The 140408-nt window shown below is 52.5% G+C and overlaps 3 protein-coding genes and 3 long non-coding RNA genes across 7 annotated transcripts in view; 3 read left to right on the top strand and 3 right to left on the bottom strand.

The window, feature by feature from the left end:
* LOC138850731 (uncharacterized) overlaps nucleotides 1–3308 on the bottom strand; it is a 5376-nt gene extending 2068 nt beyond the window's left edge. Inside the window, exons 1-2 of the long non-coding RNA XR_011390887.1 lie at nucleotides 1816–3308; nucleotides 1–1578 (exon numbers count right to left, since the gene is read on the bottom strand). The exon at nucleotides 1–1578 is cut by the window's left edge and continues 2068 nt beyond it. This is a non-coding gene — a long non-coding RNA (uncharacterized lncRNA). The remainder of the gene's footprint in view (nucleotides 1579–1815) is intronic.
* Nucleotides 3309–19610: 16302 nt separating this feature from the next.
* On the bottom strand, nucleotides 19611–23063 carry LOC103345406 (uncharacterized). Its single transcript, XR_515322.4, has 2 exons — nucleotides 21503–23063; nucleotides 19611–19830 (listed from the first exon to the last, which is right to left on the bottom strand). It is a non-coding gene; the product is annotated as an uncharacterized lncRNA (long non-coding RNA).
* Nucleotides 23064–23111: 48 nt separating this feature from the next.
* On the bottom strand, nucleotides 23112–62194 carry LOC127488152 (uncharacterized). Its single transcript, XR_011390883.1, has 6 exons — nucleotides 62030–62194; nucleotides 61663–61877; nucleotides 47382–47460; nucleotides 25515–35073; nucleotides 25147–25273; nucleotides 23112–24913 (listed from the first exon to the last, which is right to left on the bottom strand). It is a non-coding gene; the product is annotated as an uncharacterized lncRNA (long non-coding RNA).
* Nucleotides 26690–28659, top strand: LOC103345064 (serine/threonine-protein kinase MARK2). 2 transcript variants are annotated; one of them, XM_008249451.4, is made up of 4 exons: nucleotides 26690–27785; nucleotides 27888–27950; nucleotides 28052–28114; nucleotides 28214–28659. In XM_008249451.4, the coding sequence occupies exons 1-4, from the start codon at nucleotides 26690–26692 to the stop codon at nucleotides 28549–28551; spliced, it is 1560 nt and encodes a 519-aa protein (XP_008247673.2). In that variant the 3' UTR covers nucleotides 28552–28659. The 2 variants fall into 2 exon arrangements, with proteins under 2 accessions (XP_008247673.2, XP_008247674.2); XM_008249452.4 differs by lacking the exon at nucleotides 28052–28114.
* A 10716-nt stretch (nucleotides 62195–72910) lies between the features above and the next one.
* Nucleotides 72911–106102, top strand: LOC100357956 (ATP-binding cassette sub-family C member 4; the record flags this gene model as incomplete). The annotated part of the gene is given in 6 exon segments (XM_051835987.2): nucleotides 72911–73012; nucleotides 73861–73934; nucleotides 73936–74050; nucleotides 81306–81400; nucleotides 81615–81701; nucleotides 88386–106102. Coding segments are annotated over 6 exon segments (621 nt in total), but the record flags the coding sequence as incomplete, so codon positions are not given.
* LOC138846119 (uncharacterized) lies at nucleotides 90369–137403 on the top strand. The gene is made up of 6 exons (XM_070060884.1): nucleotides 90369–90383; nucleotides 90790–90951; nucleotides 91340–91519; nucleotides 91611–91728; nucleotides 109509–110267; nucleotides 135826–137403. Exons 1-6 carry the CDS (start codon nucleotides 90369–90371, stop codon nucleotides 135894–135896), a joined length of 1305 nt encoding a protein of 434 aa, XP_069916985.1. The 3' UTR covers nucleotides 135897–137403.
* The last annotated feature ends 3005 nt before the right edge of the window (nucleotides 137404–140408 follow it).

Genomic DNA, 140408 nt, shown 5'->3' with positions numbered 1-140408 from the left:
GCAGGGGCTCAAGCACTTGGGCCAACTTCCACTGCTGTCCTAGGCCATAACAGAGAGCTGGATCAGAAGAGGAGCAGCCAGTACTCAAACTGGTGCCCATATTGCACAGTGCCGACATTTTTTTCTTTTAAAATTATATTCTTAAACTATCATAATAGATGCATGTGGTTTGGCACTAAAGAACACAGACAAAAAAGTAAATTTTTAATCAGCTCTTATGCACCAGCCATCACTGCAATTGTTAGCAATTGTGTATTTTTCCCAAAATATCCCATGAATACAATAGTAATAGATTTTTTTTTAAAAAATATAATTTATTGTGGAAGTCAGAGTTACAGTGAGAGAGGAGGAGAGATCTTCCATTCATTGGTTCACTCCCCAGGTGGCTGTAACAGCCAGGGCTGGGCCAGGCCAAAGTCAGAGCCAGGAGCTTCATATGGGACCCCAACATGGGCACCAGGGGCCCAAACACTTGGGCCATTTTCTGCTGTTTTTCCTAAGCCATTAGCAGGGAGTTGGATTGGAAGTGGAGCAGCCGGGACTTGAACCAGTGCCCATATGGATACCGGCACTGCAGGCAGTGGTGTTACCTGCTATGCTACAACATTGGCCCCTGTTCTTTCTTTAAAAAAAAAAAACCATTTATTTGAAAGTCAGAGAGAAAGAGATAGAGAGTTGCTATCTGCTGATACAATGACCTGGAATGAGGCTAAAGTTCATTTAAGTTCAATGCAATTCTCTCATGTATGATTACTTGAGCCATCCCTGCTGCCTCCAAGGTTCTGTGTTAGCAGGAAGCTGGAGGCAGGATGAGGAGCCAAAGCTAGGAGCTCTGACATGGGCCAGGGGCATCTTTGCCACGAGGCCAAGTGCCTGCCCCTGGTCCTGTCTCAGACTTGGAGCACACAGGTACAGGCGGCTGTAGTTTTGTTGTGCACCTGATTTCTTCAAGGAACAATAACCTTGTGGGTCACGCTGTAATAGGACAACATAAAGTTGACCTTTTCTTTGATCAGGTGTGTAATATCCCATTTTATAGCTATATTATATTTAACCAGTCCCCTATAAATGCTATTTAGGTAATTTATTAACTATACCATTGCAAACAAAGCTTCCACGAGCAATAGTACAAATGGAATGTTGCATGTGTTTGTTCTATCTGCAGGATCAATTCCTTAGACTTTGAATGACTGTAAATATTATTATTCCATATCTAATTCAAATCAAATCATTAGATGTTTCCATTGCAGAAGGCGAGGAGCAAGTTCATGTCCTTGATTCTGCCCTGGTCAGCTCGTACTTACTGGATTCACATGGGTGTCTCAGATCTAGAATGCCCAGAGTGAGCCCGTGGTCTGTTCTGTCCCATACATGGAGCCGCCATCCCGGCAGCTGCTTAAACCCAACCCTGCCATGGTCTGCGATGTCTTTGTTTCCTGTGCTGCCCGCTCTCCCCAGGCAACTCACCTCCTGCTCACTTCTCTCCAGGCTTTGCTTCTTCAGTAAACCTTTGAACTCCATGGCCCCTCCGTGGGGATGAGCTCACCGCCATCACTCAACACTGCTGCTGTCTGTCACCTGGGCCAACACAGTCACACTATGAGCCAATGGCTGTTACAGCACCTGCTGTGTGCCAGCCGCCAATCGAAGTGTGTAACTGACACTCAGCCCTCTTATTTGTATATATGAGAGAGAGAGAGAGAGAGAGAAAGAAGAGAAGAGATATTCCACCCACTGGTTCCACTCCTGAAATGCCCACCCAGCACCCAGGACTGGGCCAGACCCAGGCAGGAACCCGCATCCTTGAACTACTACCTGCTGCCTTCCAGGTGTGCATTAGCAGGAAGCTGGAGCTGAGAGCCAGCCCCGGGGCTTGAACTCGGGTACCCTAACCTGGGCTGTGAGCGCCAGGACTGCCAGGCCGTATGCCTGGCTGCATATTTGAATCCTCATAACCACCTGCAGGCCAGGGGTGCAGATGAGGGAGCTGAGTCATCGCCTGGCAAGAGGCTGAGCGCGTCACACTGTTCTGTTCCACGAGCCTCCTGGAGGGGCCCCCTGCGTGCCTCTTGCGGGTCCCTCCTGTGAGGAACTTACTGCCCCCTTGAACTTCAGCTCGTACTTACTGGATTCACACGGGTGTCTCAGATCTACAATGCCCAGAGTGAGCCCGCGGTCTGTTCTCCCTGCCCCCTTGAACTTCAGCTGCTCAGCAATTCTTGTTGCCCTTAGACTGAAACTAAAATCTTGCAAAGGGCCGTGGGCACGGGCCCTGCCTTACCCCCCATTCCTCACCAGGGTCGCACTTGCTGGTCTCCCCTGTGGTCCTGGACATGTGGGCCCTTTCCCGCCTCAGGGCCCCGGAACACTGTCTTTGGAACAGTGGTTCTCAAGGCGGGCAGTGGTTTTCCTTCCCCCAGGGCCGTTAGGGCTATGTCTGCAGTCACTTATGGTGATCACAACGGGGCTGGGGGTGGGGTTGCTGTTGGCACTGCGTGGGTGGGGCCTGTGGGCCGGCCCTGTGCCCCCCCCCCCCCCAGCTACCTCTGTCATTTCCCTGATTATGAGGACTTGTGCTTTCTTTCGTCCGTTCCTCAACTACCATGAGTTCAATGCATAGGCCACTGTTTCTGTTTCTTTTTAAAGATTTATTTATTTATTTGAGAGGCAGAGTTACAGAGAGGTCTTCTGTCTGCTGGTTCACTCCCCAGATGGCGATAATGGCTGGAAATGGGCTGATCTAAAGGCAGGAGCCTTGGGCTCCTTCTAGGTCTCCCACTGACGTCAGTGCAGGGGCCCCAGGACTTGAGGCATCCTCCTCTGCTTTTCCAGGCCATCAGCAGGGAGCTGAATTGGAAGTGGAGCAGCCAGGACATGAACCGGCGTCCATTAGGATGCCAGAGCCACAGGCCTGGGCTTAGCCTACTATACCACAGCACCAGCCTCTGTTTCTAATCTGTATTTTAAAAAATTACCTTAGGGAGATGCTTTTGGAACATGTAGGTTATCTTTATGGAAGTCTTTAAAGGTTTAGACTGATACACCCTGTTCTACTGTGACTGAGGTCTGGTTTAGCATTATTGCTTTCTAACCAGTCGGTGTTAGCATGGAAATAGGTACAGTATTTATGAATCAGAAAGACATTGCCAAATAATATGGGTGAATTAAGCATTTGGGAAATGCCATTTAGATCTGGGCTTTTAATACAGTAGCCATTAACCACGTGTAGTTATTTAAATAAATTTAAATTTAAATGAATTGGAATTAAAAGTAGACATCCAGTTCCTTAGTCACAGTGTGAACTTATACATATTTTATTTTTTTTTTATTTTTTTTTTTATTTTTGACAGGCAGAGTGGACAGTGAGAGAGAGAGACAGAGAGAGAAAGGTCTTCCTTTGCCGTTGGTTCACCCTCCAATGGCCGCCGCTGCAGCCGGCGTACCGCGCTGATCCGATGGCAGGAGCCAGGAGCCAGGTGCTTTTCCTGGTCTCCCGTGGGGTGCAGGGCCCAAGCACCTGGGCCATCCTCCACTGCACTCCCTGGCCATAGCAGAGAGCTGGCCTGGAAGAGGGGCAACCGGGACAGAATCCGGCGCCCCAACCGGGACTAGAACCCGGTGTGCCGGCGCCGCAAGGTGGAGGATTAGCCTATTGAGCCACGGCGCCGGCTTGAACTTATACATATTAAGATAGATTATTTTAAAGACTGAATATGGCCCAAATTAAGAAATATAGACTATCTCACTAAGGTTTGTTTGTTTATTTATTTATTTATTTATTTATTTTTTGACAAGCAGAGTGGACAGTGAGAGAGACAGAGAGAAAGGTCTTCCTTTTGCCATTGGTTCACCCTCCAGTGGCCACCACAGCCAGCGCGCTTGGGCCATCCTCCACTGCCTTCCCGGGCCACAGCAGAGAGCTGGCCTGGAAGAGGGGCAACTGGGACAGAATCCGGCGCCCTTACCGGGACTAGAACCCGGTGTGCCGGCGCCGCTAGGTGGAGGATTAGCCTAGTGAGCCGCGGCGCTGGCCAACTAAGGTTTATTTTTTTAATGAAGATTAGAAATGGTGGCCTAAGTACTGAATCCAGGAAACTGGAAAAGAATGAGATAAAGCAGAAGTCCTAATAATTAGGAAAATGAAGTTCTAGAGATACTCTGTGGGACTCGAGGGCAAGGGCCCTTCACATGGGAGTGCTGGGAGGCATTCCTGCGAGGTTGATCTTTCCAGCCAGCATCTGCAGCATGAGAGTGAGCGGGGCGAGATAGTGGCATGGTGGTCAAGGTGCACCTGGGATGCCTGCACCCGTGCTGGAATGCTGGGCTCGAGTCCTGGCTCTGCTCCCATCCAGTTTCCTGCTCACCGGCACCCTGAGAGGTTTCAGCTGATGACTTGAGCAGCTGGGTCCCTGCTTCCTCTGTAGGAGACGCAGATTGAATTCTGGGCTCCTGGCTTTGGCCTGGCCCAGCCCTGGACGTTGTGGATGTTTGGGGAGTGAACCAGCAGATGGGAGAGCTGTATCCATTTGGGTGTTTGTCTTTGCGTCTGTTTCTCTCTTTCCCTGTCTGCCTGCGGGATGAACATATCATGTAGATACAATGGGGTAGTGTCAAGGACCCAGTAGCCAACAGTGGCTAATGGCTGCCATATTGGACAACAAAGACACAAAACACTTCCATCACTGCCGAAATTCCTATTTGGACCATGCTGTTCTAGAATATTTCCGTGGTTACCCCACTTGCTTTCCTTCCTTCACTATGGCCATCTTTTTAATCCATTTTTTGTGAATTACCTGGTAGACTGTCTCTCAGTTTGGAGTGTGGCTCTTCCTTCTGCTTCACGGTGTGTCGCTCCCAGGCCCTCATGTCACAGGCACCTGTGTCATTTTGCCTGGCTCCTGCGGAAGGGGATCTTGATCCTTGGTGGAAGTGGAGTCTACCAGGTTTTTCCATTGCGAAGTTAACAACTGGGAGATTCTTGAAGAGGATGTCTATCTTGCTCCTCACTGAAAGGTTTCTTTTTTCTTTATTTTTAGATTTATTGATTTATTTGAAAGGCAGAGTTACGACAAGGCAGAAGCAGAGAGAGAGAGAAAGAGAGAGAAAGTCTTCCATCCGCTGGTTCACTCCCCAGATGGCTGCAATGGCTGGAGCTGCGCTGATCCAAAGCCAGGAGCCAGGAGCCTCCCCCAGGTCTCCCACGAGGGTGCAAGGACTTGGGCCATCTTCTACTGCTTTCCCAGGCCACAGCAGAGAGCTGGATCGGAAGTGGAGCAGCCAGGATTTGAACCGGTGCCCATATGGGATGCCAGCACTGCAGGCTGAGGTTTTATCCACTACGCCAGGCTGCTGGTCCCACTGAAAGGTTTTAACATCTGTGAGGATTTTGGCCGAATCTTTGGTTACTGTGATGCTGACACACTGATGTGTGTTGATCATACCTGGCTGTCCCTGAGTACCCCGTCCGAGTGGGTGGCCAAGGGAGAGGTGTTCTCACACTGTTCCACCAGGCCTGGGCTTGGGAGCCATCTCCAGAAGGCTTAGCTTGTAGCCCCAGGGGAGAATGAAGACCCAGGGCGAGGCAAGGAGAGATCTGGGGCCCTGGGTGACAATGTCAGACATGTGGAGTTTGCCAGGTGGCCACTGGTGAGGCTGGCCCTTGGAACCTTGTCTCATCTCTTGTCTTACCTTGTCTAATGGCCTCATTGGGTCGTCTTTTTCTCTGGGAGGGAATCCAGTTCTTTAATTTTGAAACCGAATTTGGACTCTTGATCTGGAACCCGATTTCTTGGGCAAATCACCTTCTGGAATTAATCTTGGAGTCAGGGTTGATCTTCAGTGCTTTGACGAGGGTATGTGATCAATCCACAGGCGGTGCAGCTGGCACAGTACCACCTGCTTCTCTACCCAGAATCTTCCGTTCAGGGTGATCCTGTCCTTGGCCTTAGCCTGGGCCCTTTTGGGTTTTAATCTTCTGTGGAGTAGGCCCAGCTCTTCAGTTCTGAAACCGAATTTGGGCTCTAGACACTTTGACGCTGCTCTCTAAAGCAAGTTTTGTTTGGAAGCATAACCTGGGCAAGGTTTTTGGCTGACTGTGCCGAGGAGGACTTTCTGTGGATCCTGTGTGACTTTGGTGAGGCTGTGCCCACCATGCACAGCTGTAATGTTGTTTGGAGAGTTGTCCCAGGGCACGCTGGAAGAGTGTCCTGGCATCGTCTGAGGAAGCAGAGAGCCGGAATGTTCTTTTGATAGCCGTCCAGCTCCTATAGCATCTCTAATCACTTTAGGTCTCCAGCTGCTGGAATCTGCAAATTCATGTGTGCATCAAGCACTCTCATTTTAATCTTTGTTTAGCACCAACAATATGGGCTGTAAATAATTTAGGTAGGGGCCATTGTAGCTACTAACACACACAAAGCAGGGTGGGTTCACTGCACTTTTTGTTGCAATGCATTTAATTCTGTGGATTCTGAAAGCAAGAAGCATGAATATTACTTCGACATTAACAAAGGTTTCCTCTCCAGACAATGGGCTGACACCCGGAGCTAAAGCCATGGGGAAGCATCAGAAGTGTGTTACTCCATGCAAAAAGGCAGACCGAAGAAGCTGCCTATTGTGTGGTTCCAAGTGTGCGACATTCGGGGAAAGGTAAAATTATGGTGACAGGGAAAAGATCAGGGGTAGCCAGGGGTTGAGAGGTGAGGCGCGATGACTGGGTGGGGCACAGAGGGTTTTTAGGGCAGTGAGACTTCTCTGTGCTTGCAATGGAGGGTACCTGCCATTATGCAAAGGCGCTTCAAAAAGTCTGTGGAAAATGGAATGAAAAGGTAAACTTATTTTGGTGCAAAAACTTTAAAATCCAATGCATAGTTTTTTTTTTCCATGATATGCATTTTCCATGACCTTTTGGAAGAGCCCTTGTCATTTGTCCAAAACCATAGACTGCACAACACCAAGACTGAGCCCTAGTGTAAACCATGGACATGCTGAGGTAGCTCACCAGCTCTGGAAGCAGCAGGGAGGCCGTGGTGTGTGCCTGTGGTGCACCTGTGTGTGGAGGGGCAGGGACACATGGGAACTCTGTGCTTGCTGCTCAATTTTGCTGGGAACCTACAGCTGCTCTACAAAACAGAGTCTATCATTTATTTAAATTTATTTTTTAAAGGTTTATTTATTTGAGAAGCAGAGTTACAGAGAGAGAGAGAGGGAGAGACAGAGAGAGGTCTTCCATCCACTGGTTCACTCCCCAAATGGCTGCATTGGCTGGAGCTGGGCTGATCTGAAGCCAGGTGCTAGAAGCCAGGTTGCAGGGGCCCAAGCTCTTGGGCCATCTTCTGCTGCTTTCCCTGGCCATAGCAGAGAGCTGGATTGGAAGGGGAGCAGCTGGGACTTGAATCAGTGCCCATATGGGATGCTGGTGTTGCAGGCAGAGGCTTAGCCCACTTAGCATTGGCCCCAAAGTCAATCATTTATTTAAGAGATTTTTATATTAAGCATGTAGGGAAGCGCCGTGTCTTATGTTAAAGTGCCCCCGGTTCTGTGCACTGGGTCCTCTGTGATTAGCTCAGGGCCTCTTCGGCACCTCCTCTCCCACCCTTGCCTCGCAGGCAGCAGGGCATGCGGGGTACGGGCCTTGCAGTCTGCCTCTGTCACTCTCTTCCCAGCAGGGCTTCTGCCCCACTGCTCCTCCTCCACCAGGAGAAATCCCACAGGTCCCAGGGCTCAGCGCAGACGTCTGGTCCACGGTGAAGGCTTCCTGGGTGCCCCCTGTTCCGGGCAGAGCTCCGCCCCCAAGCCCTTGGCACGGGTGTGATTTGGAGCAGCCTTTGTTAGCTGCGGCTGGGCTCAGGGCCCGCTTCTGTTCATCGTCTATGACTTATGTGTTCTTCTCTCCAGCTAACTTGATGTTTTATTTAAAGGGTGAGGGCCTGTAGGAGCCATGGGCTGTGTGGTGCGAGGGGCAGCAAGGAGAACATTCCAGAAACTACCAGCCGTGGGCTGCTCATGTCTTTCACACATGTGGATTTCAGCCCCCTTTTAGCAGCCCCTCCAGGAGGTGAAATAAACCCTATTTTATAGATGAAAGCATTGAGACACAGAGCGTTCAAAGGGCTTGCCCAAGTCACACAGGGTGAGCCAGGGATTTCAACCTATGTCTTCTAATCTTTCTGACCCCAGGACCAGAGTTCCATGTTGGCTTTGTATAGCAGAAATGGGGCTCAGATGTGCAGAGAGCCTGCTGTTGGGATTGGGGGCATGCACGCAGTGCCCAGCATCCAGGAGAGTTCCAGAACCTCTGGTGGGCGTGGCTCTGCTCCCCTTCCTCTGGGTGATTCTGCTTCCTGCTAGCATGGACCTGGTTTTCCTCGCCCAGCACCTGCTCCCCCTGCAGAAAGAGGTGGGACGCTTTGGCTTGGGTCATTAGAACCCATCACTCGGCCTCGGTCCGGAGGACAAATGCCTGCCTTCTCCCGCGACAGTCCTGTCCCCCATTTGCCCTCCGGCAGCTTGTGGTCAAGGTCCATGGTCTCCTTGGCCTCTGCTGTTCACTGTGAAATGGGCTGCTGTCTGCCCTGCCTGTCTCCCAGGGCTGGGATGTGCACACCGTGTAGCTCAGGGCTGTATCTGGAGGCTGCCTGGGCTCCTCCCCTAAGCTGGGCCCGAGAGAATACACTGCCTGCCGAAGATATTTTCAGGCAGTTGAATAAATCATGCCTGGCGGAGCCGGCACTGTGGCGGCTCTTCTGAAGGGCTGGAGCTGGTCCTGGGAGGGCGGGGGGCGTGGCCTGGCTCTGTGCCTGCCCCTTTCCCCCTTTCCAGCCGGGCTCTGCTGCAGGTTGCTGCTTCCTCCTCTCCTCTCCGCAGGGACGGCCCCTGCTTCTCTCTGGGCGGGGTGTGTGTGTGTGCGGGGGTGGGGGGTGGGGGGTGGGTGGGGGGGACACACTCCGCACCTGCCTCCACCTCTGAGCAGCTCTGTTTCTTCTTGCTTTAGTGTTTTGACCCAGTGCCCCTCCCCTTCAGTTTTAGGAAGCCTCATTCCAGTCCCTGCATGGGATGGAGGTGGGCTGGGGCCAGAGGGCGAAGAAAGCGAAGTTCTTGGCCTGGAGTTGCTCTTGCTGTGTGACACACGTGCAGAGGGAGGGTGTGCATGTGTGTGAAGATGAAGCCCAGGAGGAGCTCAGGAGAGGAAGCTGGGGCTTTCGCTTCTCTCTCTCCTGCAGGCCTTTCTCAAACCTGCTGTTCTCAGAGTCTCTGTGGGGGCTTTGGGGAATAACAGGGCTCTGGGTTGAGTTAATCCAGATAAGCTAGAAATAATGCATTTAATATTTTTCTCTAAGGCAACTTCATTCATAGTAAGATTTATTTATTTTTTAAGATTTATTTTTATTTATTTGAAAGATTTACAGAATGAGGTAGAGCCAGAGAGAGAGGTCTTCGATCTGCTGATTCACTCCACAAATGGCTACATGGCTGGAACTGGGCTGATCTGAAGCCAGGAGCCAAGAGCCAGGAGCCAGGAGCCAGGAGCTTCTTCCGGGTCTCCCAAACGGGTGCAGAGACCCCAGGACTTGGGCCATCTACTGCTTTCCCAGCCCATACAAAGAGCTGGATTGGAAGTGGAGCAGCTGAGACTAGAACCGTGGCCCATATGGGATGCTGGCACTGCAGGCCATGGCTTTAACCCGCTGCACCACATGCCGGCCCCAAGATTTATTTATTTATTTGAAATACAGTGTGACAGAGAGAGACAGAAAGAGGGAAAGGGGGGGGAGAGATCTTGCATCCGCTGGTTCACTCCTCAGATAGTTGCAACGGCTGGGGCTGGGCCAGGCAGAAGCCAGCAGTCAGGAGTTCCATCCAGGTCTCCCACATAGGTGGCGGGGACCCCAGTCCAGGATGTGCATTAACAGGAAGTTGGATCAGAAGCAGAGTCCAGACACTGCTCAACAACACCTGCTCCGGCGTGGCTTACTTTAGGTTCCAGCTGCCCTTCGCTGGGGGTGGTGGTGGTGGTCTATAACCCATATTTGTCCTTGGGAGTCTCCTGGTCCCAGAAGTGCAGAAGGTCCAGTCACACTCGAGCCAGGGCCTGCAGGAGGCCGTGTCCTCTGGCAGCCATCTGTGCTGCCAAGGCTCCCATGGGCCTGCTCTGCAGGGCTCGCCAGGCTCCAGGCACAGGAATCACAGGCGAGGCTGCTAACGCTGCGGCCGTTTCTCCATGACCTGGTCATCTGCTGGGGAGCCACGGGGTGCAGTCTGTTGTCCCCACTGATGATGGTGCCTCTCCAGCTTGGGGCATCTCTCTGAGTCCAGAAGAATCCCTCTTTTCCCAGCTTTCCAAGCAAGCGTCCTCTCCTTCAAGGTTACCCTAGCATATTTGCCGAGGGAAAAGTCTAGAAGAAAATGTGTTAGTGTCATCACCCGGTGGTGCCGCCTCAATCCCCTCGTGCCTACAGATTTGTGTGTTGAAGTCTTAACCTCCAGTATCTCAGACTGTAACTGTGTTTAGAGATTAGAGCTTTAAAGGGCAATTAAGATAGAATGAGGTCTTTAAGATAAGCCCTCCTTCTAGGAGGTGGAGGTGTGAACACTGACAGGTGTGTGCAGAGTGGACCTGGGGAGACTCCAGAAAACAGTGCCGCCTGCCAGCCAAGGAGAGAGGCCTTAGAGGAGACCAACTCTGGGACTGGTGGTGCGGTGCAGCGGGTACATAGCCATCGGTTCCTGTCTGGACTGCGCTACTTCCAATCCAGCTCCCTGCTAATGGCCTGGGAAAGCATTGGAAGATGGCCCAAGTGTTTGAGCCCCTGCCACCTATGTGGGAGACACAGACAAAACTCCTGGCTCTGGCCTGGCCCAGCATTGACCATTGTGGCCAAATGGGGAGTGAGCCAGTGGGTGGAAGATCTCTCTCTGTCTCTCCCACCCCCCCGTAACTCTTTCAAAAATAAATTAGTAAATCTTTTTTTTTTTTTTAAAAAAAGGAGTCGGCGCCGCGGCTCACTAGGCTAATCCTCCGCCTAGCGGCGCCGGCACACCGGGTTCTAGTCCCGGTAAGGGTGCCGGATTCTGTCCCGGTTGCCCCTCTTCCAAGCCAGCTCTCTGCTGTGGCCAGGGAGTGCAGTGGAGGATGGCCCAGGTGCTTGGGCCCTGCACCCCATGGGAGACCAGGAAAAGCACCTGGCTCCTGGCTCCTGCCATCGGATCAGCGCGGTGCACCGGCCGCGGTGCGCCGGCCTCAGCGCGCCGGCCGCGGCGGCCATTGGAGGGTGAACCAACGGCAAAGGAAGACCTTTCTCTCTGTCTCTCTCTCTCACTGTTCACTCTGCCTGTCAAAAAAAAAAAAAAAAAAAAAAAGGAAGAGGAGACCTACTTTGCTGACACCTTGACCTCAGAGTTCCAACCTATAGAACTGTGAGAAAATACATTTGTGTTATTCTAACCACCCGGTCCGTGATGTTTGTTATGGCAGCCTGGCTTAGGTCATCTTCCGTGGCTATAATGGAATACCTGAGATGGGGTGATTTATAAAGGAAAGAGGTTTATCTGGGCTCACAGCCCAAGTGCAGGAGGCCAGCATCTGCTGATTCTGGTGAGGGCCTTGTGCTGCTTGGATGCATGGTGGAAAGTGGAAGGGCAAGCGGGCAGGTGCAGAAGAGAGGGGAAGCCCAACTCACTTTATAACAACCCACTGTCATGGTAATGAATCTTGACCCAAACTCATTCACACGAGCAATGTATTAGCCCATTCCTGAAGGGTCTGCCCAGACCACCCAACAAAGCTGTACTGAGGAATCCACCTTGACACGGGCTTTGGTGGGAACAAACCACATTCACATCCCTGCACAGCTGTAGGCAGTGACTGCTGTTAGGGTTTGTGTATGGCTGCTGAGACAAAGATATGCAAACCACAGTGACTTAAACAAAACCAAAGTTAATCTAGTCTCATGAGTGTGAGCCTTGGGCTGGCGGAGGACCGAGGATTCACATATCTCTGACTTACTGCTTGGCCACTCCCTAGGATGTGATTTCTTTTTTTTTTAAAGAGAGGGAGAGGCCTTCCATCTGCTAGTTTACTCCCCAGATGGCTGCAACAGCCACAGCTGGGCCAGGCCAAAGCCAGGAGTCAGAATCTCCTTCCAGGTCTCCCATGTGGGTGGCAGGAGCCCAAACACTTGGGCTGTCTCCTGCTGCTTTCTCAGGCCATTTGCAGGGAGCTGGATCTGAAGTGGAGCAGGACATCAACTGGCACCCATATGGTATGCCAGCGTACCAGGCGGTGGATTTACCCGCTGTGCCACGACTCTGGCTCTGTGGGATGTGGTTCTCATATCCATAGTCCAGAGATTTCCCCTACCGTGTTTCTGGATTTGCGTTGGGCCAGCAGGAAAGGGAGAAGCTGGAAGGAAGGGACTTCCCTGACTCTTAAGGGCAGGAACAAGGCCGTGCGCACATTGCTCCATTCACCTCGTGAGTGCCCACCCGAATCTGGTGGTGTAGCCCATCCAACAACCAGGAAGGCTGGAAATGTAGTCTCTATCTGGGCGGCTAGATGCCCCGCTAAAATGCGGGGCCTCAAAGTTTGCAAGAACAGGGAGATGATGACTAAGGCGCAACAACCAGCAGTCCCTGTGCTTGAGCCGTCTTCTACAGCTTTCCCAGGCTATAGCAGAGAGCTGGATTGGAAGTGGAAAAGTCGGGACTAAGACCGGCGCCCATATGGGATGCTGGCTGTTCAGGTCAGGGCTTTAACCCGCTGCGCCACAGCGCTGGCCCTGCTCTCATCATTTAACAGGGACCTGGTTTCTCCTTCCCTCAGCTCCATACCCACATAAACAGCTCATTGTGGCCTTGATACAGTGGTCAGCAGTTTCCAGGGAGTGTAGCTCCTGGAGGATAAGCGGCTGCCTTCTCCTGGCTCATCAACTTGAACAAACCAGGTGCCCATCATTGGCCAGAGGGAGGGGACTTCCTGGGGTCTCTCCCCTTGCCCCTGACTGCTGGGAGCCGAGCATGGCCGTCAGCTCTGGGGAAAGCCCATGGACTGAGACTGAGAGAGGAGGAAACAGACAAATTGTTAGCAGAGCAGGGAGCGAGATGCAAGAGGACAGTGCTTATTCTGGGACATGACAACCGATGATAAGAATGTTAAGACACTCTGGCAAAAGATCTCTGTGAGTGAGATCTCAGTGGAAAGAACAGGTCTTCAAAGAGGGAGGTGCCTTTCTCTGAAGGGAGGAGAGAACCTCCACTTTGACTATGACCTTGTCTAAACAAGATAAGAATCGGAGAACTCAGAGGGCTTCCATAGCCTTGGAAACTCATGACTGGAGCATAGGGAGATTACTGATGCCATAGACAGGAGTGTCAATTGGTAAAGTCAACAACAGGAGTCACTGTGCACTTACTCCTCATGTAGGATCTCTGTCCTTAATGTGCTGTGCATTGAGATTTAATGCTATAACGAGTACTCAAACAATATATTTCACTTTGTGTTTCTATGGGGGTGCAAACTGTTGAAATCTTTACTTAATGCATACTAAACTGATCCTCTGTAAAAAAAAAAAAAAAAAAAGAAGAAAAGAAAAGAAACTATCAACTCCCACCTTGACTCTCACTGGGATTAAACATGACAATAGGTCTGATCTGATTTCATCATCATTAAAAAAAAATCATCTATTATTTTTCACTTTATGTTTCTGTGTGGGAGCAAACTGTTGAAATCCTTACTTAATGTATACTAAGCTGATCTTCTGTATATTAAGATAATCGAAAATGAATCTTGATGTGAATGGAAGGGGAGAGGGAGTGGGAAAGGGGAGGGTTGTGGGTGGGAGGGACGGTATGGGGGAGAAGCCATAGTAATCCATTATTCGTACTTTGGAAACTTATATTCATTAAATAAAAGTTAAAAAAAAACTGTAAAAAAAAAAAAAAAGAATGTTATGACGGCAAGGTCGGCTGCCACGTGCCAGCAGGCCCAGGGCACAGGCATTGCTACGGGCGTTCTGGTCCAGGGGAGGCAAGTCTGGAAGTGGGCTCCTGGGATGGGAGCTGTGAGTGTGCAGGGAGGGTGGAGCTGGAATAGCACAGGTGGGCAATGGCGAGGGTAATGGGAAGAAAGTGGACAGTCCGTGAATTCACATACGTGTTCCATAGGTACTGAAAGATTCATCATTTGCCATACACTTTGTCAGTGGGGAATGGATTTGTGGGGAGGAACAAGCAGCCTTAGCACACCTTGGAGAACAGCCCAGCGTTTGCACATCAAAATCCTGCCCATGTCCCCATCAGTTAGGTGGTCCCAGCCTGCCCCCTGGAGACGTCCCAGGAGAACATTGGGGAAGAAAACTTTGGGGGAATTTTTACAAATTTCACACCCAGAAAGCCCTTTGTCTGCAATATCCTAGAAGTGTGTTTGGGGGGGGGGGGACGGGAGAGGTTTATACCCGTGTACATGCCAGTCAGAACGTAGATTCAGACATTTCTGATGAGTTGCCCATTTGCCCTGTTGGATGCATTACCTCCTTAAACCCTGCTAGCTTGTTTACCACTATGCTCTTCTCACATTGGAGACAATGTTGCAATCACATCTAATTTGCTGAGGTTAATAAGCTGGTGGGGGTCGGGGGAGAGCCTTGCCCGGGAAGAAGGGGAGTAAACCACATCCTGGGGTAATGCGACCTCTCAGGCTCACTTCTGCCTTGTTCCCTCTCCCTGACTGCAGAGACATCCATTCACTGATGGCCTTGGCCTCAACTCAGACCCCCGTTCTCCAGGGTTAGCCCATGCCGTGGTTGAGGGGAGGTGCCTGTATGGCCGTGTCTCAGCTGTCACCCAGGACTCTGCTCCCCTTGGCCATCACTAGAGAGCTCTGCGGCCACCCCAGCTGGCTTTAAGAGGATGGCCCAGCCCAGGGCCATTGCTTCAATTGCCCCAAGTGCAACTGTATCCAGACTGGGTGTTAACAGAGTGTCCAGGTGCAGGGAGGACAAAGGGGAAAAAATGCAGAAGGGACAGACTCTGTGCCTGGGCCAGGGCTGGCTTCTGCTCCCTGGGGGTCCCCTCCTGTGGGGAGCAACTGAGACTAGACTAAGTTACTGGAATTAAGACTTATTCTATGCATCTGCTCTCCCACAATATGGCGCTGAGAAGGGAGAAACAGCTTCTACACAGCTGCCTCCAGTTCAACCAATAAACTGTAGGACCTACTCCTGATTGGAGGGGAGCAGCGTACTCGGCGTGTGGGTAGCAGAGTTGGGATTGGTGGAAGAGGACTATAAAGGAGGAGAGAGACAAGATGCACCAGGAACATCTATCTGAAGGAACACCTGAGGAACATCTGAGCAGCCCCCGAGAGAGCCGGCCGGCGGTGTGCCGCTCCCCCGCGGAAGTGGAGAAAGTGGCTAGGGGGAACCGCCCTTCCACGGAGGTGGAAGGGTCGGTAGCCAACCCGGGAAGAACCAGCAGCAAACCCGGGGAGGGCCGAGCAGATAAAAGAACAGCGCAGGGTCCTGTGTCGTTCCTCCACGAAGACGGGGAGCGACACCCTCCTGCCAGGGCTCTGTCCCTCCAGACCGTGACAGAGGTCTCCCTGCCCCAGCCCCTTGTCCTTGGCTCAGCTTTACCTCAGCCCCCCAAAGGGCAGCATCTTTAGACAACATCAAATGAGCCCCTGCAGGGCACACACAGCTGGGGGCACCGTGTGGTTGGGGCCTCCGGCAGCTGTCACCAGTCCCTGTCAGCACAAGTCCTTCTGGTTGCATCTTGGAGGTTTTCTTTTTCTTTTCTTTCATTTAAAAAAGTATTTATGTATTTGAAAGTCAATTTTCTTCCTTTCTTTTTCTTTCTTTCTCTTTCTTTTTCTCTTTCTTTCTCTTTTCTCTCTCTCTCTTTCTTTCTTTCAACTCGACAGGCAGAGTTAGAGAGAGAGAGACACACAGAAAGGTCTTCATTCCGTTGGTTCACCTCCCAAATGACCGCCACGACAGGTGCTGAGCCTATCCAAAGCCAGGAGCCAGGTGCTTCCTCCTGGTCTCCCATGCGGGTGCAGATGCCCAAGCACTTGGGCCAACCTCCACTGCCTTCCCGGGCAACAGCATAGAGCTGGACTGAAAGAGGAGCAACCGGGACTAGTACCCGGTGCCCATATGGATTCTGGCACTGCAGGCGGAGGATTAACCAAGTGAGCCCAGCTCACCTTAGGAAAGTGGGGGCGGGGGGATGGTGGCCAGTGCACTGAGACTCTGGCTGATGCCCCTGTAACCTCTGCCTATGGCCTGGGGCTCAGCTCCTCCAGCAGATGTCCGACGGCCCTGTGAAAGAGGAGGGTCCCCAAAGTGGTGGCCCGTGGCCTCCCTGCACCCACAAGGGTGCCTTCCAAGACCCTCAGTGCACTCGGAAACCACAGATGACACCGAGCCCGACACTGCTTCACCCCACACAGCCCTATCGTAAAGAACAAGCACACTAAGAGATCCTCAGCCATGACTAATGTGTGTATGGACACAACAATTGTAAGGACAAACTGCGTAGGCAGTTGTGTGAATGCCAGCCCTCCTGTCTCTCAGCTGCCCCTGAGTACTTAAAGATTTATTTTTTATTTGTTTGAAAGGCAGAGTTGGAGAGGTAGAGAGGGAGAGAGAGAGGCAGAAAGAGAGATCTTCCATCTGCTGGTTCATTCCCCCAATGGCTGTAATGGCTAGGCTGGGCCAGGCCAAGGCCAGGAGCCAAGAGCTTCATCCAGGTCTCTCACGTGGGTGGTAGAGGCCCAAGGATTTGGTCCATCCTCCGCTGTTCCCCAGGCATATTAACAGGGAGCTGGATCAGAAGTGGAGTTGTCGGGTCTTGAACCGGCGTCTATAGGGGATGCTGGTGTCACAGGCCACAGTGCGGGCCCCGACTTTGGGAACGGGACAGGCATTTGCTCAGTGAAGCCACACTTGGGACATCTGCATGCTGCACTGGCGGGACTGCATCTGAGTCCCACTCTGCTTCTGACTCCAGCTTCCTGCTGGGGATCCCCCTGGGAGGCGGCAGGCAATGACTCAAGTGCCTGAGTCTGACATCCACGTGGGAGACGCAGATTGAATTCCAAGCTCTAGCTTCCACCTGGCTGAGCTGCTGTGGGCTTTTGAGGACTGAATCAGCAGATGGAGGAGCCCTGTCTGCCCCCCCACTGCCTTTCAAATTTAATAAATAATAAAGATGATGACACAGCACAGAGAATAAGTAAAATTAACGTATACATCATCTCTGGAATTTCTCATTAGTATATGTGGGCCATTGTTGCCCACAGGTAACTAAAACATAAAGGAAGGGGATGAAGGGAGATTATTGTATGTTAGTTAGCACCATAAGTAGTTATTGGGAATCCATTTCCATGTGTACTTACGGAGGTATTCAAGTACAGAGGGGCCAAACGTCCGGCTTCTAGTAAAACCCCCGAGTTATCACTCCATCGAGTCAAGAGCATGAACAGTCAAGAGCATGAAGGACGTCCCCTTCTCCTTCTCCTTCTCCCCACTCCCAGCCCGCTCTCAGCCGGCCGGGTCCTCTTCACAGGGGTCCTCTGCCATGTTGGGCTGTGCTGGGCCAGAGCCCTGAGCAAGAATTCAACACGTTTCTTCCGGACTGAGACATCTGGATTTGACACTAGCTGTACAGAGCAGCCTGAGTGTGGCCTCATGCCTCAGTGTCATCAGAGGGTAGTTGCGATGCCCGTGCACAGGAAGCACGCACGGCACTGCCTGGCGCTGGGAAACCTCAGTGTGTGTCATTGTCCCCGGACCAGAAGTTCATCAGTTCTTATTCTAGTGCCTGGCAGATCGTGGATGCACACTGAATGTGTACTGGATGAACACCACTTATCTCATTGATCAGTTTCTTTAAGATTTATTTATTTCACTTGAAATGCAATGTTATTGACAGAGAGCGAGTGACAGAGAGAGCGAGAGCGAGAGAGAGAAGGAGAGAGTGAGAGAGGGAGAGAGAGAGGGAGAGAGATCTTCCATCCACTGGTTCACTCCCCAGATGGCTGCAATGGCTGGAGCTGGATCGGGCAGAAGCCAGGCGCCTCCTCCAGGTCTCCCGTGTGGGTGCAGGGCCCCGGCACTTGGCCATCTTCTGCCACTTTCCCAGGCCATCAGCAGGCAGCAGCTTCATGCATGGCCCCGTAATGCTGGCCCCTATTGGTTCTTATATAGTCAATATTTCCGCAGTTATTTTATTGGAAGTTTTTTTAATTGCAGAGTCTAAATTTTTCATGCGTGACTCACATTTTAGGAACGTATTGGGCTGAGAAGACCAAGTTGTGCATGAACTAACTTAAGGCAGAGGGAAGATCCATTTCATGCGCACCACCGATGCACCTCAGTCCAGCCAGCAGCCCTGAGTTGTTTCAAGAGTGCAGACACGTGTGGCTGGCTTTGCTCAAGACCTAGGAACGTGATTGGGAGAGGGGAGGGGACGACCCGGAGCACGTGCTGGCGCCCTGGGTCCGCAGCACTGGCGGGATGGATGCACACAGAGCACGCGCTGGGTTTTCCTCTGTAGAGCCATGGGTTAGGTCCTGGATAAGCCTCAGTCCTCAGTAAATCTAGGTGAAAAATCATGCAATCACGCACAAGACGGTGAAGAGCAGAATGGATGAACAGAGTTTCCTTGGTGGATTGCTCCGTGTGTGCTGTGTTCTAGAGTTTAAATCGGTGAAAACTAGGAACAAATTCCCAGAGAGGAAGGCTTTAGTGGCAAGAATGACCCAAAGTAAAGGTCTGAAAAATGTGATCCTAAACCTGCTGTGTGGCAGACACTTTGGTGGCCGCACCATCGGGGACTCCATGGTTGGGTGGTCCTTGGGGAGGGGCAGCAATCGGCTGTCACCGGATCCCACAGATGCAGGACACAGGGGCTGTGGAAAAACTGTGTGTGACCTGGGCAGCACTGTGTGTGACCTGCGCAGCACTGTGTGTGACCTGCGCAGCACTGTGTGTGACCTGCGCAGCACTGTGTGACCTTGCAGTGGAGGGAAAACACTGGCTCATGGGAGGCCTCCCACAGGTGTGAGTGCTGGCTGAGTTTTGCAGGCTACCTAGACATGACCCAGAAAAGGAAAGGAAGTGCTGTGTTTAACTTCTGAGAGGTAGAAATGAGCCTTGTGCATTTTGGGAACGGAATAAGCAAAGCACAGAGCTTCCAGTGAGACAGGAGCTCCGAGGAGAGACAGGAAGTCAGTCACGGAGAGCCTGAGTCCCTGGTAATGAAGTCTCTGACCCACACCTTGGTGGAGGCCACGGCCATTGCCTTCCATTCAACCTGATGCTGTTGTGAACACAGCCGTGCGTAAGGGAGCCTAAGGCAGCACACTGCCCTTTCACACCTTTATTAGCTGGACACTGTTGTCTGAGTTGTTTCAAATAATCAAGTCCACGGACACAGTTTGTACACTTGAGTGGTGGGTGTTCCAGTGGTGCGGACTGGCAAACTGGGGCACAGACACAGGGACACGGCTCTCAGCAGAGCTGGCTGTGTCGTTAAGAAAACAGTGTAAAGCCCAACGCCTAGGTACAGAGATGGTAGACGGCCAGGAGAGGAAAGTTCAACACAGCCTGTCAGTCTCTAGTAACTTTTTATTTCCACCCACGACTGTGTCCCACTGGGACTCACTGCCACCCATGTCTGAGGCTGCGCCTGGCTTTCCCCTCAGAGATGGAGGTGGACCACGCTCTGCTTACTTCACCAAAGTCTTCCTCGCTACCTGCCAAGCACCTGTGCCCCTGACTCTTTCAGACCGTGTTGATGCTTCAGGAATGGAAACCGCGATACCTGCGTCTGTAAAACAATGCATGACTTTAGCCTGTAACGGGCGTTAGAGTAGAACATACATTCTCTCCTGCTTCCCCCAATGTTTTTCTTATTACAAGATTTTATAATTTGACTCCCATTCATGTTTGGACAGAAACCTGCACTCTTGCCAAAGTGTCTCTCTCTCCTTTAGAATTTACTTATTTTTAAAATATTTATTTGTTTATTTGAAAGGCAGAGTTGGGAGGGGAGAGACAGAGAGAGAGACAGAGAGACAGAGACAGAGAGAGACAGAGATAGAGAGAGAGACAGAGAGAGACAGATAGATTTTCCGTCTGTGGGTTTACTCCCCAAATGGCTGCAATGGGCAGAGCTGGGCTGTTCTGAAGCCAGGAACCAGGAACTTTTTCTGGGTCTCCCATGAGGGTGCAGAGGCCCAAGGACTTGGTCTGTCTTCAGGCTCATTAGCAGGGCATTGGATTGGAAGTGGAACAGCTGGGAGTTGAACCAGAATCCAGATAGGATGCAGGGCTGCAGACGGCAGCTTCACCTGCTATGCCACAGTGCTGGCCTCTGTGATTGTATTTCCTTTACTGATTAAAAATAACTTGAGGGGTAAGCATCTGGTGTGGTGGTTAAGAAGCCACTTAGGATACTCCCAACCCTCATCTGCGTGTTGGGATTCAAATTTGAGCTCTGCTTCTGATTCCAGCTTCCTGGCATGTGCAGCTTGGAGCTGGTGATGTGGTGCATTTGGTTAATTGTCCGCCTGCGGCGCTGGCATCCCATATGGGTGTCAGGTTCGAGTCCTGGCTGCTCCTCTTCCTGTCCAGCTCTCTGCTGTGGCCCGGGAGGGCAGTGGAGGATGGCTCAGGTCCTTGGGCCCTGCACCCGCATGTGAGACCAGGAGGAAGCACCTGGCTCCTGTCTTCAGATAAGCGCAGCGTGCTGGCCACAACGCACCAGCCGTAGCAGCCACTTGGGGGTTGAACCAATGGAAAAAAGAAGACCTTTCTCTCTGTCTCTTTCTCTCTCACTAACTCTTCCTGTAAAAAAAAAAAAAACCTTTTTAAAAAAGTGTATTACGAAAAAATTATGCATGGATTAAAAAAAATATGGACCAAGCTTAACTCCCCCCATGCACAGGCTTTTGGGGAACCCCCATGTCCCCATGAGCACACAATCCTAGGGGAGAAGCAGGTAAATAGTTCCAGGTGTGCAGACCCGTGCTGCGGGGACACGAGACGGCACATAAGCGTGCGGGGCAGTGTCCCAAGGGCTGGGAACTGGACCCACACAGCCCAAGGTTAGAAGCAGCCGCAGGTGTCTGAGGGGTGGGGCAGCCTGCCCCTGGGCCAGGGAGTCCAGGGAGCAGTCTGCAGAGGCAGCTTCACGTCCGTTCTGGAGGCACAATTGATGTCAGCTCATGAGCTCATGCATTATCCAGAACTCACATTATCCAGACTGCTCTCAAAAAACCAGTGTAAGGGACAGTAAGACAGCAGAGAGAATAAGAACAAAAGAAAGACAACCTACTACTTGTGGGCTGGAAAAGATCCGCAGACACTGAGGGATCTCATGGGATATGAGGGTGCCATGGTAAACCTGCATTAGAACTGGGATCCAGATCTCCAGGACAGGATCAGCCACATTCACTCATTCTCCCTCTCTCTGCCCCAATCCCAGCCCCTTCTCTCACCTCTCTGTCCCTTGGACTCCATCTCAGACACAGGCTGTCTTTCCAGGAGAGAGGGCTCCCACCATCCTGGCATTCACAGCCCCCACTGGAAGCCCTCCAGGAGAGAGAACTCTTCCTGTACCTGCGCCTCCTGCCCGGCAGAGCCCTGGCATGGACGCCACCTGCATTATGAGCTCATCCAGCTCAGGCACTGTGACCAGGGGTGGCCACCCAGGGGCTGTGCCTGTGTCCCCTGCCCTTCCTGGCCATGGGTGAGGGTGGGGTTTCGTGTCTGGCTGCCCAGCTAAAGCGACATTGTGTAGACTCTCTCTGGTGATGAGTAACCTGGCTGTCACTGGTTCTGCATGTCTGCCCCGTTAGTACATGGTCCCCAGCAGACTTTAGCAGGGCACGAGGGCTTCCAATAGTTCATAAAACACGTTCAACACACGAGCAGATTATTTATCACCGCACCCAGTGACACCAAGTGTGACAAAATGTTTGTGACACCTCTCTGAGGACGAACAGAACCCGACACTACATTTGGAGCTGATATGGATACTATATTTGGAGCAGGAAAGAAACCTTGGTTCTTGGGGGCTGGTGTATGGCACAGCAGGCTAAGACACTGCTTATGATGCCAGCATCCCATAATTCAAGTGCCTGTTCAAGCCCTGGCTCCGAGCCAGCTCCCAATGTAAGCACTTCCTGAGAAACCAGCAGAAGATGGCCCCAGAACTGTCCCCTGCCACCCCCGTGAGAGACCTGCATTAGTTCTAGCCTTTATGAAATAATTTACCTTATTGATTTGAAAGGCAGAGTTACAGAGAGGGAGGGAGGAAGAGAGGGACAGAAGCACACACGCACACACACACACACAGAGGTCTTCCATCTTCTGGCTCACTTCCCAAATAGCCACGATGGCCAGGGCTATGCCAGGCTGAAGCCCTGAACCAGGAGTTTCTATCAGGTCTGCTACATGGGAGAAGCAGCCTAAACATTTGGGTCATCTTCGGAAGCTTTCCCAGGCCCATTAGCAGGGAGCTGGATCGGGGGTGAAGCAGCTGAGACTCAAACCAGCACCCATATGGATGCCAGCACTGCACCACTGGCTTAACCCATTATACCACAGTGCCAGCCCCACAGGCTCCTGGCTCAAACCAGCCCACCTGGCCATTGCGGCCAAGGGGGGAGTACGCAGAGAATAGAAGATCACTTGACTTTTTAAATAAATAAATCTTAAAAGAAGCCTGAGCCGGCGCTGTGGCTCAATAGGCTAATCCTCCACCTTGCGGCGCCGGCACACCGGGTTCTAGTCCCGGTCGGGGCGCCGGATTCTGTCCCGGTTGCCCCTCTTCCAGGCCAGCTCTCTGCTATGGCCAGGGAGTGCAGTGGAGGATGGCCCAGGTGCTTGGGCCCTGCACCCCATGGGAGACCAGGAAAAGCACCTGGATCCTGGCTCCTGCCATCGGATCAGCGCGGTGCGCCGGCTGCAGCGGCGGCCATTGGAGGGTGAACCAACGGCAAAGGAAGACCTTTCTCTCTCTGTCTCTCTCTCTCACTGTCCACTCTATCAAAAATAAAAAAAAAAAAAAAAAAAAAAAGGAAAAAAAAAAAAAAAAAAAAAAGAAGCCTGGCCGGCGCCACGGCTCACTAGGCTAATCTTCCGCCTTGCGGTGCCAGCACACCAGGTTCTAGTCCCGGTCAGGGTGCCAGATTCTGTCCTGGTTGCCCCTCTTCCAGGCCAGCTCTCTGCTGTGGCCAGGGAGTGCAGTGGAGGATGGCCCAAGTCCTTGGGCCCTGCACCCCATGGGAGACCAGGAGAAGCACCTGGCTCCTGCCATCAGATCAGCGCGGTGCGCCGGCCGCGGCGGCCATTGGAGGGTGAACCAACGGCAAAGGAAGACCTTTCTCTCTGTCTCTCTCTCTCTCACTGTCCATTCTGCCTGTCAAAAAATTAAAAAAAAAGAAAAAAAAAAGAAAAAAAAAGAAGCCTGGGCTCCAGCGCTGTGGCATAGCAGTAAAGCTGCCGTCTGTGACACTGGCATCCCATATTGGAAAGTGGTTTGGGTCCCTGCTGCTCTGCTTCTGATCCAGCTCCCTCTAACATGCCTGGGAAGGCAGAGGAAGATGGCTAACTACCTGGGGCATTGCCACCTGCTGGGGAGACCTGGCTGGAGTTTGGGTGCCTGCCTTCAGACGGGCCTAGTCCAGCCATGGTAGCCATTTGTGTGGGCTGTGGCAGGTGAAACACGGATGGAAGATTTCTTTGTCTCTTTTGCTTTCTCTCTCTCTCTCTCTCTCTCTCTCTCTCTCTCTCTCTCTGTGTGTGTGTGTGTGTGTGCATTTGTCGCCCTCTTTCTGTTACACTGCCATTCAAATAAATAAAATTTAAAAATGAAATAAAGTCTAAGGAACACATTTTCCTAGGCGCTTCCTTTGGGATTGACACTAAGAGCCCACGGAGATTCCACCCCCTCGTTTTAGTCTAGCGTGGACAAGATAGGACTTTAGCAGCATGTTGAGGCTACTGCTGAGCAGAGCTGGGGGACACAGAGTCTCGGAGCCATCACATACCTCAGGGGAGATGGATTTTCTAGAACCAGGTGGGTGTGCAAGGCTCCCACCAGCACTGGGGAGAAGCAATGAGAATGAGAGCTGGGGGTGTCTCTCGTCCTTACAGCCGCGGCTTTGCAGTCCGGATGGGAACTCAGCATTTCTAGGGCTGTGCTACTTGAAGGGACTTGGAAAACTTCAAGGAAACGGAATTAAAGGATATGACGGTTTGGTGCCAAACTTCATGGTAAAAGTTTGCTAAGTAATAACTATCAAGTTTCAAAACTGGTTTGGACCTAAATAAAAAATGAATTCTATTTTTGTGGTGAAGTTTAGGAAGTACCCTGTGTTTCATCTTTATTTATCTGCCATAGAAAAGTGAAAATTTTGGGGCCAGTGCTGCGGAGTAACAGGTAAAGACACAGCCCAGGGTATAGGCATCACCTATGGGCACTGGTTCGAGCCCTGGCTGCTCCACTTCCTATCTAGCACTCTGCTATGGCCTGGGAAAACAGTACAAGATGGCCCAAGTCCTGGGATCCCTATCTCCATGAGGGAGACCTAGAAGCAGCTCCTGGCTCCTGGATCAGCACAGCACGGCACTTGTGGCCATTTGGGGAGTGGACCAGCAGATGGAGGACCTCTCTCATTCTCTGCACTTCTGATCCTGTGTAACTCTGCCTTTCAAATCAATCAATCAATCAATGAAAGAATAAAGAAAAAAACCATATAAGAAAGACGGGTATTACCTTTACTTAATGGAAAACAGTAACAAGAGTCATCATACTTTAATTTTTTTGGCTTAAGTAATGAAACTGTAGTGAGAATTCCTGGGGTGCTGGTTCTTTCCTCCCAGGCTTGAGGCAGGGACCAGCACTGCAGGAAATCACAGAGTAATCGCACCGTGCAATGTCCCTGGGCAACCGGAGGAGGGGTCATCTCCCCAGGGAGGGTTCCTCTCCCAAGAGAGCTTGGGCAGTTGGTGCAGAGGGACCACCACGTGTTCCTGGGCCCACGGCTGTGCTGGGCCCTGGAGGGCTCCTCAAGAACTGCAGGAGACACCGCTCCACCTGCTGTGTGGGGCGGGGGTTCCCAGGCTCATTTCCTACCTGAGAGGAGGTTGTGGCTTCCTCGGGAGAAACACTGGTCCTGAGGGCTCAGCACGAGGCTGTCCCAAGGAGACAGATCCGAGGCTGTGATGCGGCCAAGTCTCGTCATTTCTGGGCTGTGCAGGTCCTGAGGAGTTGAAGCAGGGAGTCTCATTTCTTTTTTCTAAGTTGTATTCTATTTGTGTGAGCGTGAAGAGGGGAAAAGAGAGTGCTAGTGAGGGAGGGGGGAACTCCTCCATGCTCTGCTACAGCCCACAAATGACCTCCAGGACTAGGCCAGGCTGAAGGTGGGAGCCAGGAGTTTTGGTGGTTGTTGTGACAGGAGCCCAGAACCCCAAGTGCCTGGCAGAGCCTCGAGTCCTCCCTACCAGGCGGAGGACAGTCTCGGAGGATGTAGCTTTCTCGGCTGCCACTGACTGGGCCTTCCCTGTTTGGACTGCACGGACCGCACTGCCTTCTGGGCTTCGGGGTTTCTGCCGAGAAATCTGACCATGACTTAGGGGGAAAGGGTGACAAAGCCACCTTCCTCTCAGCTCTGGAGATGCGGACAGTGTACCTGGCCACGGTGTCTTGGGCAACAGAACACGTGTTGAGTTTACCGAGGCCAGAGAAGTTGTTCCATCACTCAGAGACCCATCACTCAGAGGGTAAAGGCAAAGGAGGGGATATACTAAGTGGAGACACTAGGAGGTCTTCGAAAGACACACATTATTATCACCTTTTACACTAGAAAAGACAAGACCACCGAAGCACCATACTTGTTTGAATTTCTCAAAAATGAAGTATCAATCCCTATCACCCATCAAAGGCAAAATCTTTTAGGGTATCTTTTTAATTTAATTATAAAATTCCTGCGAAACCCCCCGTGAATTATCTGCAGCCGTGATTGGTCAGTTTCTTGCTCTGACTTCATAATGCCTCACTGTTAGGAAAGTCGTATTATTACAGAGCCCCTGGCTGGGCTGGGATTGGTCCGTTTCTCGCTCTGACTTCATAAGGCGCCACTATGTGAGGTGAGCCCCCAAAAGTATATATAGCCGCTGCGGGGCCTGGGTTTTCGTCCGCCTTACCCAGAGAGCACTCTTTTGTGATCTGTGTAACTAGGACCCATCTAACCAGCCGTTGCGCTCGGTGTTGCTTGTGCGTTTTCTTGGTTGTTTGTTTCTGGGTCTGTTTGGTTTTTGCTTTTTCCCGTTTTGTTTAGTTTGTTGTTTTCCTCCTCGTTGTTGTTTTGCCCATTTGGCCTTTTTTTGCAGTTTTCTTTATTTTTGCTTCCCCCACTCTAGTCAGCTAGCACGCTCAGAAGTATCAGCGTTCGAGGCTTTAGTGGCTTTTCCTCTTTGTTGTTTTCTCCTTTATTGAGGTAGTCTTGCGGCTTCGCCTCTAGAGCAGTGAGAGTAGCTGGTGCTGTGTCTTAGTCAGCTGGGCAGTCAGGCCCCCGTGGTCCCTTTGTGTTGTAGGCAGTGCAGTGAGGGTCGGTGATTAGCTAGCGTGTGTCGAGCGGGTTAGGGAGTCGAGAGAGCGTAGTTAGGTGACCGGCGGCATGAAGGGCCGCACCTTGGACGTCCATCCTCCTCTGGACGGGTACCACTTTGTGGATGTGATCGGCCGGGGTGGCTTCAGCCTGGTGAAGCTGGCCCGGCACCTGGCGTCGGGCAAGTACGTGGCAGTGAAGATCCTGCGAGACGCCTCTCCCAGCAGCCCGCTGTCTGCGCATGGGGAAGCGGCCATCCTGAGGAGCCTGCGGCACGACAACATCGTGCGGCTGCTGGAGGAGCGACACACGAGGAAGCACCTGTTCCTGGTCATGGAGCTGGCGACCAGGGGCTCGCTCCAGCACTACGTGCGGCGGCAGGGCGGCCTGGCCGAGGACGAGGCCAGGGCCCTGTTTGGCCAGGCGCTGGCCGCCGTCAGCTACTGCCATGGCCAGCGCGTGGCGCACCGGGACCTCAAGCTGGGCAACCTGCTGCTGGATGAGCACATGACCATCAAGCTGGCGGACTTCGGGCTGAGCCTGCGGCTGGAGCGGGGCACGCTGGTAAGGGGCTTCTGGGGGACCCCCAAGTACTGCGCACCAGAGGTTTTCCTCGGGGAGGACTACGACGCTTTCAAGGCCGACGTGTGGAGTCTGGGGGTGGTGCTGTTTGCCATGCTGGTGGCCACGGTGCCCTTCCATGGCAAGAACATGCACAAGCTGCAGGACCAGGTGCTGTGTGGCGTCTATGTGGTGCCACGTGGCGTCAGCCCGGCCCTGCAGGAGCTGCTGGCGTGGCTGCTCACGGTCGATGCCTCGGGGAGGCCCAGTGCGGAGGACGCCAGGACCCACTGGTGGTTCAGCCCCGGCCGAGAAGCCGCCCAGGGGCACAAGGAGGACGCGGTCACCCTGCTGCAGCCCCTGGGCGTTCCCCGGGACCCAGAGGCCAGGGAGTACCTGGTGGGCCTCGGGCTGCTGCCAGGCACGGGGACCGAGGGGACGCCAGGCCCTCAGCCCCAGGACCCCGCGTCCCTGCCCGAGTCCAAGCAGAGCAGCAAGCGCCCCCCCGTAGAGGACGACGGCTTGGCTCTGGTGTCGGTGTCCCCTGACAGCATGGCTGTTGGCTGCATTTCCTCCGCACAAAGCGACTCCTCCGAGGCCCCCAGTGAGTCTTGCCCTCTCCCTTCCCAGCCCCTCCTGCCTTGGGCCCTCCAGGAGCTGAGTCCAAGGCCCCGAGGTGACCCCACCCTTGACTCTCTCCTACCAGGCCAGCCACAGCAGGAGAGGAGCCCTGCTCCCAGCGCCGCCCCCGACTCCTCCGAGCCCTCCAGTGAGTCTTCCCCTCTCCCTCCCAGCCCCAGCCTTCTCGGGTACTCTTGTGGCTGAGCTCAAGGCCCTGAGGTGACCCCACTCTTGACTCTCTCCTACCAGGCCAGCCACCGCAGGAGAGGAGCCCTGCTCCCAGCGCAGCCCCCGACTCCTCCGAGCCCTCCAGTGAGTCTTCCCCTCTCCCTCCCAGCCCCAGCCTTCTCGGGTACTCTTTGGCTGAGCCCTAGGCCTCCTTCGTGACCCCTTCTTGACTCACCTAACCAGGCCAGCCACAGCAGGAGAGGAGCCCTGCTCCCAGCGCAGCCCCTGAGCCATCCTCCAAGGCGTCGCCCTCCAGCCCCAGTGCCAGGAGCCGCGTGGACCTCGCAGAGCCAGAAGCCGCCGCAGCTGCCCGTGAGCCTGAGGCGGCTGGGACTGCAGCCACCGCTGCCACCGCAGCTGCCGCTGCCACCACAGACTGCACAGCCAGCGCCCAGGGCAAGAGGCAGGGCCGGCGCGGGGTCGGCAGGAGGATCCTCCGGTTCCTGCTGAGGGCGTGCCGCATCCTGCCGTCCAGAGGGAGCGGCCCTGGCCTCCGCTGCTGCAGAGTGGCCCCCAAGTAGCCTCGCTCCGCCCCCGTCACCAGGAGCAATGCGCAGGCTGAGCTGACTGAACGTTTTTCTTGAGCATTTGCAAATGCTTCTCATGAATAAAGTTCACCTTTGTGCGTGGCTTTGGTCCCGTGTGATGTTTGGGTCCCTGTGTGCACCGTGGGGAGGTGATGGAAGTATGGGCGGTACTGTCTTTCTCATGGAAAGACCAACACTGGGCGATCACACCCGTTGTGGGGGTCACAGAAGGGGTGACCTCACAGAAGCAGAGCATAGAGTGATGCCTCCCAGAGGCTGGGCGGGAGACAGGGAGGGAGGGGGAGTCACTCGTCCACATGGCACAGGCACACGAGGGTTGGGGTCTGAGGTCTCTGGCACAGCAGGGAGGTCCCAGTCCACAGAGCTGTGCATTGCAACAGAGCTGTCAGTGTCCTATCCAACACCTCCTGCGTTGTCAAGGGAGAACACGACCCCGTTCCCCTGAGGGCCATGCACCTGACCTCATGGGGTACGGGATCCACCGACTCTGCAGTCCAACAGCTGCAGGTGGAGCCGGGCAGGACGTCCACGCTGTGCTGTGTGCCCGGCCTGCCCACGGTGAGGCCCAAATGCAACAGAGGACGCGGGCAGGACGAGGACCTGGTTTTAGTTCAGGAGGCCCTTGGCAGCACCCAGGCCTTCCAAGTTCCCAGGGAACTGAAAGAAAGGCTTGAGACCTACTGGAGAGGACAGGACCCTCTGCCCCACCTGGGGACACTGGAGGATGGGACCTCCCCCACCCCGGTCTTCCTCACTTCCACATTTCTGGGGCAGGTAAGCTGTGTTTAGTGAAGGAGCTTTCTTCCAGATCTGAGGTTACATGGATGCTCTGTGCACAGAACTGGGCTGTGTGGGCTCCAGCAGGTGCTCGCGTCACACACACAGGGAGGTGGGGATTGTGGAGGGTGGGGCCGGCGTCTCCCACCAGACACTGGGCGTGGCTCCTGTCCTGGCCTCCCTGAGACCCTCAGGGCAGGGCCATGGCCCAGAATCCCAAGCAAGGGGCAGGGGCAACCGAGGGGCCCAGTGTTGGAGGTGGAGAGAACGCTGTGCACGGTGTCCCACAAGGCATTTGGATGTCAGGAGCGGTGCTGGGCTGCCGCTGCTCAGTGGACATGGATGAGGAATGTGGCGTCTCTGGGGTGGTCCAAGCACCATCCTCACAGCCTGTGTGAGTCTCTGCAGGGTGGGGCTCTTGGGGAGCTTGTTTTTCACCTGTGCTGGTCCTGGTCTCCTGTGGGCCACGCCCCAGCCTTCTGCTTTCTCTGCGTCTCCCCTGGAGTCCCATACAAGGGTGCTCACTGGCTGATGCCTACACAGGGGATGATGGCACGCAGCAGGAGGAGTCCAGGAGGCCAGATGTTGGGGTGTGAGCATAGGGGAGGGAGGGCTTGGAGCTGACTTAGGAGTTCGCATTTCCCCTGACAGCCCTGGAAGCCTCTGCTGGGTTCTTAGTTGGGGAGAGGGGAGATCAGAGAAGCACCCGGGAGCAGTCAGGATGGGAGGGGCAGTGGGGGGAGGGAGGCGTGCACCTGCTGCAGGAGCTATGGGGGCAGCTGTCCTGGTGAGGGCTTGGACCAGGTGGGGACAATGGGGGCAGGCGGGCGCTGCCTCTGTTGAGCCCCTGAGGAGGAAGGGAAGACACCTGGGTGCAGGACAGGCAGGAGGTTCTGGGCATTGACACCCGGCAATGGTGCAGAGAGGAAAAGGGGAGAAAGGAAACCAGGGATTTCCTAATGCACTAAATTCTGCCGCTACTACAGAATCCTGGCACTGGCTATTTATTTATTTGTTTATTTTAAAAGACACTTACTTAATAGGCAAGTTCCACAGAGAGGGAGAGGGAGACAGAGAGAAAGAGACATGCTCCGTCCACGGCTTCACTCCCTAGATGGCCACAACAGCCAGGGCCGAGCCTGACACTTAGGTCATCTCCTCTGCTTCCTCAGGTGCATCAGCACCGGGCTGCATTGGAAGTGGAGTAACTGGGACACGAACCGGCGCCCACAAGGGAGTTACCCACTACGCCACCATGCAGGTTCCCGAAGTGGTCTCATTGTACCTTCCCACCTGGAGTCTACCTGGAGCACCTCCTTGCTGGCAGGTCCCCAGGACTTCCCCTAAGGCACATGGAGTGGCATCTCTGTGAGCCCAGCTGATGGGAGCAGCCAGAGGAGGAGAGCAGACCAAGCCTTTGGGCCCGAAGAGATGTGGAGGGACTGCTGGCTCCTGGACGGCTTCAGCCAGGCCGGGCCCAGCCCAAGGCTCCAGGCCTCTGCATCCCTCAGCAGCCTCGCCTCAGTCTTGCAGGTCCCTGGGTCCTGCTGAGCTGCAGATCTCCACCCAGGGTCTCAAGTAGCCCCCTTCCCCACAGCAAAATAATCAGAGTCCAAGCGTTGTCCCCTGTGGACGGCACGTGCACTGACACCCACTTGCACAGATGTCACACACACATATGCAGACACAACTGTATACACACACGTGCTCACACACATGCTGACGCACACACACATGCACTGTGTTCCACCTTGCACTCTTCTGATTTATATGTGAAGAATTTTTATGTACTCTTCTGCCATTCTCTTTCCCATGGACAATTTATTCTTTTTCATAAGCAGTTCCTGGTGGCTGGGAGCCTCCAACACTGGGCCCCTCTGTCATCTCCGCCCCTTGCTTGGGATTCTGGGCCACGGCCCCACCCTGAGGGTCTCAGGGAGGCCAGGACAGGAGCTAATCCTCTGCCTGCGGCACTGGCACCCCAGGTTCTAGTCCGGGTTGGGGCGCCGGATTCTGTCCCGCTTGCTCCACTTCCAGTCCAGCTCTCTGCTGTGGCCCGGGAGTGCAGTGGAGGATGGCCCAAGTGCTTGGGACCTGCACCCACATGGGAGACCAGGAGAAGCACCTGGCTCCTGGATTCGGATCGGCACAGCGTGCTGGCTGCAGCGGCCATTGGGGGGTGAACCAACGGCAAAGGAAGACCTTTCTCTCTGTCTGCTCTGCCTGTCCAAAAAAAAAAAAAAAAAAAAAAAAAATCAACTGGTTCTGGTGTGTTGATGTGACTTTTTGTAACTTTACTGAATTTTTTACTTCTCAGTATTTGGTAGAATTTTTAGGGATAGCTAGGTATTTAATCATGTCATGTCATGTGCAACTGGAGGCAATTTAACTTCCTTTCCAATCTGGGTGCCTATGATTTTTTTCATTCGCTAACTGTTCTACAACTTCCAGTCCTATATTGACTAGAAGTGATCAGAGCAGGTCACCTTTACATCAGTATGATGTTGGCTGTGGGCTTGGCATATACGGCCTTTATTATATTGTTACCATTTCTTCTATGCCCAGTTTTCTGAGTGTGTTTAAAGTGAACATTAAACTTTATCAAATACTTTTGCCCCTACTGAGATGATCATATGACTTTGACCTTTATTCTGTGGATATAGAGTATCACACTAACGGTTTCCATATGTTGTTATTATCCCAGGGACGAATTCTAATTGATCATGGTATACGGTCTTTTAAATGTGCTGTTGAATTAAATTTTTTTCACATTTCATTGAAGATTTTTTTCATCTATGTTCATAAAAGAATACTAGCCTTAATTGTTTTCTTTGTGGTATTCTTGTCTGGCTTTTGTATCATGGTAATGCTAGCTTTGCAAAATTAGTTTGGAAGCGTTCCCTCTCCAATTCTGGGGGACAGGTTGGGAAGAATTGGCATTTCATTCTTGAAAAGCTTGGCAGAACTCACTACGGAAGCCGTCTGGTCCTGGATATTTCTTTGTTGAGTTTCTGATCACTGCTTTAACATCCTTACTCATAACTGCCATGGTAATGTTTTCTATTTATTCACGATTTACCTGGGGTGGTTTGCACGTTTCTAGGAACCTGTCCACTTTTAGCTTATCCAAGTCACTGGCCTGTAATTGCTAATGGCCGTCTATTACGATCTCCTGTGTTTCTATGGTAGCTCTTGTAATGACTTCTCTCTCATCTCCGGTGTTCGCGGATTCAGTGTGAGGCAGGCTGACCAATTACCATTTGCCGGAGTTTGGTACAGGCCACACCCACACCCACACCCACAGGTATATGAAGCACATGTATTACTTACAGGTGGATATCAAGGGACTAAAGCCGTCTAGGCTCCAGGGTGAGATGGTCCTCCAGGCCAAGGCAGGTGAAGCCTCGACTTCCTGTGCACCATGTACACCATATCTAAGGGCCCCTGAAAAGCAGCCTGCTGGAGGTGACGGATCTCAAGTGCCCTGGGCATGCTTTGAAGCACTTCTGCTTCCAGGCAAGAGCAAGAAAAAAAACCTGGATGGTTCTTCCCTAATTCAAGATGTTCTATTCCTTGGCGGGGGGAGGGAGTTATGGCAGAGAACAAGGGCCTGGCTGTCTTGGGCAGCTTCTCCATCAGGATATTGCATTCCCAATACATTCTAGTTATTCTTGAGAAAGGGAGAAGAACTGGATTCCTTCAAGGTCATGCTGAGAACAGTCCGAGAGTCCTCTCGTTCTGAGTCTACCTGAAGCTTTGCCAGTCTCACTTATAAAAAGCACCCCTTAGCACTGCCTGCATAACTGGCATCCTGTATCAGAGTCCCAGCTGCTCTACTTCTGATCCAGCATTTTGCTGATGTGCCTGGAAAAGCAGCAGAGGGTGGCCCAAGTGCTTGGGCTCCTGCCACCCATATGGGAGACCTGGATGGAGTTCATGACTCCTGACTTCTGTTCAGCCCAGTCCTGAATATTGCAGTCATTTGGGAAGTACATTGATAGAGGGAGCTCTCTCTTAGTTGCTCTACCTTTCAAATAAATAAATAAATCTTAAAAAAAAAAAAAGGTGACTCAGGGGTCGGCATTGTGAGTTAAGCTGCCACCTGTAACGCCAGCATCCCATATGAGCACCTGTTGACCTCCTGGCTGCTCCACTTCCCATCCAGCTCCCTGCTACTGCAGCTAGGAAAACAGCAGAAGATGGTCCACTGCTTGCGCCCCTGCCACCCATGTCACAGATCCAAGTGCAGTTCTAGACTCCTGGCTTCAGCCTGGCACCACCCTGGCTGTTGCGACTGTTTGGGGAGTAAACCAGTAGATGGGCAATCTTTCTCTGTCTATCCTTCTCTCTGTAACACTATCTTTCAAATAAAAAAAATTTTTTTTTTTTTAAAAGCAGCCACTCCCGGTGACTGGTGGGAGACGCGGGCCCCACCCTCCTCCATCCCCACCTCCCTCTCACTACTTCCTGCCCTGGGTGGGCCCAGCCCTTGGCACTCTGGCTGAGGGACACAGGGACAGAGGGAGGCAGCCATTGTCCCCTGACATCAGCTCCTCTGGGGTGCAGGGCATGGGGACCCTGGCCCCGCCCATGAGGGCAGCTCCCCCTGCCCTGGGGGCCTTCATCCATTGATGAAATGTCCTGGCAGCTCTGGAGCTCTGGGCGGCAGGCACTGGGGCAGTGCACACTGGACGACCTCTGCGTCTCTCCTGGTCTCTCTGTAGCTCTGTTGTTATTAAGGGGGAAAGGGTGCGGAACTCCTCTTTGTGGGTTTCTGGGTGTTTGTGTGTGCTTGTGAGCTAGGGGGTTCCCGAGGTGAGACATCAGCTCCCTAGCTGTCTGAAAACACGACGCTCCCCCTCCCCCTGCTACTAGAATGGCTCACGGGGCGGGGACTGAGGATTTAGATGTTGGCAAGAGCGTGGAGAGAACCCGATAGTGTGTCCTTCCGGCTGCTGTGTGTGGGCCTTCCTTTCTGGTTTGGGGGTGCTGCCCTGAGCACAGAGAATGGGACAATAATACTCACCTCAGCCAGAGGAACTGTGAAGTTCAGAAATAAGTCCCTTTTAAAATATCAATTAACTAACTAAGGTGTCAGGTATTTTGTAACAGCAACAGATCTGAGTGGCCTAAACAATTTCTTCCCAGCCCAGCCTGGGAAGTTAGCGCTGGAGGAAGGTATCTCTGGCACCACATGCATTGAAGAAGAGATGGTATCCTGTTACAAAACCAGGAGTGTCAGTGACAAGCATGTGTCTGAGGATACAGACAACACAGAAAAATATCCTGGGTATGAAATGGTTCTCGTTCCACATTACAAGGGATGATCTGGAGTCCCAGGGGGGAGGTGCTACAAACAAGGTCTAATACTGAGTCCTCTACTCTCCCTTGTAGTCCCAGGTGGGTCACTGGGCCTCTCTGAACTTCAGTTTCTTCATCCATCAATTTAGTACAATGGTAATACCTTGCCTACTGATTCTGCCATGGTGTTGATAAGATCAAATGAGATGTATATGAAAGTGAATAATAAAACATAATTTGTGTTTAATATTCTCATGCTCTGGTTTCCACCGGCTTCAGACGAGATTCCACTGTTTAGCAGAATGGCTTCACTACAGAAGTTACTCATCAATTATTTGCTGGAGCATTGCTGATTTTGCTATTTATAGAAGAAGTTAAGTCAACTTGAGTACTTTCATCCGGAAGCTATTGGAAAAGCTAGGAAGAGAAGGGAACAGGGAAAGAGATTCAGACCTTGTGTGGATCACACATCCTCCTGGGTGCCTACTTGTAGACAGCCCTGCTCCCCCGCCCTAGGGTGAGCCTGGGTGGGGGGGTCTAAAAGACAGAGAGCAGAACAGGCAGGCAGTCAGGTGAGTGAACCCTGGGAAGGGTTCATGACCCCAGACTCCCTCCCTCACTGTTGTAAACAGATCTGTTATGGCATTTGCTATGCCTATTGTCCCTGTCACAGGGAACCTGCTCTTACAGCCATATTCTGGATCACAGAATGACCACATTAAGTTGACCACAGCTGAGTGAGTAATAGGCATCTGACTCGGGAGTACGCAATCCAGACTGGCCATTGGCCAATGAGTTGGCCTGTCATGGAAATTTCTCTCCAAAGATTAATGGCTTGAGCAACATGAAAAGAACAGAGCAGTTAGCAGTGAGCACAGAGACTTAAGAGTCACAAGGTAAACAGAGACTGGGTAGAGGAGTGCAAGGGGTGGGCCACAGCTCTGAGAACACAGAAGCCATGAGCCAGAGAGAAGCTACATAGAGCAGAGAGTGAGGGAACCAGGTGAGGGAGGCAGAGAAGTGGACAGGCATGGAGAGGGCAACACATGGAGAAGAACAGAGACACGATAGCATGCTTTTCTACCGCTGCTCAGACCCAGAACCCTCACATCTGAAGAGCCGTCTGCCCTCTCCTCCCCAGGCCTGGCTCACCTTGGGGTTGGCTCCCTCCTGAGCCTGCCCCCTCAGCTTCTCCCGAGCACCTTGCAAACCCGGCTCGGTGGCTGGCATTCTCCTTTTCTTACTCCCGTGTACATCCTCGCCACAAACTCTGCAAGATTTGAGGACTCCTGATGGAGTCTGCTTCTTGCAATCCAGACTCTTTGACAACCAGGCTACCTTTGGGGATCTGACAGTTTGAGCTTTGGAGCCCAGGTCTCAGGCATTTGTCTCCCAAAGCTGGGGGAGCTGAGTTCAGCCCTGTGGTCTGGAATCTTGAATCTCTGACATCTTTATTCCTGGAACCCCACATGAAATCCTCACCATTAGGACTGTCAAGGAATCCATGCAGGTTGGCTGGTCTTTGGCCATCTGTTCACCCATACTAGTTCCACTGTCCTTTGAGGACTATCATCAGCCAAATTGCCACTAGAGGTTGGATAGCTAGAGATGGATGCTGAAACCTTAATGCAGGCTCTCTCCTAAAATTGGCAAAGCATGAAGCATAGGTGGAGGTTCCCCACCAACCTGCTCTAGCCCATACCTCCAGGGGCTCGTGTACAGACATGGAGTCCCAGCTTTTAGGTTCAAGCTCCATTTACACCTCCACCACATCTTCAGTAGCCACCCTGTGGCCCACCTTCAGACACAGGGGTTTGCAGGCCAATGGTGAAGTTCCCTGGGAGGCTGGACCCAGGAAAGAAGTCTCTGTAAACCTGGGAGGTAGCTCAGGTCTGTCTGGTCTTGGGTGCCAAATACTTTAAACATGGTCCAGAAGGGTACAGGGTGTTGGGTGCATGCTGTCTCTATTCTATCTACAGCCCCAACAAGAGCAGCAGCATTGCTCTGGTTTCTTCCGAGGCTGTAGACAAGGACTGTCACCTGCACCGTGCTCACTGTGGCCAGGGAACATGTGGAAAGCCTCATTATCATTATTCCTAATTTGCACATGAGGGCACAAGGGCACAGAGAGATGAAGTAACTTATCAAGGAGCATCTAAGTGGCAGCAGTAAGATTCAAACCCTAGCAGTTTGGCCTCACGGTCTGTGCCGTAACCATCTGGCCACACTGCCTCTGCAGCCCAGTGTAACTGAGGTTCCATGCTCACATCACATTCCAGCTGGGAACACCCGTGGGAGCACCGAAACCACTCTCCTTTTGTCCATGGCTGCCTCGCCTCAGCCTTGCCTGTTCAAGAGCCTCTCCAGGAGGAAACGTGGAAGAGAGACAGTCTACTGGGGGAAGACTGATGGGGCCAGAGTGGGGACAAGGTCAAAGCCAATACCTGCCCTTCACTATGCACTTGCTATGGGATGCTCTACCTACAGCATCTCATTCAATCCTCCCCTCACTAACAGCTTGCGAGTAATATCCCCATTTAAAGAAGCCTAAACAGAGATTTAAAAGACTGTATAACTTGGTAATTGGCTTAAGTAGAATCTGAACGCAGGCCCTTCTAGTTCTAAGAGAACAGCATGTGGCAGTCACATTGCAGGGGCCCAGTGCAATCCCCCTCTTCCTCCCTGCCTCCTGCCTGCCCTCTCTTATTCCTCCTCTCTACTCCTCTCCCCTACTTTGCTTCCTCCCTTCTTTCTTTCCCTTTTCCTGCTCTTCAGGGGACAGAGATGGTTGCTGGGTAGGCCCCTCCTCCTCTGACAGTCTCCCTGGTACGACCATTGACATTCCCTGGTCAATGCTTGGTAAGGTGGGGGAATGAGAAGGCAGGGACAGATGGGGAGAGAGCGGGACAGGAAAGGAGGTGAGGGGCAGAGAAGGAGGGAGGAGAGAGAGAGAGAGCGCAGGAAACAGGGTAGGAGAGGGGGAGACAGAACGAAGGGGCCTGGGACCCCCCCTGCTGCAGGGTCTTCAGACTGGGGCGTGGGCTGCTGACCCAGAAACACAGAGCTCACTTGCAGCTCTCCCTAACTACATCTTCAACGGCTGGTGAGGGAGAACATTTACCAATAAATATTTGCACAGCCACGTAGCCATGGCTGCCACGCACTGGCACAGACACAGAGGAGCTGGCCCACTCTCGCGACCTGCACTCCCCTGTACCTTCTCCCTCTGTAGTCCGTGGGGGACTACAGAGTCCCTGCGGCCTGGCCTAGGGCTTGGGGTCCAGGGCTGGAAGCCTGCGGCCCTCTGAGGTCTTCCTGGGCACTGCTGGCACTGCAAGCTCCTAGGGGGCCCTGGGGCAGTCCGTGTCTGAGCTGTGCAGTAGCGAGCAGGGAGCTGCTTGAATGTCTGAGCTGAGACGGGCTTTTAGGACTGACTGCTGTCACTTCCTCGGTCCTTGAAACTTCCAAATGGTCTAAAGCCACAGGCAGGTCCCAAATCACCATAGTGTGGCTGAGTGTTGAAGTCAGGATAGACTAAGTGCTTAGATGCACAACCTGCAGTTCCTAATGCTTGACACAATGCGTTGCCTCCTCTCACTCAGCCAGGGGATCCCTGGAGGTGGTGTGAGGGCTCTGCTCCATGGAGTCACACAGGCAACCAGGCCCTAGCCATCTTTGCCACTGCCGTCTCCACAAGGTCCCCACAAGAGGCAAAGGGAAGGTGGGGTCTCCCCCAAGGGAGGTTTTGAAAGGCCAGCCCAGAGGTGGAGTCCATTACTTCTGCCCCCATTCTGTGGGCCGGAACTCATCACACAGCTGGCTCCACAACAAGGGAATCCCAGGAAAGGAGAGGGAGGAGAAAGTCGATGATGGGCAGGAGCAGCAACGTCTGGAAGGAGGCGGGACTTCCTTTCCTTTCACTCGGAGGGCCCACGATTGGTTTCTCAGCTATTTGTTTCATGCCAGACCCTCTATAGTGATGATTTCATTTTGTCTTCACAACGGTTAGTGCCAAGGACCAGCATTACTCCTGGGTGCAGAGGGTAGAAGGAAGGCAGAGAGAGGCTCAGTGACTGCGCGTGGTCACACAGCTTCGGACTGATGGTTCCACTGGGATGTGAGCCTGGCTCTGTCTGACCCTAGGAAGTGCTCCCGCCTGCCCCAGGAGCTGAGCACGCCGAGGGTAAGGAACTAAGGACAAGACGTGCATGCTGGAATTCAGCCATGGCTGGGTCAAGTCAACCTCTAGCAGTCAACAGAGAAGCGGGGCCTTTGTCCCCCACAGCGGTGTCCTCACCCCGACTCCCAGGCAGGGCCTGTGAGGCACAGAGCCTCTGAATCACCATGCAGCTTGACAGCACATTCCCTACCGAGCAAAATTGCTTTTAAAAAGCACTTACTTTTTATGATCTAATTCAGGATGACACTGAATATTCTCCTGCCGATGCCTCTTCCCCCTTCTCACCAACTCCTCCTTCTTTGCACCCTCCTCCCTTTCGGTGTCCCCTGCCCCCCAAACCCCTGCCTTGCTTGTGGGCACCAAGGCCCACGTCCAGAGCCCAGGCTCTCCCCATCCTTGAGATAAAGCTGACCCCACCAGCAGGAATGCGCCATCCCCAGGCTGTGGCTTGGCAGCCTTCCGCTCCACGTTCCTCTCATTTCAGATCTTGCCTTTGCCACTTGTGTGCTCGTGGAGATCATGAACAAGGGGGTCAGATAGGTGCAGTTCAAGGATGCCTCCACCACTTGTACATTTGTTCCAGGGCCTTGGTCAAAATTAGCCTCCCTTGCTTTCTTCATCTGTTAAATATAATGATAGCAGCCTCACAAGCTGTGGTGAGGTTTAAGTGAAATAATTCAAGTCTCAGCCCAGTGCTTAGCACACAGAAATAGCAGAATTCCTCTTGCTGTTCTCAGCTCTGGTCCAAACATGTGTCCATGAGTAGGTAGTCCTTTGAATGCCTCCCCCATGGCCTGAGTCAGAGGGCGCTGCCTCTGCTCAGCCTCTCACCCCATTCTAGCTCTCCAAGATATCTCTACGCACAAAGCAGTTCCTACACCTGCCATTCTGAGTTGATGGGAGGGAAGCCAAGGAAGCACTTTGTGAGAGGCACTGTGCAATGAATCAAGAAGGGGAGAGGAGGTAAGTCCAAGTCTTCTGAGAAGTTGACACCAAGAAGGGGTTGAACGTGCTCGGATTTTAAGGAAATGTCTACAGGGAAAGAAACAGGAAGATCAGGGGATGCTATGAGACCACAGCACAGGTCTGGCCTGAGTGAAGGAAGGAGAAGGAAGACTGGGTGGATGTGCCCTAGCCTGGCCTGCCATGGAGTCTAAGGAAGGTTTGGCAAAACTACTGAGAGTTCCTGAGGCAAAGTTGTTGACAAAGGGGTCCCTAAGTCATTGGTGGAGAACAGCCCATGAGCTCATGGGCTCCTGCAAAGGCAGCCATGGATTTCAAAGCATGGCAGCCATGGCCTTGTTCAGTTACCAAAGTGCATTTAGTACTAAGGAGTCTGCGAGGTACATTACCATGGCCACCCACAGGAGAGAGCGAGAGTGAGAACGAGAGCAAGAGCGAAAGCGAGAGAGAGAGAGAGAGAGAGAGAGAGAGAAAGTGAGCCCCGTGGGCAGAGGCCCCCTATCAGTCCACTGATGGGGGAGCCATGAGATGGAAGAATGCAAAGCAATAGGTGACAAAAGGACTGGGACTACAGAATTGTTGGAAATTACAAAAGACAATCTCATTCATGTTTCTCGAGAGATACAGAGTGCTAATTCCCTTTTATTACTTTTGGCTACCTGGGCTATGCGCCTTCCCAGGCAACTTTCAGAATCTGAGACAGACTGTATGTAGAATCTGAGGCTGTCTTCAGTGTTCAGCAAATTGCTTGATAAACACAGTGCCTATGATGCAGCACATGTGGTTCCGAGTGCTTTGTAACTATTGACTCATTTCGTCCCTACAACAAGCCAAGATGTGGAAGTGATTGCCGCCATACCCATCTTGTAGAAGAGGAAGTGGCAGCACTGAGACTGAGTCCCCTGCCAGGGGTCACGCCCAGGAAGTGGTGGAGCTGGGATTTGGCCACCAGAGCCTGTGCTCTTGCCTGTTACAGCAGGCTGCCCCCAACCCTGGCTATCACCTTGTCTCCATTCTCTTGCCCCACTCCTCTCCTCTGTGTTACCACCTCAGCTTGGCACACCAGCCCCATGGCGTGCAGCCGTTTTCACCTGTGACCCCAACTCTCCCACACATTCTCTGAGGACAGCGAGGGCCCAGCCTTCCCTGAGCCCTCCAAAGCACGCAACCAAGGTCAGCCTGGTATGGTTGCTATACATACGCTGAATCCAGGTATGAATCATTGGCTAGAGAGGCTGTACCTCATAAACCCCAAACTTTGCTGTTTGCTTAGCTAAAAATCAGCTCTAGAGTAGGACCGAGGTCCAATGGGCATCCTGGGGGAGGCGTAGAGCCATCTCCAAGGCAATGTCACAGCCATCAGTGGATGCTTATACCCTGCAAGCTTCTGAAGGTCTAACTCTCCTGTGTGCTACTGCCCGATCAATCCTTTATCCAGCCTCTTAGTAAAGTCTTCAGCCCTCTGCTTCCATGTAGAACTGGAGGCTTAATTCAGTCCCAGAACGCTGATTGGCTTAGATATAATGCTTGTTCCATAGGTACTTAGAAAGGAAAATATTTATTGGGACAAAGAGACCTGGAGACGTCTATAGGATTGGGAAAGAGTAGGCTCCATTTGTGGTCATTTTCATAGCAATGCTTTGAGCCCTACCCTTTTAAGAACTGAGAAGTCAATCAGATCACTCCAAGAATGGGTCTTTTGGAAATCTGGACCCTCAACACTTCCATGGCTCCAGAAGACCTTGTAATTGGGGCTCCTAGGAAGTAAACAGTGTGGCTAAGGTAGGTTTAGTTTTGGCTGGGAGGCTGGAGAAACCCAGCCTCAGTCCCTCAGTCCTGGTCCAGCTGTACACCTGGAGACGTGCCATGGGGGAAGAGACATCATGGCATGGAGATGTCAGGGAAGGGAAGGGGAGGGTGATGGAGGCACCAACCAGGCTGTGCTTTCCCCAGTGAGGAGGCCTTTTGCAAACTCAGGGGAGTCTGCAGGCAGCAGGCAGGCTGAGCTGTGCTCCCTTAGGGACCAGCGGTGGTAACTGTAGTGGGTTCTGAGGTCAGGCACCAGGCTGGTGCTCCTGTCTGTCTCCCTCTTAGCTCTGCAGCTGGCACCTGGACTCTGCTTGAAAAGAACTGATTTGAGCGCTGTGCGCTGACCGCAGCGTGCCGGCCGCGGAGGCCACTGGAGGGTGAACCAACAGCAAAAGGAACACCTTTCTATCTGTCTCTCTCTCACTGTCCACTCTGCCTGTCAAAAAAAAAAAAAAATAAAAAAAGAGAGAGAGAGAGAGAGAAAAGAACTGATTTGGGGCTGGTGCTGTGGCACAGTGGGTTAAAGCCCTTGATCTGAAGAGCTGGCATCCCATATGGGCGCCAGTTCGAGTCCCGGCTGCTCCATTTCCCATCCAGCTCTCTGCTATGGCCTGGGAAAGCAATAGAAGATGGCCCAAGTCCTTGGGCCCCTGCACTCACATGGGAGACCCAGAAGAAGCTCCTGGCTCCTGGCTATGGATTGGCACAGCTCCAGCCATTGCAGCCAACTGGGGAGTGAATCATTGGATGGTTGATCTCTCTCTCTCTCATGACAAGAGCCTTGGGTGATTACTGACACCATAAACTAGAGTGTCAATTGTTAAATCAACAACAGGAGTCACTGTGTACTTGCTCCCCATGTAGGACCTATGTCCTTAATGTCTTGTACTATGAGAATTAACGGTAGCACCAATTTTCAAACAGTACTTTATACTTTGTGTGTCTGTGTGGGTGCAAACTGTTCTGTATATAAAGCTAATTAAAAATGAATCTTAATGAAAAATGGGGGCCGACTGGTGCTATGGCTCAGTGGGTTAACACCCTGGGCCTGAAGTGCTGGCATCCCATGTGGGTGCCGGTTTTAGACTCGGCTGCTCTACTTCTGATCCAGCTCTCTGCTGTGGCCTGGGAAAGCAGTAGAAGATGGTCCAAGTTCTTGGTCCTCTGCACCCACGTGGGAGTCCCAGAAGAAGCTCATGGCTCCTTGTTTCAGATCGGCGCAGCTCCAGCCATTGCAGCCAAATGGAGAGTGAACCATCAGGTGGAAGACTCACTCTCTCTCTCTCTGCCTCTCCTCTTTCTGTGTAACTCTTTCAAATATATAAATCTTTTTAAAAAATGAAGAATGGGATGGGAGAGGGAGTAGGAGATGGGATGGTGTGTGGGTGGGAGGGTGGTTATACAAGAAAGAACCACTATAATCCAAAAGTTGTACTTTTGGAATTCATATTTATTAAATAAAAGTTTTCTATTAAAAATATTAGATCCAATGAATAAATCAACTTTTCCAAAACAATTCATTCTAAGGATAGTATAACGTTCTATGTTTTGGTGTATCAGAAAAGCTGTAACCAGTGCACAAAATCTATGAAACTACAAATCCTAGTTCTGGCAACAGCATGAAAAAAAGTAAATTTAGACCTTTTTGTTCCTCAGGGCATATAGCCTCAGTGTCTGATAGGGAAATCCTACTCTACTGCAAGTAAGTGCATTTAATTTTGAAATTTATTGCTTAAAATGTATTTGCAGTAAAATTTTCATCCTAAAGCTTTATTCACAATACTATGTCAATATTTGAAAGAAATAAGGTATAAAGTATTTATCTGAAAAAATGATAAGATAAAGTATCCTCAATCTATAGCAAGATAAGGGAATTTTTTATAAATTTATAAAATATATATAAAATATATAAAATTTATAAATTTCATAAAAATAAAAGCCTTGTGAAATAAAGGACTAGGTAGCTCTGCACAAACTGGATGACACACATTGAAAAGTCTCAAGTCTATAAGAGTCAACAGTGTGACAGAAGGAAAAGCTTATTGACTAAAGGGAAATATTGGGCTGGGTCTGAATAAATGGTGTTCCAAGAGTAGAAGTAAAAGACCAGAAAGGACAACATGAGTTTGATTAAATCCAATGACAGGGGAGGAAAAAATCTGTCCATGCAGCATGAATATTCATGATAACATTAAGCAGAAATATCTAAATGTTCATCATACAACAGAACTGTATTCTACTACATTGAACATTGTTTCACAACAAAAAGAAGTATAAATAGATGTTATAACATGGATGGTAGTATACTACTAAAAGTATATACTGAAAGTAGTATACTAAGTGAAAGAAGCCATTCATGAAAGGCTACATACTGTAGGTCTCTATTAAAATGAAATTTCCTGGGTAGGGAAATCTCTGGAGATGAAACAGAGTGGTGGTTGTGTAGGGCTAAGGAAGAAAGAGGGACCGAAGGGGTGATGGATAAGTTATACATGGTTTCTTTTCAGGGTTGATTACAAATATTCCAAAATTGATTGAGGTAATGGTTATCCAACTCTGGGAACATACTTTGGAATACTGAATTTTGTTATATTAATTGGGTCACTCTACATATGCAAAATATGTAAGAGTACTTTGAAAAGTTTGTCAAAATGGGTTAAGAGGTAAGGAAGTTTTTGCAAAAAAAATTTAAATTGATGCACACTTTCTCAGAGTGCGCATTTCCTGTGAACTAAAGAAATTGTATCTCAGTTACTCATTTTTAAAAATCTAGGAGCAGGACCTATTTTGTACGTATAGACTATACATGACCTGAACATTTCCCTACTTCTATGTGTGTACATGTTTGTGTGTGTATATACATACATATATGTGAAGTTCAAAAGAAAGAAATGAGAATCTTCAGTTAGATTATATATTTTATACAACATTAGCATTTTGTGGAACAGTATAATGGAATTTCTGAACAATTTATCCTGGAACACATTAAATTAATATACATAGGTTCTATGTCTTGTCACATAAGTGAAAATAAGAACAAAATTTTAGAGAATTATAGTGAATTTTATCCTTCAATTTAATCTTCCCTGTTTCACCATGGCAGTGCAATACTACTGACTGTATTATATAACAAGAAAAATGTCTCTCAACTTCTGTGAAGAATGATAGTTAACTGTGACCTTTTTAATTATTTTAATAAAGAACAGAAGAAAAATGCCAAGTACAGTGACTGTCCGAGTTTAACAAATAAGTACCTTATAATGATAAAACCATGCTAAGAGTACAATGAAAATTAACAACAAATCTGTGTTTACTGACATTTTGTATCCTAAAAACACTTGTATTATTAAACCAGCCCTAGAATTCCTGTTGACACATTGGATAGGATATGTACTTTTCTGCTGATCTCACCAAATTTGATCTTTAATTCTTTGTCTCATCATCTAACTTAGTGAACTAATGTGTCATAATTTCCAGTGTTACCTGTACTACAGAATGTGCTTACTGGGTGTCAGATACTTGAAGTAGTTTCACATCCACTTAACAAAATATATTTATTACCATTTATTATTTATCACCTTTATAATGAGTGTTCTATTTAATCAATGGTATATGCGAATTGTTCCATATTTGTAAGTCACGGCTTTTCATTTTTATGATGGGGCATAAGTGATACATTCCATAGGACACATATTTTGAATTTTGATCTTTTCCTACTCTAGGATTGTGCTATGTTATCTGTCCTCCCTTAGGATGCTGGGCAGCAGCAGTGACCTGCATCTCCAAGTCAACTACACAATCAAAAGGGGAAATGGCCCACAGTCTTCTGTGTACTATGTTGCTGCGCTAGAATGCTGAGAAGGGGGCATGTATTAAATACGTTCTTCACTTAGGATATTTTTCATTTAATGATGATTTTATCATCATGTAACCCTATCAAAAATCAAGGAGCAACAATACTTTGAATGTCATCACCACACACATCAATCCACATTCTTTCCATCATGCATACACATTACTGACTAAACTGAGATAAAAAAGACGTCACCTTCCTGCATAATCAATGTTATATTATTTAGCCAACAGATTCAGTTCACTATTTCTCCCCTGATAAATCTGTAACACTTAACAAGCTACTGAAGTATCACAGAGCAATCAGTGTGTTGGTACACTAAAACTAGTACAATTCTACAGCGTAGAACTATAGAGTGTAAGCAACTTACTTGTAAAAATGGCTAAAGTGAATAAGAAAAATACCTGTGAGGAACTTAATGTTGCTGAAATTTGCACATTTATAATTTGATAAAAAGGAGGGACCATTAAAAATTGCTGAGAGGTTATAAGAACACATCAGTTGACAGTGAAACGCCTTTGGTTGAAGACAAGTTGGCATGAATAACAAAATTATACCAACTAAAATAGTTAAAAAGTTACAAGGGAAACGTATTATGTGGTGCAGCATCTTTGCTTTAGTTCATCTGGAAATCTGGCATGAACTGTCAAGGTAATCCACATAATTCAAAATCTTTTCAAAAATCTTTCTTTTAGGTCTGAGCATTTCTGTTGAGTTCATCATGGTTTTAAATATGGCAAGATAAAAACATTAAAAGTATTTTAGGAGTATAGAATTTATTATTATTTGTATGTTGAATTTCCTGGCATTCTTATCCACAAAAATCCATCATCAACACCCTGTCATGGACATAGTTTGAACTCATTTACTGCAAGTCTAGAGTAAAAGAATGTTTCAGTGTTTCCTAATTCATGAAAATGACTGGTCAACACAAATGTTCTTGTTCTGTAGATATAAATATCTGCATAATGCAACAGCACTCTATTGACATTTAAAGAAACTATTTGGTAAAATCAACAATCTCAAGTGTTTACATGTAACCTTGTGAGTAATTTTTATGAACAAGGACATGAAAGACAGGGTAATCCTGTTTTACTTGATAAATTTTTATATGGTATTCACTATCCATCAATTGGAATCCTGGATTACACATCTATCTTTTGTGAGACTGAACTAAGTCCTTATAAAGGCTGATGAATGTAGACTAACAGGTGAAAGTTTGTTTCCGAACCTGCAGTGTTCAGAGCATTATGGAACTCTGTAAGACAATGCCAGAGTAGTCATTTCTAGATAATCAATGGCACCTATTTCCTTTTAAGAACCCAAAGATGTAACATTCCTTGTGGTGAAAAAGCATGCATAATGAACCAGTAACATTCTGGATAAGGAGTACAACTTACACTCTCAAATAAATTTACTATTAAATCCCAATGAAGAGTTTAGATTTTAACCAAAGAGATTCAGAATTCCATACCATGTCATCACTTGATTTTATTCACACTTCAAAAGGTACTGTAAATATTACTAGGGACTCCAAGTGACATTTCTACAACCATGACCATCACAACACTACTCACAGTAGACCAAAGGTAGAAATCATGGAAATGTCCATCAACTGATGAAAGGATCTAAAAGATCCACTGTAAACAAAATATTGTTTTCTAATGTAACACAATTAGAATTTTAAAATGTAATCTGACTACTTAAACAATTTTATGAGTTCAGTCCATTCCTTCTATAAAGGTTAGCAGATTTGCTTTGGTAGTAGCAAGTAGTATCTGCATAAATACAGAAAAATATACTTCTCAATGAGACTTTTCTTGTTAGGCAAAATATTTTCCCAATCTCCTAGCAGAGATATAGAAACACCTTCTCAGTGTGACATAGGTTAAGAGACTGACTTACTGAACTTGGTCTTACCAGATTTTTCTGCAGCTCTTCAATACTGCCAGCATGCAGTTTGACGATATCTTTCATTTCCAAAATTTCAGACTGAAGCCTACAATGTACACGGAAAATATTTTCACCCATCAATCTAAGCATATACATAATTTCTGACTAATTCTTAGATGGGACTTGATTCAACATTAGATATGGGATGTATACATCACAAGTGGTGGCTTAGAACACAGTGCAAACAATGCCAGAAACAAGAATTTCGTTTTTATCTTTTATGCTTCACACATAAAAATTCATTTTGTCATAAAACAAAATCTCTCATCTCTTGTTCTCCAGAAATGAAAGTTCAGGTCTATTATTGATATCTAACTTTGATCATAATTGGGTATATAGTAGTCAGTCTAGTACCAGATGATTTAGCTTGTGTTTCAGTCTATGTTTTTTTAAATATTTATTTATTTGAAAGGCAGAGTTACAGGGAGGCAGAGAAAGGGAGGGAGGGAGGGACAGATGGACGAAGGGGGAGAGAGAGAGAGAAAGAGACAGTCTTCCATCCACTGGTTCACTCCCCAAATGGCCACAATGGCCAGAGCTACACTGATCCAAAGCAAGGATTCAGGAGCCAGGAGCTTCTTCTAGTCTCTCACGTGGGTGCAGGGTCCCAAGTACTTGGGCCATCTTCTGCTTTACAAGGCCACAACAGAGAGCTGGATTAGAAGTAGAGCAGCTGGGACATGAACCGGTACCCATATGGGATGCCAGCACAGCAGGCGGCTTTACCTGCTAGAACACAGCACTGGCCCTACAGTCTCTGCTTTTTGATAGATGTGTTCAATTTTCACTTTTTAATTTTTTGTTTCTCATGATCCAGTTTAGAATGTAGCATTCTAATATTAACAGCCAGAATATTAAGCTGTACACTAGACTAGATCATTGTTTTTGTTAATGTTTCCTCACTCATTTACAAATGATTTTAAAGACTGCTGAAGCAATCTTTTAAAATTGTGATATTCTCAAAATATTTTCTTTTTCCATGTTCTGAAATTTATTGTACTATTTCCAGTCTTCATGATGCAATTTTAAAGTAAGTGAATTTTATGTAGCGTGTCATTTTCCTTTTTATGTCCACTGAAAACCTAAGTAAGGGGATGGGCAATTGTCTCAGGAGCTAAATCATTGCTTGGGATACTCAAATCCCACACCCAAGTTCCTCGCTCAAGTCATGGCTCCTCCACTTCTGATGTGTCTTCCTACTAATGCGCATTCTGGGAGGCAAAAGATGACAGAACAAGTCCTTGGGTTCCTGCCACCCATTTGAGAATTCAAATGTTTTGAACTTCTGGCTTCAGCCCAACCAACTGCTGCTGTGGACATGTTGCAAATAAACCAGCATATGGACTATCCCTCATTGTTAGTCTATGCCACTCCACTTTAAATAAAATGAGAATATATATATATATATAAAATTTTAAAAATAAAAAGGAATTTTCACTGATACTCAATGGAATATTAATCTTCCTCTGAAACTAAATAATAATCTGTGCACTTAAACAATGAAAGGCTTGTAATAAATGGTGCCCAACTGGAAAAATGTTGGAACCAAACTTCAAACATTTTAGAAGCAGAAATTCCAAAAGCTCAAAGATTTAATGGAAGATGACAAATCCGTTAAAGTGAAAAAAAACTCACAGGAGAATATTTTAAAATATCAGAATTGGAAATCCTCTCTCTGAACTGCAGCAAATCAAAGAATAAAAGTTGATTATATTAGGCTATATTAAAAAATTAGCTTAACACTCTGATATCTAACCTATGTAGCCACCATACTATAAGAACGTGATATCTGAATAATATTTGAATAGATGAAACTTTCCAAAGTTAAGTTCCCTGGTCCTGAGAATATTATGTAGATGGTCTATTTTTCTAAGATTTTAGAGCCATTTATAGAGAAATATCTTTATTAGGAAAGGATAATTCTAAGAAAGCACTTCCACATACATCAATGAGCTGAGTTACCACAGTCCTGATAGCAGGAGCTAAAAATAAAAGGAAGCTCCACAATTCTTCCTGGGTTATCCGGCTCTATTCCTTAATTGTAAAGATGCTGTGCGGCCAATCAGCTTTGGTGGTAAACGACTTTGGGCACCGCCCACCTTACTTCCTTTGGGCGCCATCTTTGAATTGCCACGTGTGCCTAATTTCCCCACAGATTCCCCCTTTTTTGTTTTATATTAAAGAGAGGAAGAGGAACTGAGCGGAGAGTGTGCCTGTCTTAGGTTGTCCCCTCTGAGTGGGATCAGCCCTTTAGGGAGCATGTCTGTCTTAGGTTGTCCCCCTCTGGGGATCTTACCCGTCCTTGACTACCACTCCAGCTGGTAAGGGCTGTCCCGGGGATCTTACCCGTCACTGGCTACCACCTCAGCAACTCAGGGTATGATGTAGTGTATCTCTACATCTTGGCAGTGGCCGTGGGCGGATGTATGGAGCTCCCAATCTGGCGCTTAAAGAGCGGCATAACCCAGTTCTTAAAGAGTGGCATATTGTTGTCAGACCACCATTAACTGGACCGCAGCAATGCACTTGTAGACAAGGACAATTTATTTGAAAGGACATTTATTTGAAAGTCCAATAACAGAGAGACAGAGAAAGATCCTCTATCCACTGGTTCACTTTCCAGTTGGCCCCATAGCCAACCCCTGGCCAAACCAAAGTCATGAGCCAGGAACTTCATTTGTGTCTCCCTCATGGGTGGCAGGGGCCCAAACACTTAGGTTATCTTCTGCTGCTTTTCCTAGGCACTAGCAGGGAGTGGAGTTGAAGTGGAGCAGCCAGGACACAAACTGGCACAGGTATGGGATGCTTTTGTAACACATGGCAGCTTTACCTGCTATGACACTAAGCCAGATCCATCTGATGCTATTTCTTTTTTTCATTATTTTTTTAACTTTTATTTACTAAATATAAATTTCCAAAGTACAGCTTATGGATTACAATGGCTTTTCCCCCCCATAACTTCCCTCCCACCCGCAACCCTCCCATCTCCCGCTCCCTCTCCCATTCCATTCAAATCAAGCCTTGGCAACTCATGACAAGAGCCTAGGGAGATTACTGACGCCATAAACAAGAGTGTCAATTTGTTAAGTCATCTCACTCAATTTCTAAGGCACTTCTATCAAATTGCTTTTATTTCTGTAATATAAATTCAAGTGAAGAAAGATCTCAAAACACTAATAAGACCGAAATTTTAATATGTATTCATTTTTATGTGAAAGAAAGTGAAATGGATAGAGAGAGGAAAAGAGAGGGGCAGAGAGGGAGAGAGGGAGAGGCATGCAGAGTCACAGAGAAGAGAGGTATCTTCCAATCACTAGTTTACTTAATTTTCCACAACAGCCAGGGCTGAGTCAGGCTGAAGTCAGAAGCCTGGAACTCAATCCACGTTTACCATGCGGGTAACAGGGACCCAACCACATAAGCCATTATCTGCTTTGTCCCATAGTGTGCATTACAGGTAAGACAGGATCAGGAGTGGAGCAGTAACTTGAACCCAGGCTCTCCAATATGATTTGCAGGCATCCCAACCAGCTTATTAACTATTATGCCAAACAGCCACACGAAAGGAAAACTCAGAGAATGCTTCTTAGAAAACCATTTGGAGCTCAATGATTGTTTACAGCCCTTGTCTCTACTATTGAGGAACAGTATTTTGTTCTTTATACTATTTGTTGTGCTCTTCACTTAATGTAGGATTCAGATCCCACATGAGGAGTAAGTACACAGTGACTCCTGTTGTTGACTTAACAATTTGACACTCTTGTTTATGGCGTCAGTAATCTCCCTAGGCTCTAGTCGTGAGTTGCCAAGGCTATGGAAGCCTTTTGGGTTCGCCGACATCGATCTTATTCCGACAGGGTCATAGTCAAAGTGGAAGTTCTCTCCTCCCTTCAGAGAAAGGTACCTCCTTCTTTGATGGCTCCGTTCTTTCCACTGGGATCTCACTCCCAGAGATCTTTCATTTAGGTCCCCCCCCCCCCCCCAGAGTGTCTTGGCTTTCCATGCCTAAAATACTCTCATGGGCTCTTCAGCCATATATGAATGCCTTAAGGCCTGATTAAAAAAAAAACTACACATGATGTCACAAGAAAAAATCTTTGAAACATTGGTTAACATGCCAATTAAAGTCACCTCATTCCACACTACAAGTACTTGGGTTAAGTATCCACATCCAGCTCTAGCTTCCTATTAATGTGGACCTATAAGGCAGTTGTGATAGCCCAAGAAACCGAGTACCTGTTTCTGGCTCCTGACTCTAGCTTCCTGTACTATGGACCTGGAGAGAAATGGTTATGGCTCAAGCATTTGGGCACCCATCACCCGTGTGGGAAACATGGAATGAGTTCCCAGCTCCTCAGCTCAGCCAGTCTCAGGACCAGCAGGTGTGGTAATTAGGAAGTGAACTAACAGATGGGAGTCCTCTTTATATCTGTTTCTTGCAGTGTGTGTGTTTGTGTGTGTGTGTGCTGACATGTATCAGTATGTGCTTCTGAAATACATTTTCAATGTAAAAATCACATTTTTGAAAAAATGTTAACTTCATTGATTTGAAAGGCAAAGAGAGCCCTCCTATCTACTCCCTCACACCTCAAATGCCTGCAAACAGCTAGGACTTGGTCAGGATGAAGCTAGGAGCAAGGAACTCAGTCTCTCATGTAGGTGACAGGGACCCAGATACTTTAGCCATCACCTGATGTCTCCCAGAACACACATTACCAGAAAAGCTGGAATTGGAGATGGATCCAGAATTCAAATCCTGGCACTGTAACACAAGACACAGACATCCCAAGGACTGAGTTAACTCCCACACCAAATGTGTGCCCCCAAGAAAGCTTTTAGCACTGACGAATGGCACCCAAAGGCTGTTAAAAAGCCTAAAGCTAGTACTAGGTGATCTTTCAAAACTAAAGGAAAACTCCCTTGGATGTTTCTGCATATCTTCCTTTCCCTTCATTTAGCATATTATAACAATTATGAAAAGTTTTCCTCTCCAATCTCTTCATTTGTAATGCCTAACTGAAGGCCGGTCCTGATGTCATAATATGAGTACAGGCCAAAAACAATCCTTTCTCACTGGTTAATATTAAAATATGTCTGCTTAGTAACAATTCATGTCAACAGAAATAAATAGGAAATGACAACAGCAATAACCAAGAAAAAAAAAAAACCTTGGTAATCTTAAATTTTCTCTCCACATCAGTCACATAAAAAAAAATTTAAAGAAACTCAAACTCTGTGACAATAGGGAAAATCCTCCACACTGTAAATCATCTAAGACAAAAATATTTCAAATACATCTGCCTGTCCCATCAACTTAAAAATATTCTAGAATGCACGGTAATTATTCCTTTTAATTTAGTAAAACCAAAGAAAGAGTTTTTATTGGAAACAACAAAAAATAAATAATTAAAATACATAAAATATTCCACCATCAACATTTTGTCCCAGCAGGAATACAGGAGTGCCCAGCCACTCTCCCAGGGTGCAGCCCACCGTCTGTGTGCCGGCTGCTGCTTCCCAGACCCTCCACAAATAGTGAGGGCCCTGTCAGACACTGGGCTTGCAACCTGAAGTGGACGTTCACTCCTGCCACAACTTGTAGCCACAGTCTCATCGGCACCCAAATCACAAAGCCAGCTAAATGCTGTGGACGACAACCTCCAGGCGAGAGAGGCTGGTCCTGGCACACCCGCCATCTGGCCCTCCACCTGCACTGCCCACACCTGTTAGCTCTCAACCCAGCACCACCAGGATCACCAACTCTGCGAGCCAAGGGTTCCCAGATGATGCAGGGAACTCCCTGCTAGCAGGCAGCCTGTCCCCAGGGGAAAAGCTGACTGCCAGACAGTGGCTGTGGACAACCAGCACCCAAAGAATATTGACCCCTCACCCTCCCTTTCCTCTTGGACGCCACGATGCAAAGGCAGGGAGAGTGGAGCATCTCTGTGCGCAGGCCATGAAAACCCAAGATTCCCCCCAGCTCCAAGGGGACCTGCACCCCACACTTCCCCGCCCGTGGCCTGAGGCTTCTTCGCCACTGCCTCTCCGCTGCTGCCTGCTTCTCTGCACTAGCCCACACACTGCCACAGTCAACGCCACCTCCCAACTGCACGTCCCTGCCCACGCGCCACCAAGGCAGACTCACCTTTCCCAGCCTGCGATGCCTCACACTTCCAAGGCACCGCTGCTGCTGCCGCCCGTGAGGAACTACCCTTCAGCGCCGCTGCCCCTCGTCTCACCAGCACCCCCGCCACCTGCTGCTCCCTAGCTGCCCCCTGTGTTGCTGCCGCCACCATGGACTTACACCTCCCTGCCTAGGAAGCCCCACGCTCCACCAAGGCAGACTCAGAGCCATGCTTCCCCATTTGTCAGCATTCCCTGAGCCATTACTAGTGCAAATTCCGTGTGAAAATGAGATTAACGATCAATAACACAAAGTAGATTCTGTCTGATGCTGGACAGATCTGAGTGGATCTGGAGGTGTGGTTCAGAGGGTTAAAAGCATTTGGGACACCAGCTTCCCATATTGGACTTATGATGTTGAATCCTGGCTCTTCGGCTCCTGATTCAGCTTCCTGCTAAAGCGCCTAGGAGGGCAGAAGACAACCCCAGTCCTTGGACTCCTGCCACCCATGTGGGAGGTCTGGAATGAGTCCCTGGCTCGTAGCTTTGGCCTGGCCATTGTGGTCATTCAAGGAGTGAATCTGTGGATAAAAAAATCTTTATCTATTATTCTCTCTCTGTCTCTCTCTCTCTCTCTCTCACACACACACACACACACACACACAAATTCAAGAAACCATTCCTGGGGCCCGTGCTGTGGCAAAACTGCTAAAGCCGCCACCTGCAGTGCTGGCATCCCACATGGGTGCTGGTTTGCGTCCCGGCTGCCCCACTTCCTATCCAGCTCTATCTATGACTTGGGAAAGCAGTAGAAGATGGCCAAAATCCTTGGGCCCATGCATCCACGTGGGAGACCAGAAGCAGAATGGATCCTGGCTTTACACCGGCACAGCTCTGGTCATTGCAACCCTTTGGAGAATGAACCAGTGTTCTCACTCTCTCTGCCTCTCTGTAACCCTACCTTGCAAATGAATAAATAGTTAACAACAACAAAGAAGCCATTCTTCAGGCATGTCCCCACATATAGCCTCAGACAAGGAATTACAAAAACAGTTACAAACACTTACGCAAACACGAAAACAGGACACATAAAGCTTTGTAAAGGAGAACTGAATCCTCATACATTAGAAAGTTTATTGCACTTGAAAGAAAAGTGCACATCAAGTAAAAGTCGATATAAAAGCTTCATATTACATATTTGTTATAGAAAGACTTGGACCAATGGGTAGAGATCTCTGTGTCATCCAAAGATGTGCATATTGAAAGGTTTTCACAAGTAGGGTGCTCAGAGATAAAAAGAAAATGATCATTGCAAAAAGCCATAAAATTAGATTTAACAAAAGTAGATCTGGGCTAAATAGGAGACAAATTAAAACCAAAATGACATTTAGGCTTGGATAAAAAAAAATGACAACTCTGCATGAGCATCTAAGCAGTATGAACAAAATATCAAAGCTTAAAAATTTACATGCTGGCATATATAAAACTAGTCCAGGTCAAATTAAATGGGACATTTGGAGGGCTGAAATACTAACTTAATTCACATACATTGTATTTAAAAACCATGCAAAACCTAAGTCATTAATCCTAGAGTTTTTTTTTTTTTTTTTTTTTTTGACAGGCAGAGTGGACAGTGAGAGAGAGAGAGTCAGAGAGAAAGGTCTTCCTTTGCCGTTGGTTCACCCTCCAATGGCCGCCGCGGCCGGCGCGCTGTGGCCGGCGCACCACGCTGATCCGATGGCAGGAGCCAGGAGCCAGGTGCTTTTCCTGGTCTCCCATGGGGTGCAGGGCCCAAGCACCTGGGCCATCCTCCACTGCACTCCCTGGCTACAGCAGAGAGCTGGCCTGGAAGAGGGGCAACCGGGACAGAATCCGGCGCCCCAACCGGGACTAGAACCCGGTGTGCCGGCGCCGCTAGGCGGAGGATTAGCCTAGTGAGCCGCGGCGCCGGCCTAATCCTAGAGTTTTACAAAGGGACATTTCGTGAATGAACGCTTAGTAGCCTTTATCAAGTCAGTGTCTCATGATAACAGATTCAGGTACTTGTGTATTCAGCCTTCAGCACAAATGGTTTTGATTAATTCCAAGGAGCAAGAGACAGCAGGAACAGAAACCAGCATAAAACCTAGAGAGAAGGCAGAAGGTCACAGAGAACCCTACTCCTTTCAACTTATCTCCCTCTACATTCCTACTTCCCTAGCCATTCCAAACCAGAACGCATCTCTCCACAGTCAACAGGCAGATACTTCTGTGAACCTGGAAACTGTCTGCACAACTGCTCCTCACTTGGGCTAGCACTGAGGCACAGCAGAGTAACCACGGCCTGTGACGCCAGCTTCCCAGAAGGGCACTGGTTCGAGTTCCAGCTGCTCCACTGCAGATCCAGCCTCCAGCTAATGCGCCCAGCAAGGCAGCAGGTGTCTCAACAGTCGGGCCCTCCCACCAACACGGAAGACCTCAACGGAGTTCCAGGCTCATAGCTTTTGCTCTGGCGAGCCCTGGTGATGGCAATCATTTAGGGAGTGAACCAGGGGATGGAAGACCCCAGGCCCCCCGTCACTCTGTCACTATCTGTACTGTGCCTTTTTGTCTTTTAAATAAGTAAAAGCAAAAACCAGTTTTCAAAAGTCAACCATTAAGTGCAAAAAATTTTCTTCATCACTTTGCATCCTACCCAAAACACCCCAGAGAAACATAATTTTACTAGTATTAGTCTGCTTTTTGACTATCAGCCACACACACACACACACACACACACGCACACACAGCCTACAGAACAGGCCAGAAGCTTGCAGAAGCTGCCAAGTGTCAGGTTGTTTCTGACATATTGTCGTACAAACTTTGAAGTAAAGACTAAACAGAAAGTCTCGTGCTAACCGTAAGGAAAAGGGGTGTAGAGCAGTGCCTCCTCACACGGGGCACCAAATGTAAGGAAACGGGTGCAGATCAACAGCAGGCAGAATAAAAAGACTCACAGACAGACTGAATTTAGCCAAAGAAAAGAAACTCCCAGAAGTGGACAACCTGCCAGCAAGCACAGACCGAACACGTGGCAGAGGGCCCAGACCCAGGTAGGGAGGAGGGCCTTTTTGTATCTTAGGTGGGCTCAGGGTGGGTGTGGGTGGCAGTGGGTAGAGATGAGTGTGTCTATTCAAGTTCTTCAAGTTTGGCCTCCTGCTTCCAAACCTGGGGAAGAATGCAGGTTGTGGGGGAAAGAACAACAGGATGTGAGATGAAACTGGTCTCTCAAGAAGGCATGAGCAGCCAGAACTTTTTTAAAATGGCTGAGGCATCTGTCCTTCTTCCACCAATCCTGAGTTTGAGTACAGATAAAGAGGCGGGGCGCCGGTTTCCTTCTGGCTACTTCCTGCTGATATGGGCGTAGACGAGGGGCAGGGTATCCATACACTGGATGGGACTGATTGGAGAAGGAGAGAGCAAGCAGCCTTGTGTTGCTCCTGCAGTCAAACCCTCCTGTAAGGGGTTTTGAAACGTGTTACTTGTACATGGTAGGAATGGCAGCAAATGATTACGAGGATAAAAAGACAAATCGGAAACACTGCCCATGGTGGGAAGGATGCCGAAATGAGGACAATGAGGGGTATAGGAAAGCAAGAGTCCTGTCCAGTGCATGGGAAGACAGGTTTATGCCTGACCGCTCCGTTCTATGTAGGGTGTCTAACAAGCAGATTAGATACACAGGGTGTAAACCACAGGACAGTCATTGTTACAGGATCTAAGAAAGGAGGGAGTTTTCCCATTGAGATGCAAGCGGAAACTGACAGAAGGGGTTCAGTAATAATCAGGTGTGTTGTGAGGCATGGCCAAGGAACCTGTGAGGTCCAGACCTGTGTGTCTCTTCACATGCAGCCCTGGATGAGACATAGTAAGGGAGGTGTGAACCTCCTTGGGGAAGACACCCCGTTGACTTCCACCAGCTTGCTGGCCGAGGAGGAGGGCTGGCCTGAATAGGAGGTTACTATTGAATAGGTGGCGTCTGCCTTGATTGGTACTGACCCTAGGCTGTCCTTATGGCGGTGGTTACTTTGGGAGCTGGGCAGAGGGAAAGGCTTTTTAGCCTGGGGCCAACAGGGTCTGCAGTTATGACCCAGGAGTCCTTCAACCCCGAGGGCAGTTCCGCTTCCAGTGGCCTGGCTCTTGTCAGAGCCAACAGGGCTCTTCATGACAGCTACTTGCCCAATGCCCTGACTCCTCATTTCCTAAACACGTGCCATTCAAGGGTGGACTGGCCTTGCTGGGTCTCCTTGAGGGCAGATCACCGTGTAAAGCAGCCATTAATTGGCCTGCCATCTATCTTTACACTGCTCCTGCTGCCTCACTCGCTCCTCTTTCTCCTGGTCTCTGTTGAAGTAGGACATAGAAGCAGCCTTTAGGAATGTCAGCCAAGGGGGTGCTCAACCCCATCCCTAATCTCTGGTGGCCTGAGCTAGAAATCTACGGTCACAGGCATGTTACGGCAATATTCTTCCTGTGAGGTAAGATGATGCCAACGAGGAGAGCTATGTTCTTCTATGTAAGATCAAAACATTAAGACTCCCCTATCCAAACTGTCTAATACAAGGTCTGAAGATCAAACTGTACACCCTGATGGGGAGTTCTGCAGAATACAATCAGTTTCCCATCATTACTCAAAACTGAAACAAGCAGCTACTCACGTTCCCATGTTTCTCACTGATTATAATTTAATAAAAGGAATCGAGCCCACAGGAAATTGAAAACAGGTTTCATTCTCTCTCCTCCACACTCCCACTTAGTTATCTGCCACCCAAGAGAACTTATACAGAGAATCTGTTAATTATTCACAAGACTATACCAAAAACATCCTTATGTGTGATTAACCTCCAAAAATGTGAATTTCTGAAGAGCTACTAGTGGAAGTGGGGTACACAGGCACTCAAAGATTCGCTGAATAAACAACAACAAGCCTGTGAGCTCACACAATGAAAGCAAAGCTTTATCTGATTAAATTAAGTACAGGGCGTGCTGGCGTCCTTCTTTTAAATGAAATAAAAAATATAGTTAGTTTGAAGAACAGCTGATGGTAAATCAGATTTTTTTTTATTTTTCAAATGCTGTTTCTATATCCTCTGTATTTCTCTCCCATTTTACACTGTAAGTCAAATACAGGCATTCATACTAAAAGTACTAAAAGTATACAAATACTCATTCACTTTGAAAAAAAATCATCTCATTTCCAAGAAAATATAGAACAGATCCAACATGGCTGAATATGGTGTAGCAACAATAACACGTTGCGGCCATTTGGGGAGTGAACCAGGGAAAGGGAAGACCTTTCTCTCAGTCTCTCCCTCTCACTATCTGTAACTCTACCTCTCAAATAAATAAAATCCTTAAAGAAAATTCATATGGAATCACAAAAGGCCACAAATAGTTGGAGCGATCTAGAGTAAGAAAGCCCAACCTGGATGAATCATAATACTCGGTTTCAAAGCATTCTACAAAGTTACAGTAATTAAAACAGCTTAGTAATGGAATAAAATCCAACGTGTAGCTCAATGGAACAGAAGAGAGAGCCCAGAATTTAATCCACATACAGATAGCCAGTTGACTTCTGAAAAAAAGTGCTCAGACCACACAGTGGAGTTAAGGATAATATTTTCAAAACAGCGCTGGCAAAACTGGATGCATATACGTAGAAGAACGAAAGTAGATCTGTACCTCTCTTCACATACAAAAATCAACTGAAGATACATCAAAGACCCAATTTAAGACCTGACATTATGGACATTATGAGGTTGCTGGAAGAAAACGTAAGGGAAACACTCAAAGACACTGGTGTAGGAACAACTTCTTGGATGGGAACCCCGAAGCACAGGCAACAAAAGTAAAACTAAGGAAATAGGACTATATCGAACTCGGAAACAAAGGACGTGACAATTCGAGTGGAGAGACATCCAGCAGAATGGGAAAAATAGTTGCAAACCATCTATCTGCCAAGGATTAATATCCCAAATATATATGCAACTTAAAACAGTCAACAACAACAAAATCAATCCAGTTCGGGAATGGAAAAGGACTTCAACAGACAATTCTCAGAAAGAAGAAATACAAATGGCAAATGAACATATGGCAAAATGCTCAACATCTCCAGGCTTCAGGGAAATTCAAATCAAAACCGCAATGGGATATCTCCTCACCCCTATTAGAATGGCTGAAATCCAAACAACAGAGTAACAAATGCTGCAAAGGATGTGGGGGAAAAGGAACACTTAGACACTGCTTGGAGGCTGGGAGGAATCTCAGGGAATCCAACAGAAAGAAATGTTTGTGTGTATCAGTACTGCTGCAAATACAGTTTGTAAAATTTTGTTGTATGCCTTTGTGAAACCGATGGTTAAAAATGTGATCCTACCACAATTTTAATGATCTATAATTACTTAAAGATTTACCACATAGGGATGAAACGATCATTTTTCTATTCAATTACTGTTCACAGTCATTGTCTATAGTCTCACTAAACTGGTATAATTTTGGTTTTTACTCATTAAACTTATCTAGTAAAGTATTAAGCCTTTTTCCTGCAACGTAATTTGAAAATTGGCTCAAAATCTAAACCAAAGACAGAAAGAAAAAGGAGAAGGAAACACAGTGGAAAGGAGAAAGGGGGAGGGAGGAAGGCAATATCATTGTGTTCTTACAGTTGTGTCTACAAAACACACTGAGTCTGCTAAACACTAATTAAAAGAAAAAAAAGAAAAGAAAACCAATGTACATTACTTTGTTCCCCACAACACCGCTTACCCATTTGCCAAACTGCAGAAATTCAATATAGAACTAAGAAAATAAGGTACATTCAATAAATAACAATTATTGAAATGTATTAACTATAAACAGGATACATTAAAAACAAACTACATATACTGTCACAAAACTTCACATAGTACCAAAGCATTTACATAAGATGTGTGTACACATGAAAAAGATGAAGATTATTTGCAGAGAAAGAAATGGATGAAGGAAATGAAATTAAAACACGTTGTAAATTCTTCATTTCCTTTTAGAACTGGTACTAAACTGTAATGATTTTTAGAATTCAGAGGGGCAAGGATTTGAAATCTTGGTTACCAAGCCAATTAAGGTCACCTGCATTCCATGCCCGAAGTACCCAGGTTCAGTATCCACCTCCGGCTCCTGACTCTAGCTTCCTATTAGGGTGGATGGAGAAGGCAGTTGTGATGGCTCAAGAAATCGGGTACCTGCTTCTGGCTCCCGAGTCTAGTTCCTGTAATGTGGACCTGGAGGGCAGTGGATAGGCCCCAGGTATTTGGGTACCCATCACCATTGCTGGAAACACAGAATGAGTTTTCCAATCCTCAACTCAGCCAGGCTCAGGCCCAGTAGTTGTGGGAATTAGGAAGTCAACCAGCAGATGAGAACCCTCTTTATGTCTGTTTCCTGCACTGTGTGTGTGTGCGCGCGCATGTGCCTGCATGGGTGTGACTCTGAAATAAACCTTAAGGATAGATGAAGATCACCCACTTTTGAAGAATTTAACTTTATTTATTTAAGAGGCTAAGACGGAGCACTCCCATTTACTCCCTCACTCCTTAAATGCCTGCAGCAGCTAGGACTGGGTCAGGCTGAAGTTAGGGGCCAGGACCTCAGTCTCCCACGTAGCTGACAAGCACCCAGACACTTTGGCCATCACCTGATACCTCCCCAGGACACACATCAGCAGGAAAGCTGGAATTGGAAATGGATCCAGAATTCAAATCCGGGCACTGGAACACAGGGCACAGACATCCCAAGGAGAAACTTGGCTCCCATATCATATGTGCACCCCCAAGAATCTGACAAACGACACCCAAAGGCTGTTAGCCTAAAGCTAGTGTAAGGGGCACTTTCAAAGCTAGAGAAAACTCCCTTGCAGTGACTGCCTATCTTCCTTCCCCTTCATTTTGTCTAATATGACTGTTATGACCAGTTTTCCTCCCCAACCTGTTCATCTTTAGTGTCTACGTGATGCTGACGCCACTGCCATCTCAAGCCCCTACCGCTGGCCTCTCTCTTCCGCTGCCCAACGCAGAGCCGCCGCCGCCGCCTGCTCCGCTGCTGCCCACCGCGTCAGCACCGCCATTCCTACCTGCTTCCTCGCCGGCCGCCGACGCTCCTGACCGCCGGACTCTGCACCAGAATGGCCCCGCCGCCGTGCCTTTCCTTGCCGCCGCTGCTGCCTGCCCACGGACTGCGCTGTCCAGAGCAGGACGCCCCACGGGACGCCCACGCCGACACCCACCGCTTCCTGGTTCTTCTGGTTCTTGGCTGCTGCTGCCGCCAGCGAACACTGAGGCTTCCCGCCTAGCAAGCCCCAGGCTTCAGTTAGGTCGAGGCAGAGCCGCCCTTCCCCGCGCAGGACGCCCAACACGGAGCCGCCACTGCCGCCTCTATCCGCGCCACCCCTCACCCTCGCTGCCCAGGCCTACACCAACACCAACACCGCCCCCACCTACCTCAGCTTCCTCATTACCGCCGACTTCTCGGCCTGGAAGAAGGGTCGCTACCGCCGCCGCTGCATCCTTCCTAGCCGCCGCCCGCTGATGAACTCAGCCGCCCACCCACGACGTTTACGTGACCCCGACGTTAGGTACGCTGACGCGAAGGCGGCGGGGTCACCGTCAGCGTCCCAGCGCCCTTGCGGCGTCAAATGCTTTCTCAGCGTCTATTGAGATAATCATATGGTTTTTCTTCTGCAGTCTATTAATGTGGTGTATCACATTGATTGTTTTGCGCACATCAAACCATCCCTGCATACCAGGGATAAAGCCCACTTGGTCTGGGTGGATGATCTTTCTGATGTGTTGTTGCATTCTACTGGCGAGAATTTTATTGAGGATTTTTGCGTCTGTGTTCATCAGGGATATTGGTCTGTAATTCTCTTTCAATGCTGCCTCTTTTTCCGCCTTAGAAATTAAGGTGATGCTGGCTTCATAGAAAGAATTTGGGAGGACTCCCTCTTTTTCGATTGTTCTGAATAGTTTGAGAAGAATTGGAGTCAGTTCTTCTTTAAATGTCTGGTAGAATTCAGCAGTGAATCCATCTGGTCCTGGGCTTTTCTTTGTTGGGAGGGGGATTTATTTTCTTTGGATAAGCTTTGTCTGGCTGTGAGTTCGCATTCTGTCTTTCTCTGATCTGCACCCTTTTGCTTACATTTGGTGCCCCGAGTGAGAAGTAGAGGGAGGGGCCGGCGTCTTGCCCCAGTCTGCCACTCTTGTATTCTCTGGTTGAGAGCTGTGACCCCCCACCCTTCATCTGGACAAATTCTTCCCCTTTTTAGTGTCTCCACCCGCCCCTAACCTTCTCTTCCCTATAATCTCCTTTTTCCCTTCTGACCTGGAAGACCCTATTCCAGAACATTTTCTCACTCTCGCTTGCACTTCTCATTTTGAGCGAATTCACAGCCAGAGCCTTTGCCTGACCTCATCATCACAGGCCCACACTGGACCTGGTTCTCAGCCCATCAGATTGGTAAGAGAGGGCGCTCTCACCGCGTGCCTGCTGGGGCGATGCTCGTGACCTGTTCATCCCCCCTCGTGGGGCCTGGGTGTTTAGTTGGTTTCTATCGCTGTCTCCTCTTAGAGGACTCAGGACTTCAGTTCTCGGTTGAGGTGATTCTTTCCCAGGAAAGCCCTGCTGCAAGAACCTCTTCCCTCAGACCATAGTTCGTTTAATCCATGGGCTCCACATTTCAACTCCCTTCTGGCCTGTCCCTGAAAAGATTTGCACAAGCTGGCCTGAAGGGGGAGACAAAGCCAAAGCTGTTATTCCACCTCAGCACGAATTTGGTGGGGGTTGTTGGTTTTTTTTTTTTTGGTCTCAAAATTCTCCAAGATTTTAATAACCTCACACAGAGAAAAGGCAAATGGTCTGAAGCCCCTATTCCAAGCCTTTTTCCTCCATTGGGGTCAACTTTCCTCACTCTGATTTCTCATGGAGGAAGAAGGCCTGGAGCCACCCCTTAGATCGTCAGCCTGCCCACCCCTCCTTTCTCCCGCACCTGATAAGCTGGCCTCTCAGGAACACAGGCCTCTGCTCACTCCATTCCCCCTCTTTCTCTAGCGCCTCCTTTTCCCTCTCCACTGGCAACAAGGAAAGTGACCACCTTCCAGCCTCTTCTCCCCGGAATTCTCTTTCTCCTGCTCTTCCTGAGGGAGCTAAAACTCTCTGTACGCTCTCCTCCCCTCCCTCATATCATCCTCTCTGAGATCCTGGCCCAGGAGTGGGACTCTCCTCCCTGCCCACCCCAGGATCCTCCCAAGCGTCCATCTGGTGATTCCTGTCTGGCCGACCCACCTGATTCCCATTCATTGAGCCTCCTCTGACGTCAGCTTTTCTCATTCCAAGCCAACAAACCAGAGAAACACTTGGAATCTCCCCTGGCACCCTCGACTTCCCCTTCCACTGTTCTCTCAAGGATGCTGCAGCCTCGGGACCACGACCCTCTCCTTACCCTTGTCCCCTGTCTGGCTCTTAACCACTCCTGTCACCGGCAGCCAAAACTGCCTCTTTCCTCTCTTCCTGACCTCTCCTCTCCAGTCTCCTCTGCCAGCCCAGTCCCTCCCCCGGATGTAGAAAGATAGTCTAAAGTCTAGCAGAATGTGTATTGCTCTGGAAAGCTCTGCACCTGAGACATGCCAAGCTCCAAAGACAATGCACTGTCAACTCCAACTAGGAGCCTTTCTCACTTCTGCCCACCGTATCAGGGTCCATGTGGTGCTCAGCACCTCCCCAACAAGAGCTTAAGAAAGGACTCTGCCTGCTGCTCAGGTGCAGTGAAGCCTGACTTCAGCACCACCACCCACACTCCCACACTCCACCCTCTGTCCCACAGGCTCAGCCCCTGCTCTCTTTACAGTCCCCCCCCCTTTCTGTCCTAACTAAAATAGTCTTCTCTACCTGTCTCTTCCTCCTCCTATGAATCCGAAAATCCTAAAACTTAATGTAATGGAGCTGCATCTCACACTGCTCCTCTCACATCTAAGTTCTCTCTTGCACAAAGACAGAACCTCTGCTCCAGCCATCTCTAATAATATATTTGGCAGAACTAAAAAAAAAAAAAAAAAAACAAACCTGAGGAGCAGTAGTAAGTCCTGAGCAACTTTGTTCCAAAGAATGCTCCATGCCTTGTTGTCTTCCATCTTTCCCCCTCCATTGTCTAGTGGCAGACAAAAATCTCTCTGCTACTAACAAACTGTTTTCTCGTTCTCTCCTGTCCTGTGTCATATGTATGCACGTATTGTATGTCTTCATGGGAAAATTTATTAACAGCTCTCTGTTTCAATTGGGTTACACTTGTGATGGATATTTGAGAAGTATTTCCAACTATATGCACTCTTAAAATTGGTTGAAGGCATTGGACCTTTCGGTAAATGTTTTCATAAGTTATTTGACAGCTAAAATTGTTCGCTAAGTTTTCACTGGATTTTAAGTCACTGACAGTAAGCAATCTGGAAAGCCTGACTTGTTCCCTCATTTCTCTAGTCTCTTCAAGATGGGAAACTGATTGTATTCTGCAGAACTCCCCATCAGGGTGTACAGTTTGATCTTCAGACCTTGTATTAGACAGTTTGGATAGGGGAGTCTTAATGTTTTGATATTACATAGAAGAACATAGCTCTCCTCATTGGCATCGTCTTACCTCACAGGAAGAATATTGCCGTAACATGCCTGTGACCGTAGATTTCTAGCTCAGGCCACCAGAGATTAGGGATGGGGTTGAGCACCCCCTTGGCTGACATTCCTAAAGGCTGCTTCTATGTCCTACTTCAACAGAGACCAGGAGAAAGAGGAGCGAGTGAGGCCGTCGGAGCAATGTAAGGATAGTTGGCAGGCCAATTAATGGCCGCTTTACACCATGATATGCCATCAAGGAGACCCAGCAAGGCCAGTCCACCCTTGAATGGCACGTGTTTAGGAAATGAGGAGTCAGGGCATTGGGCAAGTAGCTGTCATGAAGAGCCCTGTCGGCTCTGACAGGCGGAACTGCCCTCGGGGTTGAAGGACTCCTGGGTCATAACTGCAGACCCTGTTGGCCCCAGGCTAAAAAGCCTTTCCCTCTGCCCAGCTCCCAAAGTAACCACCGCCATCAGGAGGACAGCCTAGGGTCAGTACCAATCAAGGCAGACGCCACCTATTCAATAGTAACCTCCTATTCAGGCCAGCCCTCCTCCTCGGCCAGCAAGCTGGTGGAAGTCAACGGGGTGTCTTCCCCAAGGAGGTTCACACCTCCCTTACTATGTCTCATCCAGGGCTGCATGTGAAGAGACACACAGGTCTGGACCTCACAGGTTCCTTGGCCATGCCTCACAACACACCTGATTATTACTGAACCCCTTCTGTCAGTTTCCGCTTGCATCTCAATGGGAAAACTCCCTCCTTTCTTAGATCCTGTAACAATGACTCTGTCCTGTGGTTTACACCCTGTGTATCTAATCTGCTTGTTAGACACCCTACATAGAACGGAGCGGTCAGGCATAAACCTGTCTTCCCATGCACTGGACAGGACTCTTGCTTTCCTAGATCCCCCATAGTCCTCATTTCGGCATCCTTCCCACCATAGGCAGTGTTTCCGATTTGTCTTTTTATCCTCGTAATCATGTGCTGCCATTCCTACCATGTACAAGTAACATGTTTCAAAACCCCTTACAGGAGGGTTTGACTGCAGGAGCAACACAAGGCTGCTTGCTCTCTCCTTCTCCAGTCAGTCCCATCCAGTGTATAGATACCCTGCCCCTCGTCTACGCCCATATCAGCAGGAAGTAGCCAGAAGGAAACCGGCGCCCCGCCTCTATCTGTACTCAAAATCAGGATTGATGGAAGGACAGATGCCTCAGCCATTTTAAAAAAGTTCTGGCTGCTCATGCCTTCTTTCAAGAGACCAGTTTCATCTCACATCCTGTTGTTCTTCCCCCCACAACCTGCATTCTTCCCCAGGTTTGGAAGCAGGAGGCCAAACTTGAAGAACTTGAATAGACACACTCATCTCTACCCACTGCCACCCACACCCACCCTGAGCCCACCTAAGATACAAAAAGGCCCTCCTCCCTACCTGGGTCTGGGCCCTCTGCCACGTGTTCGGTCTGTGCTTGCTGGCAGGTTGTCCACTTCTGGGAGTTTCTTTTCTTTGGCTAAATTCAGTCTGTCTGTGAGTCTTTTTATTCTGCCTGCTGTTGATCTGCACCCGTTTCCTTACATTTGGTGCCCCGTGTGAGGAGGCACTGCTCTACACCCCTTTTCCTTACGGTTAGCACGAGACTTTCTGTTTAGTCTTTACTTAAAAGTTTGTACGACAATATGTCAGAAACAACCTGACACTTGGCAGCTTCTGCAAGCTTCTGGTTTGTTCTGTAGTCTCTCTCTGTGTGTGTGTGTGTGTGTGTGTGTGTGGCTGATAGTCAAAAAGCAGACTAATACTAGTAAAATTAAGTTTCTCTGGGGTGTTTTGGGTAGGATGCAAAGTGATGAAGAAAATTTTTTGCACTTAATGGTTGACTTTTGAAAACTGTTTTTTTGCTTTTATTTTTTTAAAAGACAAAAAGGCACAGTACAGATAGTGACAGAGTGACGGGGGGCCTGGGGTCTTCCATCCCCTGGTTCACTCCCTAAATGATTGCCATCACCAGGGCTCGCCAGAGCAAAAGCTATGAGCCTGGAACTCCGTTGAGGTCTTCCGTGTTGGTGGGAGGGCCCGACTGTTGAGACACCTGCTGCCTTGCTGGGCACATTAGCTGGAGGCTGGATCAGCAGTGGAGCAGCTGGAACTCGAACCAGTGCCCTTCTGGGAAGCTGGCGTCACAGGCCGTGGTTACTCTGCTGTGCCTCAGTGCTAGCCCAAGTGAGGAGCAGTTGTGCAGACAGTTTCCAGGTTCACAGAAGTATCTGCCTGTTGACTGTGGAGAGATGTGTTCTGGTTTGGGATGGCTAGGGAAGTGGGAATGTAGAGGGAGATAGGTTGAAAGGAGTAGGGTTCTCTGTGACCTTCTGCCTTCTCTATAGGTTTTGTGCTGGTTTCTGTTCCTGCTGTCTCTTGCTCCTTGGAATTAATCAAAACCATTTGTGCTGAAGGCTGAATACACAAGAACCTGAATCTGTTATCATGAGACACTGACTTGATAACGGCTACTAAGTGTTCATTCACGAAGTGTCCCTTTGTAAAACTCTAGGATTAATGACTTAGGTTTTTTATGGTTTTTAAATGCAATGTATGTGAATTAAGTTAGTATTTCAGCCCTCCAAATGTCCCATTTAATTTGACCTGGACTAGTTTTATATATGCCAGCATGTAAATTTTTAAGCTTTGATATTTTGTTCATACTGCTTAGATGCTCATGCAGAGTTGTCATTTTTTTTATCCAAGCCTAAATGTCATTTTGGTTTTAATTTGTCTCCTATTTAGCCCAGATCTACTTTTGTTAAATCTAATTTTATGGCTTTTTGCAATGATCATTTTCTTTTTATCTCTGAACACCTTACTTGTGAAAACCTTTCAATATGCACATCTTTGGATGACACAGAGATCTCTGCCCATTGGTCCAAGTCTTTCTATAACAAATATGTAATATGAAGCTTTTATATTGACTTTTACTTGATGTGCACTTTTCTTTCAAGTGCAATAAACTTTCTAATGTATGAGGATTCAGTTCTCCCTTACAAAGCTTTATGTGTCCTGTTTTTGTGTTTGAGTAAGTGTTTTTAACTGTTTTTGTAATTCCTTGTCTGAGGCTATATGTGGGGACATGCCTGAAGAATGGCTTCTTTGTTGTTAACTATTTGTTCATTTGCAAGGTAGGGTTACAGAGAGGCAGAGAGAGTGAGAACACTGGTTCATTCTCCAAAGGGTTGCAATGACCAGAGCTGTGCCGGTGTAAAGCCAGGATCCATTCTGCTTCTGGTCTCCCACGTGGATGCATGGGCCCAAGGATTTTGGCCATCTTCTACTGCTTTCCCAAGTCATAGCATAGAGCTGGATAGGAGGTGGGACAGCCGGGCCTCAAACCAGCACCCATGTGGGATGCCAGCACTGCAGGTGGCGGCTTTAGCAGTTTTGCCACAGCACGGGCCCCAGGAATGGTTTCTTGAATTTCTGTGTGTGTGTGTGAGAGAGAGAGAGAGAGACAGAGAGAGAATATTAGATAAAGATTATTTTATCCACAGATTCACTCCCTTGATGAACACAATGGCCAGGCCAAAGCTACGAGCCAGGGACTCATTCCAGATCTCCCACATGGGTGGCAGGAGTCCAAGGACTGGGGTTGTCTTCTGCCCTCCTGTGCGCTCTAGCAGGGAGTTGAATCGAGCCGAAGAGCCAGGATTCAAGATCATAAGTCCGATATGGGAAGCTGGTGTCCCAAATGCTTTTAACCCTCTGAACCACACCTCCAGATCCACTCAGATCTGTCCAGCATCAGACAGAATCTACTTTGTGTTATTGATCATTAATCTCATTTTCACACGAAATTTGCACTAGTAATGGCTCAGGGAATGCTGACAAATGGGGAAGCATGGCTCTGAGTCTGCCTTGGTGGAGCGTGGGGCTTCCTAGGCAGGGAGGTGTAAGTCCATGGTGGCGGCAGCAACACAGGGGGCAGCTAGGGAGCAGCAGGTGGCGGGGGAGCTGGTGAGATGAGGGGCAGCGGCGCTGAAGCGTAGTTCCTCACGGGCGGCGGCAGCAGCGGTGCCTTGGAAGTGTGAGGCATCGCAGGCTGGGAAAGGTGAGTCTGCCTTGGTGGCGCGTGGGCAGGGACGTGCAGTTGGGAGGTGGCGTTGACTGTGGCAGTGTGTGGGCTAGTGCAGAGAAGCAGGCAGCAGCGGAGAGGCAGTGGCGAAGAAGCCTCAGGCCACGGGCGGGGAAGTGTGGGGTGCAGGTCCCCTTGGAGCTGGGGGGAATCTTGGGTTTTCATGGCCTGCACACAGAGATGCTCCCCTCACCCTACCTTTGCATCGTGGCATCCAAGAGGAAAGGGAGGGTGAGGGGTCAATATTCTTTGGGTGCTGGTTGTCCACAGCCACTGTCTGGCAGTCAGCTTTTCCCCTGGGGACGGGCTGCCTGCTAGCAGGGAGTTCCCTGCATCGTCTGGGAACCGCCGGCTCGCAGAGTTGGTGATCCTGGTGGTGCTGGGTTGAGAGCGTCCAGGTGTGGGCAATGCAGATGGAGGGCCAGATGGCGGGTGTGCCAGGACCAGCCTCTCTCGCCTGGAGGTTGTCGTCCACAGCATTTAGCTGGCTTTGTGATTTGGGTGCCGATGAGACTGTGGCTACAAGTTGTGGCAGGAGTGAACGTCCACTTCAGGTTGCAAGCCCAGTGTCTGACAGGGCCCTCACTATTCGTGGAGGGTCTGGGAAGCAGCAGCCGGCACACAGACGGTGGGCTGCACCCTGGGAGAGTGGCTGGGCACTCCTGTATTCCTGCTGGGACAAAATGTTGATGGTGGAATATTTTATGTATTTTAATTATTTATTTTTTGTTGTTTCCAATAAAAACTCTTACTTTGGTTTTACTAAATTAAAAGGAATAATTACCGTGCATTCTAGAATATTTTTAAGTTGATGGGATAGGCAGATGTATTTGAAATATTTTTGTCTTAGATGATTTACAGTGTGGAGGATTTTCCCTATTGTCACAGAGTTTGAGTTTCTTTAAATTTTTTTTTATGTGACTGATGTGGATAGAAAATTTAAGATTATCAAGGTTTTTTTTTTTTTCTTGGTTATTGCTGTTGTCATTTCCTATTTATTTCTGTTGACATGAATTGTTACTAAGCAGACATATTTTAATATTAACCAGTGAGAAAGGATTGTTTTTGGCCTGTACTCATATTATGACATCAGGACCGGCCTTCAGTTAGGCATTACAAATGAAGAGATTGGAGAGGAAAACTTTTCATAATTGTTATAATATGCTAAATGAAGGGAAAGGAAGATATGCAAAAACATCCAAGGGAGTTTTCCTTTAGTTTTGAAAGATCACCTAGTACTAGCTTTAGGCTTTTTAACAGCCTTTGGGTGCCATTCGTCAGTGCTAAAAGCTTTCTTGGGGGCACACATTTGGTGTGGGAGTTAAGTCAGTCCTTGGGATGTCTGTGTCTTGTGTTACAGTGCCAGGATTTGAATTCTGGATCCATCTCCAATTCTATGTGTTCTGGGAGACATCAGGTGATGGCTAAAGTGTCTGGGTCCCTGTCACCTACATGAGAGACTGAGTTCCTTGCTCCTAGCTTCATCCTGACCAAGTCCTAGCTGTTTGCAGGCATTTGAGGTGTGAGGGAGTAGATAGGAGGGCTCTCTTTGCCTTTCAAATCAATGAAGTTAACATTTTTTCAAAAATGTGATTTTTATATTGAAAATGTATTTCAGAAGCACATACTGATACATGCCTGCACACACACACACACATAATGCAAGAAACAGATATAAAGAGGACTCCCATCTGTTAGTTCACTTCCTAATTCCCACACCTGCTGGTCCTGAGACTGGCTGAGTTGAGGAGTTGGGAACTCATTCCATGTTTCCCACACGGGTGATGGGTGCCCAAATGCTTGAGCCATAACCATTTCTCCCCAGGTCCACAATACAGGAAGCTAGAGTCAGGAGCCAGAAACAGGTACTTGGTTTCTTGAGCTGTCACAACTGCCTTATAGGTCCACATTAATAGGAAGCTAGAGTCCGGAGCTGGATGTGGATACTTAACCCAAGTACTCGTAGTGTGGAATGAGGTGACTTTAATTGGCATGTTAACCTATGTTTCAAAGATTTTTTCTTGTGACATCATGTGTAGTTTTTGGAATATATGCAAATACATACTGAGCTATCTTGGGGGTAGAACCCAAGTCTACACATGAAATTCATGTGTGTCTCATGCACACCCCTTATGCCTAGCCAGGAGGTAATTCATGTAATGGTTTTAGCATACCTGCAGTTTGAGTGTCACCTGTCACATAAGGTCAAGTGTGGGATTTGCTACTTGAAGCATCATGTTGTCCCCCAAAGAGTTTTTTTGGGTTTTGTATTTCCATGTTTGGGATGCTCAGACTGTAGGTAAAGACATGCATAGCCTCCAGTCTCTTTGTCTTCATGAATGTAATGAGTGCTTTAATCTTCCCCTGTGTGTTGATCGCCTGTGGTAGGTAACCAGTGCCTCTGTGGTGGTTCCAGTGGAAGTACTGTGTTGTCCCTGTTTGTCCAGGGAACAAAGTGCATGCTGCAGATACAACACTGATCCTGTACTTAATTTCTTTCTTCCTCACTTTTGTTGCTGGAGGCATTAGAGCTCTGGTTGCAGCCTTGACCATCAGTTTCAGGAGTTCATTTGCCAAGAGTGATTTTAGGAAGTTGTTTTTTTTTTTTTTTTTTTTTTTTTTTTTTTGCTGGGGAAGTCTTCGTGAGATTCACTCTTTTTTTTTTTTTTTTTTTTAAATTTATTTATTTTATTGAAAGGTATGGGTAGGGAAAGGGATATTGCTTTTCCATATTGGTTCACTCTGCAAATGGCTGATATAGCCAGAGTTGGGTCAGGCCAAAGCCAAGAGCCAGGAACTCCACCCCAGTCTCCCATGTGGGCGGCAGGGACCCAAGCATTGGGCGTAAGTTACCATCTACTGCCTTCCAAGGCACCTTAGCAGGAAGCTTGACTGGAAGCAGAGCAGCTGGGATTCCTACTGGCACTCTGTAGGATGGCAGCGTCACAAGCCATGGTTTCACTGGCTGTGCCATGATGCTGGCCCTGGGATTCGTTGTTTATCTAGAGAAAATGGGAAGATTAGTGTAGAGATCTCCAATTATTTATTAGTCAAGGACTGGGAATGCAATGTGCTTATGTTGCCACCTTGTGGAGGCTAATGAAATAGAAAATTAATACAAAGTCCTAATGAAGGGATATTGAAGATACTGTTTTGGTGTGTTAATGTGAGCCAAGAGGGGGCCGGAGCTGTGGCATAGTGGGCTAAGCCTCTGCCTACAGTGGCAGCATCCCTTATAGGTGCTGGTTCGAGTCCCAACTGCTCCTCTTCCAATCCAACTGTCTGTTATCACCTGGGAAAGCAGCGGGAGATGGACCAAGTGCTTAGGCCCCTGCACCAGCATGAGAGACCCAGAAGAAGCTCCTGGCTCCTGGCTTTCGCCATTTTGGCCATTTGGGGAGTGAACCAGCGGGTGGAAAAACTCTCTTTTTCTCTCCCTCTCTTTCTAACTCTACCTTTCAGAGACACAAATTGAAAAAAAAAAAAAAGATCCAAGAAGCCTTGTCGTTTGCACTGAAATCCTGTGGCTGTCCAGTGCCATGTTCTCTGTGTTCTGCAAGCGGTTTGTGCTGCTGGACTGAAATGGGCACACTTTCATGACTTCTCTTGCAGGCCTCAGACACGCCCACCCTTCAAGGCCTCTCCTTCACCGTCAGACCCGGGGAGCTGCTGGCTGTGGTCAGCCCTGTGGGAGCAGGAAAGGTAAGTCCTCGGGCTGCGTTTCTGGAGCTGAGTCCAAAGCTGCATGTAACACAGTTTTATTTGGCATATCTGGAACGGCATTTCTAGTCCGTCCATGGAACATGGGTTTGCCAAGAAGGTCCCATGGCCACACATAGAGGATCTCCAAAGAGTTCATGGAAAATGTGTGCTATTAAAAAAAAAAACAACCTGTATATGTTCCAATTTTTGCACTCAAGTCAACTTGTTTTCTTTTTCAATTTTTGAGAGACAAAAGATACAAAGAGGAGAGAGAGTGCGCCCATCTGCTGGTTCACTTCTCAAATGCCTGCAATGGCGTGGGCTGGGGCCAAACCTGGGAACTGGCAATAGCATGCAGGTCTCCCATGTGTGTGGCAGGAGCCCAGTTACTTGAGCCATGGCTGCTGCCTCCCAGGTTCACACCAGCAGGAAGCTGGAGTCAGGAGTTGGGGCTGTAACGGAAGCCAGGCTCTGCCAGACAGACTGCCCCCTCCCTAAACCTTCCTTTTAATTTCATTTTCCATGGACTCTTTGGAGTAAAGCTGTTCTGTGGCTGTAAACATTATTAGTTAGTCTTTGCCCCGTATAACCTTTCACTGGGGGGAAACTCATTTGTAGAGTAGGTTGTTAGACCCTTTTGTTAATATGCTTTATAGACCATTCTTTTACATCAGCCTGCTACTGTTATTTTCAGTGTGTGTGTGTGTGTGTGTGTGTGTGTTTATTGCAACTTCCTGTGCTGTACTTTGTCTTGCTCTCAATGAAAGAGCGGTGTTTGTCAAACCCCAAGGGCCAGGCTGGGCTGCCCCGTGTGCTGATGTCACGTGTGTTTGTGTGATCTGTTTCAGTCTTCGCTGTTGAGTGCAGTCCTGGGAGAGCTGCCCCCGAGCCAGGGCCTGGTCCGTGTGCATGGCAGAGTTGCCTGTTTCTCAGCAGCCCTGGGTGTTTTCCGGAACCGTGAGGAGCAACATTCTGTTTGGGAAGAAGTATGAAAAGGAGCGATATGAAAAAGTAATAAAGGCTTGTGCGTTGAAGAAGGTGAGTGGTGACTTGAATTTCATTCTCGAATTTTAGTGTTAAACTACAAGGTTTGTTAAGACTTTTTTTTTTTTTAAATTTGGAAGGTTTATTTATTTATTTGAAAGGCAGAGTTGCTGGCATCCCATAGGGGCACTGGCTTGTGTCCTGACTCCTCCACTTCCGATCCAGCTCCCTGCAACAGACTGGGAAAGCAAAGGAAGATGGCCTAAGTGCTTGGGCCCCTGCTACCCACATGGGAGACCCAAAAGAAGCTCCTGGCTCCTGGCTTTGGCCTTGCCCCGCACCAGCTGTTGTGTCCATCTGCAGAGTAAACCAGCCGATGGAAAGTCTCTCTGTCTCTCCCTCTTTGTAACTCTGCCTTCCAAATACATAAATAAAGAAATTTTTAAAATGAGAGAGAGACAGAGCTCTTCATTCCGATGGTTTGCTCCGCAAATGGCCACAACAGCTGAGGCCTGGCCAGGCCAGAGCCAGGAGCCAGGGGCTTCCTCCAGGTCTCCCACGTGGATGCAGGGACCCAGATATTTGGGCCATTCTCTGCTGCCTTTCCAGGCTTGTCAGCATGGAGCTGGATCAGAAGTGGGGCAGCCGGAACATGAACCAGTGTCCGCATGGGATGCTGATGTCACAGGTGGCAGCTTTATCCTCTGCGCCACAATGCCAACCCCTTCTTTTTAATTTGAAAAGATTCTTGAATGCTAGTTGGTGCTTAAGTTAGTCTTCTGGATAGGTACACACACATGCACAAGTATACACACATACAGACACACGTCATGTACACACTCTGTATGTTTTATTCCTTTTCCTGATGTAATGACATTTACAGGTTGTTTTTTTTTGGGGGGGGGGAGGGTTTTTTTTTTTTTGAAGCTTTAATTTTAACTTTTTAAAAAATGGACAGTTAGAGCCTGAACAGTGGAGAGAAGACTGTGTGGAGGCTTCACGTGCCTGTCTCGAAGCTTGAAATGGAATTAGCTGGTGGCCAATCTCGCCTCCTCCCTAGCCCGTCGGTTATTGTGAAGGGGGTCTCAGACCTCACAGTATTTGGTCTGTAACTATTTTATTGTTTTTCTGTAGCAGATAACTCATTTAAAAAAATCATAACAACTTATAAAATGATCCACATTCCTTGAGATGGTCAGCTTACTCAGTGGTGTTGACGCATATTCAGTGAGCGTATTATGAAACCTCTACCCTCACTGGTTTGGCTCAGATGCTCACGCTGGGCCCATGTCCCCAGGGCCCCTTTGTGTTCACGTGTTGCCCTTTCTGCTTCCTATTTTACTTGAGGGACTCCCAGTCTCCAAACACAAACTCACGACAAGGAGAAGAGACATTATTAATGACCCTGATTTGATCAATACAGTTATTGAAATAGCATGCCACACAGTTACTGTTAATCAGATTTAAAACTTTCAGAGCTGGAACCTGGTTTGCTCACCACATTGGTTACAGGTATCAAATGATCACACTGAACTCTATAAATATGTATGATCATATAATAATGAGTATAAAAATATATAAGTATGTAATTATACAATAAAATAGTGAAATGTAAATATTTGATTATGTAAAGTGATAAATATATAATGATATGTAATTACATATAAATATCTAATTAAAACAGCAAAGCAATAATAATAAAGGAAAATGAAAGGCTTTAACTTTTTTTTAACATGCATCATTTTATCAGTAGTGAGGTTGCTTTCAGAAATGACAGTTTGTGGGGCTGGCACTGTGGTGTAGTGAGTAAAGCTGCCGCCTGCAGTGCTGGCATCCCATATGGGCACCGGTTCAAGTCCTGGCTGCACCACTTCTGATCCAGCTCCCTGCTCATGTACCTGGGAAAGCAGTGGAAGATGGCCCATGTGCTTGGACCTCTGCACCTACGTGGGAAACCCGGAAGAAAATCCAGGCTCCTGGCTTCAGATTACCCCAGCTCCAGCCATTGCAGCCAATTAGGGAGTAAGCCAGCAGATGGAAGACCTCTCTCTCTCTCTCTGCCTCTCTGTAACTCTGCCTTTCAAATAAATAAAATCTTAAAAAAGATGACAGTTTGGAAGACAATGGTAAGATGAAATGTGTAATTACTTACTGAGATTTAAAGAAAATTGGTGATGCTGAATGGAAACTGAACACACAGCTAGGAGAATGCAAGTTAGGAAAAGGAAGAGAAGGCCACCGGGAAAATTCTGTGTTGCCCCCTTTGGGTGGTGGAGCTCGGGGAATGATGGCATCAGAGGGCTTTCTGCAGGGTCTGCCCAGTGGCCTGGCCGTCTGGCTGTTCTCTTATACCTGTGGGTAGGGCCGTAGACACTGCCAGAGGTGTAGCATTGAAAGCTCCTAACCAGCTTTGCAAGGAAGGAGTACATTTGTTTGAAAGTTGCCTTGAATCTCAGATTGTATCAGGTGGGCAGCATATTTTATGATGATGTGGACAAAAGATATAATTGCTGTTTAATGGGCTTTTATTGCCTTCCGCCGGGTTATTGTTCATGAGAGATAATGTGTTCTTAGACATGACATCGAGATAGTAGTGATGAACTTGATTTTTATTAAATGGAATATATCCCTCATAAGAAAAGAAGGGGGAAGCAGATGTAGCCCAGTCTTCATCCCATTTGTTCAGGGTCCACCGTGTGCTAATCCCCACCCCGGCCCCATGTCTCACACATGCACATACAAAGATGTATGAATGCTAACCCCTTTCCACAATGTCTTTGATGCTTTTTTTCTTCGTTTGGGAAGACAGTGGCTTTGAGAACTGAAGTGACTCAGCTCAGCATTTGCAGTTCAAGTTCAAATGCACATCTGCACAGGTCCAGATGCCCCCTTCCCCTGCGCCCTGCCACCTCTCAGTTGTGGAACTGTGTGTGATTAAACTGGGTGATTGAAGAATGTGGAAGGCAGAGAAAACAGATCCCAGGCTTTTCCTCTTACCTGGATCGGTTATGCTCAGGTCAGGCCAGCCCTGCTCTCGCCCTCCCCATCTGTGGACATCTGGGTCCCAGTGTCTCAGCAGGTGCTGGGGCACTGGCTGTGTTCAGTATCTCCCACGGCCGCCGGTCTGCGTCTTTAGCTACCTTGAGGCATCTGCATGGCACAGACTCCTGTGCAGAAGGGGTCCCCCGCAGGGCAGGGCTGCACAGAGACTTGGAGGGTGGTGCTTCTCTGTTTTGGTGTTAACAAAGCTAACCCTGCACTGCGGAGGGACGCATGTTCTCCTTGTACTCATTCCCCTCCTTGGCAGGAAGCCAGGCCCAGGGTGCAGAAGCACAGCAGAGCCAGAGGCTGCCCTGGCCTTGTCTCGCGCTGGCTGGCACGCTGGGCCTGTGACTGCTGGTGTGTCTGCTGCCGAACCCGAACGCTCACTTAGACGATTTCCTCAAGGATGGCTGTGCTCAGAGCTGACTCGCTGTAGCAGCAGTCATCGAGGTCTCTAAGAAATCGGGGAGGCGCTCAATGAGTTGTGCGGTCCTCTGTCAGTCTCCTTTCTGAATCTGTGTGTCAGGGGGCGGGCATAAGGTGGTCACAGATGATAGACACCTCATGGAATTATCTGTGCCTGTAGGTGCAGAGACTGAAGATGGAATAGGAAAGGCTTGGTGTTAGAGGAAGCCAGGAGCTCCCCGGGTTTGCCTCAGTTTCCTTCCTTGTCAGTGGGGGAGGTTGGGTATGACTGGATTTCAGGCAATGCATGGAGATTTTGGTCAGTGGTATTTGTCACTATTATAGCGCCTTTCTCTAAATCCATCAGTAAGGAACATGGAGTAAAGCTTGCTCCTTAAGCTCCCTTTTGCCCCTCCTAAAACAGAGCAAAGCAAGATATCTCATATCAGATCAGGGATAATAAATAGGTGCATCACTGTAGATCTGATTAAGGTAAATTTATGAGTTAATTGAACTAAAAACACGTAGCCACGTCTTTAGGCTGATTACATTTTAAAGTGAATTGTGGTGAGTTATGGGGCATTCCTCAGGACACGGTGTAATAATCTTAGGAACGTTGCGAGGAGCAGTTAAAAGCCGAGGCCCCGGGTCAGACAGCTCTGGGGTTGAGCCTCCGTTGCTCTTCACTGAGTGTGAGATTCTGCCTAAGTGTCTCAACTTGCAGTTACAGGTTGCTTCTTCCATAAAGTGGAGATAATAATAACATCCATCGCATAAGGCTGTCATGAGGACCAAATGTGACCATGAATTTAAAGTCCTTGGTTGCCAGGGATGTCATGGGCCTGCTATAAATGTTAGCTCCTAATTGTAAGGGCTATTAATTTTGGGGCCAAATCACATAAAACAGGACATGTTAGGAAGAATGTGTCTTGAGTATGCAACTTCTAGTATTTGAGTTGATTTCTGCCTTAAGTGCTTCATACACAGTACAGTAACAAAGCCAAGGATAAAAAGTCCCCATACTAAACACAATGCATGATGTAACATTGGCATGCGTGGTATTTTTTAAGCCTTGAGCACTTTTTAGAACATCCAAGCAATTTGTATACAAGGGTATGACGCTGAAAAATTCAGGTTTAGTATTTTCCTGTGTACATCACTGGAATTTATGAACTCCACTGGGCACCTGCAGGCTTCTAGTTCCTTTTCATATTTACCACATTCCTGGCAACGTGGACGCGTTCTTTTCAATCTGCCTTGACAAGTGTAGTATAATTATTGTTATAGCTTGAGGTTTTCTTCTCTCAGCTGGGATAACCATATCATTCCATGGCGACATCATAGGAAATAAGAAATGCTTTCTGGGGCTGGCATTGTGGCATAGCGAGTTAAGCTGCCACCTGCACTCCGGTATCCCATATGGCTGCCTGTTTGTGTCCTGGCTGCTCCACTTCAATCCATCTCCCTGCTCATGTGGCTGGGAAACAAGTAGAGGATGAGCCGAGTAATTGGGCCCTTGCCACCCATCTGGGAGGCCTGGATGAAACTCCTGGCTCCTGGTTTGGCCTGGCCCAGCCTGTTGCAGCCATCTGAGGAGTGAACAAGCAGATGGAATATCTTTCTCTCTGTGTCTCTTCCTCACTGTCTGCAACTCTGCCTTTCAAATAAATAAATCTTTAAAAAAAAAGGCTTAGAGTAAAAGGAATGTGAACCAAATTTAAATGTGGAGACTAAGTTTCTTGATATGTCTGTGTGTGAATACAGATGTCTGAATTTTGAGTTGTTTTAGTATTGCCTTCATGAATGTGACTTTCAGTACCTGCAGAGGGTAGCGTAATGAGGAACAGCAGAAGAGTGTGAACTTGGTTTGCGTTCTTGCCCTCCCAGGGAGTCGCATCACTTGCCTACCTTCCTTCTGTCTCCATTTGACCATCTGTGAAATGGAGCAATACTTACTTTGCAGGTGGTTGTGGGGCCTGGAGATAATATCAGCCACTGGGAGCCATGCTTGGTGCCTGGTTCCTGCCACGTGGGAGCTGGTTGTACTGGGGAGATAAGCCTGGCATACGCACAAGATCTGTGATGCAGAACAGGGCCAGTCCTTTGTGAGCAACAGAAACAGAGCTATTGGAACTCAGTGGACAGAGAGCTGCTTTCTGACGGGAAACACAGGGATGGTTTCAGAGGAGAGGATGGAGATGCGGCGAGACAAACTGTGATGGGAAGGGCAGCTCCACATCAGGAGAAGCTGTGGACAGCGGCGTGAGTGCCCTGCTGCCTGGATCTGGAATTACCCCCTGCCCAGGCCTCGTGTCTGACCCTAAGGAGCCATTCTGGTGGTCTCCCCAGTGGGATTTCACCATCGCTGAAGGATGCTGGTTGTGTTTCTGTTCTGTTGGTTCAAAGCCCACAGAGCCATCTCTTGATTTCTCTCTGCTTGTGTTACGTGTCTGCTTTTTTAGTGAGAGCGTGTTATAGAGCAAATGTGGTTAAATTTTAGTTAAATTTAAATACTGGGGCCAGTATTGGCTCACTTGGTTAATCCTCTGCCTGCGGCGCCGGCATCCCATATGGGGCCAGGTTCTAGTCCCGGTTGCCCCTCTTCCAGTACATTCTCTGCTGTGGCCCGGGAAGTCAGTGGAGGATGGCCCAAGTGCTTGGGCCCTTGCACTCGCATGGGAGACCAGGAGAAGCACCTGGCTTCTGGCTTCGGATTAGGAAGCTGGAATCAGACTCAATCACAGCACTCTAATATGGGATATAGACATCCTAACTGCTGTCTTAACCTCTAGGCTGACTGACCACCCATGCACTGATTCTCTGATACAGTGACTCCCATGGCTTTGGGAGCCATGTGGATAGTGACAACCCCTGTGATATTTCCATGCGTCCAGCACAGACCTTCAGACCTACGTGTGTAGTTGTTACTCAGCATCACCAATAGGTATCTCACTTTGCCCTGCCCACGGTTTTGACTTTTTTTTTTTTTTTTGCCTGAAATCCATATCCAGCATCTTCTCCAGCTCAATGCACAGCAACCCTGTGCATTGCCAAGGGCAATGTCATCCTCTTCCTCCTCTTCTCTCCCAGCCCACCCCCATCCTGCAGGCGAGGTGAGGTTTGCCTCGAATGTGGCCACGTCTGTCCATTTCCTTGTCCCCACTCTGGTCCTAGCCACAGTCCTTTCTCAACAGATTGTAGCTGGGACTGCCAACTCCTGCCCTGCTGGCACCCTTGGCCTTTACTGTCTGTCTCCCGCAGAGATAGGAGTGGTTCCTTAACCTGAGCCAGGCGGAGTAGTCGTTCTGCCTTTAGAGGGAGTGAAACTGGGACCCTCTTTGCGTCCTCTGCCCTCATCTCCCACAACTCTCCCTGCTCTGCCCCAGCTGAGCTGCCCTCTGGATTGTGCTTTGCACACCTTGGGCCTGCGTCTGCCTTTAGTCTCTGCCCTTACTCATTCCTCTACACTGCACGCCCTTCCTCCCGGCCTGCCCTCTACCAGGGCTCTGCTAGACCCATTGACCAGAGCCCTTGTGGACTAGACCCTGTATATATTACCTGTCTCCTGTGTGGAAGCTCTAGGCCCTTGGTTTCCTTCACTGCACTCAGAACCATGCCTGACCTAGTGCTGAAGCCCAGTGGATCCTGTTAAAATGGTGAAGTGCACAGAGCTCTGCTAATCTACAGCATTAAAATCAACAGTACGCCCGAGAGATTTTTGGAATGGTTCAATGTTACGATTTAGCCACCATGGAATACATGCATTGCTGTTGATCAAATCCAAATTGATTTCTCAAAAACAACTGATGGTAGTGGGAGAACTACTTTACGGCTCCCCCTCACCTTGTCTTGCTCCCTGTAGGATTTGCAGCTTTTGGAGGATGGGGATCTGACAGTGATAGGAGATCGGGGAGCCACGCTGAGCGGAGGGCAGAAGGCGTGGGTGAACCTGGCCAGGTAAGCCGCCTCTCGGCCGCCTGCACACTTTCACACTGCTGCTGGAGGTCACGGGCACGTTGCGCCCACTTGCTGCGTGGTGGGCGCATGTGAAAGGCGGGTCGTGCTTTATTGGTTGGTGCTGGGTAGCACAGTGGTGGAACACTGTCATGATTCCTAGGTGCGAGCTGGGAGGGGACACTCTTCCTCGTCTGGGGTCTCTTCCCTTTTCCAGGGCAGTGTATCAGGACGCTGACATCTACCTCCTGGACGACCCTCTCAGTGCGGTCGATGGGGAAGTCAGCAGGCACTTGTTCCAGCAGTGAGTTGAACCTTGTTTTATGCCATTTCTGCTTTCCAACAACCATCCAGGGTCAGCTCAGGAGAGCCTTTGTGGCTTCATGAAATTCAGCTCCTCCTGCCTGGGGATACCCCCAGTCCCACCTGGAAGATCCACATTAGGGAACAATTTTGCACAAATAGGAGATCAAGGTAGGAAGGTGCACAAGAGGATGGCAGTGAGCAGAGAACATGGTTAGGGATTTGAGAGCCAGATGGCAAACTGGGCCCACTTTGTAGCTTCTGCTTGAGTTGCTTACCTGGAAACTGTGGCTGGAAGAATAAAGATGGCGTAGGCTGCTTCAGTTGAGGGATGGACTTGGCAACCTGGCCCTGGGCTTTCAGTTCTTTCCTTCCTGTTTGATTTATGGTCATCACAAGTAGGGATTTTAGGGCCAAGAGAGAGCTCCTGTGGAAAGGCCTGGAGGACTTACTAACCTGTAGATTTGGAAGTAATTAGTGAAACCTGGAGTTTTAGAATGATTTCTTCCGTATCAGAGTATGGCTTGAGAGTTTCCCGTTGCTTTGTGGATTCTTAGCAGAACTAACACTTAATGACCCCTAGACGTGGAGTATTAGCTTGCATTTGAAACTAGGTCTGTGGAATCTGGCTGGACTCCTGATTTTTCACTGGGTGTTTCTGGAATTTGTTTTCTTTGGCTCTTGTTTAGCCACTGAGCCATGAGGTAGAATGACTCAGTAATGTTTTCTGTGTGTACTGTAATCGAAGGTGCTGACTGACACTTCTTCTGTGGTTTAGATTGGCTTTTGTGAGAGCATGGTGAACTTGATCTTGCTTAAATAGCGTGCAGAAGGACCAGTGTTGTGGCACAGCAGGTTAAGCTGCTGCTCGCAATGCCGACATCTTATATCACAGTGCTAGTTTAAATCCTGCCTGCTCCACTTCTGATCCAGTTTTCTGCTAATGTGCCTGGGAAAGCAGCAGAGGATGGCCCAAGTACGTGGGCCCCTGCCTCACACATGTGGGAGACTTGGATGGAGTTCCTGGCTCCTGGCTTCAGATTGGCCCAGATTTGGCTGTGGCATTTGGAGGGTGAATCAGTGGATGGAAGATTCCTCTTTCTCTCTTTCTCTCAGTGTGTGGTGTGTGTGTGTGTGTGTGTGTGTCCTTCTGCCTTTCAAATAAATAAACCAATCTTTCTTAACAACTTCTAAATAAATAAATAAGCAGCATCCGTATTTGTCCCTCAATTGGCTTTGTGTGTGTGGTTTACCTTGTTAATCCCAGTGTACCCTTTCAGCTGAGCCCCAGTTGGCTCTGATGGATGCTGTTCCTCAAAACATCTTCATTTACTAAAGGATGACAGAAAGCTATGGAGAAGTTAAGGACCCAACTGGACAGAGAAAGAGACCCAAAGAAATGTAGATCTCGTTCTTGCCTTTTAAGAAATTTCTACCAGGGCCAGCGCCATGGCTCACTTGGTTAACCCTCCGCCTGTGGCACCAGCATCCCATATGGACGCTGGTTCTAGTCCTGGTTGCTCCTCTTCCAGTCCAGCTCTCTGCTGTGGCCTGGGAGGACAGTGGAGGATGGCGCAGGTGCTTGGGCCCCTGCACCCGCATGGGAGACCAAGAGGAAGCACCTGGCTCCTGGCTTCGGATCGATGCAGTGCCAGCCGTGGCAGCCGTTTGGGGGGTGAACCAACGGAAGGAAGACCTTTCTCTCCCTCTCCCTCTCCCTCTCCCTCTCTCTCTCTCTCTCTCTCTCTCTCACTGTCTATAGCTCTACTTGTCAAAAAAAAAAAAAGAAAAGAAATTTCTACCTGGAGCTGATCAGGACAAGTAGGCCTAAGAGAATTTTAATACAGGGCAGTCCGTGCTAGGTGGAGGAATAAGTGGGCAGCTCTAGGCTGGTTTTAGAGGGCACGATGTGGGCTGGGCTCAGCAGGAAGTGGCCAAGCCTGTGGCCCTGCAGGCTGGAAAGGGTTTGTAGAGGCTGTGAAGAGGATTCAGCTCCTTGTGGCAGAAGGAGCTGTAGAAGCAGAGATGCAGAGACGATAGCAAGCAGAGTGCATGATTGGAACAGCAAGCAGACAAGTCTTCCCGGAGTGGAGGACGTGGGTTTTGCAGCAAAAAGGATGTTTGGAGAGGCTCGTGGGGAGGTGCCGCATAGGCCACGGGGGCAGCTGAGAAAGAACGCTGCACACCAGGAGGCTTAAACAGCTGGATTCTGTGTTCTCACCGTTCTGGGGGCTGCAAGCCCAAGATCAAAGTGTCAGCAGGTTTGGTTTCTGCCGAGGCCTCTCGCTGGCTTACCAGGAACCACCGCCTCGCATCCTCCCGTCTCCTTTCCTCCTCCAGTGTCTGTGCCCAGGTTGCTCTGCCTCACAGGTCATCAGTCAGGTTGGAGCAGGGTGCACCCTTGTGGCCTCGTTTTGACTTGCCTTTTTAAGGGTCCTGTCTCCGAATTCTAAGATAGCAGGAATTATGGCCTCACCTAAGCAATTTAGTCCGTATCAGTTGTCCCATGTAGCAAAGTGATGAAGGATTTGAGCAGAGTTAGGGTAGCATACAAAGGGACTTCAAAAAGTTCATGGAAGTGTACCAGTCTTTTTTAAAAAATCATTTATTGATTGATTTAAGAGACAGAAAGCTCCCATCTATCTGCTGGTTTACCCCCCAAATGGCCACGACCACCCAAGTCAAAGCCAGGAGCCAGGAACTCAGTTCAGATCTCCCACATGGGTGGCAGGGACTCCACTGCCTGTTGCTTCTTAGGGTCCCGTTAGCAGGAAGGTGGGCCAGCACTGGGGGTTAAGCCCAGGTACTCTGATAGGAGATGCATACATTTTAGATAATGTCTTAACTGCCAGGCCATACTCCCATACTCCCCATTATCTTTTATTTTATTTATTGCAAAGGCAGAGTTACAGAGAGGCAGAGGAGAGAGAGAGAGAGAGAGAGAGAGAGAGAGAAAGAGGTTTTCTGTCTGTTGGTTCACTCCCCAATTGCCACAACGGCCAGAGCTGGGCCAATCGGAAGCCAGGAGCCAGGAGCTTCTTCCAGGTGTCCCACGTGGGTGCAGGGGCCCAAGGACTTGGGCCATCTTTTACTGCTTTCTCAGGCCATAGCAGAGAGCTGGATCAAAAGTGGAACAGCCAGGACTTGAACTGGCACCCATATGGGATGCCGGCACTGCAGGAGGTGCCTTTACCTGCTATGCTAGAGCACTGGCCCCTCCCGTTATCTTTTAATTCAGTTCACCCACAGCCTTTTGGAAGCCCCCTTAGGTTGCCAGGATAGATTCTAGGGGTTGGGACATGAGGTCTTCCACGAGTGTGGGGCTCCAGTTGGGGCTCACTAGACATGTCCCCATCAGAGTGTGCTTGGGAAATGTGCCTGGAATTGGGATGACGAGAAAGTTCTAGAAGTAAATGGTGGTGATGGTTGCCCAGCAGTGTGAATGTACCTCATGCCACCATGTGCTTATACATTGTGAAAATGGTAAATTCTATTTTACCGCCACAACAAAAAACCAGTGTGGTGGCGTTGCGTCTTCCAGAAGGCAGAGAGCAGAAGCAGCTGGCCCTGGTCCTTGCCCTTAGCTCTCCTCTCTGTTCCTTCCCACCTGCGTGCTCCTGGGTGTGCCTTGTTGGGTTTTCCTGTGGGCAGAGCAGGGCTTTTGTGGCTTGCATGAGCCATGTGCGGGTCCACTCGAGTTCTCCATCACTTGCAGAACAGCTCCTGATGGGACGTGGTGTTTGCCTCTTGGGAGGGGAAGAAACGTGTTCTGATTGCTGGGTGTCTGTATGCATGTCACAGATGCTCCCCAAGTTTTTCTGCGCACACAGGAGGGAGTTATAATGTCCTCTTGCACCTTGAAGGTTTAATGCCTTTGAATATACACTTGATAAGAGTAAGCTTGTTAGAACGGTTGTTTGCTGATCACAGCCACATTCTTTGGGGAAACTTGGAGCAGGGAGCACGAATGCAATTTAGGAAATCACTCAGGAGAGTGTTCTCAACGAGTTAGAAAATTGGATTGAACCATATGCTATGAAAGATGATGGTTGTGTTGAAGCTTAGGAATGTGAAGTGTTTTGTATAAAAAGTGAATGAATTACACTTCTATTTGCCATTAACAGTTTTACTTCAATTGTGGATGTACATCCACGGTTATGAAGGTCTGTGAGTTTTACAACTATATGTTGGAAACGTTAGTGGGCCCTTATGACACTGATGCCAATCAGATCTGCTGCGAGCTTTCAGTCTTGTTCCATTTTGGAAAGCCTCAAGCTCTTGGCCGCAGGCAAAATGAGTTCTGCGGGTCTGTCTTGATAATTAGGTCACCTACACCCACTTGTGTGTGCAGGCTGAGACCAGGTGCCTTGTAAGGAGCAGGAATGCGTGTCTCACAGTTCTGGGGGCTGGGAAGTCGAAGCTCAGGGCCACGGCCAGTCTGGTGTCTGCTCCAGGCTCATCGTGGTCCATCAACAACCCTCTTTCCTGAGGCCTCCTTTATAAGGAGGGCTAATCCCATTCATGAGGGCAGAGTTCCATGAAAAGACCCCTCCTCCAGGTGCCTTCCCGCTGGCGACTAGGTTTCAACAAGAGACTGTGTGTGTGTGGTGGGGGTGGGGGGACATGAACATTCAGACCTCAGCACTGGTTCACCTGTCCTGATTCAGTCCTTCCTAGGCTTTGCTCACCTTCTGGGTGCAGCACCAGGCCCTCAAATGGCAAAGACTTCTGTGCAGCCCGCCCCCATTCGGCTTTGCTGTCCTTCCGCTCCCAGCCAAGGCGACCTGTGGAATGCCAGAGTCAGGCATGCCTGTTCTGTCGTCTGCCTGTCTGCACGCTTGCTGTTCATTCTGCTTATGCCAGAGCCATGGAGAAAGGAGGATGCAGACCCCACCCACCTGCCTTTCCCTTCTGTGCCTGCAGGGGGCAGTGTGCCCTTCCTTTGGGCCCACAGCCCTCCACGGGTGGCTCGCCATCTGAATTAAATGAGTCACTGCTGATTTAATCAATGTGTTTATGACAAGACTTGGAACTTTTTTCCCTTAAATATTTGGGCCGTGTTTTCCTGGAGATTTTGCAAAAACATATAGTTTAGGAAAATTTTAAAGTCATCAGTCACCATGTTATTTCAGTTATTTATGTGATTTTTGTAGATGATGGAAGATCCGTGGCAGAACAAGTTTTAAAACCTTAAACTTGACCCTTCTTGGACATGGCTGCCAATCACCTATCAGATTTGATGGTTAACATCTCCCTTCAAATAGTTATAAAGAGGGATTTATGGCAGGTGATTTTGAATTATGGATAAACAATTCCATTCAAAGCTTGAGTGCTAAGCCTGAATAGGGATTTGCTAGGTTGAGAAACTTAGGTATGAAGTCAGCCAAGTTAAGACATGTCTAGAGGGAAACGCTAATCATTGTGGATTGAGAGATCTAGAGGGAAATGTTAATCCTTATGGATTGAGAGAATGGAGCCCTAGTTTGTGCCTCTACGTCAGGGGCTTGGTTCTGATCAGAGGCCTGGTCCCCAGAGTGCCCTCCTAGGGCTTTTTCACCCTGAATGAGAAGCAGATGGTTAGCTGTGGCTTAGGGGAAGAGTGGACCAGTGATGCTGACAGTAGTGTCGGGCGTCAGTTGTATTCTGGGCCTTTTTCATGGCTTAGTGCTTTTATTTCCCAGAACATGAAATAAGTTGACCCTAGTAGCCTCATTTTAAGATGGAGTAACTGAGGTTCATGAAGGCTTAGTAGCTCACCCAACATTGCCAGGGTGGAAGGTAGACCAGGGTTCTATCTTTGATCTGACCCCCTCAGCAGGTTGCCTTGGAACCCATTTTCCTGACTTTTTGCTCTGCGCAGGGCCCTGCAAACCTGGAGTCTATGCTGGGAGCGCAGGCTGTGGTCTCTGAGTCTTGTATGCCAGGCTGCTTGCTCCCCTGGGAGTGGGGGCTGGGACTGAACTCTCAGTCTGCATTTAACACACAGGAACACTCGCAGGAGCTGCTTTGGAAGAACTGTAAGGTTGAATATTGAGGTGCCTCTTGACCTTTGACTCAGTGGATAGAGGATGTTACATTCGGAGCGTTTGGGTTCAGTCCTAACAAAAGAAAGCAGGCTCCCTGGCTGGGCCTGGAGTATTGTGGAGCCTTCCCAAGGCCTTACCAGCATTTTTTTTCTCCATTATTTAGGAAGAGGGGCCTGGAAAGTACACTCTGGCAGAGGTTATTGAGGAATCTCACGCTTGTGTATGTGTGGCTCCTATGTCCATCCTGAGTCACCCACAGGAAGCTGGCCGAGGCACTGATCTCCCTCTCCCCTTTGTCACACCGCAGTCAAATCATTTGTATTTCTGATAAGTGAGGTTTTGGAATCTCAGTGCTGTTTGATTTTCATCATGAGATACATAAATAGATCTCAGGCTGACTTTCAGAAAGAAAGCTTAGTGGTCACTACTTCCTTTGCCAGCCTGCTGTCTGGAATTTCTCAGCAGAGCAAGGCTCCTGTTTGCTATGGTGAGACTAAGGATCTGGTCAGCTCCCTTGATGTGTACCGTGTTCAGTGTGTATTCACATTTGTATGTAAACTATGCATCTTTGACTGCTGTGTTGTCTTTTTTCTCATTACGGCTTTCCGGTTTGGAGCACCCTTACTAACGTGTCTGTGCTGTGCCTCTCCCATTTCTAGGTGCATTTGTCAAACCTTGCATGAGAAGATCACCATTGTAGTGACTCATCAGTTGCAGTACCTAAAAGCTGCAAGTCATATTCTCATATTAAAAGATGTAAGTAATTTCTGGAAGTCTGCGACACTCACTAGCACTCCAGTGTGTTGAAGGAGGATACTCCCAGCAGGCTCTCTGCCTTGGGCCGTGTGGGGAGCTTCCTCTTCCTCCCGGGTTTCACAACCCTCATGCCTTTGAGGATGAATTCAAAGCACTATAATGGCTCCAAAGTATATCGGACTGTGGCATCACATTTATGAAATTTTAACAGTTCTAGTGAAATTGTTAATGCTGTTTTAGGGACAGCTTTTTGTTCTCCTGTAAGAACTGTCTGTGTCCTTTTGGTTGTCATACGTGGTTTGCCTAAAGAACATCCTGCGTAAGTTACAGGAACACAGTGGGACAGCTGCCAGGCAGAGCACCTGCTTCCTGGAACAGCCCATGCCTGGTCTCACTGAGTACCGGTTTGTCGGGGAGTCTGTATAGCAATAAGTGAGACCACTCCTTGCCTTGTGGCCCTTTCGTGCTCTCTGGGAATACATGCTATGAAGGAGAAAGGGTGGGGTGGCCACATGGGGACCCGAGGGACAGTAACATGAGGGTGCTGGCTCTGCAGTCACCTGGGAGAGGTGTAGCTGAGGCGGTGGGATCAGGCAGGGTCTTAGGGAAGGAAGTCATCTGTGTTTAGAGGGCCAGAAGGGAGGCAGCATGGCTAGGGCTGAGCAGCTAGAGCAAGTGTGGTGGCAGAGAGCTGGGCTCAGGGCGGTAGTCAGTAGATCTGGGATTGGGCTGGAAGCCATTGGATGCTCCAGAGCAGGGCAGTGGTGTGGTCTGGTTCATGGTTTTAGAAGATCCCTGTTGGAAGAGCTACAGCAGAAGCAGGTAGACTCTTAGTTTTTCAGAGAACAGAATTGTGGGCTTTGGCTAGTGTGTGAGAAACAAAGTGCCGCAAAGTGGATGACTGGAAACAGCAGGCTTTTCTTCTCTCACTGTTCTGCAGGCTTCGAGCCTGAGCCCAGGGTGCTGGCAGGGCTGTGCCCTCAGAGGGCCCTCGGCGGGACTCCTTCGCTGCCTCTGCCCCCTCCTGGGGTTTGGTGGGAATTCTTGTTCCTCAGCTCGAAGCTGCAGCTCTTCAGTCTCTGCCTCTGTTGTCCTGTGCCGAAGTCTATGTGTGCGTCTGGGTTTCTTCTTGTCAGGGGACATCAGCCATATTGGACTTAGGGCCTGCCCTACCCCAGGGTGACCGCGTTTTTAACGAGTATATCTGCAAAGATCCTATTTCCAAATAAGGTCATATTCACAAAAGCTAGGGTTTAGAAGTTGAATATATCTGTTGAGGGCCAGCGTTTGACCTGCAGCAGCTAGTGTGATGGGGAGGTGGGGGTCAGTGGGGATCCTTGTTGGCCTCCGTGCCTCGGCACCCTTCATTGTCCCCTGTCTGCTCACCTGGCCCTTGGTCAAATCCCATGTAGTGGATCTGAAACCCCCTTGGTTCCTTCAAACACGATATTCCCCCTCCCACAATCTCTTAGTAAATGATGGAAATCAGAAATTCTGTTAACTAGTACACAAGCTGTGTGTGCACCATTGTCAGAGACAAGTTTCATGTTATTATGATAGACCAGATTTATAATGATAGCAGCATTCTTGCAAAAACGCTTAGCTCCACATGCTTACTGTGCTTCCGAGGATCACCAAGGAGCCTGCCTGATGCGTGTCCCGTGACATCACCTGTACTTTCCAAACAATAGTGTGTCCCCTGGTGGGCACCCCCTGGAGGGCACCCCCTGGATGAATGGGGGTCTGTCTTCACTGTTGGTCTGGCCTCTTTTAAGAGCAGAGGGCATCACTGGCCCCTGCCACCTCTCTCTCTTTAGGAATACTGCAGGCACAGTACCAGCAGTAGTTTCCTTGCGTGTCTTGTAGATGCAAAGTAGAAAGTGACGATGCCATTGAAAAAGGTATGTGGGTTTTCCCTCCTAAGTGGATCAAGACACCATGTATTGTCAATAATGTTCTAGTTCTCCAGTTACCAAGCTGTTCCAAGTAAACCAAGGCATCATGGGATTTTTCTCAGAGGACTGCCTTAGGAATGGGAGGGCTGGGGTAGTATTGGAGTCCTGGACCCCCTCCCCCCATCTTCACCAGGGCTGATGGTCCTTGATTTGCTTTGTATCCTGGATTTGGCTTAATATTTTGGTTGCTCCTGTTGGAGTAATTCAGCTGGTTTCCTTCCACAGGGTGCAAAATGAGTGTAGATCTTTGCGCATTATTTTCTATGCCTTTGTAAGGAAGGGAGACCAAGTGATGAGGTGTCGTGTGGAGTGCTCAATTTTCAGTTAGGAAATTCCTGAGTTTGCATGGCAGTTTGGTAATAAAGAACATGAAGATGCAGCTCACGGGTTCGGTGCCCAGCTGGTTCCCAAGGTCTTCTCCCGGCAAGGCAAGAGCGTGGCCTGTGGCCACAGGGCCAGCGGAGGCTTGTTGAGTGACTCCTACCTGAGCCGATACACTGGCGCCCACCTCCCTGTCAGTTTATGTTTCTCTCCTGAAATCTCCTTCCCAGTCTACTCTGTTCCTTTGGCTCTTATCAATGAGACTTATTTCAGTTTCCTGTTCTCTGAAGAGACTCCCACAACGTCTGCACTTTTTGCTTCCTTACACGCTCGTGGTATTTTTGTCAATAACCTCATTTTCACACTTTTGTTTTCCCTCGCCCAGCACCGAACACAGGGTTCGACAGAGGACAGAATACTCAGTTATGTGTCAGGTTGAATTGCCCTAGAGTTGATTAACCAGAATTCCGGATCTAGGGATAATCTTACTTTATAAGATCAGTTCACCTCTCCTGATTATTACTAGAGTAGATTAGTGTTATCACAGGCAAAGAATCTGAAATTCTATGTTTTTATTTCAGGGAGAAATGGGAACCTATACGGAGTTTCTTAAATCTGGGGTAGATTGTGGTTCCCTTTTAAGGAAGGAGAATGAGGAAGCCGAGCCCACCCTGAGGAACCGGACCTTCTCCGAGTCTTCCGTGTGGTCTCAGCAGTCCTCTAGGCCTTCGCTGAAAGAGGGTGCCCCCGAGGGCCAGGAAGTGAGTGCCTCCCCTGCTACACTGTACGCAGGTTTTGTTGGCTGTCATTGGTCTGCCGGAGCTTTCATCTGCTCTGCTTTGTTTGTCCCAGAGTCGATTCTGGGAATGCATGCTCAATGGAATTGGTAGAGTCAACACAGATTGCAGGGGGGCCAGCCTGGCTGGGGCTGTCCTTTGGTGTGAGCTGAGCAGTCTCATGGAGAGGAGAAGTGGGTGTGATGCTGGCCAGTCCGAAGCTGTCTGTGGCTCTCCCTGATCCTGGAACTCTTGAATTACTGCAGGCAGACCCTGCTTGTTCTGGTGGCCCCCAAGCTTCCAGATGGTTCATTGAAAGACCCCCTTACACTGACCTGCTGTGGTCCACCTCTTCTGTTTGCTGGAATGTTCTCACACTAAGTCACCGATAGGATTCTTTTGCCCTATTGTCAAATAGTTTGTATTAAGCCAGAAATAGCATGTGCAAGGACACAACAACTCCTGGCACATGATAGATTTTTTTAAAAGATTTATTCATTTATTTGAAAGGCAGACTGACAGAGAGAGAGGGAGAGACAGAGGGAGAGAGCTTTTCCATCATTGGTTCACTCCCCAAATGGCTGCAATGACTGGGGCAATGCCAGGCTGAAGCCAGGAGCCCAGAGTGTCTTCCCGGTCTCCCACGTGAGTGCAGGGGCCCAAGCACTTGGGCCATCTTCCACTGTTTTCCCAGGCACATTAGTAGGGAGCTGGGTTGAAAGTGGAACAACCGGGACTCAAACTGGCACCATATAGGATGCTGGCATTGCAGACCATGGCTTAACCTGCTATGCCCCAGTGCCAGCGCCGATACCTGTTCTTTAGAGTTGTGTCATTCTCGTCTTGCTTTCTTGCCCCTCAAGAGTGGGAACCACATCTTATTCATCATTGAGTCTCCAGTGGCCACCATAGACAAGTACTTCTTCCTCTCTTGGGAATCTATAATGCACCTAACGGCCTCCAGACAGAAATGCATTAGAGCTCCCTTGGAAATGTGTTTGGGGTTTCTTCGCTATCCAAACCCTCACAGTCTAAATCCAGCAGCTTGGGTGATACACGTAGAATAGATTCCTTTGCTATGCCAATTGTTTATTACCCAAATGTACTGTGTGAGCTGCACCAAATGTACTCCCCTGGTTAATTCTTAACAGACAAGCCTGTGCTATTTTTCTTGTACCTAGAACATTGCCTTCCTTAGGAAAAGTAAACCCTTCTCATCTTCCCAGCAATTCTAGTTTCAGATACCACCTTGACCCCGGGTGGGGGAAGGGAAGGGGGAGAAATGACTTCCTCTTTAACCCTCCAGCCAAGTAGTGACCTGAGAATTCTCTCTGTATACTGCACAGCCTGCAAAGATAAGTAAGGAATGTTTAAGGATAATAAAAGCGAGATAAGCCCAGCAATTGATACGACATTTGATAATTGCCTTTTAGGAAGTGGCCAGTCCTCTGTGGCTCTAGCCCTTGCTCTCAAGCAATTCCTCCTTCATGCTTCTTGGCCTTTCTCCACGGGAGGGAGGTGTGCAGTTATCACCTAGCAGCTCATCCACACCTCCCCCTCCCCCTTCCTCCCACCCCTGCCCCTGCTCAGCTCCGTGGGAAGCTGAGTGACAAGCAGCGAGCTTTGGGTGCAGAAGGGCTTCACCAAGCTAGGCCTGTGTCCCAGTGACTCGTTCCAGACTGGAGGTCTCTTCCTGTGCCTTGGCGCCCTGCCTCGATCGTGGCGACTTAGCCTGGAAAAGCCAGCTGTGTGGCATGAGGACCCCCACACAGCCAATGAAACTTGCAAAGCAGGCAGTGTTTACGTTATTCCCTGGCCTCACTCTTTGTCAGGGTGTCCCATAACTCATTTTGTGGGGTCGAGGATGATGACATGACATGGTTTGGATAACAGTCTCTGGGCGAAAAAACCATTTCCTAAGAGTAAGTTAACTTGGAGCTGTACTGGCCTTTTCAGGCCCATTAGCGACCCATTTCTGGTCTTGGAGACCATGTAACAGATTTGGGTCCATGTAACAGATTTGAGACCAGAATCCTCTTTGTTGTTAAAGACCCCCGGTGGGATCCAATGGTGACCCACCTTAAGTGCCCCTTGTAGACTCAAGGAGCAGGCAAAGGACAGAGAAAGAAAAACATGGAGAATGGGCAGTGGGAAAGACAAGGGGTGGGAGAGACAATAGAAATAAATGATCAGTATGGAATAGAGCACACGGATGTAGCCTTCAATCTAATTACAAGAAAAGTGCTACAATGGGCAAAGTACAGAGTGGGGGGTGGCGCTGAATGATGGATAAGAAAGTATTCTGGAGCTATCTATGTGTTACATTTTATTATATTTTATTTTTTAAAGATTTACTTGACAGAGTTACAAAGAGAGAGAGGGAGAGACACACAGAGGGAGCTCTTGCATCCACTGGCTTACTTCCCAAGTGGCTGCAATGACCAGGGCTGAGCCAGGCCAAAACCAGGAGCCAGGAGCTTCGCCCTGGTCGTCCACATGGGTGTCAGGGCCCAAGCACTTGGACCATCTTTTGCTGCTTTTTCAGGCCGTTAGCGGGGAGCTGGATGGGAAATGGAGCAGCCAGGACTCAAACCGGAGCCCATATGGGATGTTGGCATCACTGTTCATCCTATGCCACAATGCTGGCCTCCAAGAGTTGCATTTTAGAGAAAGTGCAGGGGCCAGCAGTGTGGCACAGCAGGTTAAGCCACTGCCTACGATGTTAGTATCTGATATCAAAGTGCTGGTTCGAGTCTTGGCTGTTCCACTTCCAATCCAGCTCCCTGCTAACGCACCTGAGAAAACAGCAGAAGATGGCCCCAAAGTGGTTGGGCCCCTGCTACCCATGTGTGGGACCCAGACAAAGTTCCCGGTTCCTGGCTTCATCCTGGTTCAGGCTTGGCTGTCGTGGCCATTTGGGGAGTGAAGCTGATGGGAAGATCTCTTCCTCTGTCTCTGTCACTCTGCCTTTTAAGTAAATAAATAAATAAATAAATAGATCTTAAATAAACCTCGGGAGTAGAGGTAGATACAGAAGAGCCGAGGCGCCTCTGGGCAGATATGAGCATGGGCAGAGGAGAAAAGGCGTGAGGGTGGGAGATGCTCGTTTGGTCAGGGATCCACATGTGGGTGACTTCCCGTGCCCATGCCTGTCTTCTGGTGGCACTCGGGACTTAGTGACGATTTTTGGTAGAGACTGTTGGTGTCCACCGCAACATCCATTCCCTCCTCCTCCTCGATGGCAGGTCCTCCTTTTTTAAATACTTGCTGTCTCTCTTGCGGTGATGCGGACCCTTGTCACTAAGTTCGAGCCAGTGGGATATAAGTGGCGGGGACGTTGGGACACTTCCAGATGGGCTTCTCCTAGCAATCGACTCAGTTGGAAGGGACTTTGTTCTGCTTTTTCTCTTCCTGGTGAATAACACACATGTGACGGCTTGAACTCCAGTGCCACCTCGGCCCTGGTGGTGACCTTGAGTTTGCAAGTCATTTGCTAGAATCATGAAGTAGAAAGGTGGGCTCTTTGGAGCAAGATATGCAACGGGAGCCAGAACTGAATGTTTTGAGGTGACAGTGTTGAAAGTCTGGGTGAGAAGCAGTGTGTATGTATGGGAAAAGTCTGAGACACAGGTAGGGGGAGAGAAAGCCCTTAGGGAACAGTGTGGGGCCACCCCTTGTCACTCCACAATGCCCCTAGGGGTTCTCAAGAGATGGGACTAATAGAAGTCACTCCAGCCAACCAGATCTTTCTCTGGGGATGTGGGGAGGGGGCAGGGAACAGAGATTATGCCTTAAAGAAAGAAAAAAAATTGAGAAACCTAAGCCCCAAAGCAAGTTTCTGTACAACACAGAGCTGGGATGTGAATCCAGTCTGACTCCAAAGTCCACGCTTTTTCCATGGAAAACAGACGGAGGGACCCCGTGGGTTCAGAGGATGAGTGAGAGGTGTGACATTGTGGTCCCTTTTGAACCTTACCAGATCACATTGTAGGAACCTGGCTAGTTCCCAGACACAGATTAATCTCAGAATGGCTGGCTAATTTGATGAGATTATTTTCTCTACCTTTTGTGTTAGTGTGAGGGCTTTGCACTGTCTGTGTTGAAAGAGCCCTGCCCCTGACTTTCCAACCAATTTCGTTGGCCTTGATAGATTTAACCCACGAGTAGCTTGGTGAAATCATGCCAGTCATGAGAGCTTGCCTCCAAGCTTCACAAATTGGTGTGTGTGTGTGTGTATGTGTGTGTAGTGTGTGTGTGGTGCGTGTAGTGTGTGTGTGTGGTGTGTGTGTGGTGTGTGTAGTGTGTGTGGTGTGTGTGTGGTGTGTGTAGTGTGTGTGTAGTTGTGTGTGTAGTGTGTGCAGTGTGTGTGTGGTGTGTGCTCTCCTCGGGGCTGGGGGTGGCCCCTCTCAGCCGCTGCTCCGCTGCTCCGGGGAGTTTTGGATCCGCTCTGTGCTGTCCTTGACACGCTCCACTGTGGCGGATGTCCCTGGACAGCTGGATCAAACCTGTCCATCCCTGGCGGGAGACTCTGTGGAGGCCCAGCCGCACTGCCCCTCCCCTCCACGTGGCGCACCAAGGCCTGGGCCCTCTCCCCGCTCTGTCTCACAGGCCTTCTCCCAGACCCTATTTCACCAGCCGATCCTTCAAGTTCTACACCAGATACGTGCAGGAATCGCAAGGCTGGCTCTGTCGTCCTCTCGTCATCCCACACCTCCGGCCACCAAGCAAGCGAGCAGTGGGCATGGGCTGGGCGCCCTCCAGTCCAGCGCAGCTCTGCTGTCTTCTACCTGGAGGGAGCACATGTCCCCCCAGACCCCTGTGAGTCCAGCTAGCCCGAAGCCTGCTGAACCCTGACCTTTTGGGTTTTCAGGGAACCTTCATGACGGAGGCAAGATCGATTGCCTCATTGGCCAGTGGTGATCACCTAAACATTCTGCCCCTCTTACCTCCCCGTGGAGCGTCAAGTCCCAACTCCGGTTCTGCCCAGGTCTTTCCGGGGAGCAGCCGAGGGGACTGAAGCTGCCTGGGAGCCCCCAGCCTCCAGTCGTCTCATCAACATGAACATGCAAAAAGGCATTTTTCCTTCCAGAGATTCCAGGGAGTTTAGGAGTTATATGCCAGGAAGCAGGGGTGGAAACCAAACGTGCACTTCTCGCTAAAACCCCAGCTGTCTCCAAACGCGCACCAGCCTCCGCCGCCGACTTCCTGTCCGCCTCCCTCTTCCACTCGGAAAGGCCCTGCGACTGCACTGACGCCGAACCAGGTAGTCCGGAACAATCTCGTATCAGTCAGTGTTCTCCAGAGAGCCGGAGCCAACCGGGCACATGGATACAGCTAGACACCAGCAGGTTACCAGGGGGGTGGGTCACGTGACCACGGGGCCGAGCCAGCTGGAAGCCCTGGGTGCCAGTCACGTGGCTCAGTCCAAGCCCAGAGGCCGTAGGACCAGGGGAGCTGTTGACTTAACTCTCAGTCCCAGGACAGCAGCCTGAGAGTTGGGGGGCGGGGCGGGGGGCATTGGCTGCTGCCGTGGCTCGTGGCTCCTAGAGTTCAAAGGTCAGAGACCCTAGAGGTCTGATTCCAAGGGCAAGAGCAAAAGTGCCCCAACTCCAAAAGAGATACAGAGAGAGAGAGAAACACCTCTGTTCCCTGCCTTGGTTGACTGACGGAGTTCCCAGCTAATCTCCCTCCACACTGAGGGAGGCTCCTCCCACACAGGCCAAGTTCCCTTGGAAACTTGCTCACAGACACACCAGGAATCACTGGATCAGGTGTCCCCTGATCCAGTCAAGCAGGATCCCCGACCTCCAGGTCAGCTAACCAGCAACCCCCACTCCATAGGCAGCTTCAACTTCTCCTCATCCTACGAGGCAACAGGCACAGGGGCCGGGGATTCGGATGTGGGCACCTCGAGGGGCGGCTCCAAGAGAGCTCCAGTAGAAAATGGAATTATTGCATCGATTTATTTTGGTACAATGTTTTTTAACTCCATGTATAGTTTTTTTCACAATATGCAGTTTCCATGACCTCTTGGAAAACCCCCTTATAGGTATGAATTTCAAAATCAGTTTGCACCAAAGTCAACCTGTATTTTAATTCCATTTTGCACACTTTTGGACACACCCTCATGCCCTGTTTACCACAGAGAGGAACTCGGTACAGGCATGTGGGGCAGGTGTTCGATGCAGTGCCTAAGGTGCCGCTTGGGACGCCCACACCCCATGTCACAGGGCTGAGGTTTGAGTCCTGGCTCTGCCCCCATCCCAGCTTCCTGCTGATGCTTTTGTACCCTGGGAGGCAGCAGGTGATGGAAAGTGCTTGGGTCCCTGCCACCCACATGGGAGACCTGGACTGGTCCAGCCTCAGCCGATGGAATCATTCAGGGAGTGAACCAGAAGATGGAAGATTCTCTCTCTCTCTCTCTCTCTCTCTCTCTCTCTCTCTCCCTCAACCCCATGCCTTTCAAGTAAATAAAATAAGCAACTAATCAACTTATTTGTAAAAACCAGTGTTAGACTCCATGCACGGCAGTCCTCTGCTCAGAGACAACTAGCCCAGGCTGGCGGTCACCCACTGGGCCCGCGGCCAGCTGGGGCCCGCGCACACCCTGCCTCCACCCTGGAAGTGCACTGCGCTCCTCACGAACCCAAACGTGCAGCCGAGGAGCCCCTGTGCGGGTTCGCTCCCCACCCTGATACCTTCCGTGAACTCTCCCGGCACGGGTGGGTGGCCTCCACTCTGAGAGACCATATAGACAAAAATCTGAATTTCCAAGGAGAGTCTATTCGAGGCCAATCACTCATTCCAGAGGCTCTAGCGTAGGGTCTCCCGAAAGAGTAAGTTCCTGGCAGCATTTTCAGCCCGGAGCTGCTGTACAGCTCTGAGAGTGACAGGTGGCATTGTCTGTCAGGCGCCAAACACTCCGCCACCCACGGCAGCCAGCAGGGAGGCAGCGGAAACTGTGAATCAGGCCCGGCAAGACAGCCACGGCCCACACCCAGGCAGGCAGGCACGCCTCGCCAGAGTGGCCCATAATTCTATCTGGACAGCTCCTTCTCTCAAGCCCAAGAGTTGGCTTTTATTTTTTTTTTCCTTCTTCGTCTTTCTATGTTTTTCTTGTGGGGGAGAATGAGGACCGGTTCCTACAGCAACCAGTTTATTTCTGCAAGTGCATTTTAACTTTGCTCTGATGCTGTGTTTGACGGAGCGCTCCCCTTCTGGGGATCTGACTTCTGCAAACCCACTCTAGGAAACCTGCAAAGCTTTCCCCACCACCGGCCGCTGCCCCAAGGGTTAACACATGCATATTTACCCAACGGGGAACAAACAAGCTCTAAAAGCAAGGCCTAGGGAGGAGAGAGGAAAAACAACGTGATTACATTTCCAAGCCTGCTGTCTGGAGATATTAAGCTTGTAGTACCTGTAGTACCTCGGGAGCAGAGCCGTTGACCACACAGCTATGGACGGCTGCGGACGCCTCCCTCCCACACAGGGCCCAGGAACTAGAATCACTGAGTTCACCACTCAACAAATATGAACTTGTTTAAGTACCTCCACGTACAGCACCCTCGGGGCTACTGTGACAAATAGCCACAAACTGGGAGACTCCACACAATAGGAATTTGTTTTCTCAAATCTCTGGAGGTCAAAAGCCAGAGGTCAAGACACAGGCAGGGTTCATTTCTTCTGGACGCTCCGAGGGAGGGAGGATCCACTCCACACCCAGCCTGGCTTTGGGGCTGCTGGCTGCTGCTGTTGACCGTCCTTGGGTTGTAGCTAACCGCTGCCCCTGCCTCCACGGGGCTGTTCCCCAGCCTCACCACCAGCGACGTGCACCTGTCGTGCCGAAGGTGAACAACGGCCCAGCCGCACGCTTGGGCCTCTTCCTGCCCAGACGGCGAAGAGGCGCCCGTGCTGAGCCCTCTCTGCTCGCAGCCCTCCTGCCTCGAAGCAAGGAGGAGACAGGTCCATGAGAAATGCTGCTCCTGACGTCGCGGTCAAGGTCACTGTGCCTGGGGACAGTTGTCCCCTCACACACATGGGCAGCCCCCTCCCCCCCCCCCAAGCCCCTGTCCGCTTTGATGGCTCCAAGTCTGGACACGCACAGGTACCAGCTGCCAAGGAGGCGAGGCTTCTCTGTGTGTCCACCCCCGCCCCCGCCCCGGGGGCAGACAGACCCCCAGGACAGAGGGGAGCTGCTGTGGGGTGCACGGGGCCCCCTCGAAGGTCTCCCAACATCTGCCTTTCCAAGTTAACCACAGGCACCCACGCTTAGATTTAGGAACCCAACTTCTCTCTCCAAGACAGAATTCCCCAGGGTTCTCTGCTTTTGCTCTGTTCCGTTTGTTTACTTCCCTTTGATTTATAAGGCAGAGAGACAGAGACACACAAAGGGAGCTCTCCCAGCTGCTGGTTCACTCCTCCAAATGCCTGCGCCAGCTGGGGCAGTGCCAGGGAGAAGTCAGGAGCCGGGAACTCCATCCTGGCCGCTGGGGCCCTCTGGGGAGTGAACCAGTGGATGGAAGACCTCTTTTCTCTCTCTCTCTCCCTCCCCCCATCACTCTGCCTTTCAGATAAACAAATAAATCCTTGTTTTAGATACTTGAGCCATCCCCTGCTGCCTCCCAGGGTATACATTAGCAGGAAGCTGGAATCAGAAGCAGAGCCAGCATTCAAACCAGACTCTCCTGCACAGGATGCAGGCAGCCCAAGCGGTGACTTAACCACTGCACCAAACGCCTACCCCTTCCCCAGGGGCTCATCCTCAAGGGACCCTGCCCAGTGCCTGCCCTGCTGCCCATCCTCTGGTGTGAAGAGTTCACGTGTGCTGACTGACAGGCAGGCACAGGGCCCTGTGTGAGGAACATGCCACTGCCGGAGGACAGGCGGGTGGGCAGGCGTGTGAGGAGCCCAGAGGCCAGGGACGCAGGAGGGCAGTGTGGCCAGAGCTGGGACTGTCACTCGTAAGGCTCAGGCCTTCTCCTTGGTGGTGGGGGGGAGTGGTTCTGATAACCAGACTTGAGGCTCCCGCTTCGGTGGGGGGCCTGGGATCCCACACTATGCAGTCCCAGCCCCAAAATGCACCCCGTTCCCTGGCCATGGCCCTTGGGGCGGGGTTGCGCCCATCCCGTTCTATGCTGCTCTTCTGGTTATGTGGGCACCAGCCCCATCATCCTGTTAGCGCCTCAGTCCCCTGGGGCCTCTTTGCTCATCTCCCTGGTGCGCCCCTAAAAGCCACCTTAGCCTGTGCTCCACTTGCAAAAGTCCCCAGGCAGTTGAGTTTAAAGACACAGTTATGCATTATGCATAAAGGGCAAGCCGCCCTCCCCTGCCGGCCAGCATGGCCTCTGCGCTTGCTCCACGGCTCCCATTGGCGGGCCCTGGCAGGCCTGGCCACCCCCACCACCACCCTCAGGGCCCCACAGAGCAGGTCAAGGCTCCCCAGGAGCCGGCAGCCACCAGAATCCGGCACAGCGGCTACAGCAGGTGTGCTAGCTGGGATCGCACTGCCAATGGGTGAGTGTGAACGACCCGCCTCTTCCCTCTGCTGGTGGCAATGGCAAAGATGCTCTGATGGCTGGGACTTGGGAGTTAACCTCTGCGGCTTTGGTTGTTGCTGGGTGGTCACGGTCTTTTCCTTGTTGCCTTTTGTCAAATATTTATGACATAATTTCCCATTTATCCTGACACGTCTTCTCTACCGTGGGTGTCGGCTGGGAGGGCGCAGACAGCAAACTCCAGAAGGTATTTTCCCCAAAGCAGCATCTGGCCCCGTTGGCAAGTGTACCGGCGCTCTGCGGGGAATTGGCCGAGACAGAGGGAGGAGGAGTGGCCTGCTGGCAGCCCGAGAGCCCCCGGCCCAGGCTCACTGGCTCTGGCTGCCTCGGCGGATGGAGGTGGGCTTCCTGAGAAAGCAGGTTCAACAGCTGCCACCGGACAGCCCGTGGCCCCCAGACCCTGGCGAGCCGGGGATCCTCACAAACACCCCTTACCCACCTCTCAGCCTCTGAGCCCCTCGGCTCTGATACTGAAGCTCCCCGTTCTCCCAGGGGAAGCGCCTGGGCAGTGGCCGCTTAAACAGCAGACTCCAAAGGTCCCTACCACTGGACAGTTACCACTGGGCAGACAGGTGGAAGAGGTGGCGCTGGCTCCACTCTGCCCTTAGGGATTCGAGGGGCAGAGCCATAGCCCTTCCTTGTCCTCCCTGATGGTCACTTCCTGCCTGCATGCTGGGAAGACAGAAAAATTGCAAGGAGTATGCAAAGCATGCCTGGTGGCATCTCCCAGATCACACCAGCCACCCACCTCTACACTCACAGGCGGGTACCGTCAGCCAAGCTGGTGCCAGGAGCCCCCATCCTCCATTGCCCATTAGCTACCCGGACACTGAGCCAGGCTCTGTCTGTCTGTGATGGAGTCAGGAGAAAACCAGATGCATTCCAGGAGAGCCTGGGCCCACAGGTACCACGGCCTCATGCCCCAGGAGTCCCACCTGGGCTGGCCCCCTCGGAATCACTTGGGAGCATGGAGAATCGCTGCCTGGACCGCTTGTCCAGTGGTCGGAATATCTAAAACCTCCAAAGCCCCTGTCGGGAGCACCCAGGATTGAAGACCATCGAGCTCTGGGAGAATGCGCTCCCTGGAGTCCTAGACGAGAACCCCAGCTCTCTGATGTACTAGCTGCGACCTGGAATAGGTCACTTGCCCTCTTGAAGCTTCAGTTGCATCATCTGTAAAATGGGGACAACAAATTAGAGCAGTTACTCATCCTATTCCATCACGACCCCATCTTCTGGGACAAGAGATGTTGGTGTTGGATGTGCAGAGGCACCAGCAAGGGAGCTGGGAGCAGCCGCTCCTGGGCCCAGGAACGCACCGAGCTGCTGCCTGCAGAGATGCCACCTTCCTTAGCTGCAGAACTGCCTCAGGGCCGCCCTCGGGACAGAGGCTACAGGAGGGCAATCTAGTCTGAGAGCGCACCTTGCAGGTGTATCCCTACACCTGCATCCATGCCCAGGCTGCACCAGCCAGAGACACTCATCCTTGCATTTTGAGGCTCCAGAGCGTGCAAAACACCTCCTCCAACAACCCACTCTTCCCCCATCCTCTGTTCACCTGGAGGTAGCCTGTTACCAGATCCAGCCTAGAGCGGAGCCAGGTGCCCTGTCTGGTGCCGCCTCGGGCCAGAGCAGAATGGAGGAGGCCCTGAGACACTCAGAGACCATGCCAGGGGGCAGGTGCTTCTGGACACTCACACCACGAAGATGCCAGTGACTCTGCCGACCAGCTGACCAGGTGCCCAATGTCATGGGGACACCGTTCACGCGTACAATCAGCATTTTCCTCATTGCCTGTTTTGTGCGTCTACTGGTGACACCTGCTGACACCGGACCACCTTGCCTGGGTCAGCCTGGCACCAACGTGCTGGGTCCTGTAGCAGACACTTCACGCATTATCTGCTCCAAGTGTCATGACCGCTCCCCACCTCCACCCCCGGCCAGGCACCACGATGCCACCCAATAGCCTCAGCTCTCCTCTGGTACCTCGCGGTGCTGCAGCTCTCTGGATGGGAGAATTCAGAGTTTGGGCAACTGACAGCAATGATTTTAATAATGTCTTTTTTCCCCCAGAAGATGCACCTTCCTGGGTTCCTGGGAACAAGATGAACCAATCAGGGGGCTTCCACTGAGGAAAATCAAATTTTTTGGACTGGATCACTGGGTGGGTGTACATCAGAATGAGTGCTTGAGCCTGAGGAAGTCTGTGGCTGCTGGTCGATGAAGACACCGAGCAACTTATGTCTTGCTTTTAGGCAGTATTGGCAGGCAAGATAATAAAAGCTACCATTTATTTAGTGCAGAATTTCCTTAAAATATTTTATTTATTTATTTGAGAGAGAGAGTTACAGAACAGTGGAAGGGAGAGACAGAAAAAAAGGTCTTCCATCACTGGTTCACTCCCCAGATGGCCGCAACGGCTGGAGCTGAACCAATCTGAAGCCAGGAGCTTCTTCCAGGTCTCCCACGCAGGTGCAGGAGCCCGAGCACTTGGGCCATCTTCCACTTTTTTCCCAGGCCATAGCAGATCTGAAGTGGAGCAGCCGGGACTTGAACCAGCGTCCATATGGGATGCTGGCGCCACAGGCGAAAGATTAACTTACTGAGCCACAGCATCAGCCCTTAGTGCAGATTTAAATCAAAAATAGAAGCACAGGTCCTTGAGTCAGGCTGCCGAGGCTCCAAATCAGCCAGCCCTTGGCAAGCAATCTGCCTTCTCCGTGCCTTCAAGACCTCTTCGGTAAAACGAAAACAATAATTGAGTCTATCTCCGAGAACCCTGGACATAACTGAGCGCATGTGTGTGGCGAGGTGTTCAGCCTGCAGCCTGGCACCTGTGAAGTGCTCAGTCAGCACCGCTGGTAGCATTTTGGGGTCAATGCTTTTTTTCTGAGGCTTCCGTAATTTGCACCACAAACCCCAGGAGGCAGGTGCCTGCTTTCCCATCTTGCCAGGGCCCAGGGAACTGCAGCTCCTAGTCCATCCAAGGCCACGCAGCTGCAAACAGCAGAGCAGGACTGCAAACACAGGTCAGCCTGCATCCGATAACCTTTCCTTTCCATCTCGTCCACAGCCACTGGAAAGAAAAGCAGCAGGCCCAGGGCTCTTCAGGGACCAAGTGTGCAGGAGCAGCCAACAGAGGAGGCAGAAGGCAAACCAACGGATGTCCATGATCCAGAAAGACATCAGCAGTGGACGGCAAACCCTCTCGCCCTATGGGGGGATGGGCAGGGGAAAGACACACTGCAAGAGGTCCAGGAACAGCTGCGGGGGGGCGGGGGGCGGGGATCAGGGATCAGAAGGAAGGTGGGGTTCTGAAAGCAGAGCTGTCACTGGGCAGCCAGGACTCAGCTGCGAAGTTGTGCGTGCAGCACTGCCTTTTCCTGCAGCTCCCGCACAAGGCTGTGATATTTTAGGAAATGAAGGCTGTGCTTTTGGTAGAAGCACACGCCCGGGAGTGGAAGCATGTGCCATCACTGACCACCTTCCCCCACGGCCCCTCCCTGCCCGCGATCAAAGGTCTCAGGTGCTGCGCGCATCCCCGTTCCTTCCTCTGAGGTCTGCTCCAGCCTCTGGGAGCCAGCTGGGTTTCACAGGCTGGCTGAGGACAAAGGAACCTCACGGCCTGTTTGTCCTGGAGAGTGCTTTGAAAAGACTGTTCTCAAAATAACCAGGCGAACTCTCAAGTGTGTTGTGCCGGAAGCTTCGGCCAAGCCAGGCCGGTAATATCAGTATGCCCGTCAGTGGGGCTGGCTCGGGAACAAGTTCTAGCTGGGGAGCCCACCCAGCACGGCCGCCCAGGGCAATCCCCGAAGTGAGGCGGCTTGCAGACATGCAGGTCTTGAATAAACCCACATGGACTTCACTCCCAGGTCACTGTTCTGTTCCCTGTTTAACACTGACAGCGAGGCGCTGGGCTCTCCTCCCACCATGAGCAGCCATGGGAAAATACTCAGGAGAAGGTGGCAGCCATTGGCCAGAGCTGCCTCAAAGGGAGCCACACAGCACACCTGAGGCTGCTCCTCCACCCTCTGCTCTGGCCAGCACCGGGGCAGGCGCTCAGGGCAGGAGCCAGGAGGGAAGAGGAGAAGGTTGTGGATGAGGGACTTCTAAGGCCAGTGGCTTCTAGCATCTGCCATCAGCCCAGCTCACCCCCCACCTGCTCCACCCCTGCTAGCTTGCAAGGTACAGCCTTTTCCTAACCTCTCCACCCCCATGTGCCTTTGACAGTCATTTGAACTTGATTGCATCTGGATAAATCTGTAAAGGAGGAACAAGGAATGGAGGAGGAAGAGTGTGGGCAGGGTGGCCTCTGCCCCCTCTGCAGGGTTGGGTGCAGTGCAGCAGCTGACAGAGGCCAGCTGTGCTCCAGACAGAGCTGGGTTCACATTAATCACTGGCTGCATAGCTGCAAGTTCAAGTTCATCATCTACAAAATGGGGGTAAAGGCATCTGCCTTCTACGGCTGCTGCCGTGATGAACTGAAATGAGGCACGCAGAGTGCCTGGCACCTGAAACACTGCTTCCCTCTCCTCTACACTTCCAGGGGCTCCTCCTGGTGCCACTTGGGGTACACCACTGTTTACTGCGGCAGAGCGGACAAAAGGCGGCTGTGTATCCAGCTTGCATCCCCTTGCATGGGCTGTGGCGATAAGCAAATGAAATGGAATACACTTGAATACAAAAAGCCAAGTAGCATTTTCTGATCTGTGCTGGCCCTCAAAGGAATTTACTGAAATAGTGAAAGAAAAAGAAAAAATTGGGCCTGTGCTGTGGTGCAGCATGTGAAAGCCCTGGACTGTGGCGCCAGCAGCCCATCCGGGTGTCGGTTCAAGTCCCGGCTGTTCCTCTTCTGATCCAGTTCTCTGCTGTGGCCTGGGAAAGCAGTAGAAGATGGCCCAAGTCCTCAGACCCTGCACCCATGTGGGAGACCTAGAAGAAGCTCCTGGCTCCTGGCTCCTGGCTTCAGATCAGCTCAGCTCTAGCTGTTGTGGCCGTTTGGGGAGTGAAACAGTGGATGGAAGACTCTCTCTCTCTCTCTCTGTCTCTTTCTCTCTCTCTGTAACTCTGTATTTCAAGAAAAACAAATATTAAAAAAGAAAAAGGAAAAGTCATCCTTGCCCTGTGCATGATCTGATGGAGGCGGGTTGTGGGGTCTGGGTCCCAAGATGTTTGGGTGGGACCCTGAACAGCCCAGAGGGGTTGCAGCTGAGCCTCCCCTCCAAGAAAAGCCCTGGAACTTCCTGAGACTCACCGCAACCTTGCCTAGAGAACCTCAAAATCACCTTTTGTGTCTGCTCACCCAAGATGTCACCCCAACTCCTCACCTCGCCCCCCTCCCTGGAGCCTCCAAAATCACCAGAACTGATTGCTTTGGACATGGAAAGGAGACCTCACAGGTGCCTCACAGAGCTCATTATTTCTGCAGGACAAGGGAAAAATCAAAGCTTCTAGTAACCGCATAGGGGGCCATGTAGACACACGCAGGTGGCCCTGACTGAAGGAAGGCCTCTCCCTGCAGCCCCACGCCCACAGCAGGTGCAGCCTACCTGGCCCGTCGTGCACGTAACATGGCTCAGGCAGCCTGCTACTGCGTTTCTCTCCTGCAGCCGCCACCGCTGCAGCCTGCTTCACCCTGAACTTGAGATTATCCAAGGTTCTGAGCCCATTAAGGCTCTGTCTTCACAGTCAAAGCCAAGAGAGGGAGAGAGGTTATCACTCAGAACCCCCCCTCACACTGACTGGCCTGCGTCCCACCTTTGCTGTGCACAGAAGCAGATGTGCTCCTGGGTTCTTGCTCCCTCGCCACCACCAAGTTTATACCAGAGCTGGGGGAGGGGACGCCAGGTGTCCAGTCGCCCTGGAGAGTCCACAGCCTCCACTGTCAGACCTGGGGGTGTCATGGGGCAGAGGCTCCGGGGACCTCAGGCAGCAGTGAAATACTGCCATTTAGAGTTCTCTAATCTGCTGAGCAGAAATGTCCCGATTTAAATTGTGCTCACCCAGGCAGGCATGATGAATGGGCTCAGACAGTCCTGAGTTCGCTCCAGCTCCTGTTGCCGGCGGTCAAGTCCTTACTTGACTTCACAGTCTACACCCTCACCACCTCAGGACTGAGCTCAGCTGCCAGCTGGGTACCCACAGAAAGACAGACAGACTCTCACTGCCCTCTCCTCTTAACAGGTAAGGAACAGCACAGCAGAGCAAAGAGACTGTTAAGTGGGTTTGAAGTCACCTGGACCTGAGCTAGGGTCTGACCTCTCCACCTCCCAGGTGGGAGACCCTGAGCAGGTCTCCATACCTCCTGGGACTCCCAGGATGCTGGAAGGGGCTGATGGTGATGTTTAACAGAGAATGGAATAAACATCTCTCAGTGTGTGTCACACACAGTCTCCAGCAAAAGCAAAAAAAATAAAAAATAAAATAAAAAAATAAAAAAAATTGCTGCTCACTCCACCAATGGTTGCTGAGTGTTTGCAATGTGCAAGGCCCTATTTTTGACCCCAAAAATGACTCTGAAAGGGGGACCAGAGAGGTGTGCTTCTCCCAGGCAGCTGTGGCTGCTCAGATCACCTGTGCTGGTCGGTGTGGAGCCACGGGATGGTGACGCTTGGTTCCTGGTCCAGGGATCTCTTTCTGACTCCAGTTGCTCTTGAGAGTAGAGAGATTAGGGCAGGTGCCATCGGCTCTGATGAATGGTGACTTCTGTTCCATCAGAGTTAGGTGAGGATTGCTTGCTTAGAGCACCGTCCCCCATCCATGTGCCCCCCCCCATCTAAACAAAACCGGCAGAAGCTACTGCTCCCACTGCCACCTGCGGGTCAGATGCACTCAACTCATTCTCATTGGCTCCCCCCACTGCAGCACGAGGAAGGGGGTGTTCTGAATGGGGGAGCTGGCTCAGGACTGTGGTTCTGACACGTTCCATGAGACCCCAGGTCCACAGAGGTGCCCTGGGGGCTCTGAGCATCGGCACAAATGGACCTCAGTCCTCCGAGTTCCCACTCAACTGCAGCAGTGCCAGCTCTTACCTCCAGGGCTAACTGGTGGGAGATCCGGTCTATTTATGGTGGGCTTCCACAGAAAATTTCATTTGAAATGAGGATTTGCTCCTCAAAGAAAAGCAAAGGTTGCGATTCATCTTTTTTCACAGCTTCTGAGCACAGAACATAGCCATGGTCTCTGTAGGCATTAGGGACAGAGGTGGGCAGCACTGCTCTGAGCCAGGAGGAGCCCCAGCACACCTCCTGCCCCATGCAGACACACGTCGGCACCTGCTGTGCGCAGAGCCCTGGACCGAGCTACAGGTGGCTAAAAATGAAAATGGCAACAATCCTTGTTTGCTGAGACCTCAGAAGGCAGAGCAGGGCCCACGACTGCTCCTGCACGCAGCTGGTCTGGTCCTGGGGCTGTATGGCCTTGTGCTGTTTGTGCCCCTCTGTTTATGGGCTCCATCCTCCACCGCTCAATCAGACTGAGAACCACTCCTCACCCAGCAAGCGCTAAGTGGTAAGCACCTACCACACACGCCAGGCATGGCAAAGGCTCCCAACCTCGTGGGAGAGAGGGCATGGATGCCTGCGTGGGGTAACTGATCTCCTTTGGGAACCGCGAGCCAGCAAAATGCCACAAAGGCAGTGCCATTTAAGCTTCATCTTGCAGGGAGGAAAGCAGCTCCCCGTAGACTTCTGTCGACTTCCCTTAGGTTCCGTCCAGCTTCCCAGAGGCCGAGGTCGCCAGAACAGGCAGGGGCGAGGGAATGGAACAGCGAGCGCGGCTCCGAGGCCTCCTGGATCTGAGAAGAGTGACCTGCACTGGCTCCCAGGGAGAGGGCCTATGTCCAGGCTGGGATGGGTCCAGCAGCCAGCCAAGGCAATGCAGGGAAGCCAGAGGGCTTGGGACAGACTGGCAATGAAAGGGAGGGGAGGGAGCAGGCAGAGGGAGAGGCAAAAAGTGCTGATGATCTGGGAGAGAGAGGGGGAAACAGCCAAGGCCCAGAGGCTTAGGATCTCACAGGGCTGGACAGCAGGGTACCCCACCACTGGCACTGTGATGTGCAGATCCCATGCTCTCCCCAAATGAGAGTGACGGCTGACGCCTCCCTTCTCTCTCAACCCCAAAGTCTGGGTCCCCACAGCGTGTGCTATGGCAGCTGGGGCAGCTGGAGCCACCCGGTTCCGGGAAGGGGTGGCTGAGGCCTGGCTGGGCCCGCGAGGTCTGGCAGCTATGACCCAAACCTGGGGCTCACGGAAGCCTGACCTCAGCACTCGCCCCTCACCCAGGCATGTACCGTCAGGATCAGGTAGAGGCACAGGTATGAATAAGGGCAAAGGACGTATCCGCGCGCGCGCACACACACACGCACACAAGCACCGCTCCGCACACGAAAGGGCCCCCCGGGGGGCCGCCCGCCTAAGCCGAGCTTGGGGAGAGGCGGCTGGGGACGCGGCTTCCTCCGGGGGAAGCCACCCTCCGCTTCCTCTGCTCGAACGCTGTGAATGAACCCTGGGAGAGGAAGAGAGCGCGCGCGAGCACGGGGAAGGGAGAGGAGCGGGGCGCCGGGCAGGGGCCCAGGCGCGAGGGGCGGTGCCGAGAGGAGCGGGGCGCGGGCCCGGAGCGCGGCGGCGGCGGCGGCGGCGGCGGAGGCGCGGAGGGCGCGGGCGGAGGCGCGGGCCGAGCCGGGAGGGCGGGCCGAGAGGGAGGAGCCCCCGGCCGCCGCCGCCAGCCCGCCCGGCGGCCCGCGCAGCCCGCACTCGCCGCCGCGCCTCGGAGTTTGAGCCCCGGCGCGGCCGGAGCGCAGGCACACGCCCGGGGCGCGGGGTCGGAGCGCTCAGCGCGGCGCCGCCCCCCGACCCTCGGCCCCCCGGCCCCGGCGCCCCCGGAGCGGCGCGCGGAGGGAGGAGGGCGCGGCGGGCCGGGCCGGCGGGCGGCGGACTATGAGGCGCCCACCATGGTGCGATGCGACCGCGGGCTGCAGATGCTGCTGACCACGGCTGGAGCCTTCGCCGCCTTCTCACTCATGGCCATCGCCATTGGCACCAGCACCTACTACTGGCTCTACTCCAGCGCGCACATCTGCAACGGCACCAACCTGACCATGGACGACGGGCCTCCGCCCCGCCGCGCGCGCGGCGACCTCACCCACTCGGGGCTGTGGCGGGTGTGCTGCATCGAAGGTACCGGACCCCTCCCCCCGCGCGCACACACCGCACACACGCGCGCACGCACGGGCACACACGCGCGCGTGCACTGCCCGGGCGTGGGCCGGGGGATGGGTGGGCGCGGCGCCGGTTCCGCGCGAGACACAAAGGACCCGGAGCGGGCTGGCGGGTCCCCTCGCGGCCGGCTGTGCACCAGCTGGGGTCCCTTCCTGCCGGGAACCTGCCCGACACACTGATCCCGCAAACTCTCTGCTCGCACGCGCACACCCCCTCGCGCACGGCCACAGTGAAACACACGGAAAACTCGCGCGCGCCCACAGCCCGAGACCCGAGCGGTCCCCAGGGGCCGTGCCAACACCCCCGGGGGAGGTGGAGGCTGGCGTGGGGGCGGGAGGAGGCTGGGGGTGGGGGGAGCGGACTACCGAGGAGGGGAGGGGGAAGAGTTGCTTGGCAACCCGTGTCTGTGCCATTGCTATGGGAACTGGCCATCCTGGGGCGGGGCCGGCCGGGGGCGGGGAGCAGCCGGGACCGCTCGGCGCGCGCTCTGGGCCCGGGCCGAGGGTGGGGGCGGCGTAACGAGCCCCTGTCCGATCCCCCTGTCCGACGCCTGCCTCCTCCTCCTGCGCGGAGTCCCCTGCCCCGCCCCTCCCTGCGCTGTGCGGAGGTGAGGGGCCCGACACTGAGTGTCTCCCCCAGGGGAGGCCGCGAGCTCGGGGTCGCGGCTCCGGGGCAGGGACCTCTGTGGGAGACAGGGGTGCGCAGGGGCCATCGCGCGCTGGGAACGGCCGGTGAGGGGCGTGGTCGCTCGGGAAGGGCGCGGCGACCCCCAGGTGCGCGAGGAGGCCCCCTAGCGGGTGTGCTGAGGGTGGAAGGTATCGGGGATGGGGGCCGCATGGGGTCTCCCCCGGGCGCTGGGAACGGCCCCCCGTCGCGGGAGGGGCTCCGACTCCGAAGCGCGCTCGGCTTGGTCGCCTCCTGGGCGCCCCCACGCCCAGCTGCGGAACTTGTGCTAACAGGTGGCTGTGCAGGGGCAGTGTGGCCCCGGACAGGTGTGGACGCCCGTGGCGGGCTTGGGTCGGGGAGCTGCGGGAGCGCTGCTTTGCTGTTTCGGGACCATCTCTGGACAGACTGTCCTGCTCCCTCGTGCCCTTCCCAGGGTGTGGACTCAGCCCTCGGCTGGACCGGTTCCCCACCCACCCCGCCCGCCTCACTGCAGTACAACCCGTGCTCCAGCGCTGGCTCCTAGAAACACACCCACGGGCGAGACTTTGTGAGGCTGGGGCTGCGTGGCGACGGGTGACGTTGAACTTGCCCCCTTTCCCCCTCAGCAGCCTTTGGCTGCCCGCCTCTGTCTCCGCCTCCATGCCCAAATGAGGCTGAGCTGCCCTTTAGCCAGGGCTAAATAGAGCCCTCAGGTAACAAAACCGTGCCATCAGCAGTTCGGGGAGAGGCAGCTGCACAAAAGGCACGGGGTCCTAGTCGCACCGGCTCTTGTCTTTGGAGAAGTGGTGTTTCCGTGTAGTGGGTCAGATTATGAACACCTACCTGCTCCTGTTGTCTGGAAAATGTGCCCATGGCACTACCTGCCACAGCACCTGAGCTCAGCACCTGCCCCCGTCTTAGGTCTCACGGGCTCCTCCGGGTCCTGCCTGCGTGGCACATGAGACACCCCACGGTCACTGCCCCCCAACGCAAGGCTCGCGTGAGGCCCCTGCCTCTTCCAGTTTCCCAGCAGAAATTGGAATGGACTCCTGGACGCTGGCAAGCCCAGCTTGCACGGACAGACTCGAATGCCTCCTTTATTAATTCCTCATCCTAATTAGGATTGATGCTGCACTAAGCATCTTGCCAGCTGCCTGGAGCCGTTTGCACTCGCTGCTCATCAAGAGAGCCCCGAGCCGATGTGGGCAGCTGGCTGTGCTGGCACAAGGAGCCATCTGGGGGACTCGCTGAAGGAATTAGGCAGGCTCCATGGTGTGCCAAAGCTGAGGGGTCCTGAGAGCCAGCCAGGTCACAGCCAAGGGCCAGAACATCCTGCTAGGTCGCAGGGCCATGGCGAAAGTCACGGCAGTCCCTTGGCCTGGGTGGGTGCTGTGGGGACAGCCAGCGCGTCTCAGGAACACGCATGGTCGGGGCCGACAGCTCACAGCCCTGGGATGCTTGCCCTGTCCGCAAGTGGTCAGCATGGAGAGCTGGACAGTACAAGAACCCCAGGCACTCCCTGGGAGCTCTAAGGGGTGGAGTTACCTTCATGTTGGCTTTTGGGTGTAAAATGCGTTATTTCCACCTGATAAAGCTCTGGGTGCAGGGGTGGGACTCTGAGGGTTTGCTGGCAGCTTGCACGCAGGGAGTCTGTTTCCTGGTTGTTTCCCATAACTGATGCTGCTGGGCCAGCAGAGCCCAGCCCTCTCTGTGTACTTACAGTGTCTGTGCCGTCTGGAAGGGCTGTGTGTGGTAGACGGCTGCTCCCTGGCTCACCAGGGCTGACCTCATCCCTGCCTCGTCCACAGCTTCTCCCAGCAGGCCTGTGCACCTTCGAAGCTGCTGTCTTCACCCCCATCCCCAGATGAGGGAGTGAAGGTCAGAGGGGTGGGAGGACTAGCCAGAGGCTCACAGGTAGGAAGCAGCTGGACCGGATTTGAGCCTTTCTCTTGACAACACTCGTCCCACTGCGTCCAGCTGCCCTTTCCCAAACAGCTTCTGGGTTGCCATTAAAAACAGAACCAAGTGCTTGGCTCCCCCGGTGGAGCCTGGTCGAATGCTGGACTGGCAGCAACTTGAAGGCATTTAAAAGTGGGCATGTACACCTGCCACTCGAATTGCATAACACACTTCTCCCTCTCTCTCCCTGTGTGTGTGTGTGTGTGTGTGTGTGTGTGTGTATTTGAAAGGCAAAGAGGGAGGGAGGGAGAAAGAGAAGGAGGGAGAGAAATTTCTACCCACTGGTTCACTCCCCAAATGGCTAAGACAGCCAGGCCAAAGCCAGGAGCCAGGATTTCCATGCAGGCCTCCCACGTGGGTGGCAGGAGCCCAGGATCTGAGTCATCACTCGCTGCCTCCCAGGCTGCACACAGCAGGACGCTGGGACTGGAAGCAGAGTCAGGACTCTACCCCAGGCCCTCCAAGCTGGCTTCTCTTCTGATGTTAGAGTCTGCCTCTGCCTCTGTTTCTCTCCTCCTCCAGGGGCTAAGCCGTCCCCACGGCAGCCAGGCATCTGCTCCCGGCAACCTCAGCTTGTCCTTTGTACTGTTGGTGACACCCAGCTGGGGACAGAGGAAGGGGGATGTGTTTTCCCCTTGCAGTGCACCTGGGAGCTGGGAGCTGGGCGCGTGTAGGGTGTGAACCGTCACTGTGGAGCCCGTTCTCCACGTCAGGGCAGAAGACCTCGCACGCCGAGGCCCCCGCACCCACCTGCACTCCCTGTGCTACCGCAGCCAAGGCCTGCGTGGGACCCAGGCCCAGGCTCAGAGCCCACGGTCTGGGCGACTCCAGCTGCGGCCCCTCCCCTCCCGTATCGCCATCAGCATGGCAAGGAGGCAGCGCTGTTAACATTGCCGTGACCCCTGCGCCAGCTCCTTGCTGGGCTCTAGTGGGGGAAGGTGCACAGAAGCTTCTGGAACTTTGCCCAGTAATGTCCACCTTCCTCACCTGGGCGACATCCTTCCCGCCAGGGAACCCAGCCTTTACTCACACTGTGGCACACAGAGAAAGCGAATCGTGGCACTGTACCCTGGCGGACAGGAGGGAGGGGACAGCCATGGATGTGCCCCTCCTGTCCCCCCCCCCCCCCCCCACCGTGGTCTGGCTGCCTCCAGGTGCCCACAGGTAGGGGGCGCCTCACTGTTCCAGCACACCTGGAGTTCTCCAATGGTAGAGCAGCTGAGGAGCTAGGCCTTGAACCATGCTGCAGGCACAGGACTGTTCTGAGAGGCTTCATCCAAACCACGGCCTCTCTCTGCCGCTCCAGACCAGGCCTGAGGCTGGGCACTTCTTTTAGGTGTGTCTGCCTTCCTCTTGCCATGACTGCCAGTGGGGCTCAGGTGGGTGACAGCAGCCGCACCCCGCCCACTGTGCCGGTGCCACCAGCCAAGTCCCCTCCCGCTCAGGCCCTGTGCTGTTGGTAACACAGCCATAGTTGGAGAAGACCTCCAGGCTTCTCTGCTCCCCTCTGCTCTTCATGCCTTTCTCTCTCCTCGAAAGGAAACATCAGCCCCTTTTACCTGGAGCCAGGCGATTTAATGAGGAGAGGCTGGGGGTCCTGGTGGGCCCCAGGCTGGGGTCTGCCTTCATGGGTCCACCACGAAGCTGGCTTTGGAGGAGCCTCACGTGTCAGGGGCTTCAGGAAAACCAGCAGGGCTTCATGATAAATCCACAGTGCAAGGCTCCGTGGACAGCCTGTGGTCAAGACGCACAGAGTAGCTTGGGGGTCTCAGAGAGGGGGACAGCCCAGCCAAAGGGGAGCAGCGGTGTCATGGGAAGAGGACCCAGCGGGCCCTGTCTGCTCACCCGCTCTGCAACATCCCTCCCACCGCTGCCTTCCTGTCGAGCTGCCCAGGCTTCCAGGGTGGACCCCTGTGACCCCAGAGGAACAGGTTTTCTGGGCTGCAGGAGCCCTGGGGTTAGAGCCTAGCGTTCCTCTTCCTTGTTCCTGTTGAGGCCCACGGGCCGTTAAGCCACCTGCCTGCCTGCGTGGCTGCCTTCAGCACACGCTCCCTGAGCGCTGGTCAGGGCCAGACCCGCAGGCTGCGGTCCCCGCTGTAGACGAGGCGGACGGGGGCCTGCGCTCCTGGAATAGCACCCGTGAGGTGATGGCACCGGCCAGGGCCGGTTTGTGGGAAGAAGAAAGCAAAGCGGGGCGTGGGCGGGGAAGGCTGCGGGGGCTGCCGTGTTTCAGCCAAACTCTGAGCCGTGGAAAGGACTGGGACAAGGCCTTCCAGGAGCAGGGAGAGGCCGGGAGGAGCCTGGGGAGGGTGGAGGCGGTCGGGGTGGGACTGTGGCTCCCAGGCTTGGGGATTCGAGTGCCGCTCGATTTTATCCAGGATCGTGGCTGGGGAGGGCATGCTGAAGGCGTCTGGTGCTTGCTTTTAGATCTCTGGCTCCTTGTGGAGGGGGGAGGGGCCAGAAGGCAGGGAGAAGGCTGAGAGCGGAGGAGGAGGAGGGAGTGAGAGGATGAAAGGGTGACCCCCAGACTGGAAGCCAGAGCTGGCCGGGCTGCGTCACTGAATCCCTGTGGGGACAGAGAGAAGAAGGTGCACTTATGGGCACATCCAAGGGTTTGCCTCTAGGGTTCTCCAGACTTTGACATTCTGCAGGCAGAGGTAGTTCCAGAAGGTTCCGCAGAGCACAGCCCAGGGGCCCCGCCGTCACTCACAGCTGCCCCTGGGGTTCTGGGTCAGTTGTCAACTGCCCCGCACCACAGGGCAGGCATTTGCGTCTTGGCCACTGCTGATGTTCGGAGTCAAGGAGTGAGCAGGGGGTGTCCTGGGTGGCCTTTGGTGTGTATCCTTTGGTAGAGCCACAGATAGTGAGAGGTCTTCCTTCCGCTGGTTCACTCTCCTAATGGCTGCAATGGCTGGAGCCAAGCCAATCCAAAGCCAGGACCCCCAGGAGCTTCTTCTGGGTCTCCCACATGGATGCAGGGGCCCAAGCACTTGGGCCATGTTCCACTGCTTTTCCAGGCCTTAGCAGAGAGCTGGATCAAGAGAGGAGCAGCCGGGACTTGAACCGGAGCCCAGATGGGATGCCTGCGCCACTGGCAGAGGCTTAGCCTGCTACGCCACAGCACCGGCCAGAAGGGGAGTATTTCATAAAGGAAGCCCAGCTCCTCTGGATAGAGAGCTCTGGAAGGAATGTCACCTGTCTCTCCTGGTTCCGAGGATTGTCACTGTTGCAAAGGCAGTGGGGTGGGGGGAGGTGAAAGAGGCCAAGTCCGGGGGCAGAACACCTTGAATTCAAATCCCGGGCTCGCCAGGCAGCTGTGCAGCTTTGGGTAAGTGAGTTAACCCCTCTGAGTTGTTTCCATGTCTGGAAAATGGGTCAATGAGGCAGCAGATGGAAAGTGTTCAGCACACACATGTAGCACAGATGCTCCCTAGAGTGCTTGTCAGATCCCTCTTGGTGGGGCCCTGGCCCCTGCGTTCCGGGAGGCTCCTGGGTGCAGGTGTGCAATGAGTGGACGGATGAGGGGCTTGGCTGCCGTCTCACAGCACGCAGTGAGGACCCTCCTGGTGCAGCTCCAGGGGTGTTGCAAAGCGCACAGCCTCGCTCCTCCCTGTCCCCGGGCCTCGGGCCTCTGCTGGCTGCAGACATCACAGAGTGTGACCTCTCGCTTCGCCACGTCTGGCCCTGGCCCTCTCTCTCCTGCTGCCCCTACTTCCCTGGCTCGCGGCTGAGCCAGGGGCCGAGGTCCAGAGCCGCTGGGAGCCGCGGGGCTGGGGTCTGGAGGATGGAGGGGGGGGGTGCGCTGGGGTTGGAAGAGTCCTCTGACTACTTTTGCTGTCCTGAAACAACAGGACCCTCCATCCCCATCTCCAAGCGCTGCGCAGGTTTCTCTCCACCCTGCAAGCCGGCCCAGCCCCAGCTTGGGCCGCTCAAGCAGTTCTGCGGCCAGCCACAGAGTGCATCCCTGGTAAGGGTCCTGGCCGCCTCTCTGAACCCTGGGTCCCCCACTGTAAAACGGAGGCCTTGTGGCATCAGCAGTCCCCCCTCCAGGTGTTGTATGAGAAAACACTTGCAAAGTGGATGGCAGCTGCACCTGGACCCTGCAGAGGTGCAAAAGGCAGCGTTGCTTCTGCCAATCCCCCGTGTTCTGAACCCTGGAGGTCTTCCTGGAAGAAACTGCCCCAAGTTGGCAGCCAAGCCGAGCCAGGCCTCAGGTCGGCTCTGGGCCTGGAGGAAGCGGGGCCCCCGTGAGACCCACGGTGCCGCTTCCTCACCTGGCAGAGGCAGAGACAGGCACAGCCGCCCTGCAGCCTTCCAGGAGTTGTATGCTCCCGATGCGGGGCTCTCAAGTAGGGATTGAAATCGGCCTTGCCCCAGGAAAGTGCATAGGCCGCCCCCAGGCTGTGTCCTCAGAGGCTGAGGGTGAGCTGGAGACCACCCAGGAGCCACAGGGGCAGGAGCCCACGGCGTGGTCCCCAGTGACAGAAAGACAGCACGTGCTGGGGGGCGGTCCACCCATTCACCCAGCAACGCTGGTCTAGCGCCTGCCAAGGGCCTGAGGCTGGACTCGGAGCCTGCAGTGCAGGGGACGAGGCCTGGGGTAGGGGGCGGGCCGGGTGTGGAGTCCATGGACACAGGAGTCAGAGGCCCGCCTCTGCCAATCACCGGGTGAACAGTGCTGTCTGCCCCTCCTCTCCCAGAGCCTGGGTTTGCTAGGCTGTCATCCTGCTGCCCCCTCCCTCCGTGGTTCTCTTTCCTCCCCGCCTCCCTCTTCTCCTGTACCCCCCGCCCCCCACCCCAATGATGCAGGTGCGAGGGTGTCTGGGCAAGGCCTGGGAGGGGCACACAGTGGCTGTGCTTTCTCCGAGGCACCGCCCAGGGGACAACAACTTCAGACTCACTGTCTGGAAGCGCTGTTGCCTTTGGCTTCTCTTCCCTCCGACACCTCGGCGGGGGGCGGCTGGTGGGTGGGAGCCGTGCAGGTGGGACGCGCTGTGCAGGCAGCCGGGTCTCACTGCGCTGTGAGAGCAGCCTCTGGTTCACCCAGCCGGCAGTGGCCCTGGTCCTCAGCACAGGGCTGGCGGCTTCAGAGACAGGACAAAGCCTCTCCCTTGCGACAGTCCTGTGGGGGCCTCTCCAGCCCAGGTGGCTGCGCCTGCACAGCCCGGCCTTCCCTCCACCTCCGCTGCCCCACCGCTCTCCCGACCAGGACCCCCTGCTGTCTCCACACACAGCCAGCGAGACCGTGACATATCCATCAGGGCCAGGTGCTTGGTACAGCAGTTAAGACACCGCATCCCGTGTCGGAGTGCCTGGGGTCAAGTCCTGGCTCTGCTTCCAATTCCAACTTCCTGCTAACGCGCAGCCCGGGAGGCAGCAGGTACTTGGGTTGCTGGCTTCGGCTTGTGACTTGTGAGCATCCGGGGAGTGAGCCAGTGGATGGAAGATCTCCAACTGCCTTTCAAATAAATATTTCAAATAAATAAAACTTTGAAAAGTGTATCAGCCAGATCCCATCACGCCCCAGCTCAGCATCCTTCCACGAGATCACATCCCATTCGGGGTAACGATAGACTGAGTCTCTGATGTGGCTTGGTGACGCCTCCCTGGTGACAGCTGAACCAAATCTGCGTGATGGCTGCTGGGCTGGGGGAGTCAGGACTGCATCTGGATCCTGATCTTCTCTGCTCTTGCTATGTGACCTTGGGCAGGTTCCACTGCGTCTCTGAGCCTCAGTTTTCCCATATGCAAAATGGGGACATGGTGATAGCCACCTGACCACACACACCTCACGCAGGTGTCACAAAGCCTATTCCGGTTGTGCCCGTGAAGCCCTGAGGATGACGCCCGGCACATGGTGTCGCTGTGGCAGGGAGAGCCCTCTGTCAGTTTGGGAAAGGCCAGGGTACCCAGGCAGCTGCTGCTGCTGCTGCTGCTGCTGCTGCTGCTGCTGCTGGAGACAGGAGCTGGGCCGGTCCCAGGGGGCCTGCCTGCCAAGCTTGAGAGGTGACTTGATCCTAAACGCAGCGGGCAGCCGTGGAGGTGCTCCTACGCCGAGGCTCCTCCCTTGGGGCCGATCCTGGCAGCCGGAGATCCTCCGGGAAGCTGCCGCAGTTGTCCCTGAGGGTCTGAGCTGAGGCAGGGCTGTGGGGAGCCCGGAGCTGTTGGAGAAGCAGATGCATTCCCAGGACTCGGAGGCTGGGTGGACCAGCGGGGTGTGGGGGACCAGGAAGGCGTCCAGAGCTGGGGAACCGGGTGGCAGAGCCGTTTCTCAAGACACAGAACCAAGGAGCAGTGGCCTGGCAGTGAGGGAGAGGGGTACACGGTGCTGGGGGCCTCCGTGTGGGTCCTACCGCTGGCTACAGACACCCCCACCCAGGGATGGGATGCCACACTGTGCATGTGGCCTCTGGTGCCCCGGGGATGCGTGGCACAGTGGCAGCCCCATTTTCTAATCCACAAGTCTGTCTAGGAGGCCAGGCCGAAGGCTTTTGGTTGCTGGAGGTTGTAGCTGCAATGCTGGCGCCGCCACGGGGATCCGGAAATGCCATGTCCGTGGTTCTTGGGCAAGGGGAAAGGTGAGAATTTGCCATCAGCACCCATTGAGAGAAACCCAGCCCCCAGCACCAGGGCATGTGCAGAGGGTGCCCAATGACTGGCAGTCCCCGACAGGCCTGCGGCACCTGGGAAACGCCCCGTGCTCCTGGCCATGCTCTGCCGTCGTCACCTTGAAGCCCTCCGTCATTGCTGAATGAGAGGCCCGTGTTTTGCACGTGGCGCTGCAGTGTGTAGCTGATGGGGGTGGGGGGTGCAGATCCTGAGAAGCCTTTGGTCAGAAGGATGGGGCAGGGATGGCACTGGGAGGAGTGGGGGTGGGGGCAGAGGTGGGCGGGGACACCAGATGTCACCCCTCCTTTTCTCCAGCAGTCACCCCCACTGCTACACCTGCAGGGCCGGGGGCTGCCGTGGGGAGCGGTGTTTTTGAAAACCATCGCCAGCGAGCAGTGGTAGGAGCCTGCTGGGCGCAGCCAGGCCTTGCTGGGATGTGCCTGCTGGTCTAGAACTGTGGCAGGTGGGGTGGGAGCATCAGAGCAGAGCACATCTGGCTTGGGGGGGCTCCTCCCCGTACCCCAAGGAGACACATCCCGTGTGGTTGGCAGCAGGGGTCTGTGGGAAATGCCCATAGGGTTTATTGTGATTGCCGCCTGGGGCAGGCGGCAGGGTTTGAGCCCAGGCCCTGCCTCCCCCTGGCGCTGGGGTCATCGCTGGTTGTGGCTCAGTCGGTTTCTCTGCAGAGTGGGGGTGTGCAGACCTGCCAGCGGGAATCCGCCAAGATAGGCCGGGCTTGCAGCTGGAATGGGACGTGCCCCCTGCCTGATCCTCATTCCCGTCTGCTAACATAGAGACTGCGCTGCACGCAAGGACAGGAAAGGGGGCGCCCGGAGCCAGAGCAAAGCGCTGTTTGTCTCTCGCTTCCCACGCCCCCCTCTTCACCCCTCGCCCATGCCTCCAGCCGCGGGCAGGGAACAGAACACGGGAGCCCCTCAAGACCCGCTGAGGACACCCAGGCTGCCTTCCAGGGGCCGGGCCATGCAGCCAAGGCCGTGTCACCTTCTCATCACTTCCATACGGTGGTGGGGGAGGCCGGCCCGTGAGTGCTTCCGGCCCCCCGCTCTGCAAAGCCCCGCTAACAAGTGCGCATTGACGGCCCGGCCCCCAGGCGAGCTCGCTGTCCCCGGCTCACATCTGAGCTCTGGCCCGAGACACTTTCTCGCTCCAGCAGTTTGGCATGTCATACAAAGGGGCTCCGATCTCTCCTGATATCCAGCTCCTCTTGCATGAAAAATGGCTTTAGTTGTCTTTCTGCCCACGGATCTCTGCGTGTGAGTCAAGGCCAGATGCGTGGTGGGCACAGAGTCCCCGTGTGCCTCACCGTTCCGAGGGGCTCCCTGCTTGTACCTGGGTGGCCACTTGTAGCCTGTGGGCCCGAGCTTCAGCCCTGGGGAGCTGCCCGCTGGCCTCCAGGCTGTCCGTTCCCCTGGCATGGGTCAGCTCCCGTCCCGTGCAGTGTTTGCTGTGTGCCCAGGGTCTCTCTCTGGATGCCGCTGTGCCCATCACGCACCTTGTGGCCAGCCTGCCCGGCTCACGGTGGGAGATCCCCTGAGACCCCCATCGGCCTGTGCTCTCCTGCTGTCTGCCTTGCCTTTCTGACGCCTTCTGCCCTCTGCATTCCAGGCTGCCCTACCGAAACCACAGGGACCCGCTCTGCTTCCTGTTGGGTGCAGTCTTTTGAAAGTTCTGAAGGCATTTCCTAGATGAAAATGCGTTATTCGAAGTCTGAGATTATTAGGAGGGTTATTAAACATGGGCAGAATTCTATTACATCGCAAATTGAGGGAGTCAAAAGCCCACAGATGTGGAACCTTGAAAGATCTCACAGGAAATAGATGTGACCGTGGCGATGGCTGCTTTGCTGTGCCGGCGGAGAGGGGAAAGAGTGGAAAGAAAAAGCCACCAAAATGTTAAACGTGGTGGCCTGGTGACCTAGGAGCGCTTTATTCTGTCTCCTGAATTTTTCAAGTTTTCTATTATCTCGAGAAAAATATATATAATCAACCTGAGATTCATATACCAGGAGCACGGGGCCAGTCTCCAGACACAGGAATGGTGTGCATGGTCAGGGCTCTGATTCTTAAACACGGCTGGCACCACGCCCAAGACTCCTTGCCTGCATTTATTCCAGGCTGCCCTGTCTTATAACCCAATTGATTCCTGGATCAAAGCCTTTGAGAGCCATCCAGCACTGAATCGTTATTTCCTGTAAGTACAGTGGACACATTAGGCTTCCATCCCTAGAAATCCATCTCCTACAATAAAAATGCCCACCCTGACCACAAAAGTCAGCCCAAAGCAAATAAGCCCCAGGTGAACGCTCTCGCAGCCGCCCATCACCACGTAAAGCAGAGAACCGCACAGGACACCTGTGTCGCCAGGCGTCCCAGAGGGAGACGCCCTCTGGCCACGCTGGCCAGGCTTTCCTAAAACATGAAGCCTGTGAAGTTGGAAGAGAAGCTGCTGGCCTTTTTTTTTTTTCTTTCCTCCCTGAGAAATTTCCCCGTGGCGAGTTTGGTCATGCTTCATTGCACCAACATCCCTCAAACTCTTTCAAATAAAGGCTTCTTTGGCCTCAGAAATTTTCCATCGCCAATGCCTTCCGTGGAAATTCTCTGGGAAAGTCTCTGCAGGGCCCGTGCTGCAGCAGAGTGGGTTCTGCCCATGCTGGGACCGCGTCCCGGATCGGATGCCGCGTGGGGCCCTGGCTGCTGCACTTCCGCCCTTGGGTTGGTTCTTTTTTTTTTTTTTTTAAACCCAGTTGCTTTCTCCAGATCGGTTCGGGCTTGGAATCAGCAAGGCTGTGTGAGCACCTGCCCGGGGCAGTGCTGGGGCCTGGATGCCTGCAGGAGACCCTCCCCATGCGTGAGCAGGGCATTGCGAGGTGCCCGGGAGTGGGACGGCTCCAGGACGGCCTGGCACAGCCATCAGGGCAGCTCTGCTCCCTGACACCCTGGGCCGCAAGTGCACCCAGTGTGTCTCACTGAGGGCTTTGAGAACCAAGAGCAGGATTCCAGCGCTGTGCGGCTCATCGCCAGCTCTCCCTGTACACCTTCTCGTGCCGCCTCCTCACGGCTGGGCTTACTGAGCTGCTCAGGGACTGGGACCGTGCCTGTGTGGCAAGCTGGGCAGTCCTTGGCCTCCTGTGAAGCAGGTAATAGCACTGCTTAGACCGGAAACCAAGTGACGGGAGGGTAAGTGGCTCACTCCAAGCCCCAGAACCAACAACAGTGAACTCAGGCTTATTTAAAAAAAAATTTTTATTTATTTGAAAGATAGAGTGACAGAGAGAGAGAGAGAGATCTTCCATTCGCTGGTTCACTTCCCAACTTCCCAAATGGCTGCAACAGTCAGGGTTGGGTCAGGCCAAAGCCAGGAGGCTGGAGCTCCATCGGTGTCTCCCGTGTGGGTGGCAGGAGCCCAGTGCTCGGCCGTCATCTGCTGCCTCCCAGGGAGCACGCCAGATGCATTCGCAGGGAGCTGGATGGAGGCGGCGCAGCCCGGTCTGTAACCACTGCTTTGCAGGTGGCAGCTTACCCCACTGCCCCACAACTCCAGTCCTGGAAGTCAGGATTCTAACCCAGGCTGTAGCTCCAGGTACCATTGTCTGCTTGGCCCTGCAGCCCTGCAGTTGGTAGCGGCCGAGGCTACGACTCGCCAGCGATCCCTGCCGTGTAGGCGCTCTACAGAGCGCGGGTTTGTCCTCCTGATGCAGTGGGTGACAGGCCCCAGTGGGAGACAAAGCAGCCCGTGAAGTGAGCCAGTGTCTGCACCCAGTCTCTGGTGCCAAAGCCCACCCCCAGCTCTTTCTCCAGCCCCGTGCTAAATGCTGCCCTGGTGCCACCACATGTCAGAGAGGAGGAGGCAGTGGCAGGTGGCTGTGTCCTGCAATACCCCAGACAGCCCACGGCAACCCTGGGAACCCAGGGGCCGCTGCGCAGGCCACAGATGCTGCAAGATAACATGGATGTGGAAAGAGAGAGGGGGACCTGCTCCAGGAGGGTGTCCCAGTGGTCGCCAGGTGCTGGCTGTGGGCCAGGCTGGCACAGCAGGCTGCTCAGAGGAGGTAGGCACAGCATCGTGACCAGAACGGAGCACGCTGCCGGGGCCCGGGGACTCATGCAGTCTGGAGAGAAAGGCTCTGCCAGCAGACCGAGGGCGGCTCTCGAGACGGGGCGCTCTCAGCAAGGAGGTGAAACCATCCTGCTCCAAGCAGTGCCTCTCGGAAGTCACGGCCGTGAACTTCAGACCCGTGGCGCCCACGCTTGCCTGCTCTCCACACCCGGATCCTAGGGGTCGGCGGCCGCATGGTGAGTCCGCACAGGGCAGACCCAGAAGCAGGCTGAACGCACTCCGTGCTTCTGTTCATACCGAGGGCAAGTGCAGGCCAGACCCACCTGGGATGACGCGGGTCAGCCAAGTGGCACCCCTGGTGGGATGTTGGCTGGGCCCGGGTCTGGGAGTGTGTTCTGTGTCTTATCTGGTCAGCAGTTTCACGGATGTAAACACATGTTCTCTGTATATTACCCACATTAAAAATAAAAACAAGGGTCGGTGCTGTGGTGTAGCAGGTTACATCACTGCCCGCAACACCAGCACAGGTTCGAGATCTGACTGCTCCACTTCCAATCCAGCTCCCTGCTGGTGCCCCTGGGAAAGCAGTGGAGGATGGCCCAAGTGCTTGGGCTCTTGCACCCACATGGGAGACCAGGATGAGGCTCCTGGCTCCTGGCTTTGGCCTGACCCAGCCCTGGACATTTGGGGAATGAACCAGAGGACGGACAATCTCTCTCTCTCTCTCTCTCTCTCTCTCTCTCTCCCTCCCGCCCCATCAGTTATTCTGCCTTTCAAATAAATAAAAAAAAAATCATTTTCAAAAATAGAAGCCGATGCAGCTCTGGCTTGACAAAGACTCCCAGGTGTCTCGGCAGCAGCCCTGCCACCCTGTCCCCAGTGCTGGCCTGCGAGCGCTGTGCTGAGTTCTGGGGGCTGCAGGAATCACTCTTGCATCGACTCCTTCAGCGAGGTTTAGGCGCCCAGCGTCTCGGAGGGGCCAGTGACTTGACCTGGAGAAAGCAAACGATGTTCCCATCGGTGATCTGGGCTGCCATGCCTCCCACTCATTCCTGCCTCGCCGTCTGCAGTCTCCCAGGGGTCCCCACAGCCCCTTGGGAAGGTGGGGGGGGGCTGCCAACCTCAGAGGGGCCAGCAGTGGAGCTGCATTTGACCTGAACCACCCGGGAGCTGCCCTTGGTCACTGGCAGTGAGCTGAGCACCCACCTCCCCTCCCTCTGGGCCCCATTCTTGGGAAAACACCCCAGGGAACCCAGCACACCTGCTAGGCAGGGGACGTCCAGAGAGGGGCGGAGGCCTCCTGGGTGAGGAGGGTCTGGTCCAAGGGCAGAGAATGACCTTGCTTCTCTGCAGTGCTCACTCTCAGCCCCAGTAACCACGGTCTGAGAGCCCCCCTACTCCCTGGGACCCCACTCCAGGGGCTCCGACCGCAGCACCTCCCTGCCCTGTCCATCCCCCATCCCCCGCTCCCCACCGCATGCTCCTAGTCCCTTCCCATCTTTGAGAAGCAGACCCCAGGCTGAGTCCTGGGCCCCTGAAGAGTCCTTCATTCATTCTGCAAAGATTTATTCATTCAATGCCTGCTGCTTAGCAAGCAGCCCCCCGCCCCGCCCCGCCTGCAGCGGTGGGAGCGTGCCCTTCCCTGCACTGAGGGACGACAGCGATGCGTGTGATGAGGGTCTGTCCCCAGAGACGAAGACCAGGCTGCAAAGGGCAGGAGCGCCCGGGGACACTGGAGTGGCCAGGAGGGCCGCACTGCCAGGGCAGCAGTCAAGCATACCAGGAGGGGATGAGGGAGCCGGCGCTGGGGTCTCAGGGACAAGCGGAGGGGACAGGCGGAGGGGACAGCAGTGCACTGGCCCTGTGCAAACCTGTGTGCGGTGTTCGATGACAGACAGGAGGCCAGAGTAGCTGGAGCAGAGTGAGTGGATGGGAGGAGCCAGGAGGGCCGGTCAGAGAGGGGACGCTAGTTCCAACAGGACCCCCTCCGGCTGCTGTGTTCCATAGGGTGGAGCCCTCCCTTGGGTGGCTCCTAAGGGAGTGCTGCTCTGTTGGGACCCTTGGTTATGAGAAATTGCCATGGGGCTCCCCATTCTGGAATGGCTTAGCCGCTACCAGCCTGGGGAAATTAGGGAGGACTTCCCAGAGGAGGTGATGTTTGCTCTGTGTCTTCCCAAAGGCATGAGAGTTCCCCAGCTGGGGCAACTGAACCTGCAGTCTTCATTCATCGCCAGGTTCGTGTAATCACCAATTCCTTACTCATTCAACAGTTTATGGAGCACCTGAGTGAAAATAGAATCCTGCCCCGTTCCTTGGAGAAACGAGTGTCCAGGCAGGAGGGGATGACGGGGGCTACAATTCCATGCAGAGATGGCACAAAGCTGCAGGGGCAGGGCCCCTTAGGCGTTGGGAGTGGGCCTGGATGTTTTTCCAGGGGGCAGGTCATGTCAGCCAGTGGTCCCTGAAGGAAACCGGAAGGAGAAGAAGGTTCTAGACAGAGCTCGGGCACAGACAGGCAAGCGGGGCACGTGCTCTCAGGCCTGCTGCACTTACCCAGCACCTGCGGAGACCTCGTCCCCGACGAGCCGCGGGGATGCACCCAGCACGCGGGGTGTTCTGGGATGCCCAAGGACGTGGACATGGCCGAGGCCGACAGCCCGGCATGAGAGGCCGAGCAGGGGCTGGGGGCAGAGGGCACAAGGTGGGGCCAGGAGCTGAAGGGCCCCACCCTCCTTCACGCCTGCTCGGTGGAGGGCCAGGTGTTGCTGGTTGAGGGCTGAGCTCTCTGTGGCTCATCGAGCAGGAAGGGTGGAGGCAGGAAAACCCTGGAACATTCTGGAGTGTGAGCGCCGAGTCGGGACCAGGGAAGGGAGATGAGGGGGTGGGTGTGAGATCCGGTTTGGAGAGAGGCTGGGTGGGGTGGGAAGGAGAATCGAGGCTCCCACGGGGTAAGAGGGTGGCTGCTGTGACACTCGGCAAGACAGGACACGTGGGAGGAGCTGCGGAGTCCTGCTTTGGGCTGAGAACATGGGCCGAGGCACCGGGACCCCAGTACCTCACTCCAGGTGGAAGGTGCTGGGCCCAGCGCCTGCCATGTGCGTTTGCTGGAGCCGCCCTGACAGAACCCGAACTGGGCAGCTTCAGCAACAGCCAGCATCGCCCGGCAGGTCTGGGGAGGCCGGAAGACCGAGTTCAAGGTCATCCTCACAGCTTCTCTCTGGAGGCATGGCGGAGAGACCGGGGTGCCCCTGGACTCGGCCCATCCGTCACGGGAGCCACGGTGCAGGTGCACCTGCCTGGTCACACTGCCTCGCACACAGCAGGCCCCTGAATTGCAGCGCTGGCTTTTCTTTGGGGCGAGGAAGCGCTGTCCTGTTCTCCCTAGAAATCCAACCCATCCCTGGGGAGATGGGGAGGGCTCTGCCTCTGGGCTGGCACTGGGCTGGCCTCCTGTAGAGCCCCTCCTCCCTCTCCCCCCACCCCCAGCCCTGCCTTGGGCACCAGAGGCTTGGGGGTGGGGGAGCATCAGCAGGGGCTCCTTGCCTCTCCCAGGACAGAACATTCCAGAGTTCTGGGTGGAGACTTTCTACTCACAGGCCAGGCGTTGAAAGGGCAGGAGGCTTAGATAGGAAGAGAAGGGAGCCTGCTGTGGGCTTCTTACTCCCAATGTCTTCGGCATCATGGAGTGCTAAGGACTGGATTGTGTCCCTTGAAGAGGTATGTGGCGGCCCTGCGCCCTGGGGTCTGTACATGAGGCCTTCTCTGGACGTCTTTTTGGGTCTTCCTATATGCAGTCCACATGTGGGCACACTCGACTGGGGTGGGTGGGGTCCCTTGGGAAAGGGAGGAGACCAACATGGGAGACCGTGGCAGCTCAGGAGTGCCCAGGGCTGCCCGCACCCCCAGAGGCTACGAGAAGGGCACAGCACAGAGCCTCTGCTGGCGGCACTGTGGCCTCTACAGCTGCCGGAGAACACATTTCCATGTTGTGAGCCCACCGCGGCAGAGCTCTGAGCAGCCCCAGAAAACAAACGCAAGACACAAGCTGCCTTGCGGGCCCCCACCAGCTCGGCCAGAGCCTGGAGTGCTAACCAGAGGGTGAGTTAACCAGAACCGGGAGTGAGCTCACTAGTGCTGGGAGTGAGTTAACCAGTAGCCAGGCGTGAGCTAACCAGAGCGTGGCATGAGTTAGCCAGCAGGGGCGTTAACCAGCTGCGTGGAGTTAACAAGCTTCGCGGAGTTAGTTAGCCAGCCTCTAGAGTGAGGTAACCACCTGCTAGAGTTAACCAGCCACTGGAGAGAGTTAACCAAACACTGGAGTGAGTTAACCAGCCACTGGAGAGAGTTAACCGCTCTGTCCCATGGCTATCTCCAAGAGCAGGTGACCCAGGTTTAAAGCGATGCTGTGGGCACCTGCGTGCGGACAGCTCCCTGTGCAGGTTGAAAGTGGGTGTGCCCCCCTCCCGGGACCCCCACCAGCCCTGGGATGAGAGCGCTGATGCATCCGCTCGTACAGCTGGGGAAACTGAGTGTCAGGGAGGAGAGACGTGGTGTCCCCGTGGCAACCCAAACATTCTTCCTGGGTCCGTGGCTCTTCTCTAGTGGACTGGGCTCCTGCAGGCGAAATGAGCTTGCGTGGGTGAGGAATGCACTCATTTTCTGTGCAAAACTCACCCTGTCCGCGGACACTCTTGGCTGGGTCCTTCAGTCACATCTCCGGGGCTGTGACCCTGTCTGGAGCCCGGGTCTCCTTGCAGCCTCACTGGCAGGTGGTGGAACACGGCAGGCCCAGGGTGTGTGACTGGGACCGGTTCTCCTGTAGCGTCAGCTGGCGCCCTCCCAGCTCCTGGGGGCCGCCACAGTCTTCCGGTCATCACGTGCCCATCCCCGCCCTCCGGTTCAGCGCAAGGCCAGCGGGAGCATCACTGGCTCACGGTCCCATCTGCCCCCAAGGGAAGGGGCTCCTATGGGGCTGCACACCACGGGCGTGGTTATCTTGGGGTGGTCTCTGGCTTTCACCCACCACAGAGGGGAGGGGCTTCGCAGCCTAGGGTGGTTGCAGGGTCAGATGAACTTGACTTTGACTCAGAAGCATCAGGCCGTGTCGTTGATTAGGAGGGTGATCTTGGGGCATTTTCTAACACGCCGTTCACGTCTGATCTCCTTTATAAAAGTGGGACAATAAGATGGGACAAAGGCAGTTAGGAGGATTCGGTCAGCTGAGCCAGGAAGCACCGACAGTTGCTAGGGGCCCAGCAACCGGCAGCTCCCGCCCTCCCCTTGGGAGTACCTGGCTGCCCCTCCATGTCCAGGAGGCCAAGGATAAGGTGGCCTCCTCTCGAGCCCTGGGAACACCCAACTCAGTGCACTCTGTAGCCGCTTGCCAGGAGAACCAATGTGTCTGATAGGATGGGGAAGAGATGAGGGTAGGAACCCAACAGCTCGCTCTCTGTACCACGCTGTCACCTCTCAGAATCCACAGGCTGTCATGCCAGGACCCTCGTGGGCACACAAACCCACGGATGCTGCAGTCCCTGTGTCTCACCTACTTGAAATGATCTCTAAATCACTTGTAACAGGCAACGCAATGCGAATCGTTGCGGCGTGTGGCTTCGGGGCTCACGACAAATGTCCGTGTGTGTTCAGGACGAGACTGTGCCTGAAAGAAGCCCAAGGCAGCCCTTGGTGGGGTGGGGAGTGGTTGGGGGGTCTGGGTGGGCCCCGCCAAGGCACGTCTGTAGTGGGGGCTTCCTGGGCAGGTGACTGAGTGACAGGGGCTGGAGTTTGGCTGCAGTCTCCAACAAGGTCAGCGCTGGGCCTCCAGACCCATGGGTGGATGTGGGAAAACCTGCAGCCGCTTCCGCACTTGGCCTTGTGTTCTTGCTCTCTAGGGCCCTGTCTCACTCCACAGACTACAGGCCCCAAGAACTCTGGGCCATGGATAAAACCATCACCCAGGCGGCAGGGCCCTCTCTGGGGAGCGCAGAGTGGGCATGGGCTCCTGTGGGGGCAGCACACCGGCCCCCAGCACGAGAGGGCGGGGACAGGCTCTGGATGTTGCCGGCCTGCTGGCCCCATGGCCTCATGGCCCCCAGGGAAGCCGGAGGGAAAGCCAGCGGCACGCCCACCCCTGCACGCAGCACCCCTGCGGCTACAACCAGCTTGGGCCAGGCTGTAAGGCCCCTAACGGCGGCCCATGTGGCATTCAGCCCCACCTCGGGATGCCAGGGCTGCTGGCTGCAGCTCATATGGGCCGGGGCTGGCGGTGGCCGCGAGTTTGCCACCATTAATTCATGAGTGATGGCAGCAGCCTGCGAATGAGGGCCCTGTTGGAGACGCAGGCTCAGGGAGGCTACAGCACAGGCAAGGCCAGGCTCCAGGGCTGGTGTCATCCCTGGCCTTGGGCCTGCTGCCTGAGAGCTGCATTTCCTCTTCCCAAGCAAAGCTCAGGCATTTGGGAGGAGGGAGAGGGCAGCGTCTCATGCCTGCTGGGGCATCCATCCGTCTCCGTCCTGGCCGGAGCTCACCGGCCTTGCCTGCACACAGACAAGTTGTCTCGGCCTGTCGTTCAGGAACAGTCGTGTATTATGGGTGGGGCTGACTTTTCCACGGTGTTCCTCCTCCTCCAGCCGAGGTGCGTCAGGCTGTGTGCCGTGTGCGGGTCAGGACGTCACCTGCTTGCCGCTCCCTTGCCTGCAAAGGAACGACACTGTTCGCAGCTTATCGGTCTTCAGTAGACTTTTAATGAGAAAATAACAGTGACAGAGAAAGAATGAAGGGAGGAGAGTGGACAGGAAAGCCCCCTCCTTCCTCAGCACACAGCTTATATACAAAATCTGGCCAATTGCAAGCGGGCTCAAGTCCATGCACGGAACACTCCAATCCGCTGTCTGTTCACGCAGTGTGCACACGTTCTCAGGCCAATCAGATGAGGTGTCACGCAGCAGGCAGGCTCACCGCGCGGTCCTCGGCGCCATCTTGTTGTTTACAACATTCTCAACTCCTCTGGAAAGTCCCGACCGTGGGAAAGCATTGCCCTAACCGAAACTAGCAACATTCACCTTGTGATAAAGACACAGCAACAGCTATCAGACCGACCTTGATGTGGGGGCTCTATGGCTGCGCATCCCATGGAGCCCCACACCTGCTCACTCCAATCCTCGCCTGCAGAGCCACTAACTGGGCTGATCCCACTGGGAAAGTGAGGGCCCAGCGCCCCTGTCCCAGTGATCATGGAGGGTGTGAGCAGGGCAGTAAATACAGAGCATGTGTGGTGCAGCTGGGGTTATTTGAATTCTAATGCTGCTCTCCGGATCACTCTAGCACTGCCCCAAGCCTGTTTCCTCCTGTGTCCCCTCCTCCTGGAGGTTCCGGACCCACAGAGCAGCGGCCTAGCATTGCACCTGTCCAGAGTCAGCACTCGGCTTTGCCTCTCTGCAAAGGGCCGCAGCCACCACCCCCTGAATTACCCAGAAACCCACAACCCCGCCGTGGAGGTGGACAGAACCATGGACATCAGACTCCATCTGACATCCTCATTGCTCTTCTGCCAATTCCCCCCAGGGCCAATTTCAAATCAAGTTTAATCTGGGAGTCTAAAGGCATAAAGCCCTGTAGCTTAGAAGCAGCAGGTGTAAAAAAATTCAGGTCTCTGTCCATGGTCCTGACTCACGCTGCCGCTGCTCCTGCCACTGCCCTGGGTCATGGCTCCTTGGCAAGCTTCATTTTCCAGCTGTTCCTGCAACTGCTGGAGGTGGGTGGCTCTGGCTTCTGCCCGCCAGCTGATGGGGTGAGGTTGTGCGCGCCTGAGGCTGTGCAATGCCCACGTCCGGATCCGGATCTCAGCCGGGAGGGAAATGGCTGCATCAGAAACAAAGGCCTTGCAGTCACACCGCCGCTCCTCAGGATGTCTAGGCCACCAGGGGCTTCTCGGCCCTGGCGAAGCGCAGGGGACACAGCGGAGGGGCGGCGTGGAGCCTTGCGGGTGTCTGCGCCACGGTGTGCGCCATCTGTGGATGGCAGTGAGTGCGGTGTTGCAAAATGGCATCAGTGCTGTGCTTCAGGTTTGGGTTTCTGTTCCCTGTTGCCCTCGGCGACTTTCCCTCTGATTTTAGAACTCGCCTGGCACGGGGTCACGGGGTATCCCTTTCTACGGTTCTGAATGCGGCCCACAAACTCACTTCTAGGACATGCGGATTTGTCATCACAGCAGCTCCCGCTTCCAGGGGTGAGGGTGGATGACAGGCAGCTCATCCCAGGCATTGCAGGCCCTGGCCCTGCCCTTCGGCCTCCGTGTTGGGCATCCTGGGTGCATACCTGGGAGGGGATGGGGAAAGGGAAGGCAGCGTGGGCGTGTTGGACTCGGAGCCTCCCCTGTCTACAGCTGCTCTCTTGGGAGAAAAGCCCCGCAGTGAACTTGAGCCCAGACACGTTGAGCTGAGATTCAAAGGGAAGCTGGTTTCAGCCCTTGCTGAGGAGGGGAGGGGAGACATGATCTGCACACGACGGGAAGGCTGCGGTGCTGGGGGTGTGCACGCAGCGCTGCGCGCACCGTCGCCCTCGGGCATCCGCGGGGGCATGGTCCCAGGGCCACCCCCTCACCCAGTCTGCAGTGCTCAAGTCCCTTGTATAAAGCAACGCCACACGTCTCTCGAGATCCCTCATCATACCTAACAATGTAAGTGCCGTGTAAGTGCTTGTTAGACCGTATTCTTTAGACACTCATGACAATGAGAGAGTCTGCATGTGTTCGGGATGGATGCAGTTTTGTAAAGTATATATCTATATTTTCGAGCTGTGGTTGGCTGCGTCCGTACAGATGCACAAGAACCAACATGGATGAGGAGGGCTGCTCCAGAAAGGCGTCTCAGAGGGGGCAGCACCTGCTCTGACTTCTGAGTGGTCACAAGGGCACAGCCTGAGCCAGGGCGTGGTTCAGATCAGCACGAATGAGGCAGCCCTCGTAGCTCAGTGTTGGAGGAAGGAGCCAGCCGCGAGACTCGGGGCCCACAGGAGTGAGCTGTGAGGGCCCAACTGCCCCCTGCAGGAGGTGGAAAGCCATGGACAGTGCTGAGGCCAGACTCCCAGGTCAGCCACTCACAGAGGCAGTCAGTGGCTTGGAGGGAAACAGCCGCCTGGACCCCGCCCAGTTAAGAGAAAACTCATTGCCCACGCTCACTGGGACGAGATGTGGGTGGAGGAGGCATGAGCACAAGGCATCATTAGGAGGTGAAATTGCAGGGCTGGGTGATGGGTGAAAAATACCCACAGGGAGGAGGGAAGCGTAAGCCCAGCCTGCAGGGAGGACCCCTCCCCAACCACACAGGGAGAGCAGTAAGACAATGAGGGCAGGTGCAGGTTGTCAGAAGCACCTAGGTGGGCATCCAGGTGGAGGTGTCTCCAGTGGTTGGATTCTAGGGCCTGGGGAGGATGACACGGAGTAGGGACCACAGCTTAAAGAGAGGGTCAAACCAGGAGGGCGTGGGTGTCACCAACAAGAGCCTGGGGATGGGGTGGGGGCAGAGGAGAAACACGGGACACCCCCCAGGAGGGGGAGTGTGTGAAAGACCACAAAGGACCAGAGTCGGGGCAGACGAGGAGGGACACTGGAGCCCACGGGGAGCTGCACGTGGGAGCTGCCACAGTTGAGGTGGGGCAGCTTCCCTTCCATGTCAAGGTTCTGGCCACTTCTTTTGTCGTACTGACGTCACAGCAATGTGTCATTGCGATGCCAACTCCTTGTGACAGGCTAGTGCAGCCACCACCTGGAGGTTTACCGGGCGTTGGGGAAGACGCCACTGATGCCACGAATGGGGAGGCCTTCCCGGCAGAGGCGTCGTCCCCCCCTGGCCCCGGGGTGACCGCTCCGAGCCTCAGACTGCAAAGAGCGGGAGCCTCGGCCTCAGACTCGAGGGGAACAATCCACGCCTGGGCGTCCCCTCCCTGGGAAGGCAGCACACGCCAGTGGCTGGGCCCACCCAGGGCCAGGCCATGGTCACTTCTCCTGTCCTTGTCTCCCCAGGAGAAAAGCTTTTCAGACGAGAGACAGAGATGGGCAGGAAGAGAAGACCTGGTGGGCAGCTCAGCCAAGAGCCCAGCACCCAGGCTGCATTCAGACTGGTCCCTACTGGGGGTGCGCCCCCCTTTTCCCATCGTTCCTTCTGGGCAGGGGCTTCCCCGGCCCCGGGGGCTTCCCCATCGTGGTGCTTTGGGACCCAATACCCTCCCTGGAGGGCAAGATTCCCCAGGGATGACCTGGGGGTCCTGGGCTGGGACCCTCTACGACGTGAGGGGACCTGGACAGCTCACAGGCATGCTGCTAAGGCTGCTGTGTCCCCTCTTTCTGGGGACTGTGTGACCTCCCTGTCTTGTCCCTCCTGGCCACGCCACTTGGGGCCTGCACGCATGCATTTCTGTTGAGTTGGACAGGCCGGGGAGCAGAGAAGTTGAAACGCTCCGCCCAGAGGCGTGACTGCTGCGGTTCTGGTCCCAGCCCCCCACCTAATACCCAGGCGACCCTGGGCGGGCCTCAGTGTCCTTGTCTGTAAAATGGGCTGGGTGCTCGGGACAGGGCTGCAGTGAGGATGGAAGATGTTGGAACAGAAAGTGCTCGCATAGCCACAGCCTCTGTATCTGTGAGTGCAGTGGTCACTCTTTGGACAGGGCGGTGGGGCAGCGGAGGTGCTAGTGGTGGCGGGGAGAGTGGCAGTCAGCAGGGGAGCAGCCGCTTGACCAGGTAGCTGGGAGCTGTCGGGACAGACAGCTCCGTGGAGAGGAAGGCTCTATTTGGGCGGATGAGAGAGCTGAGCCTCCCTGCTGGGGAAGGGACCCCTGGGTGACGGATTAAGAAGCCTCCCCGAGAATTTGGATGTCATTAGTGGGCCCATGCCACCTGGCCCAGGGGCTTCCCGGGGCTCCAGCTGGGGGCAGAGTTGCACCGCGTTCGCGACTCCCCTCTCTTTTTCGGTGCCAGCTTTGGATTCTTTCTTTAGTTTTATTTTTAAATTTTCATTTTATTTGAAACACAGAGGGGGTGGGAAATGGAGATCTTCCATCCACTGGCTCACTGCCCACAACAGCAGAGTCTATGCCAGGCTGAAGGCAGGAGCCCAGAACTGGATCTGGGTCTCCCGTGTGGGCAGCGGTGGCCCAAGTGCTTGTGTCGTCACCTGCTGCCTCCCAGGGTGCGCCTTCGCAGGAAGCTGGAGTCCGAAGCAGAGCTGGGACTGAAACGCAGGCACTGTTATGCGGTGCAGGCTTCCCAAGCAGCGTCTTAGCCCCGGGCTGCGTGCCCACCCCCAGAGCCTGGGTCCCCACGGGCCTCCCTGCCTGCACTGTGTCCACCACCCTGGGTCGGCACAGACCTTTCTAAAGAGAAAATCTAACCCCAGGAAGTGGCTGATGCAGCCCCTCTGCTGTTCCCTGCAGCTCCCATGGGTGCTGCCGCTTCTGCCGCCTCCCCGGCCCCTAACCCCACCCCAAAGGCCTCCTTTTACCTCCTCAGATGTGCCTGTTGCCTCTGGGCTGCGACACTGCTGTTCCCCTGCCTGCAACATCCAGCCATGCTCACCTTGCTGGTTCCCGTGTCAGCGCTGGTCCCCAGCCCCCTTGTGCCGGCTCAGAGGCAGCGATGGGACAGCCCTGGCTCCTTCAATGCAGCCTGGAGCCCAGGCCGGGGCCTGGCACAGCGCAGGCTCTGGGTGTGCAGGTGCTGACTTGGAATTCGAGGCTGGCCTGGATGGCTGTGTTCGCAGCTGCTTCTACGAAGCCCTCACAAGGGGCATGGAGCTGACGTTTCTCTCTGGCTCCATAGAGAATGGAAGGCACAGAGTCCAAAAATAGTGAGATTCTTCCTGGAGAGCTGCCCGCGCCGGCGGCGGGGTGTGGGCAGGACAGTGGATACACGTGGGGTTGGGACAGCAGGGACATGGGCGCCAGGCATGGCTGAGCAGCTGGGGAGCTCGGAGGTCTCTGTCTCTCCGTGAGTTGGTGTCTCCTTTCCAAGCCCTGGCAGCACCAGGGTCCCTCCACCCCAGGGATGGAGAGTTGTCACCTGGGGCTCTCGACCCCTGGCGAGGGAGGTGGTGGGAGTGCACCTGAACATCAGGCCTGAACTTGGTGTCTGCCTGTGCCTCTCAGCCCTGCACAAACCCCAGTGCCTGGCAGGTGCATGCCTTCCCGGAGACCAGTTCCCTCTCCCCACTTCTTCCCCCTCTCTCTTTCTCAGATGGAGTGGAGAGGCAGAGCAGCCACACAGTGGTGACAGCTATGGGTCCCAGGCCAGACAGGATCAGGTGAGAATCCTTGCTTGGCTACTCAGGGCTGGGCTGCCTTGGGCAAGTAACTCGCCCTCTCTGAGCCTTGGCCTCCTTATCTGTCAGACGGGTTGATGGTTGATGGAGTGTCTCCTTGCTAAGTTTTTTTTTTTTTTTGAGGTTTTCTTGGAAAGATGCCAAGAGCTGCGCCAGTCCTGTTGGGGGTAAACCTGGTCCCCTTAGGCCCGGGACAGACTGATTACTAGAACGCTTACAGGTGCCACCGCACATGGCTCCAACATCCCCCCGAGGGGATCCGCACTGAGCATCCCCATCTCACGGATGGGAAAAACGAGGCACTGAGAGGCCCATCAGAGCCCCAAGTCACACAGCTTCTAGGTGGCAACAGAGCCAGGACTGAAACCCAAGCAGGATGATTTCAGAACCTCGCACCCCCACGCTGTCCAGCCCTGGGGGATGATCGGTACATACTGGCTTGACTAGCAACCCCTGCATGTGTTCAGAGGAAGTGGTAGTGCTGTGATTGATTAGCCATGTCTGCACAGACTTGGGATGGGAGGACTGTGCTCTCCCCAGGCCACTCATCATCAGCCACGAGCGGGGCTTTGCTGGATTTTGGGGTGGGTGGGGGTGCTGAGCTGGGCTTTGTAGAGTGTTTAGGAGTGCTCCTGGCCTACCCTGAGTTGTAGCAATCAATACTGTTTCCAGACATCTTCCCTGCTACTGAGAACCCTTGGCCAAGAACAAGCTGCAGGGGTGGGCAAGACCTATGAACTTGGGAGTCAAGACACCCGCATTCTAGGGCTGCCTGCGCCGCCAGCGGGCCGGTCACCATGGAAATGGCCCTCCACCCCTCCAGGGTCAGGGTCTTAATATGTGAGCAGGATGAGGTCCGTGGTCCCCAGGGTCCCTTCTAGAAGTTGATGATCCTCCACCGTGCACCTCCCGCCCTCTCTCAGACCTTCAATTAAAACTCGGGTTATTGGAGCCTAAGTTGGTGGAGCTGTGAGGAGAGCCGTTCCGCCCCTCAGAGCTCCGTGTCTGCTTCTCATTAGGAGAAACAAAGAGACAACACAGGGAAAAACCCAGCTCCTGCGCTGGTGCTGGCGCCGGGCAGCAGTGACAAAGCAGACGGGCCGATCGCTGCAGCCCACTTCCCCGAGCCAGGAGGGAGAAGGAGGGACCCTCCCGGGTGCCTCCAGCTGTGCATCTCGGCGGGCAGCTGGGAGGTCAGGGCCACTCTGGCGCAAAGCACGGGAGGCGGCATCCAGCTGCAGCCCTGGGTCTCGCTGAGGCTGGACCCCTGCCTCCGGCGGGGGTCCGGGAGGCGGGAGCTAGGCTGTGATGACCAGGGTTCCTGCGACCCAAGAGCCGCCTCTGGGGTCCCCACCATGACCTGTGGTTCACTGACAGCCTGGAAGTTGGAGGAGAAACCACTGTGTAAGCCTGTGAGCCCTCTCCATCCAGCCACACCTGATCGTGTTTCCCCGCTGCCTTCCCTCCTGCAGCCGTGCGAGGCCTCTGGGCCAGCTGACGTCCCCCCCACCCCACCCCGAGAGCACGCAGCTTATGTGGTGCCTGGTGTTCAGCACTTGTGTCCCCGACACAATGGCCTTCCTTCCCCTGAGTGCGGTGGGCCCTCGGGAACCTGTGTCTTGTGCCTGGGCATCCAAGCCGTCCCAGGGGAAGGTTAAGGGGTCTCCTGGCTGAAGATGAGAATGTCAACTTTGGCTCCATCCAGAAGGGACCAGCGACGGGGGATGTGGCGGGGCCTGAAAGATGGGGAGGAGTTAACACCCAGGACCGAGGTCGGGCAGAGCCATGGGCTGCTCGGGAACAGCTCGTTCGTGACCTCACCGGTGCCCCTCCGTCTCTGGGTCACACCAAATCCAGCTGATGCTCCAGCTGGGGCCAGAGAGCTGCCCAGCATCCCCAGCTGGGGGCGGGGTCTCGCTGTGTGGCCACCAGGGGCGCTGTGCCCCAGAACTGGACCCTGAGCCTTGGAGTGCACGTATGGCCAGGCAGGGGGCCCAGGCCTCTCCCACCACCTCCCACCTCTCCGAATCACTGCCCATCTGTCCATTGTCCAAGGCCCTTCGAGTGCAAGCCCTGGGGAGAGGCCTCAGTTTGCCAGACTGACTTTGGGCTCCAGGAGGTGGGTTCGTGGAGATGGGGTTTGGAGGCAGAGATCGATTCTCTCTAAGAACTTCCTTTGCTGCTCTGGCTCTGGTGGCTTCTCTCTCCAACCCTCCACGAGACACACTCCGTGCTCCTAGCAGCCCCCCTAGGCTGCTACAGACAGGAGGTGTCATGGAGGTGGAGCCCCCGTCCCACTGCCTGGGTCCACAGCAAGAGCCAAAGGAGGACGTCCGAGGCACGAGGCACTGCGGACCCCACGCTGTCCTGCTGGATCCGGACAATGCGAGTTCAGGCCTGGCGGTGGCTCTCCCCCTGTGCCCAGAGCAGATGAGGGGTGCACAGGCCGAGTCCCAGGAGCCCAACACCCATCGCCCTCCCCTGCCCGGCCCTCCCCACTGATGTGCGCCAGGGAGCCACAGAGAGCGCTGTAATGCTGTGTGAGCACAGCCTGCACTCTCCCAGGCGGCCGGGCTTCTCTGGGACTGAGAGGAGACCCAGAGCAGGGGCCCTGGTCCCTAACAGGCCCAGTGGCTGGGGGTAGAGCGGGAGACATTCAGAGCCTCCAGGGACTGGAGCCACCCTGCCTGAGCATCAGGAAGCCCAGAGGGTACCTCCCAGCTGATGGCACTCAACTCTGTGCCCTCCTGGGGTGCCTCAGACCCCACGGGCTCAGCTCAGCCTCCCCCTGGCCGCCCATGCTTGCTCTCTTCCGGAAGCCCGCTCCCCGACTCTGTGACTCCATGGACCACTCCTCGCTCCTAGCCCCATTCCGGGGTAAGGTGTTCACCCACCTCCCCAACATGCACACCTTCTTCCAGGCAGGACTCCTGGCCCTGGGCTCCCATGGGCTTGGCATCAGCACCTGACCCGTGCGTTCATGGAGAGGTCAGGGCAGAGGGTCAAAGCGATGAAGCGTGAGGAGCCTCAGAGGCCGTGGAGTCTGATGAGGCACCTCAGTGACCAAGGCCACCCAAAGGAGGAAAGGGCCTGTGTGACACCTCCAGCAGGGGCTGGCACATGTGTCACCATGTGCCCCCACAGAAGTCCCAGGCTCTGGGTCCCCCACGTTTGGCTGAGAAGAAGTGGCCCCTCCCTCAACTCCAGCCAGAGAAATCTGGCCTGGGGCAGCTTCAGGAATGAGGGCTTGGAGCCACCTCCCACCCTGCCCTCACGGCCATCATGAAATAGAAGGTTCCAGGAGGGTAAGGACCCCATCTGTCCTGTCCCGCCTTTGTTTGACTGATTACTGCTGTAACAGGAGCAGGCCTCGTGCATAACGCCTTCCACGTGGCAGGAGTTGATTTCCTGCTCATGTGATGGCCCAGAGCAGGTGGTATCCACAGGGTGACACATGGGCCCAGGCCCCTCCCACCTTGCCATACAGAGGAGAGAGTGGAGAAGTTGGGATATGCTCCATGCTTTGGAGCCTCGTCCCAAGGTCAGTGCACACCCTTTGGTGCATATCCACATTCCATTGGATAGATTGGGCACATGGTCACTTCTAAGTGCAAGGGAAGCTGGGGAGACCTGGGTAGCCATGTGCCCTTAAGAGAGGAAATAGTGTATATTGAGCAGATCCATACCCCCTGTCTCCGAGATCCCAGCGTCAAGAAGTGCAAGTTGGATGTAGGATCTGAAGGTCCTCCCCACATAACAGGGTCTCGCATTGTTGCTCGCAGGCTGGGAAGCCGGGGCTGCCACAGGAAGTCCGGCCCGGCCCAGGCTGCCTCTTCAGGCCGAGTTTCTCTCCGGGAACCCCAGGAGAGGTTCTCCGAGCTCGCATCTCTGCAGCTGCACACACCAGCCCATGGGAGACTGGAGCGTGCCAACTGGGAAATCACAGTTATTAGGAGATCAGCGTGGAATGGAGGGATTATCAGGGAGACCTCTGTGGGGAAATTATGGGAGCAGGAAGCAGGGCGGGGCAGAGAGCCCAAGGAGTGGGAGGAGCCTGAAGCCTGGGTTTGTGGCAGCAGCTTGGAGGCCTGGCCAGTGCATCTGCTGCTGGCCCAGTGTTACAGGTTAAGTTGTGCCCCGGGGCGGGGACAAAATTAGGGAACATTTTTCTACCAGCTCCTTCCCATCCTCCACTGCTCGGGGATGACTGGGTGGGGGAGGTGTTAATCCCTGGACCTTCCAGGAGCAGGTGCACCGTGCTGAGCAGTGCCGCAGGCGACCTGCCCGATGCCGTAGGCAAAATCGAGAAATAATTGGTGCTACTGAACTGAGGTGTGTGCAGACGAAGCGGTGAGAGGCTGGAGTGGAAGGTGGGCTGAGGTGTCCCTCTGCTTCGGGGATGTCCTCTGCAATCGTCAGAGAGGTGACACCTCTGGGAACATCGTGCACAAGGTGAAGAGTACGTGTGTGATCGCCTCGTAACTAAGTCACTGTCTCA

Source organism: Oryctolagus cuniculus, chromosome 1 (genome assembly GCF_964237555.1).
Source record: "Oryctolagus cuniculus chromosome 1, mOryCun1.1, whole genome shotgun sequence".
NCBI lineage: Eukaryota > Metazoa > Chordata > Mammalia > Lagomorpha > Leporidae > Oryctolagus > Oryctolagus cuniculus.
This window is presented reverse-complemented; position numbering and strand designations above follow the sequence as displayed.

What these genes read in the sequence shown, in the direction of transcription:
- LOC103345064 (XM_008249451.4), top strand. Translation starts at nt 26,690, where the DNA reads ATGAAGGGCCGCACCTTGGACGTCCATCCTCCTCTGGACGGGTACCAC. An exon ending in CGACTCCTCCGAGCCCTCCA is followed by an intron (nt 27,951 to 28,051) that starts GTGAGTCTTCCC and finishes CTCTCCTACCAG; the next exon opens with GCCAGCCACCGCAGGAGAGG. An exon ending in CGACTCCTCCGAGCCCTCCA is followed by an intron (nt 28,115 to 28,213) that starts GTGAGTCTTCCC and finishes TCACCTAACCAG; the next exon opens with GCCAGCCACAGCAGGAGAGG.
- LOC138846119 (XM_070060884.1), top strand. An exon ending in ACACTGGCGCCCACCTCCCT is followed by an intron (nt 90,952 to 91,339) that starts GTCAGTTTATGT and finishes TTTTTATTTCAG; the next exon opens with GGAGAAATGGGAACCTATAC. An exon ending in GCGGGTGTGCTGCATCGAAG is followed by an intron (nt 110,268 to 135,825) that starts GTACCGGACCCC and finishes TCTCTTTCTCAG; the next exon opens with ATGGAGTGGAGAGGCAGAGC.